We start from the raw sequence: 121,896 nt of genomic DNA, 5'->3' as shown, positions 1-121,896 counted from the left end.
GCTTTTCTCAATTGTACCAACTCATTTACCTAAGACTCTACTGCCAAATAGTGCAAAACACTTTTATTGACTTAAACAAACTAATGGGATATAGATATTAAGTACCAATGTACTTTGGCTGACCATCAACCAATAAAAGGGATCAGAATCCTATTAGAAAAAAGAACAAAGGGCCAGACATAAGCCAGGGGTTTTTAAAACTGTGACTTAGAACAATACACCAGAGAGAAATATCTGAGTTTGGGGATTCGAAAGAAGAGGTAGAATTTAGCTGTCTCGTCATGTGGGTGGTTTGTGTGTAAAAAAATTCACTTGCCTAAGAAAAAAAAGCACTGACACATTTCAATCCCAGCATCACCCTAAGGCAAAAGGTGGTTTGTTCATGGATATGCTAGAAAAGCAGACTCAGCAAAGGTTGTTTATGCAGTGAGGAGTGGAATGACCTCTCCATATCAAGCAAGTTCTAATTTTCTTTGGGTCGAGTCAGCAGTTCATTTTCAACTTAAAGGAAGTATGTAACATTTCTTGGAGGATGATTGATGTGTGAATTTTAGAGATGGTGGAAGATAGCTAGATCGAAAGAAATATGTACTATGTGAAAAGTATGCTTAAATCCATTTTAAATGGAAAGGCCGACAGTGAATGAGATAGGCAAAAAAATACTAACATGCTGTTATATTCACTACAAACATAAACCAAAAGGCTCTATTATCACCATCTATGAGAAAAAAAGGCTTTTACAAATAAAAAAAGAAATGTCTTACACAATGGCTATATTTCTGATGGAGTTATCGGGTTTAAAATATTATTTTTTGACATTAATCCCGAGTTACATTATAGATAGCAAAAAGAAACTAACCTGTAATCTGATCTTTTCCATTGAGAACTATCTTTTATCATGTGACTTGAATAAATAGGACTCGCCAATTTTGGAGCCCAAAGTTCCTTATTACAGTGATTGGTGGGGAAGACTAAAAAAAAGTGTTTTTCAGTGGTTAGGTTAGAGAAATTAGGTGTACTAAGCCCAACTTCTACTTTAACACATACAAAATGCTACTTCTAGAATTGTCAAAAGAAAAAACACGTCAAGTATTAAGAACAAGTTTAATGCAGGAGGTGCACCCCCCATAAAATGAAACTAAAATAAAACAATCCTACCCATAAATCCCAAAGCCACAAACGGATGAGATTCAACGCAATAGAGCTGTGTTGAGAAGCTAACATTGTGGATGTAAAGTTGATAGTGAAAAACAAATCCTGGCACTTGGATACAATTCTCGTCACGAGGCAGGCTGCATTCAAAACTAAAAATTTCACACTTCATCGCTCACATTTAAAAAAGGACCACACGACTGATTTGTCTTCACAATGCAAAACAGCCATAATCACAATTTAAACCTTTAATTAATTCGCTCTCAAATACCTGAAAGTGTAGATATCGCCAAAAGTTTATAAAAAGCGACATAACTTGAAAGTTGAAATGCAAAGAAACCATAATAATAAAAAAAAAAAAGAATAGTAATGATATTGCGACAGCTGAATTTGAGTTGACCACCCGTGGTCCACTTATAAGTAGACAAGAAGCCGTTAAAATAACTTGGCTACTTTTCATTTGGCAGGACAAAAATTCATATGGACTTAAACAAAAAAAAAGGCCTTTAACAAAAACTCAAATATATTTACACATATACATGTTAATGTTTTTTTTTTTTTTTTAATCATTACTGTCGGAATAGGTTAGATCGGGGTTGTGATTATGTTGAAGATCATGTCTGATTGTTTTACCAAGGCACAAAACCATAAGGTTTTTCCCCATTTCTTTCTTTCATTTTTTCTTTTAACACCCCTAAGTCCGTCAATACACAACACCACACATAACTCCCATGTAATAACACTCGGCAAACAAATTGATTACGATGGCACTTAGTTGGTTCAGTAAGCTGCATTAAATATATTGTTACAACACACACTTGCTCGTGTAGGGACCAATTAGCACATTATTGTCTGAATGTATATTAAAACAAATGTCTTCTGACAAATAGTTAAATGTGGCTTAGCTTGTATATAGCCTTTGTCAACACAGAAGGAATACATGGCAGAACTGCTGATCACAGAAAAACGTCAGGAAGGATATATCTAGTTCATTTTTTTAATAGTCAATGAACTAAATATATGGTTGCAATAGTTGCTGAGCTAAACCATTATTTGATTCATGTTTAACACTTGTTTTGTTGTGTTAGAGCACCCCGTGCAGACAGAAGCACTTTGCCTCTGTGGGTAGAATACTTTGTCTCAACACTAAGATAAATGCACTTACTTTCCACACTCTGGGTTTTTCTTCCGCTAGTAGAAGTAAGCAACCACACTGATTACATCACTTAAGTAAGAGTTTGAAATTGTGATATAAAATCCATAATGTACCTTTACAGGCAAGATTCTACACACTGTGGCAAAAGCAAAAAAAATACTTCTGATGCAGTAATTTGTCCTGAAATGTAACAGTTTTTATCATTCATTGACAGTCAAAAAGTTAACGTGGATTGCTGGACACCTTGAATTAGTGGCCAGCCAATCGCAGGGCACAAGGAGACGGACAACTATTCACGCTCACACTGACACACAAGGCAATTTAGAGTATTCAACCAGCCTACCATGTATACTTTTTAGATGTGGGAAGAAACCGGAGCACCCGAAGAAACCCCATTCAAGCCTATGGAGAACATGCAAACTCCAAGCAGGAAGGTCCAGACCTAGGATGGAAACCTTGATCCCAAAACTTTGATGGCAATGTGCTAACCACTCGGGCCTTTATGTAATTGTCTTCTCTTTGGAATTACTGTTGAGATGTTTTGAACGAATGCACTGTGATCAAAAGTCGTCACGGCAAAAGTGGAATAGAAGAAATGTTTTGTCTGTGGCAATCGTTCCCAACGATTTCAAAAAGAGGCGTGAAATGTGCAACAGTCGTGCTATAGTTGAATGTGTGAACAGTATTTCTGTGACTCCGCTGAAGCTTTGACATCAGAGCTGTTGTCACACGCATGATGGCTATGGGGCAAGTTTTGAGGCACATGGGCTTGCTGATGTCATTTGCTATAACCAATGCCTAGGAAGAAAGGAAGAAAGGCAACCCAAAATAGGCTTCAGAGACCACAGAACACACATGCAAGCTTGTGTCCATTCTGGAAGGCAGTATTTGAGAAAAAGAAAACTAGGATTGTGCATCAGTTAGCTAGGTGGGTTCTCGCGGTGTGACTCTGTGCGGATTGTTTGCCCTTCTTCTTGGCGAACTTGGGCCAGGGGAGACTGCGTGTAAGGGGGTGGTGCCTCACTGGAGCTACTGGAGTCCCCTCCCTCAGAGATGAGAGGCATATGATGAGAGGGCCGAGGCGCATCGGTCTCCTCGACGTGGGCACACTCGCTGTAGGGAGGGGGCTTCAGATCGTCCTCTGAAAAGGAATGTGCAGTTGGGATGAAATGTCTTGAGAACATCAAAGCTTTGGTGTAAACAGACATACTCTGAGGGCTTTGGTGTCTTACAGTAATGTGATTGTGGCAAGCACAAAAGAATATTTGTCTATTGGGCAACTGCAGATTCAATTTCTTTCGTCTGTACAGCTTAAACAAAGAAGCTGACTTTAGTGACTGTAATCAGATTGACTGATCTGGACTCGCCTTATCTCGCCTTGGAGTCCTTTGCCAAAAGGGAGCCGGGTGAGCTAATGATCGTGGAATGCTTCAAAGAGCAAGATAGCTCAAACATAATGAGGATACAGGGATGTAGAATAGTTGGTCAACGAGCAAATTAAAAGTAAATTATTATTTTTCAATAGATGTTGAGTGAGTACCTCCCCTAGTTTTCATAATGCACTTATGAAATTAGCTTAACTACTTGTTTGATCTTTTTTTTGTGTTAAAATTCTCCCATTTTCCATTGCATCAACCAACAATTTGGAACAGGAGATCCGGGGCTATGGTTACATTATTTTAGTTTTATGTCTTTAGTGTTTTATTAAATTGGTATACTTTGTAACAGCAAAATATAAGCTTTGCATTGCAAGAAAAAGGTGTGTACAAAAATATTGCATTTAAGTATTTTTGGTTGTCATGATAGGCATCTGGACAGGTACAGTACTTTAGTTGCACAGGGCAAATGTATGGAATTTAACTTCAAATGTGGGTGGACAAGGAGTGTCTTACCTCTAGAGACTGCATCGTATGGCGGTGGCATGTCTAGGTGAGAAATGGAAACGGTAGGTGGCACCGCTGTGGTGGGCTCTTCATGTGCCAGGTCCTCAGGCACACCATACCAGTTGGGCCAGAGTGAGGTTTGCTATGGAGGTAGGGGAGAAATTTAAATGTCAGTTACAAATTGACGTCTACTAGTGAGAACACACAACAGATACAGCATACAGTATGTGTGTTTAACTACACAATGTGACAAGAAATAAAGCAGTGGTCAATAGGTTTTACTACATACATCTTGCTCTTTTTCTACTTGTTAAAATACTTATTCTTTTAACACTTCAAGCCCAACTTTTGGAATTTCTGAAAGCCAAAATCTGATCACATTCTCACTATGAATGTGCTTACCTGTGAAAGTGTCAGCATTAAGTTTAGAATATACAAGATTTTGATTAATTAAAACAATGCAAAATATATGACTGACTGCGGTGTCCTGTTATGGCTATCGCAACAAGAGCGAAGGTGGAGAAAAACAGGAAATGCCTTAAATGAGTCAGACATGACCGTCTGAGTGTTGCAACTCACCAGTGTTTCCTTTAATCAAACTTTAACCTCAACTGTTTTCAGGCATTTATGTCAATGGGAAACATAAATTCATTTTAAAGTACGTAGTCAAATACTGATTTTCGCATGTAAAACACAGCTAAATATTACCCGACACCATTTTGAAATCAACTTCCTCAAAAAAAACAGTATTAGAATTGTGTAAGCAAAGCCAAACCACTTAGGAAAACTGTAACTTCCATTTGCAACTCAAACTAAATTTAGCCCGTACAAGACGGACAACACTATAAATGAAGGTATACAACTGTGAATTTCCAACTTCTAAATCATTTAATTTTATAGTGATGCCCCGTAATTCGGATGTGGTTGAGTGCTTTGCAAATTTTAATGCGAGGTGTGCATACTATAAGTAAAGCAAGACACCAAAATGTGTGGCTACAGTGAAGTCTCAAAGAGTAAAGTAACTCTTGAATGGTTAACCTCAAAAAGGATCGGGATGAGAAGTCATTTCTGACTTTGAAGCAAATAGAATGTGACAATTTCAAATGGTTAAAATGACTATTTCTTGTTATAATTATTGTCAATAGCAAACGTCCACTTCAAATATTGTATTGAAAACACCCTAAAGGTAATTGCCTTCATATTTTTTGGACTCCCTCTTACTCCAACAGATTACAAGCAGTTACATCAGTTTTCCTGACACCTATAATTTATTTTATTTTTTATTTTAAATACCATGAAGTTGAAACTTACACTCTGTCTCTCACACATCTGATGGAGGTAAGCCCTCCCTCCAACAATGACTATCTGGGCATTGCGAGGGTTACTCAGGTATGCAGCAAGCTGCCTCTGCCTTGAGCGGTACCAGCAAACGTAGAAGAATATCTTGATGATGATGAACACGATGACCACTCTGTGTTGATGAGGAGGACAGATAGGTTACCATGATTGCCATTTAATCTCAATAGTCATCTACAGTTAATTATCATACTCACATATACCAGTACAGCTCCATTTCGGTTGGACTCCAATCAGTGGGCAGTGGTTTTGGCTGGCAAACCCATTAATATCGTTATAATTGGGCAATAGCTTAGGCAATTGTTGACCAACTTTGAGTGTTGTCAGATGTCGACAGCTTCCAGCATACATTTCAGAAACAATCATTGAAAGCAAACAAACAAGCAAACATACAAACAACACCAAACTTTAGTCTTGAATCAACAAAAACACTAAAATAGTGAATTATAGCCAACCCTTCTGGAACACGCCGCCTATTTTGTAGAGCAGCCGAGAAAAATGTCACTGCGCATTCATTAGTAAATAATGCTTTAAAAAATATATTCTCAATTATGAAAAAATGGCAAACGCATATAGTAATAGTACTTGATTCCACGCAAAAAAAAAAAACAATTTGAATCAGCAAGCTAGCAACATAACACTTTGACCGATCACCAAACTTTAGTCAGAACAAGTAGGGAAGGCTTACTTTAATCCATTAGACGGCAGAAAATGGTTTAGTTAGCCACAAAATTGGGCCAGTGCCTGGCTTGCATCCTCTTCCTGGTTCGGTGATGTGACGAGCTCCGGGGAGCAGCTGAGGCAAAGCTGCCCGAAAAGCAGGCCACAATCACGGCCGCCTGCGCCTATCCTACCAATGTGCTGAAAAGCACCAGAAAATGAACAAATATTCTAGCAATTTCAATGCAGTCCGCGAGAATACTAGTGACTTAGTAGCCACAATTAGTCAAACTGAGACAAATGCGAATGAAATTTTTTAAAAAAGTACTTTTGGGCTAACGTTAAAACCCGGTGATCGCGACTAAGGCGTTCTATTCGAGAGGGGGCGGGTTTCAGATGATGCCTTCAATAAGAATCGGAAAATGCTCGATTTAACCACAGGAAAGACTGTGGGGAGCTAAAAAACAAACAGCTACTTCATTTATTATTGTTATTTTCACATACTACTACCTTCATTTTCTGTTTATCAATAGGAAAAACTCAATCTAACAACACTGAATCGGCAGGGGAATATTCTAAAACAATATGTATCATTCACGAACTTCTGCGAATGCTGCGGAAGTTCCCTAGGAAAAAATGTCAATATACAGGAAGTCCACACATTAGACGTTTATGGTCCATTTCTATTTTTTTTATTTTTTATATTCTCCACGGTGTTGTGATAATAATTGATCACATGTAAGCTTTGCCAAGCTTTAGTGGAAAAATTACTTATTTCTCATCTCATTCTCTGAACCCCCTTAACCTTATTAGGGCCGCGGGGGGTGCTGGAGCCAATCCCTGGTGTCTCCAGGCCAGGGGCAGGGGACACCCTGAACCGGTGGCCAACCGATTGCAGATCATAAGGAGACAGACAACCATACACACTTACACCCATATCAAACCAATATTTGATAACTACATCTAAATAAAAAAAATGTTGTTCAAAGCAAACCATTTTAATCACTAAACGCATATCAAATTTGTATACACAGCTATTTGCAAATTACAACTAATACAAAATATACAGTCACACCCTCAATTGTATTTAAACAAGGTGTCTTTTCTGAGTAGTCCTCTTATTTTACTGTTTGGTTTAGTTTTTATCGGTTATCTTCCACAATGATAGTACGCCTTGGGTAAGTGTCCATGTCCACAAAGATGTAGAGGAACTCGTATTTTCCAGATTCGGGATTCTAGACAGAAATAAACATAATGACAAATAATATTACAAAACAGTTTATAACATGGAATTGAAAATTACCCATATAAATTATTTAATACAAAAGCAGGACTACAAACCTCTTTTGATTCCGAGTGCACTGTGCCTTTAACACCCGGTTCAGCCCCTTCTATGTAAAATTTCAGTCTCATGTGCTTCAGTCCATCCTTCAGATACTCCCTATGACTACAGCGGAAATACACACACAGAAAAGTATTTCTTGTCTACTAATAACGCCCATAATGATCAAAAACACATCTGAAAAAAAGTTATCTCTGCTCAATCTTCCAAAATGATTATTCATTTATGACATCTGTTGTATTAAGAGATAATTCCTAGTTTTCCGTATTTTTAAAAGGTGATCGATTTCATCAAGTGTGAACCTGGTTCTGATTTTGCAAGTTTTGATTTAATTTTATATTCCAAACCTGACTTGCTGTCTTCTTCCTCGACGAGTCGTCTCACCGTAACACTTTATTGGTTCACCAAAAGCGCCTATTACCTGTAATTAAAATCAGCAAAATACTGTAAATAAACAATAATACAAAAAATGTGCTGTTTTCTTTGTGTGATGATGAAAAAATGTCAGTTACCTCTGGGTCTAATTTGACTTTGTTAAATGCTTTCCCATATACTTTATTTGGACTGGAGGAAGAAAATAGTTCTTGGAAAACCACGTATAGAAGACCACCTGAAATGCAGAGAAACAAGGAAGGAAGAAAATGCTGTGAAATATCGATTATATTGACAAATTATGCTTTCAATCTGTTGTGTTGTTATGTTAACCTGTCACTCCAAGCCCAATGAGTACAATGATCAAATAGGAGAAATCTCGGCCAGCTTCTTTCACTGCAAAACAAAATGAGTTATACTAGCAGATTATTTTTACACATTTTTGCCAGAACAGAAAATATGACAATACAGGCTAAATTAATCATGATTTTTTTCAGAACTGTCAGAAATTCTATACTACAGATGTCCATTGCATTCACTTAAAAAAAATCCCTGAATGTTTTTCAAATTAATATATTTTTGGTGGTTGTTTTTTAAAATATAATATAATATTTTTTAATAAAATATTTTATGTTCCTTTTTTTGTTTAATCAATAAATAAAATAAAACGGACTAAGATCAGGCTTCAAACATGAATGAATGAAGAAAAAAACAATCGTTCTGTCTAACATTGTAAATAAAAATAATTTAAAAATTATTTAAGAGATAATTTGCAATATTCTGTCCAAGCGCTTACCTACCTCTATGTGTCGCTGATGGCGTTGGGGACCCACTCTGGTTGTATTTGGATACTGATTTTTGTCCATCGCTTCGCTCCTGACTTTTACTTCTTAAACTAAAGTCAAGGGAAATCGATCTGTGTGGTTGAAGGAAATCATTCAGAGTACGACATTTACACGCGGGTAGTTCAAGCCTGAAGTGGAAGGTCATTTTCGGCACGGTTAAGTCTGTTCGGTGTGTGTGGAATAAAACATTGCCCGCTTTAAATCTGCTTTTCTGCGTCAATGTTGGCGTTAAATTGCGATGCAGGAATTTCAGAGTATGGACATACGCCATTATTGTTGTATAACTGTACAAGATTTAGATCAATGGCACTGTGTCATGCAAAAAAAAACAAATAAAATAACGACAACTAGCCTACAAATAGAGCGTGCGCCATTGAAATCATTGATAAATTATATATAAGTCTAGATGTCTCAAACGCAGTGAGCCAATCGCGAGTCTAGTCGGCCATCTTGCGTCAGAGATTTAATGAGGAGTGTGCTTTGAAATAGTTATTCCTTGCTTAATTTAAACCTAATTTTAAACCTCACGACCCTCGTGTGAATAGGTGATCCTGAGAATGAATGAATAATTTTAAAAGGCAGTTCTGGGGTCATGGGTTCAAATCCAGGTTAGTCCACCTGCTTGTAGTTTGCATATTCTCTGTGTGGGTTTTCTCCAGGTACTCCAGTTTCCTCCCCCATTCCAAAACATGCATGGTAGGCTGATTGGACACCTTAAATTGCCCCTAAGTGTGGATGTGAGTGTGCATGGTTGTCCGGGTAGCCAACAATTCAGGGTGTCCCCCGCCAATGTCCCGTAGTCATCTGGGATAGGCTACAGCACCCCCCGCGACCCTGAGGATGAAGCGTTTCAGAAAATGAGATGAGAATGTTAAAGTACCATGTATAGAAGTCGGCATGAAACCATTTCATGCCAATTTCACATTAACATTGCAATCTATTTATACATACTGTTCAAAATTATTATTTATTTATCTTATTGTACAGTAAATTATTAGTACTGTACATATAATGCATTGCTTATCTCCAACTATACTAAATTAGTAGATCTTGTTGACATCAGAAGACATCAGTAAACATTTGTTTATTGAAATATTCTGTCCAGCATTTTATTTATATTATCAAATCAATATGCAAATGGATCTCTTCAAATAAAAAGACAATGCAATCAATAATTAAGAATATACTAAAGAATTAAAATGCCCAGACATATGCTAGATATCATATCAAGACATGTTTAAGACAATTCACAACATCCCCTTATGTATAAATTGAAGCATGAAAATGATTTTAAAAAACCTGATTCTTGTATTTTTTCCCCCTTGATGAATAACTTTACATTAAAGGTATTCTCTGGTTTCAGTCTTTTTTTTTCAATGTTCCATGGCTAGTTCAACCTTGCCAGATGTGGTCCACAGGTAGTGTTCTGAAGCAAATAAATCACTTGTTGCACACATCACAGACATCACTCCTCCATCATAACACTGCTACACTACTCAGTCTTATTTCACTGAAGATTCACAAAGGAGAGAGACCTCCAAATGCTGTCAAACTTGGCAAGATGCAGAAGAATGATGCATCTGTCTGATGTATCTGTAGAGAAATGAAAACACCATTACTCAGAATCCATTTATTCCCCCCATAAACCACATATTTTATTCTTTTTAGTTAAATCTGCTACTCAGCCTGTTTTACTGAATTAGTCCACATGTACTCATTTTAACAAATTACTTCCAACTGTTTACTAGTCAATGAAGCAAATGTGTGGAGAGACACATGGAACATTATAGGGCTTTTCTATTATATTAGCCATGGACACTAATGAACTAAACAAGGAAAATAGATGTTATAATGACATTGACATTTCCCAAGAAGCTAATCTGCATCTAATAGTCTTGCCAATGTTGTTGTCTCATCACAACAATAATAAGGATAATTCTATTCAATCACTCAAATAATTGCTCTATTTGAAATACTTCATCATCTAATCAATTTTTTTAACTCTGAATATATTAGCAATTCCAATGCTCTTAAGATCTTGTATATTCTACTTCCATCTTGATATCAGTTATTATTAATATTGCAATAGGAAGAGAACAGGTAAGGGTCTACTTAAATGGAGTCATCTAAAGAAAACTGGGGCATAGTCACGATTCTAGAGGAAGCCATCATCTGTCATTTCATTTTCGATATATTTGCCCTCATTGGGGTCACATCTGTGCTGAAGTTGAATTCAGGTAAGAGGTGAAAACCACAGTAGTGAAGGCCACTTTTTAAAGAGAATATAGATTAAGTGTGGTTACATGGAATCCAATTCAGTAAGTTTTACTTTTAAAAATCCATAGATGAGTTTTATACATATACTGTTGAAATACATGTACCAGAAAGTCTCATATATGAATCATATATTTTACAGTATTATATGTAAATGTTCCTATTGTATGTATGTAAGTCACTATTTATAATGCCGGTTTAGAACAGCAAAACCAATATTATTATTTTTTTGATGATCCCTCCTAATGGATGTTTTACTTTGATAATCCCCCCCAAAAAAAGTCAAAGTCAATTGTCTGGTGGATTAATAAAAAATAAAAAAAACAGCAATTTTCATTTTGGACCGAGCAAATACTCCATAAAACAAAGAAAAAAACTGATATTTAAAAATAATAATGAGGTCTGTAAGTCATGCATGATACTGTATTTACCATAAAGTTCAACAAAACAAGAAAAAAATGTGATTTATTGTTATTTAATATAATTATAGTTACAAATCATCAATAAAACCATCCCTGAAGGATTGTTTGAATAATGTGGAAAACAATGCCACTTTGTCTGAATAGAAAAGTCTGGTTTAATACAAAGACATTAGTTTCCTCGGGTGATTCATGGGAGAATACTCGTAAACGTAGAAATAAAGTCTGTTAAAGAAAATGAATAACATTAAATAAATTACAGCGTGCAGTGAATTTTATTTATTAAAATATTTGTGGGTTGGATTAGTAGGTTCTTTGATAATTTCACATTCTAATTCTATTTCAATTTATATTAAATAAGCATGCTAAAGTGCTGCCTAACCTTGAATGGTTTTCAATATTATAAATTGTATTAATAAATCTATAAATCTACCTATTTGGATAATGCATGCTGAATTTAGATTATAAAAAAGTTTGTTCTTACTGACAATTGGAAGAAACACCCTAAATTTATTTAGTCATAAAACATAGGTGCCCAATTGTTTTCAATGGAGACAAAAACACAATTGAGCTGGACATAAATCTCTCCAAAAATGGAGAAAAAAAAACGTGTAGTCCTTTGTGCTCATCTTTGCACATGATCAAATCATTTCGGGTATATTTGCATCAAAGTGTCTCTTCAGCGTCAGCATCGTGCTGGTGTAAATGTCCGGTCCGCTTTGTCACAAGTCAGTGATGCCTGCTCACACTCATCCGGGACTTCACTACTGACAAGAAGTCTACACTATGGAGACAATGCAACACAATGTAGAACATAAGCACGTACACACACAGACATACACACACATGAACAACCTTTTCATGCTCAAAGACAAAGCAAGCTCACATCAAGGCTGAGAATAAATAACATTGGACTCTTTGAATGTTGACAGTAGGCACACATGCACAATCTAAGAAAAAAGAAACAGGAGTATTTATGGTCCCACCCAATTTTCCTCCAATTTTGATTTCAGAGCATCATTTAAACACTGTATTATAAAATAAAAATGAACCTGTTGAAAAAGATGAAACTAAGTGTATCTGTGTTATTTTGTAAAGGTATAATGTTTGATACATCTTTTGTATTACGTAGTTCTCACTAGATTGTGCTTGTGTACTTGTAAAGTTTTAAGCCAGTATAAAATTCATTGGGCCCAATAACATAATATTTAATATATATAATAGTTCTAATTCCTGACACAACAGAACACATGCAAAATTACATGTGACTTATATGCACATTTATATAAAGTTAAGGCCAACATGTTTTCAGACTACAAATGACACAAAAATATTGCAAAAGACACTTCTTATATACGTTATCGTTAAGTTTTGCCACCGTTATGTTTTTTTTAAATTGTGAAAATCACTCACATTCTTGACATTTTTCATGAAACAATAATTCTCAACATGCCAATGGACAATTACTAGCTTTCAGTATCTGGTGTTAATATTCAAAAATGCTATAGAAGCATTAAATTATCCATAGAAGTACATTTGTTAAATACATATCTGTTGTTTTATAGTACAATGCATTTGTCAGAAATCTTTAGATATTCATTATTTTTATATAATTAATTTTCCATTATGCCATTGGCTGTCCCCTGCCTCGTGCCAAGAGTCAGATGAGATAGGCTCCAGCACCCCTGTGCTACTTGTCAGGATGAAGTGGTTCCGAAAATGAATGAATGAGTCAAACTTTAACTATTAACCAATTTCTAAGTGTGGCCACCTGATGGTCGTCTGTCTCTCTGTAGGGTGCCTACAACTGAATGGCGACCTGTCTAGGGTGTAGGCGGCCTTTCGCCTGTAGTCGGCTGGGATAGGCTCCAGCAACCCCGACAACCAAGTATGGGTGGCACGGAAGATGAATAAATGAATAATTTCTACATCTAATGACAAAAAATAGAAATCTAGTTTGTGAAAATAGTAATAATAATGACCAGGGTATAATTCTCATTAAGCCTGAAAGTATTTTTGCAAATTATTGTGTCATTTCAAGCAAAAAATATAGATTATGTTAAAAAATATATGATTTTGGGTTTAACTTGATATATTGGCAATGCATGCAATAACATTTTGGTCTCACTGGAACATTGTTTAATTAAAATTTTTTTAAAAAACGGCATATGTTCTCACGTTTTACCCAAATTTTAGCTTTTAGATGATGAAAAGGATTATTAAATAAACCGGTAACAAAATGAAATAGAATATAGGTTAAGAAGTCCTTGCAAACGTCCATGCACATTAAAAACATCCACTAAGTTCAGAGTTTGTCCACAAAAGGTTTGAATACTGGCTACGGAATGTAACAGTCAAAAAGAACACCCAAAACAAAACCTATAAAAACATGCTGCAATCGCATGCATCCCTTATTCAAACAACGAAGCCAAATCGGCAAGACAATTACAAGCAAGAAAACATTCTGAAGATAAAATATAAATTAGAACATGCACAATAACATAAGAGGAAAATCATATACATCAAGCAAACTGTGCAAATGACAACAGCACAATTATATTCTGTATAAGAAGTGTGAAATGATGGGGGCTTACCTTGAGATTGTCTCTTAGACCCTAGTTGTGTTGTACTCTGATTCATGTTTGCTCAAAGAGCCAATGAGGCAGAACCTGAAATGTGACGACTTAATATTTTATTCCCCTTTTGCATAGAAACGTCAAACTGCAATATGTTCTGGTGTGTTCAAATTCTTCATGCAGATTTGGGTAGTAATAACATAGAATCAGAAGTGGTGAGGAAAAGTGCATGCGAGGATTTAAAAAATAATAAAGGATTTACTTGATAATTTACGAGAAAAAAATACCCAAATTGTATTTTAACATTAGGCATTGACTCTGTTAACAGTCAATGTAATATTTTAAAATGATTGAGTGATAAATGATTTGTGCCTGATTATGGTAAATCTTAAATTGCTTCAGGGCAACGCCGAGACTATATTGGCACATTTTGCCTGTTTAGCAAAATAAATGCAAGTGGGAATTTGGGTATTGATCTTACAAATAGATAGACTGAAAATCCAGAAAATATGTCTTCACTGAAGGATATGTTGGCAGGAGTAGCTACTCGCTATTTAAGGGTTATTCAATTTAAAGTGAATTTCAGGAAGGATTGAGACATGAATGGATTTTTTTTGTTGGTGTGCAGCCATAGAGGATTTCTGTGATATTTTAGATGGCATGTTTCTTCTTAAGCAGCTACTGTAGGTTATGTCAATTATAATTGATGCTGTGAACAATGGAGAGATCTAAATTTAAATTTGATTATAAACTACAGCAGCAAATGCATTGGTGAATTGATCAATAAAACACTTGTTGGCTGTGTTTCAACACATTTTGCACAACTTAATGTGCACATTGAAAATATTAGATAGGGTCCAAGACAGAACCTGCCCAAAACCAAAAACCTTTGTGTCCAATTTGGGTTAAAGTTTTTGGGGATTTAATAGTAATGCCAGGACAGACTGAATTTTTTCGTGGGTATCAAAATGTGGTCTCGAACCAAGACTGGTTTTTAATGTACAGCACTAATTTACCTTAGATTATTTTGGGTTTAATCTGAAAATGTGTGTCAAAATGTGGTCTCAAACCAAGACTGGTCTACAGTGTACATCACTAGTTTATATTATATTATTATGGGTTTAATCTGAAATGTCAAAATGTGGACTTGAACCAAGACTGGTCTTCAGTGTACAACACTAATTTATATTAAATTATTTTAGGTTTCACCTCAATTGTCAAAATGGGTATCAAAATGTGGTCTTGAACCAAGACTGGTCCTTAATGTACAACACAAAGTTACTATATTACTAAGACAAATATACATTCCTTCAAGTCAAACCAGCTTTTACGAAAAAAAAAAATCTAATTAAATGTTATGAAGGGGTTCAAATAAAGACAACAAAACATTTTAAAGAAAATTTGAGGAGAAAATGAAGAAAAAAAAGAAGATAATACCAAATAAAACAGGAATATCCCACAGTAAAATTAGAGCTGGTGCTCTTCCTTCATCAAAAATCTATAGATACTGACCGCTGTACTGCCTTTTCATGGCGCGAAAGTCGGTGGCTGGTGGTTGGAACTTCATCCATGTCGTCATCCAGATCACATCCGTTGTCTGCTCCCTCTTGTGAGTAGCTGTGCTTCATGACCAAGATGCTCCTCCGGTTCCCCCCGCTTGGCAGCAGGGGTCTCACAGACATGGGAGGCTGCGGGAGGTCCGCGAGCAGGCTTGCCGCAGCCGCATCCCTTGAGCTCAGGTTGCCGCGGCTCCCCCTTCCGCTGAGTGACAGCTGCGATATGTGGGCCGAGCCCGGGTTGGAGGACGAGCCACAGTGGTGGTCGTGGATGCAGCGCGAGGAGGCACGACGGAGAGCGTGGTAGTTCTCAAAGTCCTCTGCAAGGTCTACTAGGTCTGCTGAGGCAGCGGTGGTGGCGGCGCTGCGTAAAGTGCACAGCTCGTAATGAGGCGGCTCGAAGACCTCTTGAAACATAGTAGGGTCGAAGTCCTCACGCCGCAGGATGTATTTTTTGCGAGGTTGCTTAATTTGGACAATGACGGAAATGATGAGGAGGAGGAAAACGATGCAGCAAGTGACGCCAATGATGGTCCCGTTTGTGTTGTTTAGGTTGTCCAGGATGTTGGCGTTCGTCTTCTCTGTGTGTAAAGAGGGAGATGGTTAGAAAAGTGATTTGCATTCCATATTTAGTTCTAACAGCTTCATAGTGAATAACTGAATTTGTGAGTACATTACTTTAGTGTGCATGTTTTACATTTTGTTTCTTATGTGGTGGGCCTTTAACCAGTTTTGATTTCATTACAATTTGAGAAACATTTGTAATAATTCACAAAACAGAGGTAAGTGATCCGTTCAGGGGGGATGCAATGTATCTATAACAGCAGAATACCAAATTACGAGTCCGAAATGATCACTTATTAGGATCTTTTGCCTAGAAAACGCACCTTATGGAGAAGCAATACCAATTTCGTCAGACGCAGACAATTATGATGACAATTAGGCTTTTGTTGTTGATTATGACGACAAAGCCTTTGTCCGATTATTATTATTATTATTATTATTATTATTATTATTATTATTAAATGGAAATTGTAAAATATTTACCATATTTTCCTGACTCTTAACTCCCATTTTTTCATAGTACTTTACTCTACTTCAAGAGTTTGGATAGTTGTTCCGAATTGATATTAAAGAGAAAGACTAACAGATTTAGTAGTGAGATCAAGAGCAAATGTTTTGGGCGGTAAGATAATTCATTGTGACTTTTTGTCCTAAAAATAGTTGTGCGCACCTCTTGAAAAGATTCATACAAATACAACACGGTGACTTACTACCGGGAATTTAAAATCCAAATATGTTGCATTTACACATCTCACCTTTACACTGATTCTCATCCCAAGGGTATACACAATTCTGCTGGCCATTGCATACCAGTGTGTTGTTTATGCACATGTTACTGTGACAGAAGAAGGCATCTGGATCACATGGAGCTGCAAAAAGAGATGGATTACAATTGTAGAACACTTAAACACATTCACTGTATTGAAATTTAAAGAGGTTTAAAAAACCTCAAATGAAGCAAATGTCATCCGCTTGGCCACACAATCATAGAATATTTCACTTCAGACTGAACAGGGCCAAATCTGTAAGCTGCTTAAAAATGTGCAAATCAGTTGAAGGGAAGTCATTTGGAATTAATAAGTCTGTTCTCCCAAAAAATCAATCTGTCGTTTGTTTGGTCTCCTCACACTCATCTTCAAAATCAGTTTGACGTGATTGTGTTTGGTATTCGTCCTTGAGACAACATAACTCAAATTCACCCCTTTGTCATCTTCCAAATGTTAGTTTGGTGGTCATTGCTCATTGCCACAACAACCTTTTTGTCCTCAGCAAACACCTCATCCTTGTCTTTCTCCTTCAGTACGACCTCGTCACAACCATAAGTCAATCCAAGTTAGCAGTAACCCATCAAATGGACGTGTTCATAAAATCAATGTGCTAATATTATAGGAGATGTCGTCATCATCATCATCAAGATGCATATTATAAAGCCAAGGTGACCCTCTTTATTTGTCTCAATGGTCTTTTTTTTAAAAACTCAGGACTTTGAACCAATGCTTGAAATATTATCACTTTAGACACTTTAATGGTTTAACACTTGTGAAAGTTCAGTTTATGTTTTATCTTTTGGAGTTAACAAATGGATAGCATATCTGTCATGTGTCACATGTCATAGCTAACTGTTAATAACCAGCAGAGGGGGCCCAGTCCCTCTTCTTTATACCAGTGAAGCCTCACTTTATAAAACTAGATGCAGGTGAGACCAGGGAGTATTTCAGTAGACTATAGCAGACCAAATTAGTGGCTGAAAATATTTCGAGCATCTGCAAAAGACCTTGTGAGAAGAACAAAGAAGGGTATAATATTGATTTTTTTTTTTAAATATAGTTGACTATGCCATTCCAAACTCTTAATGTGGAGCAGTAGCATTTAAAAATGAGCAATGCTGGTTGGTTTTTCAAACCTTTGGGTTTTAATCCACAAAACTCGGCCAAAATGACAGAAATAGTTTAATTCTTGAAAAGTTCTTCATGCCTTAGTCCAAATAAAAAAGGCTTTACATTTTGGGACACCATATAGGTTATACTTTATTTGCCACCAGGCAATACTTTTTAAGCCTCATTTATATTACACAAGGTATATAAGTAAGGAGAGAAATTGTGTCTTTCCTTGACATTTTCTCGAAATGGTCATTTTCTAACTAACCCTTACGACAATAAGCAGAATGGGAAATAAATGAATGAATTATTCAGTATTCATAAAGATAAATTCACAGCTATAACCTTGTCATATAACACGTGCGAGAAAGCTAGACAAATGACACCACCCATTGCATATTACCAACATAACAACACTATTCTATACAAGCTTCAGTCACTTATTTGAAAATATATACTACATCGGCCCCTCAGTAGTTGCTGATGCTGTTCTGAAGACTGCTTTCTTTAGGCTGAGGCGTTGCCACGGCAACAGTGCATCTTAGTTTAAAAGGTCTCACAACCTAAATGATCCAAATGAACATTTCCTAATGAGGCCATTACAAGAGTGCACATTTAAAATTCATGCAGCAGCATACACTATTTTGGAATTTAAGCAAATTTGCAATTTTAAATATTCCTAATAGACTTTATTGTTAGACATATTTTTAATAAATATAACTATATAATAGACCAAACACATTTTATTTCAAATGCAAAATTGCACTTTTCTATGAGATATTTTTTTAACTGGATTTTTAAACTGGATTTTTAAACTGGATTTTTAAACTGGATTTTTAAACTGGATTTTTAAACTGGATTTTTAAACTGGATTTTTAAACTGGATTTTTAAACTGGATTTTTAAACTGGATTTTTAAACTGGATTTTTAAACTGGATTTTTAAACTGGATTTTTAAACTGGATTTTTAATCTGGATTTTTAATCTGGATTTTTAAACTGGATTTATTTTATTTTTAGATTAAACTATAAAATAATAAGTGGATCATGTCATGTCGTAGAATCTTACGTTCTTGGTAGGTCGTGAAAAGAATGCGGAAGCGGCTTTTCCGACTGGCCTCATCCGCCCACATCCGGATGACCCCTAGGGTTGACACCAACATGAGGTCATTGGCCACAGTGGAGCAGAACTTGCTCTTCAGATCTTCTACTGAACTAAAGAGGGAAATGAAAAGTTGAGAATTTGGTTACAAAAGTTTTCCATAATTTGGCATTGAATATTTAAATTGACAAAACCCAACCCTGAGGGAATAAACGATAATTAAATCATTTTTCCATTGATTAATTTTCTGATATGTTTATCCTCACAAGGCTTTTTTTTTTTAATCAATCATTAGCTGTATTGTTTTTGGGGCTTTACTGATTGAAAAAACAAACAAAGCAGTTTTCATTATTATCCACATAATAATACTGTTCAAAATTCAAGATTTTATGTTTGTCATTGTGTCTATATTAATTTGAGTGAAATAATTTACAACAATTGTGTTTGTATAAATAAATAAAAAGGTACATTCTGTAATAAATCAGCAGATCTGTGACAGGTCAAGATGGGTGCTGCTATTTTTGAAGGTCTTTAAACAATAAAAGTAAGATCTATCACTGGATTAAAGTAAAACATAAGACTATCAAAGGATATTACATTCTCCCTCTTAATGAAGAGCATACACACTGAGCATTTATGTTAATGTTATAGTACAATTAGGCCGGCATTATGCTATAAAGGCCCTATGTAGACATATTAAAAGGTTATTATAAAAAGACCTACCTGCCGCCGTCATACACTGCCACAAAGTTGCGCTTGCATTCATTGGAGTTGGCCATCTCATAGTCAAGAAAACGCAAGTAGATCTAGAAACAGACAGGTAAGGCAGAAGGAAACATATGATGAAAAATCTTACTATTGTAAAAATCAATTAATATTTTGGTAAGACACCGGTTAAGTATTAAGTATTTAAGATGAAACATATGATTTACATGAGTATATAAGTTAGTATAGAAAATGCAAGTGTTCTCTTTTTAATGTGAAGACACTCAGGTTTAAATCGTTTTGCAGAAAGTAGGTTTGGAAATTCAGCACTTTGTGATGTCACACCATGACTATTTTATGCAAGTCCCAGAGGTCTACCTTCATCCAAAATTGCTCGAAAACAAAATGGGTGGGGTTTAGCCTCCAGGTGGGCTTGCGTTCATCTCCTTGCCTAAAGTTAAGTCATTCACATTTTTTTTTTTTTAGCCCTTAAGCACAACAAATGTCCCAACAGGCTTCACAGGCCCACAGTTAAGAAACAATTACGACATCCTCTGGTCTCAAATCGCCACATTTTGGGCTGGAAACCAAAACTCATGTTTTGCTGGAGAATGGGGATTTTACACTGATCTTTTTTCCTGAATGTGGCCAAAAAGAATGTGTATAATGAGTCGCACAGAGTAGCCAGGTGGGTTTGTGGGTTTAAAAAAATTAAAATGTAATTTTGGTTGACTAACAACAGGCTTAAACACCCTGTCGTAAAGTGTGAATCTCTGGCAGGCGTGCAAATGATCCCTTTAGCTCTCTCTTTCGCCCTCCCTCATCACTCAACTTTATCATTGAGGACTTTAGGAAGGCCTGAAAACTTATTTTTGGGGGCATTCCCCCTACCTAAAACTAAACTCTGACGTCACTCTCCAAACCAACACATTTAACTTGCACTTCACTTTTTTTAGGGTATTTGTAACTGATTGGACTTTATCATTTTATGCATTTTGTTCTAATGGTCCAGAATTTATATTATACTTCTCTGTAGGCGTCTATGGCCCTGAAAGATCCCCACTGATGTAACACATAATTGGATTTGATGTAATTGTCCTGACCTTTTTTTCTGAGCCAGTAATGCGAGATGGGTCGTTTAAGGTGATCTATTAATTCATTGAAGTTGATGATGATGGACCCAACAAACAATTTAGGTAGGTGTCTATTAGAGTCAAGGCACTATTAGATGTGAGACAGACAACGCTATTACCTCATTAACCTAAAACTGTCCACAGCAACTCAACAACAACAAACAATGAACACAAATAGCAATAGTGGTGTAGTGGTGTAGTGGTGTGTAAAAAATATCTCATAAACTCTATTACACTAACCAACCGAGGTAAAAATAGTGCTTCTAATAATTCATGGGAATCTGTAAAAATGCTATTCAGAACGTGAACTTCATGACACACACGTCCTCCATCAGACTTTCTTGACTGGTTCATCAAGACAAGATTGCCCAATGACATCTACGGTTTCACTTGGCTGCACGCTGAACTTGCCATTATTACGGTTAATGAGTAGTCCCGCTCACCAAGTGTGACAGGAGTGTGGCAATTTAACTGCCCAAAGACGAAAGCTGCAGATGGAGCTGGATAATGGAGCCTACAATATCATCATGGCTTTGGTAAAATGACAAGCTTAGTGGATTTCAAACAAGTAAAATAAAGAAACAAACAAAAAAAAGTAACAATGTCGTTGCATAAAAATGCCCATTAGCTCTATATTGCACTATCAGCAATGCTACTTGGTTATATGTACAAAGACTATGGAGACTCAATATCATGTACCTTTTGCTACATTTATATGTATACCTCTGATAGTGCCAGTAAAACTAACTATTTTTTACACTGGTACAGATTTTCTTCTAAATATCATTCGTTTTACAGCAAGGTTGCATTTATACATAGATTATATGTGTATGTATTGCAAAAAGAAATCATGATACCTAATATATTAAATTGCTATTAGTCCTGAAAGGTAAGAATGGATGATAGAAGACCTTCAGAAATGTTTTATCCTCTTTGGGAAGGATGCAGCATAGATTTTTAAGGATATCACATTAATGTTGTCAGTTGGCTTGTCTTGAATTTGTAATATTATGGCTCCAAGAGTTAGAGGATGCTGGTTTCTCAGCAGCATAGTAAGACCAAAATAGTTATATTGTATAACTGAATGAAAACAAGATGTTTTTAATTGACAGTGATTGTATTAATGTGCTTAACAGCTTAAAATATTGTGTTAATAGGACTATATTTGTTTGACTTTGTTGTGAGACCAGTGACAAATGTGAATGTCAGTGCAAATGTTTCTCTTTGGATGTGCCCTGAGACTGACTGATGACCTTTTAAGGATTTAGTCAACTTTTGTCTTTTGGAGTCAGTTGTGATATGCTGCAACACATCCAACATTTCCTAATGACTAAAGAGGGAAGAAACCCCCCCAACAGATTTCCTTCTGTTTTTGTATATACTGTTGTTGGTTCAAAAAAGATAAAGCTATTATTTTTCTAATTTGAGCATGCCAATGGACAAAGGGGACGAACCACGGATGAGGAAAAATTAAGTTCTGATTGCATCAAAAATCCAAATGATGGCAATGGATCAAATAGATACAATTTGTAACGCGAGACAATGGTCCCAGCAGGAAAATAGGCTGCCTGCTTATTGATTCCGTTGCAGCTAGTAATGAAGTAGAATCCATCACTTAATGGTGTAAGAATATATTCACTTTTTTTGCTAAAAAGACCTAGAGAAGGTGAGCACAAGATGTTCATTGTGATTTCAATTTCGATCTATATTTCTGATCCAATGACGTGCATGTAAATATTATGAAGCATCAGAAAGTGAAGAGCAAAATGAAGTGACATTGACAGCTCAAACCGATTGGAGGGAAAGAGAAGAACACATATCTAGAGGACAAATTCTGCAATATTTCTTTCTATACTGCTCACAAACACAACAACTAATCTTGAGCTCTTGCCCATGAACTGTCAACTAATGGGAATTACACAGTATGCATTCATAAAAGATGACAAAAGCAACCAAATTCAATCTAGTAGAAACACAATTATGCCTTCAGGGTTAAAATATAACAAGAGTGTTAACTCACCTTCACTTTTTAACGTGTAAGTAAATGCCACAAATACTTGCATTTAACCAGTCCTGTGGGGTACATTTAATTTACTTTAAGACACTACTGGGTAGCAAGCTTTTAATAGTAGTTGATTTCATTTGACAATTACGGATTGCAAGTTTTTGGAGGGAGACTACAATAAATCCCTGTCTTTAATTCCCTTTGTCTTTCTTTGGAAAAAAAAGGCTTCATTAAATTTTATACATTTTACTCATCCCTTCTATTCTCTCGTTTACACTGGGAGTCCCCTTGCTCTTTCTGGAGTTCTTCGATGCAGTTAATTACAGCCTCTGGTATAGGATGTCATTATATCCTGTTGCTGTTCCTTCTGGCTTGCACACTGTGGTAGTTTATCAGTACAATATTAGTAACTGGGGAAAATATAACTAATGCCCAAAGTGACACTTTTGTTGCGATTCACCTAAGCCTTAGGCTGCATAGGTAGAGCATCCCTAGTATGAGTTACAATGGAATCAGCACTTACAATTTTTGATCTCATCGTTTGTTCTTCCCGACCACAAAAATAGAGAAAGTGCTCCTACATGTGCCCCTTCAACTGAATTGTCTGACCATCAATGATGCAAAGCCACACAGCAGCAATGAATATCCACTTTGGGATACTGCTGAGGACTGCAGACAGCCCTCATGTAATATCAAGATTTCCTGATGCAACCCCCTGACCCTCATCTTAGTACCTATGGTGGTAGGGTGAATGGAAATGAATAAAAATGAAAATTTTACACTCATGACAGAAATATTTTTTCCTGACGAATCGCATATATATATTTTATATGTATGTATATATTGTGTATATATATATATATATATATATATATATATATATATATATATATATATATATATATATATATATATATATATATATATATATATATATATATATATATATATATATATATATATATATATATATATATATATATATATATATATATATATATATATATATATATATATATATATATATATATATATATATATTTTATATGTATGTATATATTGTGTGTGTATATATATATATATATATATATATATATATATATATATATATATATATATATATATATATATATATATATATATATATATATATATATATATATATATATATATATATATATATATATATATAAATAAACACACGGTTATTTCTATTTTAGCACTCAGTTACATTGATATGAAGGTGTTGGTTTAAAATAAGTAATTCATGTTCTCATTGTAGATTACAGCCAACGCTTTTAAAATAACAATTGGTACAACTATCTCGTGCCTAACGGAGTGATGGCCAACTTACCTTAGAGCGTGGCGGTGCTCGGATGTACCATTTGCAATCGACAGCTTCGTTGGCTCCAGCCTTTCCGTCTCTGGTGATCTGATGAGACTCAACGATGCCTTCCGGACCAACCATGTCGTATTGGCATGCTGAAGCACACCAGTGACATACAGAAAATACACTTTGGTCAACTTAAATAAATAGTACAATAGTTGGCTGCGGTAAATACTGTACGAACATGAAAATGAGTATTCATCATAAAAGAGTATGGTACTGAATGAATGTGTGAGCAAAGATAAGTTAAAAGGCAGTGAGAGAGAGCAAATACCTACAGGGTAGGGGTGGTGGTACTCCCATGTCTGCAAAGTCTGGATCTGAGGGAAAAAAAATGTGATTCAACTGGAATGCAAGATCACAAAACAAGATCTTAGGAAACACAACACAGTTGATGGAATAGTGGCTAAGTGACTGAAACATATAACACGGGCGTACGTTAAAATACCATCTGGTTAGTTTTTTTTTTACTGTTGTTCCCATAAGAAAAGGAAGATAACAATACAATCAAATTGATAAATGATTCATTTATATTTGAGATGTTGAGTTTTGAATATTATTGAGATAATCACAGAAGGGTTTGAGAGAAGAATGAACCTTTCAAATAAATAAATGGCCCTATAAACTACACAAAGTTGGTCAACTCTGTGCAACACACAGTTAAATAGGTAAATATCGGCTAGCCATCTGTCAGGATTGGTAAACCTATCATCATCTATTCCCCGCCTCTGGCTCGGAGTCTGCTGGGACAGGCTCCAGCACCCCCATGACCCTAATGAGGATAAAGCGGTTCAGAAAATGAATGAATGAATACTATTATTCTGACCCTCTGTATACCTGTTAGCTAAAGAGGCAGTCAATTCTTCCTCTGTTATCAAAAACCTCTTTCAATCTTATAAAAGTAATACATTTTGACCTAAGAAAGGGTTAAGTTTATACAATAATGTGTTACCCTGCATAATTAAATATTGTTCCTCATTACAGTTTTAGAGCTTTTTATACTACATCTGTAGTTAATAGAAGAAATAAAGCTTGGTGAAGTTCTAGAAGTATTAGAAAAAAATGTAAAGGGCATTTTCAGAAGATACATTTAATACACGATGAAGTTTCAAAAAACTGGGTGCGTGCCAAACCCATACATTTTATCAGCCTCAGGAGATAAAAGAAGTATTTGGTAAAGTTGTGAAAGTCACCTTCACAAAAAAGGTTTGAGGCAACATTATTTTTATAACGTGGCGGTAAATTATAACCAGAGCCTTGGGCACCCTGAACCTTCGGACAATAAGTCTTAAAGTCTCACTTATTTTGGATTTTCATACACTAATTAAATGATAGAAGTTTTGTCAAGGGGTGGGGGGTATATTGTCAAGAAAAGAGCATGTACCATTGGGAACATTTTTAGGTTTGGTTTGTACCCTGAACATGTCTTGCTTTTGTTCAAAGCAGTCTTCAGTAGTTTTTGGATCAAAACAAAAGAATATAATAGTTACTGGCTGTTGCACTTCTTTCTAAATGCTCAATTCACTCAGTTCACTGCTCGTTTGGACGGAGAAAAAACATTGAGCCTTGCGTTTGTGTTGTAACAATTTCCAACACAACATGTACTGACCATTTCCCGATAAAACAATCACATTTCTTGGAAAAATAACAACAAAAATACAGGCAGGAACAGCAATTCAACTAAGTGGAAGAGGAAGCAATATGAGAAGAGGCCATCCCCTTTCTTTACAAAGGATATAAAGCTGAGGTTCAACGATGTCCAATCTATCAAATTCAGTAAAGTATTTGGGTTGTATATAAAAGTAGTTCATGAGGCAAAAAAACTGGGTACTCTTGCACCAGTTTACATCTTAGGGTTCTTTTTAATTAAACTGATCCGATATTATCCAATAAAAAATAACATTTTACAGTAGTATTCTGGCAACATTATTAAATTCTCTATTGGAAAAAAACAGAACAAAGTCACAGTATGCCAGTCCAGTGACAGAGCATGCTTGCTATTAGGTCTGAGATCTGATGAATACACACACACACATGCTCACACAAGGCATTACTAAATGTCGTTATTCCAGACATGTGACACTACAACCCCCAACTGTGCTCACTGTGGAAGAAATCATTGATTGCACGGCAGGAGCAACGTTCTTAAATGGCTGTGTCTGTGGATGCTCACCTTTTTCTCCCTGAGAAATGAGTCACAACGTTGGCTTATATGAAGTCTTATATATGTTTTTTTTTTTTGCTGGAGAGTTCAAGTTTGTAAGTATAAAAAGCAAGACATTTTCACACTGTGAAGTTCGTCAGTTGAAATCTGAAATTCTTAGTTTGACTTTATCTGTGCCTAACCATCTTCCTACCTGCCAGGCAGATTAAAAAAAAATGTACACAACCACGGTAATACGAAAGATAACCTTTTAAAACATGTCCTACAAATGTCTTCCTAATTTAACAACATAGCATGTTGGGCTGATGGGTTAGCAGTTCTGCTTCATATGGGTTCTTTAGCCTTGGGATTGACTGCCTGAATGCTGATCCTATTACAAGTATGCGTGTATAAATTGAAACATGCTCAATCAGATCATCTACTTATACTTATTAAAGTGACCAGCAAGGGAATTCAAATACATAATGAGTCTCTTTTGTTTTGTTTTTTTACAGAAACCTATAGCCTCCAACAAGATATGTTGCCATGTGCAGTAGGAATGAAGATGCGCATGAAAAATGATAAAGGCAAAGCGGCAGACAGTTAATGAAACAGTGGCCTTCAGGTCATATGTGCTGCTTGCGCCAGAGATTTATGATTGGTTGCTGGCTTCATTTAACCCTTTTGTCATCACAAGGCCAAGCCAACTCAGAGGAATACATACACGTGAAGCACACTTTATTTCTCACATAGCAACAGAGGGGTCCCTTAAGAGGCTACTGTGCTTATAAATGTCTCTTGGACGACCTATGAACTTTTTAGACTAGACGTGCTGAATTTTAATCAGGAAGCCTCAATTTTATCATCAATCACACCCTCTGTCTGTACTTCCACCTTGATCTATTGATTCGATGAAATGTATAGAATAATGGTTTACATAAAACTTGAGCAGCGTGTGCTTTCTGGTATGTGCATCATGTGTGACTAAAGATGAAGCCATTATTTGTGGGGCAGAATCTGAAAATAATAACAGCATTTTTTGGACTATCAATCTAATCAATCGAAAAACATTCCACTAGCAAAAAGAATACACAATTAAGAGGAAAACATGCCTTATACTGTAGTACAAATACATATTTTTGAGACTAGGAACAAACAAAAATTATAGTCAATAAATTGGAAAACAACAGGCTAAATAGGTGATCGTCAAAGTAGTGTTAAATTATTCAGTTAAATACAGTCTAAACAATACACCATACTTCACCAAACTCTTGACAAGACTCTAAATCACAAGAAAATCAATTACAGTCTCCATCTTTAGAATAACTAACTGTGCTCGTCTGCTACTATCATGAATTTCAAAAGAGAAGTAGTAGTTTCACACAAAAGTGCCTAGTGGTTCGATTTACAGGAGACGAAAAGCGATGGCTTTGAAGCAGTGAATACTGGATCGGATCTGACCTTGTGACCAAATCGGATACTGCAATAAAAAAAAATAATAATTCTGGTGCCGGTTCTGAGTATCAGATCGGGACAACACTACTTTGAACAAATGAGTGCAACTTTTTCAAAACGCTCTCTCTGAAAAAACAATGCTTTTTTTCCAGTGTGAGTGTGTTGGTATTAGTGATATTGGATATGTTTCATTCTACGAGTGTAGCATTTACCCCATACTCAGCCTTAATTTAAGAGTACAAAAAATCATTCAAAATATGCATCTAAAGGAATAATACAACTAATAATAATATAATATAATATAATTTCCTTCCAATCCATTGTATGCACTGGTGCCAGGACTGTGTACACGTTTGTATATACATATAATACTCCCTCTACTTGTGTCCAATTCTGAGCACATCCAAACATTGCCACACCCTCTGGTCTCTTCATAAAGCCCTGCTAAAAGTAATCTTCTAAAGATTACAGCATTTACCTCTAGGAAAAGTGAATATGCTGTTTTACAAGCTAGGAACAGATTGCCATCTAAGCATTGTTCATACATACACATATACGCAGTTGCAAAGGCACATTTGCAGAAAAAAATATGGCAAAAATCAGGACTATTGGAACATGTCATGCAAACCATCAGTTGAATATAATAACTTACCAGAAGCTCAAAATCTTTGTGCATTTGAAGTGCCAGACATTTATATCATCAGGCACCGATCATGCAGCTTTGCAACGTGTTCCTATTTTCAAGTAAGCTGGCAGTATGTTCAGTAGAGACGTAGTAAAACAGGCAACACTGCAGGTTTTATTAATGAAGCACTCCGACTGGCAATTGAACAGTGTCAATGCTCTAAATTTGAATGAATGAAAATAAAATATATGAAAAAAAAACATTGAATGAGTCTCTGGGTTTCTCTCATTCACACCTAACTTAATTTCCCAGTGTCCCTGTTTCCTTTCCGAGGCTCTCCACCCTGACATTTGAATAAGCATTTGATTAAGAATGTGTGTTTAAGTGGTTGATTGAGCTAATAACGCGCTGTCATTAATCATGGAAGGTAGAACTGCGAGTGAAATTTAGCACGGGTAAACGAGACATTGAGGGGGCGGAAAAAAAAAGAGAAGAAAACTTAAATATGGATTCAGAGCTGCCGTGGACTGATTGGATACAACCCCATGCATACTGTGGCCAGTGATTACCATTGACTAACTATTAATCATGTACTGAAGCATGAGAAAACGTAAAAAAATACAGATGGTGATATTAATTAAATTGATTTTAGTATTCAACAGGGGGAGTTTAGGCGATTGTTTTTCACACTTGCATGGACAGAAAGCTTGACCTTGCCCTGTATTGAATGGATCATAACACTAACGCACCCTTGAGCCTTAAATGGACCAGCGGAGGTTGTAAGTCGTCAGAGATACTGTATGAGCTTGGAGGGTGGAGTGTCACAGAATGTGATCGCTGCCCTTGTGTGTGAACTTATGCCTCAGATGATGCATTATTGATCCCTAACACAGGGTGCTATGAAGGTGATACACATTTGTTGAGTTGGGCAGTCAGGGCATCGGGTTTTTCCTCCGCAGAAAAGCATATTAATATAGTTATTCCCTAACTTTCAAGATTAGCAAACACAGTATGCACTCCTCACACAAGCTAGTTTTTACCACTTCATCAAACACAAGCTGCTCTTTTTGATCACTTGCATATCATTCATTCATCTTTCATACTGCACATCCTCATAAGGGTAGTTTCTGGAACCTATCCCAGCTGACTTTGGGCAGAAGGCAGACTAGACCATCAACTAGTTGCCATTCAAAAGTATTTGAGTGGCTGCTTCCTCATCCTCCCTAAAATCTGTCGCAGAAATAAAAATGAATTGCACAACATGCAGCAGTATCCATTTGGTCAAAACAGTGACATTGTGTCACGCTACAGGCGCATTGATGGTCGCCAGGCTGATGTGAATACCGCTTTGAGAGATCTAGGATTGACTATGGCTGCAACATGACATGGGCTCATCCTAAGTCAATTGTATCAAAAAAGATAAACACACATTGATACTCACATTTACACTTATACCAATAAGGGTAAAAATGATAACAGACGAACTATCTGAGTGCACTTCATGAAAAGATGGGCCAAAAGAACACCTTCCAATTGTCCTTCATATTGAGGAAAGGGACACAAAAATGGTTGTGCTTGCATACAAAACTATGGAATGTGTTTGGGGAGGTTTGGTCAGGAATTCAATATGTTTGATTGGTTAATTTACTAGGTATACAAAGCAGCTGAACCTCTTATTGATTTCACGACTCGGTTTTTGTTTTTGCTCTTCTGATTTGAAGCCTTTGGCTACGGTCAAATCAAGCAGGGTTATTTAATTATTGTTTAGATTTTCATATCATTGGTTTTGATCTTGCTGCATATCTAAATATGTGCTGATTACCAAACTGCAATCTTCAAATGGCAAATTTGGCTAATTTTCTTGTAGTGTAGTAATTTTTATGATTTAAAAAGGACACAACGAAGAATAGCCTCTACCCTAATGTCACGCTGAATTTACTGTGACAAATTAGAATATTGTAGTGTTTGTGGATGAATTTGTGGATGTCAACATGTGTGTGTTTGTCTTTTGGTGCATTGACCAAATCCTTAAATGTATCCAAAAAGTTATCCAATCCAATCCAATGCCATAGCTTTTTCAAAGCTTCTGGGGAAAAAAAAAAAAAACGACAAGGACAGGAGGCAGACCCTCGGCCTACACATTGGAAGCATTGGTACATTGCATCAGATCTTACCTTCAAAAAAGACAAATGGGAGGATTTTTAGTAGAGGAGGGAAAATGTGTCTTGCTGACCAAACTCCTGAAGGAGCACTTAGTGAGTCCTCTGCATCACAGGTGCTTCTGTCTAAGTGACAGACATATTCCATCCAGCTTCCATTTGGGCAACCATGCAATTAATCAACACAACATCACCCCTGAGCCAGTGATTACGGCACACAGGTGCGTCGTAGCGTAACCGACAGAGACGAAGTCACATAAAAGAACATTTCCGCAAAGAATGTCTGAGACTCTTGATTGCTTTCTCAAGATTGTGTTTCAACACACTATCATCAAGAAGAGAGGGGGGACTGGCTGTGTTTTTCAATTTTCAAGGACCACGGGGCAGTGCAGAGGCTCAAACATGCCAGTGTCACTATCGATTCAACCAAAGTTTCATTTGAAAGGAGACAACAAGACCATCCACCAGTCACATTAAAAATAGGAACTTTGTATACATTCTTACCAGCATGTTAGCTGCTGACAAGAAACAAGGTGGTGCTGAAGCCAATCTCTCTGCCAACTGAACCCACTCAAGGATGAGGAGAGCATGCAACCTCCAAACAGAAAGACAAAACCTGAGATTGAACCGTTAATTTCAGAACTTCTACTCTATTAAAAATATTTGTTATTTTCAAGTTGAATTTTAAACATTATAAAATGCAATATTTTCAAACTTAAAACTGGCATTTGTGTTGCTATATATTACTGTCTTCCACATTTTCTGGAGTATTTTTTTTATGTAAGAGTCATCAATAAAATGTTTTCTACTTGAATTTGCTTATTTTTTTCATTCATTCATCCTCTGAAACCCTCTCAAGGGTTGCAGGGGGTGCTGGAGCCTATCCCAGCTAAGTATAGGCACCAGGCAGAATACTAGAGGAAATTAATCTGTGCTACAGAAATGATTGTGTGAAACGCATAAATGTGATATTTGTCAGTTAATACTAGAAACAGCATGCAATGGACATTACATTTTTTTTAATCAAAATTGTTTTTTAGCATAAAGTTTGACCATGCAGTCTCTTTTGAATGATAAAACAGCACTATTTGAAGGCTGAATTGATTTTTCAAAGTTGTTATCCTCCTAATCTTGGCCAAATATTCCAGCTAATTATTTTTGATGTTTGTGAAATGAAAGTGTCACTGGAAGATTAGTTTATCGTTTATGTTGTGTCAAGAAGTACAAGATGAGCACATCAACTCTAAATTGAAATTGAGTCAGATTGGCAATTTTGTTTAAATAGTTCATTGTTGAACGTGTTTAACCCATATACTATAGTGATGCACTACCATTAAAAACAAAACAAAGAAAACTTTACCCAACTAAAAATTCATATAAAATACAGCATGTTCCCTTAAAGACCTGTTCTCAGCATCCCATATTTGATTCTAAAGTTTGAGCAGCTCTATTGCTATTAGACACATCATTTCACAGTTTTCATCATACCTGCACTGATTTCTCACCCAACTGAAACACCAGCAGCTAAAAATCAATAGCGTGCTATGAAGATATCAGCTTTCATTTGAAAGCCAGTGTGCAACAACATGCACTCTCACAAAATACACTACAGCTTCATTAAAAAAAAAAAAAACCTACGTAGAAAATGCAGACTAAATTTAGAATCTTTTTCAATAGGTCGTCACACTCACTAAAAAACATTTGACTACATTAAACACACAATTAACCATTGCCATTCAAAAATGTAATAAAAAATATTTACACTTGGATTTGTATACCCATGTTTCTTATATTGAGGAAATTAGTATTCTTATGATGAATTCAGGTCCTTCAACATACTACAGCAGATAGCAATGTTCTTTGAAAAAATTCTAACTGGTAAAGAGTATAAGTGTAAGCAGCTATGTTGGCTTGGGGACAACTACAATCATTCTTTCAATCAATTGATTCAAGTCACAGGCAATTAATTGTAATGACCTAATTGTTGAAGACAAATGAATATAGGCTTATGTTGTCTGCACTGACCTTTCCAGACCATATTGAAATTATTGTGTTGTCGATAACATGTAGAAAATGTGAAATGTGACTTGATGTGCACAGACTAGATTTGCACACATTCATCCATTTGCTGATGTTTCCTTTCTTTATTATAATACTCCCATAAATAGTGTGTTAGTTCATAATACTCCAAGTACTATCAGCCACTAAACTAAATCCATAATCAGTTTCAAGCAATGGCCTCACTATGAGAGAGTGTCCTTGAGTGCTAATCTATGTGTAACCTGTTCTTGGAATGGCAATGAAAAATAAATATGGCACAGCCAGGAGTTGATGCTAGTGGGAGTCAGAGAAAGACTATTTTAGAATGTATTCATATCCTGTTTTTTTATTTAACATTTATTTTATCTAATCTTTATTGGAAAACTGCAATACAAGGCTATGTCTGACCCCTGTAAGGCAAAGAGGGTCACTTTTTTTCATTATTATTATTATTAAAGCAGAGATTTTAATCTTTTTTACGTAGAAATGCAATATTTGTTCCAGAGTGATAAGCAATGACAGAAAATAAGAATGCAAAACAAACAAACAAAACACATGCAGACAGACACACAAAAACAACAACTGACACTTTTGGTTGAATAAAGAAAATCAAGACTTTATCCATCCATCAATTTGTCCATATATTTTTTTAGAGCAGTGTGTCCAATCTATTGCACAAAGGTTATTGTTCCAAGATGGACATCATTTTACGAATATGGTGTCTTAAAAATATAATCAGTAGATTGCCATCAAGTGTGGTTTGATTCTGCAGAAACCTTATTGGTTAAACTGTCTGTGCTTAGAAGAAAATCCTGCACCCTAAAGACATCCCAGTTCTAGAGTACAGATCCGCATGGAAGGTTTAGGCAAAATGTATCATATTCCTTGGATTGAGTCCTAGCCAATGAGAGTGCACGCATAAACATATCATTCAACACCCATTGGGCAATTGAAGTATTTAATTAAGCTAATGTAATTGTTTTTGGATTGTGAAAGAAAGCCAGAATATTTTTGGGGAAAAAAAACACACAAGCAGGGGGGGGGGGAATAAAGATGAAATTCAAACCTAGTACAAGTTGTATGTGAGTGAGACATGCTGACAATGTAGCTCACCATACACAATCAGAATTTCATTTGAAATTAAAAAAAAAAAAAAATCTATGTCAAAATAGCATAGCCCACAATACTTTGAAAACCTTCAATATAGATGATACTGTAATACAAACATACAAAGTAGATGCTTTTGTCCTTAAATACACTAAATACACCATCAACAACATTGATTCTTTATAATCCAGATGATTACAGCAAAGATTTGCTCCCCAAATCCCCTCAAAACAATACAAAAATAGTCTTACCTACCAAATCTACTGTATAATCCTATTTAATATTTGTTGTTGTACCACTAAGTTGAAATAGGAGTTCACTTTAGGGACGGGAAGACATATTTCACATCCTCTAGCAATATTTTCCTTGCCAGGTGCTAAGACAGTGATCTTCTTTTACATATCTACCACTAGCAGTGGTTCAGTTATTTTGTTTGCGTTGACCAGTGTTAAACAGAGTAATTTTTCATCATGTGGGCAAGGATGAGACACTGTCAAAATGTCATATGTGTACTGTGAACTTTTCAATGCTTCATTTTGAAAAAGAAAAGCTTCTATAAGACCACAATTGAACTCACTAAAATGTGCTGACAAAAAATAAATTGACACACAAGTAACATAGTGGGTCAAATTATGGTATTTAGATGTTCTCACCGTCTAATTTCGCATCTTTGAAGCGAAACAAGTCTTTTTTACGTGTGTTGACTTAAAATGAACAGAACACGTGAGAGTAAAAGTGTTGAAATGTTCTCATCTAACATCAATTGAAAGGCTTTTGCCTTTGCAGCTTTAAGCATGGATCAGACCTACTTGGCAAGGAGACATTTGCTTGCCACTAACACAAAACGGATGCTCGCCAAAAGCTCGCCTTTGGAATTTCTCCGCAGGGATGCTACTACATACTTTATTTTACTCAACAAGTATGTCAGAGTTGAGCTCTGATTAATAAAAAAAACTGCAAGATATGAACCCCCACCCCCAACGGACTTCAACGCTTGCTACAATCTTGAGCCTATGGTTCTTCGTGATCTTTTCACAGTGTGCCTTATTTTACAGGTTTAATATAGCCTTTACTGTGAAAAGATTTGAAAGAAATATAATATAATATATTTGACAGCATGCAGAGCCAAATGACAAGATTAATGCTGGTTAAGCTCTCAGCTAGCACGTTATGTAACAGGTCACATCAGTTACTAGAAAACGAGAACAACGTCTCGTCCCAAAAATATCAATAAAACTCCACTACTTCTTGACATCGGCATAAGACGTACTTTGGAATCTGTTCTAGGAATGGCACATAATATAATTATATTCTGTACATTCTTCTTTGTTCTAAGATAAGGGTTTAATTGTGGCATTAGGCCATCACATTATTTGAATTTGACTATATCCACATATTTTGTATTATAATGCTGTATGTCAAACACCTTTACCACCTCTTGAACATCACTTTCTACTTCTAAGTCTAAGGATAATAGTAGGTTTAATATTGTTCCGATAAATAACGTATTTAGATTAAAAAGTCGATTGGAGAGGGGAAACCCGATACAGGGGTGCACAAAAATATTGGCTGCTTAGTTAAAATGATTTATAAAGCCCTAATATGCACCGCAAAAAGTGAGACATGTGGCAGTAAATGGAAGATCACAATTAAAATGAATAAAAAATAACCAAAATGGCCCAGTCCATGGTCAGCATCACTAATTACTATTAACATTAAATATAATTAGCCTTGTAACTATTTAGAACAATTATGATTGATTAACAACGCCATAAATAATAATGCATTGAATTTTCTATTTTGTGCTTTTCATGGCATTCTAAGAGGTTTTACATTGCATTAGTCATTCGCTGAAGAATTGGTGGCAATAAGATACTATTGCAGCCACTGATGCTCCGGGGCTGACTGATAGATGTGAGGCAACCAATTAGCCAAATGGCCCTCCTCGCCACCACTGACCCTCTTGCTCTAGTTTCACACAGGCAAGGTGGGTGAATTGTCTTGGCCAAAGACACGACCACTCAACCAGCTGTGCCACCGGCGCCTCACAGAAACACTTCTGCGGAGAATACATCAGACGTCCCTTGATTTAAAATAATCTGTGAACACTCCTTGTTCCTCAATTCACATTTATGAGACTCGAAACCCTCCTTAATATGGTGACCTGAGAACAACTTCAGAGTTGACTTCAATGTTTTGAGGGATAAATGTTGCAATTAAGAGGCTGGCATATGAATCCTCTAATCGTTAAAGTTTGTTATGTATTGGACATCATTATACGGATTAGTATGAGATGCCGAGTTCATGTCACGATGAATAGTGATAATCATATGATAATACAAATACCCATTTAGACTTAGTGTCCTAACGCTGGAAGGTTGGTACAGCAATCAAACTGAGGTGGGGTGAACCTAATGCTAATGATCCTTTCCTGTGATACTGAGAGAATGTAAAATGTAATCCACGTAATGGACTTTAATGTTTATGTTCATGTTTATGTATATATATGTATGTGTGTATATATATATGTATGTGTGTATATATATGTATGTGTGTATATATATGTATGTGTGTATATATATGTATGTGTGTATATATATATATATATATATATATATATATATATATATATATATATATATATATATATATATATATATATATATATATATATATATATATATATATATATATATATATATATATATATATATATATATATATACACATACACATATATACACACATATATGTATATATTCATTCATCTCTGTTCATCAGACGGGATAACTGACAGCAAAATCCCTTAACATTGCCTTGGGTGAACTAGCAGAGAATTGGTTGGAAAAGAAAACAGCAAAACATTCAGAACTTTGTGCTAAAGCATTTACACACATTACGATTTGAACCAAGCTAAAATGGAGTGATGTCTATCTTGGCGGCAGGTGACTCATTGAAAGGTACCGTCTGAGCACAATGCACATCAGCCTCATCAAAATAGAAATGAAAAATTCCTTGAGATGTGGTTTCTTTAACACTTTGGTCCATTCAGCAATCTCAACTATCTAAATTGAAAAGGGTATTTATACCAACTTAGGGATCGTCCCTTAATTAAAGCAGCCATGCATCAGTTGGGTTACATAACATGTCTTTTCGAAAAAGGAGGGAGATAAGCACATCTTTTAAAGAGAATTTTAATTTTCTCAAATTGGCTTTTGGGGTCTCCACAATGGTGTGAATGTGCCTCGACTACAGTGCTGTAAGAGCTTTAATCAGATGTCAGAAGGGTTATTAGAAGAAAAAAAATAGGTCGATTCAGTTTGAGGTAATAAAACCCTTTAAACTGGTCAGTGTTTGATATTGAAATGGAATAAAGAATAAAATAGAAAAGGGGCGAAAATGTGTGAAGCAGAAATAACTATATGAAGTATAAATTAGAACTCAATCGACTTTTTCATTCTTAATTACTCTTTTATCACCTCTGCTATTAGTTCACACTACTACTTGTGTTGTCTCCTGATCGAAACACAAAACACTGAATGAAGCCAAACCCAAACAGTTTTGCCTATTAAAAACTAAACACAGATTATATACACTACAAGTATATTTAAATAATCACCATAATTTAAATCAATGAAGAGCAGTGACAGGTACACCACTTAAAATCCACTAATGATAACAATAACACCAGACACAGAATACCACAAAATGTTGCAAGTTTTTTTTTCTTTTTTTCTGGAAACAAATAAAAATGTTTTAGGCAATTCCAACATTTTACGGCAGACCAAAAGCACACATGCTTGACAAATAGTGTGTCAAGAGAAACAGCTTGGAGCCTAAAACCTCTGTAAATTAATATTTAAGCTGGACTTAGGCTGCCTTTTCTTCACACGCTCCATTCTATTTCTCTCTGCACAATATTTTACAAAGCCCTGCTGTCTCTTCAAAAGCAAAGCAAGATAGAAATCAAGGAATTTGACGTATTTCCACTTCACGTTCGACGTTGAAACTAAGCTGCAGAAGAACAAGGTTTTTAAGGCTTGTCCTCTGTTCGGTCTTTATTTCAATGAATGATTACTCTCTACAATTCATTTCTGTCACTCAGGGGACTTAACAATGGCATTCACAATGCTTGCTTGACTGAGTTCTTTAGGGAGAATAACCAATCTTTAGAAGGATTATGCACATTTGCCTGATTTAAATGCCATAGAAAACACCTGGGGGCAACCCGGTGGGTGATCGTTTAGCACATTGGCATTACAGTTCTGGGGTTCTGGGTTCAAATCCAGATTAGTTATTCTGTGTGCAGTTTGTATGTTCTCCACAGACCTGCAAGGGTTTTCTCTGGGTACTCTGGTTTCCTAGCACATTCCAAAAAAAACATGGTGGTAGGCTGCTTGGACACTCTAAATTGACTAGAAATGAGTGTGAGTGTGAATGTTAATCCGTCTCCTCGCGACATTTTACTTGCAAAGGCTTTTCCGTTCTAATTGTTCAATAATACCCCGGATAAAAAATGGTAAATGTTTAGCAATTTTGCAGGAAATATGTGCACAACACAAAAATCTGAAACAAGATAATAAAATTATTTTTAAGCAACAATACAAAACGTATAAGTATTGATCCATCTAAAATTGCTTTAGAAAACGTTATGATTTTCATAAAATGCACAATGCATATGTCGTCAACATAGTCAATGAATAGTTAGGAACACCTTAACCACAGCATGTCTCTTTTCACTCCCACCACAACTCTCTTGCATCCCATGAAGATAAGCAAAGAATGAAACTGCATTAAGTACTCTAAGAAAACCTTAAGAAACATGTTAGAACTTTCTAATCAACAAGGGTTGAAGGCAGACAAATCAGGGACTCACTGCCGGAGCGGATCCGCCATGCTCCCATTACAAGATGAAAAAGTGCCTGGATAGGGGGTTTTTGGTAGGCCATTCAGGCTCATACTCCACAGTGGCTGCTCATGAATAGTGCAATTTATTGTTTACCTTAGGCACCAGAATAATGCACTGAAATGTTTGTTTTTATTCAGTACGGTTACCATTGGTTGCTTAGGAACCCGTTCCAATTAGATCATGGGTTTCAGTACCCAATCCTACTCTCTACCAAAATAACGAGACATGTTTCAGTTGTGCCATGAATTCAGTTGATGCATTCTAAGGTCTTGTGTCGAGTGTAGTAGCAGTTTTGTTTCATTTTGTTTAAGTTTTATGCAATATGATGAACACGAGAATGTCAGGGATAGAGTCGAGACAGGACTCAGATGCTGAGTACTTACAAAACAAAAATGTTTTCATTTCCAAGCCCTCGTTCTCTGGGGAGAATCAAGCGTAATCCAATAAAGAAATAAATAATAAATGTTCCAAGGTGGAAAAACATCACCAAACAAAATCTTACTCCTTCTGGGAAGACAAACAAATTGACTAAATTCAAAGTAGCAAACAAGGTAGGTATCGTATCATAAAACAGATCGGTTCCATCAGTATACAAAGTCTGTGGCGTTTTGTAGCGTCAGCGGACAAAGACACTGCGGCACAACACAAGGGACACGTTGACAATTTATACACAGGGTAATCGAACAGAGGTGAAAACAATAGTTAATCAGGGATGACATGAGGTAGGGCTAGTACTCTGAAATGAGAACAGTTATAATTTCCAAATAAAAAAGGAACTGGAGCAGCAATAACCTCAATGCGGTGAGACAGAGTAATCATCCTTGAGTACCATCCTTCTGCAGGATTTCATCATATACTTGAATAAAAACCTCAAAACTAGGGCTGAACAATATTGGGGAAAAAATACTTTTTTTTCAGGGTTTATATACATTGTGATACATAAAGTGATATAGAAAATTGCAGATTTTTTTTACCAGATTACCTGAATAGCTCTACTTGGGAATATGTTGGTTTACTCACCATAACTACATTGTATTCAAATAAATCTGTTTAATTCAAGCTACTGGGTTTTATCTGTAAAAGATGAAGATTGCTGTATACATACAAGGGTTTCAGGGGGATTTTATGGAGCAAAAGAAAAGTTTAGGTGTTCAAGTAAAAAAACATAAGAAGGAAAAAACAATAAAACAATCAGAAGTCCCATGATAGGACTATTCTACATGCACATATTACTATGACAATGTCCAAAAGATATATTGTGAAGGTTTATTCAATATATATATATTAAATGATAACTTTACCATGTATGCATTTGAAAAGCAAGCAGAGGGAGATAAATGGGCTTTTTAGGAATGTGTCTTTCATGCAAGGTGGTTTTAAACGGATCACAATGTTACAGTCTGTTAGTCTGCAGAGAACTGCTACTCTGTGTTGTCATGGTCAGAAAAGCCTATTAGAAAAGCCAGAAGCTAATCAGCCAATTGGTGTTCCAATACAGATGGTGGCAAGAAAAGCTCATGTCAGCTCAATGAATATTCAAATCAAAGCCTTGAGGGGAACCATGGGGCAGCCACATCCTTTTATCACCTATCAACATAGAAATGCTCATATTCCACTAGTCATGTATTTCTTACATTCTACTTTCTTATGCTGAGCAGATAATTCCCCTGTAGCATGTGCACATTGTGGCTTTGTTTTTTTTTTTTGTTTTTTTGTTCTTTTCCTGCAGCTCTGCTCCTAGATGTACATTTTCCAGTGTGAGGGAATAATAAGAGGCAGCAGCAATCTGTGTGTGGCCACGTGCATTGTATAGTGCCACTGTGATTAATCGTGCTTGCCAAATGGAAAATGAAAAGCCAGCAAGGCTGTGTTGCTCGGCCGCGCTGTCGGTGTGGGAAAAAAAAGAAAAAAAAAACAAGTTCACATGATTGACTTTGCTGCCTTTTTTAATGGCTGCGTGCACTCGGCAATCTGCCAGAAAGATTTCAGTCGTCCTATGGAGGAAGCTTTTAATGACAATGTATACACATTGTGGTTCTGGTTCAAATAAAAATGTGGTTTGTTCCGAAACAATTACAGATGGTGTGAGGACCAATTGTCGCCAGGGTTCAGCGTCTCATGGTGACACTTTCGAGCTAAAACATAAACATGGCACAATCTGTCTGACAACTCTGCAAAACCTAACATATTTTGCAATTCTTGTTGACAACAGTGCTTTACTTTGCAAGGAAACTGGGAATTTGATTTTGTATAAGTGCTAAGCTTCCTTTCTAGCATAGAGAAATTCCTGGCACCAGTTCTTCTCATCTATAATTGTGGACCTACTGGAATATAAATAAAATGTACCTATATTAGCATAGGATAAAGGCTTACAAAAAAAATACATAAATTATTAATTCATTAATTGTAAGCAACAAGGATGCTTATCCTTTTTGGGGTCTTAGAGTGCTTGGCCCACCCCAGTTTCTTTGGGAAAAACACTAAACTGGTCATTAGTTAGTCGTAGAGCACACATAGATAGCACAGAAAACCATGCACACTCACACTCATGCCACCACTGAGTGTCAATCGATTCCACAGTGGGTCCACTAAAGTCGAGCGAATGAACCACTACACCATCAGTGACAATATAACATAAAATAACTGTAAAACTTGCCATAAAAAAGGGAAGAAATAGCAAGGGAGTGATAAATTCATCAGTAATTTCTAGCTAGTGTTATTATGTTCTTGTCATTTCATTCAATGACAATCTGAAAAATGGCGAATGATTCAAATTTTATAATAATCTCATCGAGGTATAGCCGTAAACACTCACAATATTCAGCCTGCTATAAGAGAAGAAGAAAAATACGGCCATTACCTATTGCATTAGCTGAATGCCAAATGTGATTAAGGTCTCTTAGGAATCGGACATTTGCTCTTAGATGATAAGCTGGCAAAGTGGAGTTGAAGTCGCTGCCAAAACTCAGATGGAAGAAAATGGGTGAGTATAGTGTGGATAATGAAACCGAAGCATTTGTCAAGTCTGTTGCTATTCCTGGAAGATATTTATCATGGATAAGAACAATGCTACAACAGTACAAAGAAAAAAGTAAATTATCATGCATTAATGTCCGAAATTTGAGAGGTAACACAAATGCATCGACACACAGTCTCACAGCTGACTAATAAGGAACAATGCAGTTAGCAAGACATCCCAGTATGATAGTGTACAATTCCAATCTGCTGATAGGTTAATTCAAACACACAAAAACTGGTTTTAGAGTTGTTATGATTACTGGGGAAAAAGAAAACTACATCCACAAACTAATTTCAGTGTAATTGTAAGAGTAAAGAGCAAACGCATGGTGTTCGCAAAGTCATAAAATGCTGCATGAATACATAGTAGGTGCCTCTATTGTTACCATTTGAAATCATCCAGGATAGCAACCACATTCTGTGGTCGATTGTAGAGGTACACAATATTGAGATGCACGCATACGTACACACACAAACATGCACACATGCATCTGCCAAGTTGATAAATACTGTATAGTATGTGTTTGTGTTAGCTAAAGAGCTTTTTAGAAATGCACAAACAAACCCCAGTGGTCACATTGATTTACATTACCCAAAGCTACAAAGGCAACACCCATTCACCATGCAAGAAAAAAAATCCACACACAACATCTGTGGCTGAACAGCAGGCCTGGCTAACAGACCACCAAAGAGTCTTTGATTGATCTGCAGGGTAATTGGCGGGGAGCAACTGAAAGACCCAAAAGGAAATAAATATCAGGCATGCTGCTGGACTGGGGGTTAAGTTGCACGGAGGTGATAAACTCTGACTGGTTGTCCCAAGAGTGATGGCTCATCATCTGATAAGGTGGTAAACATTCAAGGCTGCGTTTTAACTGCCGGGAGCAAAGAAGTGAGGTGTGATATGAGAGTATGATGTGAAAGGATGAAGTAAAAGTGGGGCAGGTAAAGGTGACTCACAGTTGTGAACTGCTGTCTCATAATTTCTAACACCCATACATCATCAGGCCAGACAACTCTGTGTGAATGTGTGACACAGTGATGACAAACTGATACCACAACATATAACAACTTGCATTTCTGCGTTCTTGTCACACTTATTCTACCTATAATTAATCAGTGAATATCGACTGATTCACTTACTTTCCCTTATAGGCGATTCTACGCTTTCAACATGGTGACCCCTGAGGGGATAAGCTGAAAACCATGTTGTATTTAAATATATGAACAGACATCTTACACATTGTAGGTCCAACCCATAACATTTTACTTAACCGATTAAAATGTACAATACCTGTCAAACAAATTAGAGAGCAATTGGCTCTTAAGAGACGCAGTTGCGGAAGGCCACACACAGCTGCAGACCACAACTGCGTGAAGCAACTTTGCTGTGATACTGTTGGATTCCCCTAACGTTGGCAGCTCAGCAGGCAATTCCATGTATGCTGACATTCATTCATTTTCTTTGCCATTCATCTCCCTAAGGGTGCTGGAGCCTATCCCAGGCAACTCCGGGCAGTAGTTGGAGGACTGAATTGTTTGCGAGCCAATTGCAGGGCACACTGAGACGGCCAACCATTCATGCTCACACATACTTAGGGGAATTTAGGTTGTTGAACCAGCCTACCATGCATGTTTCTGAGATGTGTGAGGAAACCGGATTAACCAGAGAAAACCCACGCAGAAGATGCAACTCCACAGACGGAATCCACTGGGTATTCAATCCTCAATCTCAAAACTGTGAGGTAGATTTGCTAGCGACTCAATCACCATGTATGATAACAGTCACATGGAATTGGTAGTGCATGCTGGAATAAATAGTATATATGTTTTTTTTTTTATTTTGAAAGCCAAAAAATATTTTTTTAGGAAAGCACAAACTCAGCTCGTACTCGAGAAGACAATTGTCAACAGTAAGAGTTAATTGACCGGACGTCATCGACGTTCACAGTGAACAAATGTGTTCTGTGGTGATGGAGATGCCTGGTTGTGGAAAAATGAAGAACAAATAGAGTCGTATTTCTGCATATTTCTAATTAATCATGAGATCAACCTACCATTTGAAAATTATACCCTGTTCTTCCCCGGGCCAACACATGTTTGACATAATGCCTTACAAACTCATTGCAAATTCTGCAGTAATTGGAAATTGATTTGGAAATAAAAACGAATTGAATGAAGTTCTATGTAATTACAACAGAAACATAATGTAAAATCTTCAAGGACGTGGTTTGCAATCAATGAAGCAGGAAGCAGTAGAGGAGAATAGACGTAGTGTTCACTAACTATACTGGTTGAGGGGGCACTGCAGCCCTCTTCCACAGCTGCAGGTGGTGTGCCTGCAATGTTAACTCCCCTCCATCAATTTCCATTTGCTAAAAACAGCACCAATGCTGAGTGAAGGATGTCATCAGCTGAGCTACTTCAGTATTCGTCAGCTACTATTCATCTTTTTTCATGTAGCATAAGGTTGATGTAGCAAGCCAGGATAATTCTACCATACTGCTTTTTACTTTCAAAATTTGAGTGGAAAAAAATGGGTTATTTATCCTTTGACAACCTATTCAAGCTGTTAGCGTTACGTCAGGGAAACAGTATTCCACATGTGAAGCATACATAAACTGCTAGTAATCAAGATTTATCCATTTCCCCCATGAACAAAGAGAATGACACCAAATAGTGGATAGCTTAGAACTTTCAGGCGGAACTTTGACAAAATTACAAGAATTACAATGAGGAGTATCCATATTAAAGAAGAAATAAGGGACACGGAATGGCATTATGACAGTATCCCAGTACTTTAATACCACGTGATTAGATTTTAACAAGTGAAGGTTTGGATTCCATTTCAGGTTCTGATTCCTGTCAACTTATATGGTGACTTGGCGCTATCAATTTACAAGCAAATGATGTTGGTCTTAGATGGCAAAAGCGAAAAGCAACTAGTTCAATGAATGTGAAAACAATCACTTAAAAAAATGTGTTAATTTAACTACAATGAAATACAAATGTTAGAATGACCAAGTTTTTTTTTTTTAGTATTTGACTTACCTATCTGTTTTTATAGTACCCTCAAAAAGATTGCACTGGTTATGAGGGGGGATCTCTATGTGTTACTCATGGATATAATTCAAATCTTTTCAATGAAACTGTACTTCAAACCAGCCTTAGGGCAGGTTAAATTGAATTGGTAGAGAGACCAGTATACATGTGTTATATCAATGTAGAATAATGTTAAGGGAAGAGGTAAGAAAAAAATTGGTTGAAAAAAAAGATGTTTTGATTAGAAAATCACAAAACCTTTTTTTTCTACTGCAAAGGAAGAGGAACTCCTACTATTGTATGATTTATACTGACCTTTATTAATAGAATGAGAGAAGTGGTCATGAAAGGAACACTTTATATAGTTATTCGGCTCAACACAAATAGTGAGTGCACACTTCTTTCATTATCGTGAATGTGGTGGATACATATACACTCCATACATATACACTCCATCTAAATGTACTCATAATGTGAATTAAAGCAATAGTGAGCAGTGACTTAACTTTCTTTGGAATCGCACAGTGCTCAGCACCTTCAACGAGTAGAGTCAATTTCTCAGATTCAATTTTCAATTTTCCACCTTTAGCCTATCAACATCCAATCTTATGGTCCTAGCCTCTATATGATAGTCTCATCCATCTGCAATCCTAACAATAATTGCATTCGCTTTATCCTGTAATGATTCCGACACCTGATGGAGTATGCTTGGACTTTCACTAGTATACTGAATAACATCATTTCATATAAGTCATCCATCCATACATTTGATCTTTTATTACCCCGTTAGAGTCATTGACGAGTCGGAGTGGATCTTTGCTACATTTAAATTTGTTATTGCTCTTTTGATAGGACCCCGTGGGCTGGTGACCACTCAGTCACAAAGGATGAGTATATGTACAAAAATAACTAATGGCACCATCACGTAAGGACAATTTAGCGATATAAATTAACCCTAGAATCGGTTTTGATGCAATATGACAAGACCAAGGGGGAAGCCCTCGGTTGAGAATAACAACAAAACTTTTATACCAGTGGTGTTGTCTGTCGATTCTGACTGGAGGCTGGCTTTAAAACAACAATTTATAATAGCCTATGCAAATATGGCTTGCTGTTCATTTGACGGTGTGAACAGATCTTAAATAATACTTTTAAGTTGGAATGCGATCAAACCCAAAAGTTCCGCCGCACCACACTACTTGAAGTTATGCTTGATAATAATTGGTGTCACCATGACATACTCAAACTTGAAAAAAAAGTAGTCTATGAAAGCCAACAAAAGCACAAAGAAAACATGCAAACTCCACACAGGAGACCAAAGATACTTGTCAAATGGCCTTACTTCCAAATTATAGATTATATAACTAAAGGACCAATATTCCAACCCACCTACCAACAATCATTCATTCAGATGGAGCCTACAGAGTATATATTTTTTGTTGATTCAAGAAACCAGACTATTTATTTTTGTAAATAGTAAAATAGTGTTTGCTTTTCCTCTTTAAAGCAGGTTTGTTGAGTGTTTCCAGAACAAATTAAAATGAAGTCAAGCAACATTCTGTTTGTATGGTCCTCAACTGTGAAACAGATGTGAAACACCCATAAGTGTAGTGTTTGAGAGGTAATTCTGTATTGCTATATGTTCCTGACAGAGCCACACAGACATTCTCTAGTAGGCTCATACAAAAACTAAGCACGTTAAGCAGGATGAGGGAAGAGCCGACATCACCTCTAGGCCGGTACATCACTGTGGTACTATATCTTTTGATTGACAAGTCAGCACTGAGGGACTTGTAACTCAATGTCAGTGTTCAGTTATCCAAGACCTTATGCCAGAACAGCAGTACAGACAATTGATGGATATATGTGAATGATAATCAACCCAACTTGCCATTTTAGCCATAGTTGTTATGGAACTCAACCAGAGCTGAGTTGAAACTATTCCTCTTGTGCTTAAACCACAATGTGTTGATTAAAACATGTTGAATTTATAAATGGTACAACTACTATGATGGCAAAGGGCCTAACCAAAAGAGGAGATGTTGCTGTGAGATTTCACACAGCATGAGCTCTTGATAGATTTCTATAGAACACAACATGGAGAAAAGCTATTTGGTATCTTAGCAACCAGTTCCAAATATGAAGTCTTTTGAACCAGCAGGGCATGTGCCCTATTGCAGTTTTTCCCAACCACTGGGCCGCAGCACACTGGTGTACCGGGGGAAAATACAAAAATCCATAAATTGCAATATTCTGAAGGAAACATCTTCAGATAATGAGATTAAAATTGAAATATAGAAAAAAAAACATTAAATAATAGATTGTAATATTATGAGAGTAAAGTCATTTTGTTGTTTAATGTGAATGAGAAGTTGTTTGGGTTCAGGAGAACAACATTTGCTCTTTGCTTAATGTTAAGAGATTGAAGAAATTATGGGCGTAAAAAAACAAACAAACTCTTAATGTTATGAGATTTAAGCCGGCAAAAGACCGGGCGACCAAACGTCCGGGTGACCAAAAGACAGGCGACCAAATGACCAGTCACGAGAGATATGCATTGAAACTAGTATTGAATTAAATTTTAGAAAAAGTAAATTATGATGCACATTTACATTTTTTTCAATACCTTTCAATAACAAGAGCGCAATATATTTTAACTATACTGTCAGAATGCAGAGCAGTGAAACCCAAGGTGTTTTTTTGTTCCTCTTTTTTGTTTTGCTTCTTTTAAAACTGAGGTAGGAACGTAAAGTCATTTGATTTATGGCTACCTTACTGCCTTTTCTCTTCTCATTCATTCACGAGAGACAGGCTGTGTAAATTAAAATGGTGAAAGGAGCACCTCTTGACGCCAGATTGTATACACTAGGGGTCGGAATCCCATGGTTTGCGAGCTTCATGTATTTGTCTTTTTCATTCCTGCACTGCTGTTCAAACACATCACTAAGATTTTATTACCCTATCAGACGGATGTATAAATATGAACTTTCTACTTTCTTTTATCGGGATATATATTTTTTGATTGTTAAAAGTTATTAGAAGGCCAGTCACATTGGCTGGCTATGAGGGGGGTGCCCTCCACACCACTCATTTCAAACAACAGAGCTGAGAACGAAAAGCACCTGGGTTTTAGAGGGGGAAGATGATCAAAACAGATAAATCCAATCTTATCACACATTTCAGGCAGACTTTTTAAATGTTCTAAGTTGTAAAAAAAAACTTGGAGATGCACAATGGTACTACATAGTACTCTGTGGCACAACAGCTAAGCAATTGCAGTGAGACAAGGGCAGTAAACCTTTTTCCTGTTAAAATCTGGGACACGTCTCTACTTTATTCAGCCATCCAGAAGGCTGAAGTTCTCACTTGCTGAGTTGTTCTTCCGGTGTATAGACTAAAATAGGTACTACTCTTACATTATTTGCTGATGAATGCATCTTGGGATGCTTACACATCAATCCTCAAAGCCCAATTTTTTAAATGTTTGTTTCAATATTGAAGATTAGATTCGATGATTATTTTTGCCGGTAGGTTCTGAGTTATCCAGAGGAGGAAATGTGTGCTCTCCAGGTGTACTTATGTTTTTGGGCTGATTAAATGTATATTTGTAAAGAATAGTCAGCATTTTTCGCAGCTGATTGGAAATAGCAAACCTGCCTCAGACTTGATGATTAATGGAATGATTATATAGTACATTAGCCCAGTTTATTGGTTTAGTTTGATTGGGATATCAAGGAAAATATTCGATCAGAATTCAAGCAAATTTCCAAGGGATTCCAAAACATATCCCAAAATATATGTTTGGAAGATACATTTTTTTTATTTTGTTATTGGTTCATGCCAAATTCCTCAAAACAGGTCGCAAACGTATGCCGATGAATCAGCTGTAACTGTTTTGTTGTATGATGCTGCGTTAAGTTTAATTTCATTACAATCTTACTGAATTATGTTATATTGCTTTGATGAAATTAAAGACATGCCATAAATAGATTGTGTTATAATCAATGTCATTATAATTGAGGATTCGACAAAACCTCAACAAAATGTAACGTGCATAATGTGCCCCTTTGCAATCTGTGACCGGTTTTCCACGGTTTATTATCTCTCGGGTTGCAACAAAATTTGCAGCAGTAGTGGAGTTTGGAGATGCAATCCACTCCATGAATCTATTCTTGCGCTCCTAATTTCTCCAGGAGTAATGCAATCACACTTTTTCTCTCTTTCCCAACTAGGTACCCGGCTGCAAATGTATAATGTCTTACCTGGAAATGTCTTTCCATTTGACTTTTGGTTTTTTTTTGACAACTTCTCGCCACAAAGCAAATATTCAGGCAATCCTTCCGCATTGGCAATGAATGCAAATAAGTCGGACAAAGAAATGTTGAAGCCTCTGTTTTCCTCCGTTATTGTTCTCTTTTCCCCTTGGGCACCATGGCCCAACACACTGTTGCCAGTTTGTTTACAACAGGTACCTGCCTAGCATTCCACCCTGCTTATAGAAACGTGTGGCACAGGCTATAACACAAATCTTTGTTAATAGAAATGTTGAAATTTAATATTTATTCTACACATTGCATTGGAAAATGTTAAGAATGTTTGGGTCATGTTTGTCATCCTACTGAAACCATATTAAAAAAAAATACATATTTCTCTCATCCATTTGAAAATGCACCAGGGAGCCACAAATGCAGTGCTAAAGAGCTGCATGCGGCTCCAGAAACTATAGTTACTGACCCCAGATCTATTGTATATTTAATGTCAATGAGCTTTGACCCACATAGAAGCATAACCTCTCAAACTAGGACCATCTCCACCCAGTACTTTGCATATTCAGCAACAAAAGTTTTGTCCCTGTACTCTGCCCTAGTGCAAAACTACTATAGGACAAGTCTCCTTCACACACACACACACATCACTTAGCAAGCCATTATCAAAACACCATTTATGGACCCGCTGATATGACTTTGGTGGCCTGTCTGCACAACATAAACATCCCTTGGCCAAACTGTGCTTATCACAGTTTGAATGCAATGAAAACCAATAACAGCATCAGCTGTATTTTATTGCATATGGGTTAATGTTTTCAAATGTGCAATGTGAAATTCCTCATCCGTATCTACAGCTAATGTAACCATAGGAGAAACATCCCTATCAACTCTCACAGAACCAAAAGAAATAAAATGATGAAGTAAGAGAATTGAACTGGAATAGAACAAGAAAACACTATTTTTTCCAGACTCATCAGGATTGTGATAGTGTTGCCTGAGCTTGCTACTTTACTCTAAATGCAAAAATATGGAAGGGAAACAGCCTGACCATGTCCCAAAACCACTCAGCAAATTATAGTAGTAATATCTAATAGAAAAAAAACAGGCAATCGATAGTTATTTACCAAGCTGAATCCCTGTGCGATATTTGTTATTTTCTCCTTTGAGATGTTTAGTAACAGGAACAAGTGGACTTACAGTACCTGCAGTGAAGTTGTAACTGGCCGCAAATCCCACCGCCTCCAGTTCACCATCCGTGACAAATTTTATCCACAGGTATCGGCCACTACTCCTGATATCTGGGGGGCTGTGCTGCCCACAATAGCGTCCACGCATGGGAGAGAAGCCAAAAGGACCATCGCGAACCTCAATGTTGTCAAATTTACATTCCCAAGAAGCCTCGATGGAATACTGCTCCTCAAAGTGGAGCTCAATGCACTGCCTTGGGGGGGCTGGAAGACAAGTTGGGAAATAATGTTGTTTCAGCGTTTCACATTGATAGCTAGACATCTGATCATTAAATCAAAGAAAACTTTTACCTTCAAGGATGTACACACACTCTGTGTCTGGGGGGTATTTGTTTGGGTAGTTGGGAGAAGTGAAGAGACCTCCTTCTGATTCTTTAACCCATGTGCCACACTGACCAGCTGGTTTCACACCAGAATTGTTCTTATCTATAAAAATATTCCATAGCAATTATTTCGTGTGGAGCCTTTCATGAAATGGTTTGTAATGCATTGCCTACAACTTTGAACAGCAGCACCCACTCGAAAACTATAACAAGATGACAGGTGTTCTGGCTTGCCCGCCACTTATTTTATAGACTCACTATAATGATAATGGGGCAATGGTTTCTCTGGTAAAAGCCAGTGTAAAAAATATTTTGGTCATAATTACATATTGTTGTTGTAATGTTCAGATTAAATGACTGTGACAATTACCTGATGTATCTTTCTTTGTTGCTTCCGACAAGCCAAGTAGGAGAAGACTTGCAACAACTGAAATGAAAATATAACGTGCATGGAACAATTTAACTTTCATGCATTGTTAGTCTTAAGATGAGTTTTTTTCATTCAATAATATGCTGATGTAACTCTAAGCATATGCCAGTTTTTAGGATTGCATTTAAATTTAAAAAATACCAACAGTGAAACAAAAAAAAATCTCCAAAATTGACATGGAACTGTATTTTATAGTGTGTAAGAAAATGTATTTTGGTACATACCATATTAATAAAAAAAAACTAATAACTGTTTGTTGATTCATGTCTAATTTAGGTATATTTGACATTTGCTGAAGCCAAGAAAGAAAAGATTACCGTGATGGAAGCTATGTCCATGTACCATGTCTATTCCTTTCACAAACGGCTGCAGACTCAACTAATTCCATTTAGATAGAGGAGTACTTGAGGTGAGAAAGCACTAGACTTGATTTAGGCAACATTTGCGCTGAGAAACCACTCATCCTTCCAAATATCTCCACATTCCAGTCCACTTCAGGGAATAAAAAGCAGCAACTAATCGCCGGTTTCATACAAGACTAAAAACAGTCCGAGACACTTGCCCGATTTCCATCCAAACGTTTCCAAACCTCTTTGGTGCACTGATAGGATTAATAGTCCCGTCATGAGCCCAGCTCTAATCGCTCCACCTTTGCGATCTCCTTTTTGAGAAAGAACACATCAGTCAGTCTTGTTTTTGTCCTGTTTTCTCCCATCATCAAGAGAAAGGGGGGAGAAGGAGAAGAGGCTTCAGCAGCATGGAGAACCGCGCAAGCCTCATCCCTGCATCCTCAGCATGTCGGCACCGCTGTGCGTAAAGATACTGCTAAGGGAGGGAGGGGGGATAAGTTGTTTGCTCGCTGTATCTTGTGCTGCTGCAGAAAATGTAATGATGTTGAGTGTGTGCATCTGTCCGCTGCTGTGCACTGTGTCCAATGAGAGTCTCTGCACCCAAGAAATTTCCCTTAGTCCTCTTTCTCCTCCTCTTCCCGTGCGCACGTTCATTCATAGAAGACCAATGCGCCACAATTCCGGCACACGTGCAGACAATACTTGTCAGGCTTGCAACTCTAACTGTGTACGTTAAAGAAGAAAGAGTAAGCGAATAGTTTTTATAAATTGCATATTCAAATATATATATAGGGTACACTTTTTTGCTTAAAGCATCACCTAAAACAAAATGATGGCCATTATTTCAGCTCTATGGACATATAAATGTAACTAACTGATTTTTGTTAGTGCTGAAACTCATTAGGAATCTATTTTTTAATATTATTACTATTTTACTAGTTGATTGTCAGAGGTTTAGGGCAAGTCATAAGTGGAAAATAAATAAATACATATACGTTCCAAATGAACTACGACCGACCGGCTTCGCTCTTTAAACATCTCATCTGCCCAGAGACATGAAAAGCACAACTGAAGAGTGCATATGCCCTCTACTGGATAAATCAATACCAGCAGGCAACAATAAGACATGATTAGTTAATGTAAGATAATCAGACCTGGCGGGGGAAAAAAACGGGCTCCAATGATCGATGCTTATAATCACCTAGAATTTACCTAACACATTTCCTTCTGGTCTATTCAGCCCTGAGACAAGAAAAAGAAGTACTAATAAAAAAGAAGGCACTAATATGTAATGCTCATTCATTTCACGTATATAATAGATATAAATAGTAAAAATAATGCTATTGTTACACGCTTTGTTTGTTAGAACAAAAAAAGCATATAAATTCCATCTCTCACATAAAATCATCTTTGTTGTTTTCCAGTAAGTTTAACAGGTGACCATTAGCAATCACATTGGAACTGTGAAGTCTAAATGTCGATGTATAAAACCGTTGGCTTATTCATAGTCTTGTAGTTCATTATTGTTTTAACAGAGGGTCACTGTGACCACTGGCTAGATTAAAATGTTACCTTTTCAGTATGCTACATTACCTGTCTGAGTATTTTGGCAGCAAGTAGAATTTATCCTGGCTCTGCACATAGATTTAGTGGACCATGAGCAATATATGTTTTGTGCCCAGGTGTCCTTGTTAAAAATCAGACCTGGAAAAAGTCTGGGGGAAAAAATATGGAATAACATACATCTGCCACCTTCTAAAGAATAATTGAATCTTAGTAAACTATGCAGTTAAATTACTACTACATTAACAACAGGAAACTTTTAAAAAAATGGAATGAATGAAATTGATTTTACCAATTCCTTCCAAGAAAAAGAACTGAGGGAAAAAAATCATGAAGACCTCCTTTGATGTACATGCAGGCAGCCTGAAACACCAAAAACATAGAGATGATTACACAAACTAACAGAAACCTTGTCAAAACAATCATGGATTCAGTTTGCATATGAAAGCCAAGATCGGCTTATTTAAGCATCAAAACAGGAGGAACAGACTCTGAGAGCAATTTTGTAGTGGCTACTTTGTTAACATCAATGAACTCTTCCCAAGCAGCAGTATGTCCTTGCTGAAGTACAAAGTATTTGAAACATGTAGTTGAATGTTAAAATGAGAGGTTATAAAGTGGCATATTTGAGTGAAAAATGACCAATCCACTTACTTACTCCATCTTTTGGTTGTTGTTGTATTTTTTTAATTGAATACTATTGCAAGTGGCAATGTCAGTATCAAACAATAGTACTCTGAGATGTCAAGTACTCATATGTATTCAAATATTCTACAAGTGAATTCCTTATTTGATGTAAAAAATGTTGTTTTTGCTCCTTATTCAGCATTTTTATGTTGTCAATGCTGCATCTTGATTGTTATACATATCTTGATCCATCAAGAAAATCATTTTAATATTTATTAAAACATTTCATAAACATTGAAAGCAGTAATGCACATATCAAACAATAGTACTCCGAGGTGACAGATACTCATATATATTCAAATGTTTTGATAGTGCATTCCTTATTTGACTTGATAATTTTAGTTTTTGCTCCTTATTCAGCATACTTATGTTGTCAGTGTTGCATCATGATTGTTAGTCACGTCTTGATCTATAATGACATTTTCTCAGTACAGGAGGTACAGCTGGCCTAGATGTGAACATACTTGTCCTGCCCTGCTCCATTATCGCTAATTTTTCATGTTTCTACACTGGTTTGGAATGGACAGAACCATGATATGTCGTGGTTCTGGATTTAAGATGGTGTGCCCTCTGTGATCTTATCCATGACTCATACTGTCGGGTTAAACTGACTGTTTAATTGGTAATTTGACCTCATTAGCTACTTGGCAGGGGTTAAAGCAACCACTGTGGACTGACAAAACACGCCTGATGGGGAAGTTGGAGTGGACACCTCGACCTAGTTTTGTTTGGACAAGACTTGAAAAAGCAGTGCCAGAATACTAAGCCTTCCAATGCCAAACATAAAGAATGAAAATGTAGTTTTAAACATTATGAAACAGAAGTGAATGGAATTGCCGTGGGTTCAAGCAAAGACTGGGCGATGCATGCAATATATCAAAGTAAGATTCATAACCTTTATATTGTTTAGTGGGATTTGTAGTCCCATTGATCTTTTACGGTAGATTGACTACACTTTGACCAACATTTTAACTGATTTTAGAAAACAATAGTAACAAAAACATGAAAAGGAGGAGGATTTTCTTGGGGAGCTTGGTGATGCTCAAGTGCACAGGTTTCGGGCTCAAGGTCTCATAGGCATATCGGGCACATCACATTTTTTTTGTGGCCCGCAAAATCAAGTCATGCACATAGACTTGTTAAAATACAAACATTGCAGATGGCCGTCTATGTTGTTACTGTTTTTTTTTTTGTTAACAATGCAACTTTTAAAATAAATAGAATAATTCTATTTCATGTAGGTATTGTACCAAAGTAAGAATTTTGCCGTCATTAACAACAATAAAAGTAATGGAGTTACTCAATATTGAAACAATGATAATAAATATAAATGGGCAAAGAAAAAAAATCTAGACATGAATAAAGTCAACTATGAGATTTACAATATAACAATTGTAATGTTATGCTGAGAAATGCAGTTTGAGAATTAAATTTAACTGTCAAAATGTATCATTCAAATGCCTCTTATAAACATTAGGAAAAAAACAGTCCAAGTATAGTCTAAAATTAAGATTATATACTTTGAGAAAGGATGTATTATAAATGTGCCCCACCTGGTGCATAGATGCCTGGCAAATGAAGAAAATGAATGAATGAAATATTAAAAATGTGTCATATTTTCCAATTATGCTTGGTCAGTGAATGTAATTTATCATTTGTTATATTTTTCTTTTAATTTTAAAATGATTGTCATGCTATTCCACGAAACCAAACATTAATTTAAAATGATAGTAGTTCTGTCACACTTGAAGTTATCATAATAACTAAGACAGATTCCATATGGATGGCTTTACACAATACATGTATAAACATTTTAAATAAAACAACACAGAACGAGAACAAGGTGCCATATGGATTCATGGGGAAAAATATGGGCCTGCCCAAGTGTTGCAATATGGCACATAATTAAATAATTAATCACACAGATGGATGTCAACATATTCCCTTCTGCTTAAACTATCAATACCTCAGCCAAGTACACATTATATTTATTGTCTTTTATCGCAATGAATCAATTTCCTCTCCCACAGATGCACTTCATATTGTTTCACTGCTAATAATAGATTTGATTGGGAACAGTTGACGGGCATGGTGGCAGACAAATAAGCACATCATTCTCACAGTTTAGGTAATGGGTAAATATCCAGGCTCTACAGTGAATTAATGTCAACCATTTTAGAGTACGCCATGCCTCATGCCTAAGTCGGCTAGAAAGGGTGACAGCACATTTGTAGCGATAATGAGGAGAGCAGTCAGAAATAAATGGATGGATTGATGGTTGAGTGAATAGAATGGTACGTGAAAGAAGTTTCATAATGTCTGAAAAATATGTTTTATATTGAAGTATGTCACGATATAGTTGGAGAGATTTGGTAAATTCAATGAATTCATTGGGAAATATTACTGAATTGAACGTTCAAAATGTTCAATAAAAGTAAATCTGTGCGTTTAAAGGTGAGCCCATTTAGTAAACAGATTAGTAAATTTAATGTGATGTATATATGCCTGGCAGTGCTTTGTAGCTTAAAGCATGAACAAGAATATAGCCAGTGGCGTTTCAGTATAATTCTTCTGTGGTGGCTTCTTTGTCAACTGAACAGCCATCAGGCATGTTGGTGTTATCTCCTCACTGCAGGATCTGCCAGGAATGCTAGAACAGAGTGGCTGCAGAGGAGAGCAAATGTACTGACGAGGAAGAAAATGAAGTAGAGGACGGGGGAAGGGCGGAGGCGAGCAGAGAGATGATTAATGATGACTGGAGAAAAGATGGCCAAGGTGGTTAGTGGAATTAACAGAGGCTTAGCCAGCAGTAGGCCGCAGGGAGTAGAAGGCTTTTCACTGCCCCGTACTTACTCAAATCTAGCGTGTGTGCATGCGCTCAAATGTTCATGCTCATAAAACAATTAGGGCCTTGTCTAGTTATTTATTTACGCTACTTTATTACCCAAAAAAATGTATTTTGTTGTGGTTTTCTTACAAGAAATTCTGTGGGATCATGAGGGGATAAGTTAAGAGTCATAAGAAAAAAAAAATAACTGTGGGGTATCGCAGGATTCCGTGCTAGGTCCACTGATCTTCAGTCTTTGCATAAATGATCTGCTAAACTCTTGTCCTTCGATTGTCACTTGCCAAATGTTCGCTGATGGTGCTGTTCTAAATATCCATGCGAAAGATAGAAATCATGCGGCACGAAAACTGACAGAAGCAATGACAAGCGTGTATAAGTAACTGGCTTGAAAAGCCCCAACACTTTTTAAACATATCTAAGACTGTCTGTATGTACGTCTCAAAAAGAGTGACAACTGACAGTGATCCCAACGTTTTTGTCAATCAATAGAATCCAGGAATTGAAATGCCTAAGAATCACTTTTGACTCACACATTCTATTCTATTCTATACACTAAAAATAAACACTGAATAGAATTATATTTAATTTGTCAATTTTAGGTTCATTAGAAACAATCTAACTCCTGAGTCAGCAAAACTGCATTTTGACACAATGATAATATAACACATTTTACAACAAGTTGGTCATCAGCCTGCAAAACAACACTAAAATCACTTGAAACTGTTTATAAGAAAGCTCTGAAAGTATTGGACGGAAAACCAAAAACATACTATCACTGTCAGTTTTGAATTAAACACAAACACCTGAACTGGGACAATACTGGTAAATATGCATATGCCATCACAAGGCTCCTCCACTGCAAGAATTAGTAACAAAAAAAAAACATAAAAACCATATTTATTTACCTATTTATTTCTAATATTTTGTTTATCTTTTAAATAATTTCATTAAGTGTCAGAAATTATAATCTGAACATGCCTGTGTTGTCATATATTAATTATTTAATATATGCCTACTCAACAGAGTGATTGATGTCCTCCTAGCTCTTTTCACCACTTCTTCAGATCAATTGGAATAATCAACAAATTGGAAGGGACACACAATCAATGAGGACAGAAATCCTTTTCGCCCTCCCATTAGGAAATCGATGATTTTAAATTTGCTACAAGACATACTTCTGGTAATTGAATCAATCCCCGCGCCACTCAAGTGGTGCTGATCTTAACAAAGGGAGACAACTGACTTGGCTAAAGATAGTTCTGTATTATGGATATTTGCCGAACGATAGACAAAGCCAAATGAAGAGATGCTTCACATTTGTCTTTCCAATATGTTCACAGTGGGACAAGATAGAGAAAAAAAATCATAAAAATCATATTTCTAAACCAAAAGAAACCCTTACTTGGTGAGATCAGTGATTCATGTGAGATTATAGTTCGGTAAGATGGAAGGAAACCTTAAAAGTAAACAGTGTACTGTAATTTCCAGACTATAAATCAATCTTTTGTCAGTTTGGCTGGGACTGCAACTATTTTACCCCTTTGTTGTCCCAAGAGGAATTACTTCTAAAATGTGCTTTAAGTTTCAACATAATTTTTGCTCTCTATTACCTAAAAAAAAACTTTATATTTGTCTGGTAGCCCTCACACAAGTCACTTTGGATAGATAGCAGAGGCATCTATATCCCTTCACAAGATGTCTTCAGATGCATTGGAAAATACAATTGACACATAGGAAAATACAAATGCAACAAGAAGAAATAGCACCATGGACAGCGGCAGGCCGAATTTGTGCATTGTGCCATTGTAGATGTCTTCTTAAGCTCTATCATCCCCATGCTCGGCGGGTGTTAGCCAACAGAATGGATCGATTATCACACTGGTCCACACCACTCATACACTCCTGACTCAGTGGGACACATGAAGAAAGTACTGTGCTTTCTATGCTTGTCAGTGTTATCTCATTCAGAAAATTGATCTAAATGCATGTCTACATTTTGTTTTGTTTTGCAAGAGCATTATTTTAACCCTGATACAGTATTTTAAACTGCAAAACCAATGACACTGTTCACGTTTAATTACAGATAATAAAGCTACAACACCCTAGCCAAAGTTGCCTTCTTGAGCACTCACTCATTTGTGGTGATTATTTGATAGGTAAGTCCACCACACACGTGAACTTCATCTACACAAGAAGAACAACAAAAATTCTTGCTCTTTGAAGACAAAAAACAAAGTTTGTTACTCATTGACCAGTGATGTAAAAACATTTTTCTGACTAATTAACTACACAAATTGTAATTAGGTTTTATGATCAGTTTAAGTTTAGGTTACCATAATTCGTCCGCAAATTAAATGACAGCTTTTCTGATAGTAGATTGATCATTTAAATACCTTTATTGTCCAAATACTCTTTTTGAGTGCTTGAAAGAACAGTTTGTCATATATATATTTTTTCATTTATTAACATTTTCTTTAATTAAAAAAGGGAAACCATGTTGAATATTTCTTTTGATTTATAACAGTAAATATTCAATTGACCTAAAATAGAGTAAACATTTTCAGTTTGATCCATTTGTTCTACAACATTATTTTTTAAAGGAATTTTTGCATATAAAAGTGGAGAAAAGGAACTGTTGTATATATTTGACTATTTTGACATTTTCCTTAGAAAGGGAAAACATATTTATTTTTTCATCACTTAATCATTGTTATTGATTTAAAAAAGGAATTACAATAAATACATTTTAATTAATATTTTATGTAACACTTCTATGGTGTTACAACTTGAAGGGACCACTTAACATCCATAAAAGTATCAGTATAACGGCATGCAAATGTTCAATGTAGAAGAAAAGTGACAGTAGTCTGGTAGAGTTCATGTAGGCTGTGTGAAGACATTTTTTTTTTGGCGTTGGAGCATATGATAAAGCGTTCCCTTGACAACCCCTGGGTTCAATGTCCTCCAGCCACTAACTAAGAAAGATATGTACAGCATAGGAGAGGAGATTGATGTGTTATTTTTCGACAGTCGTTATCTACAATAATAATGAGACTTTTTCCACAAGCTTAGACAAGTTTTACCTCAAATTGACCATATGCGAACAACAAAGGTAATCTTTATGGAATGCTGACAAGATGTTCTATATCCACTACTGTAATAGAGAACAGGAAAATAAACATTTTGCACAAATTAACTTTAAATGCCTCATCTAGGTGACCTGATTAGACTGTGAGGCGGAATCATACAACATTAGTGAGAGCAATAACAAAAGCAGCATGGCTCTATTCAATACAATGCTCGGAATTCATAAATAGTAGAGTCATAAGAGTCATACCATTTCAAATATTTTAGGGCAAACTTTTTCGAACAACTTGTCGGGCCATAAACATATGTTGGCCCAGACATTTTATTGCCTTGCTGAATGTATTTTCATTGGCCCAGCAGATGTTCAAGTGGCTATCATCAAAGAGATTTATGCAAGCTGATTACAGCCCAAGAGTTGGCAGAATGTAATATACATATTCGTACTCCAAAAGTACCTGGGATCACATTAAAGCAAGTAATTTCTGCAGCCTCTGGGTTAATAGTTTATCCTAAAGAGACAAAAGACACTTTGGTTTGGATTAACATTTAGATTGTAAATGGTAAAATAGGTGCAAAGTGGTTTGCTTATACAAACCAATGTGGAACCAAAATGGGCAAAATCAAAAGTTACATTTAACAACATTCTGATTGTATAGTAATCCTTTATTTGAATAGGAATGTTAAATCATTGTCCTCTTTTAAATTAATGGCCAGTGTTTGGATTTTTTAATCTCTTTAATCTATCACTTTTATTATATTTGGATGTGATAATTTTAGCACTATTTAGTGGATTTTTTAAAAGATGAAATGCATTTTCCGCATAACATTTGAAAGTGTAAACAGTTGCAAAAACGTATAATTTCACAATCCTGAAAAATGTTGGGAAATAATGCTGGGATTGGCTCCAGCACCCCTTGCAACTCTAATGAGGATAAAGCGGTTCCGAAAATGAATGAATGAAAGATCATAACCACTAGATATGTATTTGTTTCTTTGTGAGTAGGTGGTGAATTAGAACAAATAAGATGTTTTTCCATTGTAGAATCCTGTTTTTTTTTGGTGTTTTTCAGAGGGTGAGAATGAATTAATTTGCATTTAGTTATTTTCTATGGGATAATTATTTGAGTACAAGTAAATTGACATACAAGCTCAGTCCGTGAACACATTACGCTCATATCTGCAGGTATTATGATACTGTAAATGAATGGTGCTTTAAGGCAAAAGTGTTGTTTTACCAGTGAGTATTCCAATTTTCTACCTTAGCATGATTCAGTAAACAAGAAGTAGTAGTTTTCATTTGACCCATCTCATCAGAGCCCAGACTGGATTGTGTGTAGTATGTGTCGCCAATATATGAGTGTGAATGTTTGCACTTTTACTCGCCTTGTATTAGTTTGAAGGCCAAATCATCAGAGTAAGAAGTCTTTAATTAGTGAGTCCTTGCATAGTAAACAACAACAACCCTACAGCAGCTTGGGAAAGCAGCTGCAATGCTGCTGTCACTTCAGCCAATAATCTGCTACTAATGTCCAGAAGGTTGTACAGGGATGATTAGCCACCAAAATCACAAGTGGGGGGATTCCTACTGCCCTTTATCTTTTCATTAGTCATGTTGAATATTTATCTTAGGACTGGAACAAATGCAGGATTGTGTGTTTGTTAGTTATGCCTGTATGGAACATGCCTTGAAATCCTAAAAATAGTTATTTTGCTTTTTGGAACAGGTAATGTTCTGATCTATCTCTTGAGTTTGGAAAATTGTGGGCAGCAGTTTCGAAAATTAGGAAACCTAACCATCCGGATGGAGGAAATGGGACGGCTTGTCAATGCTCAAACTCTAGTAATACATCATATTTTGTAATTTGTAGGTTGTAGCCTTTTAATGAATCTGTAAAGAGTCTACATGTGTACTGAAATATTATATTAGATTATTTATATATATATATATATATATATATATATATATATATATATCAGTGCACAAACACATTCAGTACACATTGATTCTCTGAAAGCCTACGCGTGGAGAAAAGAAATGTAGAGATGAACATAAGCAGTCTTCAATATAAACAGACCTTGACTTCATTTTTCAACACAGCTTAAGGCCTAAATCACCTAAATACAGAGACAACAATGCATTGATGCCACATAAATGAAAAGAGTAAAATCAATAATGCAGTGTGTGCCAGCCCTGATAAGATTTATTTACACTTTGCAATTAGACCATTTAATAATGCTTATTTGGAAAATGTAAAAAAAAATGTTTTAAAAAAAGGGTTACAACCTTATTTGCATGATGTTTGGCATTCATTAATTGATCATTAATGCTTGAATAACCTATTTGAAAGCTGTCACATGCAATAGTTCTGTTAATAAACAACACTGGTTCTGGATACTGAATTATATTTAACATATGCAAGCTTGTTGTGAACATTGCTTGCTTTTTTAGGTTTGAGAATCTTTTATAAGTTCAATTGCTTTCTCATCTTCCTCACTATTAGGGGATGAAAAATGTTTGGACTTCTTGGGCAAATGTATTGATGTCGGGGCTGGTGAGTTCATTTTATCTTGCAAATGGGAGAAGACGGGAAAGAGAGATGAAAAAAGAAGTTACTTTAGGGACTGGGGGGAGTAGGTATTCCATGGGTAAGAAATAAATCTTTGGACATAAATGACATGTAGAGAGATGTTGGTCCAGACCTCTGTTAAGGTGCCTTTGAGCAAAGCAAAGGAAAAACACCACTATTCCTTGTGATTGTAAGATACAGTGCAGTGCATGAAGGGCAAACTACCCTCTCTTCAGCAATTACTTTCCATCTTATTTATTTATTTTTGTTTCCTGCAGTGGGATTTAAACTGATTCGAAAACCTAAAATGTTTCCTTACAGTCAGGCTATTGCTTCTGAAATGTGATAAATAAAAATGACTCTATGAACTAAGATGTGCTATTTTTTGACACTTTACTCATCAGTAAAAATATGACATTTAAATAAATTGGTTTGAAAATAAACTGTTCCTAGTAACTTTAAAAAAACTTAATTTAATCGCAGTTTCAGATTTTCTTTTCTAATTTAAAACATAAAGAAAAAAATCTAATAAATACATTTCTGGAAAACTGAAAAGTTAGTTAATACTAACATTACTATAACAATAATTACAAAGAGATACATGTAATTAATTGATAGATTCATCAATTCAATTTTAATATTTAAAAAGTTTTACAGTGCCACTTTAAGTAGAGAGTGGTTGAGGTTGAATAAAATATATATTTTTTTTGGTTACAACAAATTGCAAATACTTGACAGTGTGTTGCATGAACTGATTTTGCTCACTTCTTATTGTCTTGCAACAAGGGAATGCTTACAAAATGGAACAGGACTTAAGTCTCATAATGGGTTGATCGAAGCAGTTTTGAATTAGTTAGTAAAGCCGCAACATTCAAAGCGAGATAAAAATGGAACAGCCTAAACAATGAAAATAATGTCCTCTGTTTATTTAAATGTTATAATATCAATGTTATCATTGTAATAATATTACATATTTAAAAATATTTCTCTAAGAAGCCATGCTAGCTATTCATAAGACTATATTTGATATGTGAAAAGAAGTTAAGCCATCCATAGTGATTAAGGGAATGTCTTTGCTTTCTTTTCAAAATGGCTTTGTAGAAGATCACCTAAGGCAGCGCTTATGGGCTAAAGATTGATAAACTTAAATCCAAGTACTACTGCATGAGCCAGGAGCAACCACTAATCTGAAAAAAATCCACTGTTTGTCTAATTTATACCCTCTCGTTTGCTGGATCCTGTCATTCTTGGTCTGTACTTGTTATCAATGGTATAAGCGCCTGACACGGTGGCTTTAAAATTCGGGATTTTAGCCTTCATGTCTGAGCTTAATGTTTCAGTCTACCAACTTGGCTAAAAAACACATTAAATATATAAATATTAATTTTCCTAGTATAAGAAGAAATATTCAATCCACTTCTGCTGGTACTGCTAAGCCTTACAGGTTCTAGCTTTTTGTTTTATTTTATTTTAAGTTTTTAAAGGGTCCAATGCTTGTGATGTTTTAATAAAACGTAAAAATAAAAAAGATCAGCAGCTTTTCATAAAGTATAGCTAAAAAAAATAATATTGGGATATAATGCCTATCCAAATTTAGGGCCAATTTTCTTCTAACTTTTCTCTCTCTTCCCGCCCTGTATGAACAGCTTGTATAGAGATTCTTCACAGACCCTGAGCATGAAACAGGTGCAAAGCAGGTTGTCATGGATGGTCTCCCCATAAGCTCATTTCTCATTGAACAGTTTCGTCATTAACCTTCAATCATAGCTATCTGATGGCCAAAGCTATGGAGCAGCAACTCATTTGCTTAATAACAAACGCTATCTCCCAATAAAGGATGAAAGTAGGGAGTCGGATAGTTAAAATTACTTGTGGGAGTGAGCGTATCCTTCCCATATTTATTCAACCAATGAGGTGTGGAGAGAGAAAGTGTTATGTTGCAGGGAAAAGGAGTACCTCAAAGTAATACGGTTTTAGATGTCCATTATGTCCCTAAACAAGAATGCCATTTTTGTTGTTGTTGTTTCCCCTTTGCATCATGATTATATGCAAGATTGAAGAGTGACAGTCAGATCACTATTGGGTAGTATGCTGGCTGAAGGCACTCGGCAAGAAAGGGTTTTGGGGATATTTGCCTGCAGTGGGCTTAGACATGAGTCATTGGTTGATCTGCCAGTAATATCTGATGAATTGGCAAGCCACAGTGGAGGCGGCAGGCAGGCATCCACAATACAGCAATTACCAATCACAGACACACTGTTGGACTGCTGTCATCTTTCATGCTACTACTGTGAAATGTATCACCCCTGATTGGCTTATTCACAAGCTCCATTGTTTGAAGTTTTTTACTTTTAACATACTATATGAGTACAATACACTTTTTATACTTCTACTGAGTGACCTGAAGCTAACATCCCAAAACGATGTCATTTAGTTAAGACTACTTATTTGTCATTCTACTAGGGTGAATGTTTGAAAAGATATACAAATGTTGCAGCAGTTAAAATGGATGATATCTAGATAATGAACCTTGAGCATTTTATTGGGTATCTGGTAAAACAAGTGTTGTAAAGCCAGTTTGCAATTGGAAAAAAAGTAGTCAAGTTGTTGCCGCAGGACTTAAAGTTCTCTAAAATTTTAATTAATTATGAATTGATGTTGAATGTGAGAATAAAACTACTTATTATTATAATGCAATGGGAGAATCTGAGACAGGATTGTTTTATGCTAAAAAATTCACATCAGCTATTACCATTTGTTTTTCATCACTGAAGAAAATCAATCATTGGTATCACCGATTATTAGTGATTGCACTCACGTTGTGTTACATTTTTTATGCATTTATGGCAATTGTTTTGTGTGATGTTCATTTAGAGGACCAGATATTTCATGGACTTTCTATTTTCATTAGTTGTTTACGATTAAATTTGATTTGTAGAAACAAAATGTCAATTTTTTTGCATTCATTTTGGTTGAAAGTAGCCTAAAAATACCAGTAGTAGTCACTATGTATTAATATCTGTATTTTTGAGGAACTTGCATGTTTCCTATAAAGCCCTATATGACAACTACCGAGGGAATATCACCACTTTTATTTAATGCTGACACAATGTATATGTAAAAATGCCCCCATGACATTGAACCAACTAAACATAGGACATGTTCTAGCTACCTGATCAGTACTGCAGAGGTGCATAGGGGGTGTATATGATCGATGTCAACGCCAGAGTGGGTGTCGGATATACAAAAAGTTATTGGGTGGCTGTGAACTGGAAATAACTGACAAGGCAACTCGTCAGCTCTGCACTAGAACAGGAATAGCTGGCCAGATTATTTTCAGATGTAATATACCTTATGGATGAACCAAAATATGGTCAATATGGGCAGGTTGTAGCCAAAATTATATACTGTAATTTAAAAATTCGAAGCAACCACCATTTTGGACCAGTTTAAACTATTTTGGTCCAGTGCAACTTGTATGTAGTTTGTTTTCCATATGTCTTATACAGGATAGGATTTAAAAAAAAATATATATATATAAAAATTAAGCCCATAATACTGCAGTTTTTTTTAAAGAAAATAATTAGAAATCCTTGGTGTACTGGTTTCCATTTATGCTGGCATCGATCATAATGTGCCCCATTTCCTATGATGCAGATTGTACATGTCAAAGTCACCATTTTTGCTTTTAAAGAATACCATAAAAAGGGTCACTTTCCAAGTATAGTGCTAAATAACATTCATCATTAAACACCTCTCCTTCTACAAGGTGAATATCAATGTCATTGCTCCTTTTTCTGTCTAATGTGATCAGAATGAACAATTTCTCCTTTTCCTGATTAAATGTTTTATTAGTGAAACTGTATCGGGGGACTTGAGATATCTGAAAATGAGGCCTGCTACACTATCACAGGTGGATATTAAATACTCTAAGACACACAAAAACAGGATCTACACATATTTACTATACGCCAAATCTTTTATGTTGCGGAAAATCTTTACTTTGAATATTTCAATAATCTATTCCAGCTACTAGGCTGAACTCCATCACACCTGAATACCCTTGGTACTAGTAGTCATATGATTCATGAGAAAGTAATGAAAGAGTTGCCTTCTAGTGGTCTTTTTATAAAAACAACAAGATCAACACGTTGCATGTCTTTAAGCATTTACAAGACTGATCTGAAATGAGCAACAGGGGCAAAATAAACTTTTAACCCATTTCGTTAAACTTTAATTACGCCAAGATCTCCCTCAGATCAATTTAAGATTAGGTAAAATGATTTAAGTTTTCAATATGGAATTTTCATTTAATAAAAGATTATTGACACTGCATTTGTGTATCTAATAAGTAATGAGTACATTTTGTGCTTCATTTGTTTTTATTTATTTTCTAACTAGTAACGTAGATCTTTCCATGCCTCAACACTACTAGTCGAGCTTTCACATTAGGGAGTAATCATCCATTAAATTATAATTGAAATGACTGGAAATGATTCCATTAATGTCCCTCCAAGCAAGCAGAAAAGCAAAGTGGAGACAAAGTGAGTAGAAGGGGGCAAGGGTATGTATGGCGTTTGGGTTGGAGGGGGTTGGAGGGGGGGTGTTCCACTGGGCCAGCCAAGCAGCAATTGCTCTGCACAGTTGAGCAGTGGCGATAAGCCACAAAGCAGATGCCTGCATATCAAGTGTTTTGCCTTCATTGCCCATTTCCAATAGCTCAGTCCTGATTTGCCTAGAGGCGGCATGTGTTTTTTTGTCAGTGGACTTGTGTGTATGGCACACAGTGTCTGAAGTCTGCTTGGATTAGTGGGTGTTTGAGAGAGAAAAAAAAAGCACAGTGTTTTTGAAAGGGGTCATGCTGGTTATTACCTCGAAGCAGTGTCTGTGACAGAAGAAGTGCAGGAGGCATCGATCATGTGTGGCTCAGCAAATACAGGCCATTGGAGATGCTGCAAGAAGACATGCCAGTGTTTTGACTGCTAAGTGTTTGATCGAGTGCTGATGGAAAACAAAAATATAATAGAAGCTACTCTGTTGAGTTCCTATGGGTAGATAAGGAGCATTTTCACAGATTAGGCTCAGGTTTCTGCTCATGTGTTGATAAAAAATATCTAAAAGTTTTTTTTGGGGGGGCGGTCACTGGCAATGTTTAAAAACAAAATAACAACAGAAGTCATGACTAGAGCGAAGGAACTCAATATATTTATGTTGTTATCCAGTAAAATTAATTGTTTTGCTTTTTGTATGGGGCATTCAACCATAAGCCATATTTAACATAAGGTTTTGCCTCATTTGAACACTTTTTCAGGCATATTCAATATAATATAATGCCATCCATCTTTGGTGGCGGTGACTCGAAGTGTGACTGTGTGCACAATGTTTAGATGATTGAACATCGCTCTGATGTAAAAGAGGAAGACACACGACCAAAGTGTTGCAAAAGCTAAATTCAAAGTTGCACTTGTCTATCCATTTTAATTGCTGTTTAAAAACACAAATAAAAAAAAGCATTTTACTGAAGGCTGAAGGTTATTTTCCCTCAAACATTATCACAAAAACTTTGGCTTCCGGCCTCGTGCAATTAATTTTCATGTTCCATTGAGTGCAATCAAAATGTGCACGGACATTTAATGTGTTACAACCAACAGCTCAACCCATTGAAAAGAAAAAGTGAAAATAATTCACTTTGCTTTGATAAAAGGGAATTTACCAATTTAATTAAATTACTTTTAAATAGGCGCTGTCTGACAGAACTGTTGTTATAGAAAAAACACTAAACAACAACAAAAAAAAGAACTTTCTGACTGCCAAAAGCATGTGTATCTGTAGATTTTGTTGTGCAGGACTCCAAGCACAAAAACGCAGGTTGTTGTCATGCAACCACTATCACCAATATTGCTTCTGCTAGGTAAGCACAGGTAATTCCAGATGAATGGTATGGAGTTATTGATTTAAACAGCAACACATCAAACTAATCTATGGTTTCAGGATTGAATGCAGAATTTTGGTCTCAACTGACCACAATGCTTTTTGACATGACTCCTCTGAATTATCCAAATGATCATTTCAAACCAAGGTGTCCTAGTTTATTACCAACAGCCACCTTGTGGAAGCAGTGATCCCAGCTTTTTTCAGGTCATTGGCCAAATTCTATCGTGGAGTTAGGGGCTGATTCTTCGCTTTTCTTATGATTACTGGGATCCCGTGAGTTGATATCTTACATGGAAATCCAATACAAGTGGGGTGGACCACCATGTTTGTCCTCTACCATTTTCTAATGATTGATCGATCTAACAGTGGACATTTTTTCACCAAGCTTCTTGGCAATTTCTCCCCAGCCTTGTCAAGTTTACAATTTCTTCTCTGGTGTATGGAGTGGACATGTGTCTTTATGCAGCAAATGACCAGAAACATGCTTTTTGTTCAGGATATTAGTGGTGGACATTTGAAGGTGCACTAACAGGTCTTTGTAGCTCAGAATTCTAGCTGATAGAGAGGTGTTCAAATATTTTTTGGCGGCTATATCAAATGAAATGTTAAAAAAAAATCATATATTGTTATTTCTGGATGTTTTAGAGCATCCTTCTCAGATTAGACCTAGTACATATACATGCATTTATATATAAAGCTCAGGATTAAAATTGGACACCATGTCATATATTTTCCACTGCATGTTCTCCTTCTATGTCTGAAACTGGTTAGGGGTCTGCTGTTCTTAATACGCCCACTTCTGCGACAGTGCATTAACGGCTGCCACCAATTGTCTAAATCATTCTCACAGTTCTTACCTTCATCTTTCTAACCTTGAGTTGCTGACAAACACAGTGATCACCTCGGTCAAAGCATTTAGAAGGCAGTTGACCTCTTCCTCGTTTTCCTTGAGCTTTCATTGCATCTTATGTTCCAGAGGTTTAAGATGACTTTATCACTCCCGCTACTACATCAGGGCAGAATGACCATTATGTTTGGTTCTATAGCAAGCCTCCACTGTAGCATCGCCATATTATAATGTTCCTGAAAGATAAAATTATACATTGACTAATGAATTTTCAAAAACATTTTAACGTGCTCCTTAAATTTGATGTCATAAGTCTCAGCTACAAATGGAAGTACAGTCTGACGCTAATCCTAATCAATATTATATAGGTCTAAAACTATGAAATTCATTTCTTCATTTGACTCACAATTTTGATAATGTTAAACATGTCCATTCACTTTTTATTAATAGAATTGGCAAAAAAAATAAATGGCCATAATTTCAAGTTGTAGCCATTACAATGCAACATTATTTCATCTCAATACAATACAATAATGCATTCTACAGTTTGTGAAGCCCGCAAGGAATCGCAATGTCAAATAACAAAGTGTGCATGGAATGATTCACAAAAAATAACTAGATGTGCATGGTTGCAGAATACCAACTTGCATCTCAGCATTTTTTTAAATGAAACAATGAATGTGTTGTCAAAAAGGCTGAGACCTGTTCCCAAAACGTTTGTGTTCAGTTATTTACTATATATTGCACCACATGCTCTTTAAAAATAACTCTAAAGTATTTTTTTATTAACACTGAAGAGGGTAAAAATGTCATGGCTGATGGAAAATGGAAACATGATTTATATTTTGACTTCAATAGTGTTTTATTAAATAATTTTTCAAACACAAAATTTGAATGTCAGCTAAATAAACTTTCATTGCCAGTGTTCTTTATAGAAGAGTTTTCAACAGCATGTTAGCCACTATAAATCCAAAGCATCCAATGTTGTCCTGAGACAATTAATCTTTTATCGCGACTATACAAATGCATGACAAACACAATGAGTGGATTGTACACTTGCGCAAAATATTCTATGTTCTTCTATTGAGGGCTCATTTCATCCTTCTCATTTATTCCATGATTAAACTTCTTAGTTTGAATAAAGTCTAAGATAGCTTGACACATGGTTGTTGAAAGCATCCAATCCATTTTAGAGTCAAGCCAGTAAAAGAAATGATCAAAACAGTATTTCTCAGCTAATGAAGTCGTAAGGGCTTGAAATCAGTATTGAAATTCCATACTCTTAATCTCAATAAAAAACACACAATGTGATTTTTGGGTCGTTATCATCTTTTGATGGTCATTATAAGAAAAAATGGATTGGTAGCATGAAGACCATGTGACTTCTAAACCCCTTTTTTAGCGTTCTCCCCACAAAATAAGTTTAAATATTTGCATAAGGTATTTCCTTGGTATATTTCACTCACTTCTTATTTCTATTCTATCTTGGAATTGCAGGCCTTTCAATTGCCATCAAAAAGTTTTTCTTCATGATGCTATTTTTCATATCTCCACTTGACGCTTCATTGGGGTAGAGCTTTGCCTGTCATTTCATGGTGTGGCGGCTCTTGTCAGTTGCATGAGTGACAGTGGAATCAAAGAGGATTAACCCTTCCTCGCCTTGCATGAAGAGGAGATGAGCATCTTGTCAGTGTTTGCATCCATTAAAACACACACACACATTCCCTCATCCACACAGAATGACAAGATACTTGTGCAGCATTTTAAAAAGCACTGCAGTGCAATGGAATTATGTAAATTTTATAACAGCATCCTAAACTTTATAGCCACTTTTTTAACAGTTAAATAATTTTAGTCTATTTTTTTACTTTAAAGATTTAATAATGTTTTTAAATAATTACATCTATATCTTGATTAATCCTGTGTAATCGTGTAGAAACGTTTTTTTCTCTTAGTGCATGTCAATCATAGCATTATTACTGGTCTCGTTAGTTGATCATAGTGGGGTGCTTCATGGGTGCTCATTGTTTTTTTTTTGTGAATGTGTCAATCTCATGGCAGAAACCAATTCCTTGCTCTGTATGTATGTATGTATGTACAAATCGCTTCAGTCAGGTTTGCCATACTGCAAAACATTCTTTTGTACATGTGCACACCTTAATGCCGTAGAGGATTTTAGATATTTTACCAACACCCTGCTCTCAGAAAAACATGTACAAGTTTTATCCATAAATTGCAATGTTGTCTACTAGCCGCAGTGTAATAGAGCAGCTTTTATATTGAACCTGACATTGTGTATTCACATCCCAAATTTGAATGGTAAATGCAATCATTTGATAAATAACTCCTAGTGTAAAACAATCATAATCCTCTGCACTACAGGAGACAAGTATACTGAAAATTTACTGTGAGCAAGATGATTCACGGTGACCATTTTTAAATGAGAAAATCCTGTCTCCATCTTCAGCTTTCCCTTTCCAGAAGAAAGTATAGCCGCTAGTTCTGCAACCAACCCTTCCTCACTCAAGTCTAGCCCCGTTGAGCACAGTGATGTCAATGCTGTAGAATGCCAGTTCTGTTGTAATAAAGGAAGTCCGTCTCTCTGGTCTTGTGGAGATTTCTCAGGTCCTTAAGGGTCCGAATGTGCCACGATCCAAGGGTAAGCTTCTTAGCCATTCTCTATGTTGTTTCACTTCTTTTTGTTTGTGTTCAAGCGCTGAATGGGTAAAGCTGTTAGACGCGGTAAGCTGACAAACAATGTTTGGCTCAGTCTCCTGGGGGAATGCCGAACTACTCTGTCCTTAGAGAGAGAGAGCATCTCTTGCCGCCAAGTCACCTGCGTGCAAGGTTGGATCTACAACTGCCAGTGGTTAGCTTCATCTATTGCTTCGCCTCTTCTCCATCAACACGAAACTTTGGCAGAGAAGGGACAGATGCACAAAGAAAACCTCTGCAGAACTAGATTGTAGTGGGAGAGCCGAACAGGGCCAATCCCACTCTCTCGATTTAGGAAGCAGGGTTGCACTGGTACGAAGAGAACGTCACAACTGGAGACTTTTTCGGCTGCATTGGATGATCACAACACTTGTAGTTTCTTGCCATACTCTAGGCTTTCTACAACGCCTGCTGAGACTGCCTTCTACACCATTAGTTTTGTAACTTTTCGTCCCATTATAAAAAATACTTCCTACACAAGATACTATTAAAACGATCAGAACCTCTAAAACTATTAGCACACCTCTGTTTTCATCCATCCAGACATTGTCACCAGTGTCACGGCTAAGATGTAGCCACCCCACACCCCAAAGTGACTCGGAGATAAACCTTAAGAGCACAATTTTGGAATGTATGAGTAAACAGGAAAAACACATTAAGGCAAACAAAAAGAATCTATCCTCGAATTACAAATGAAGACCTTTACTAATAAATACCACAACATTTTATCTATGGATAACAGCTAAAGACTGCAAATATATTCTAAAACTCCCAAGCAGCAAAGTGGCTGCAGTGGCAAATGTGCCAAAACTATGAATTTTAATTAATGTTAGAAAACCACTTTGTTAATTTGAGTGTGTGAAAGAAAACTGAAGGTTGATCAAATACAAAACAAATAACATTAACCCAAAAGGCCCTTATACAAAAACAACTTCTTAAACCAGATGATCTTCTTGTCCTTAGTTTCTTGATGGAACAGCAGTTAACATTAAGTGTTGCATATACATATTTTTTCCATTTTACTTCCTGGGGGAGATTAACTACAGGTTCAACTGTAGGACGCTCACTAAAGCTGGAGGAAGACTTGAACAGCTGCTTGACATGTTGCCAGAAACAAACAGCCGCTCGTTCACTTTGTCTAGCATGTGCCTTTGTCCTTGCATTTCCTCTTCATAATAATGCATATAACAAAGTTTTATGGTCTTGTGTTTTTAAAAGGTGGCTACTGTTTTGGGGCAATAGTGTACATCGTTGATTAGATCCCATGATCCACACTGGCTCTTTTCCCTTGTTAAGACTTATAAGATCAAACTTACAAATAAATCCCATGAGACATGTTCTAGCTGCTGTTAATCATTTCATGTAAAACATCTGCTTCCTGCACATTTGCTTCTTATTTATTTTCAAACACCCAATCGTTGTTTAGCAGTGCGCTATATGTACTAAAAATTCCAAATGTTACCACAAGTTAATTCATGTTGGTCAACTTGTGACATGGAAAAACATGGCCAATTGAAAATAGCTGTGAGGTGAGACAAATGGAGTCGTACCTAAACAAAAGAACTGTTTTCGTACCTTTGATTTTTCGTAAGTAAAGCAGTACTTTATTTGTAAATTGTGTAAATCATTCCACAGTCCTAAAAAAATTTTTTTCACCTTTTTAAAATTATCATAGTGTCCCACTTTGTATGAAAATGTGAGAAACGGACAAAATTGTAGCAACATTATTCATTGTATTAAAATTAATAACATGACCACATCCTCACAAGGGTCACAGGGGATGCTGGAGTGTATCCCAGCTGACTTTGGGCCAGAGGACACCCTGAATCTGTGGCCAGATGAACGCAGGGAAGAGCCCAACAGCTAAAGACAGCTGGGAAAAAACTCATACATTTATCTAACAACCTGCAACCTTTGAGCACTATTTGGGAAACGGCAACTGTGAAGCCTCGGCCTCGCTTCGTCAAGAGTGTCTCGATTCTGCTGGAGTTCACCAGCTCAGCCAACCTGCACTTAGCTGAGAAAGTACTCTACTTGCATGTGACCGATAGCAGCTCCAGTGGCGGTTCAGATTGAGAGGAGGACTAGCTGCAGCACAATCACAGGGCACGGCCAGTTTTATTTCTTGTATGAAAAGTGCATGAGTGAGTGTGTGCGTCCTTAAGTGCAGCAGTGTTGCTATATTGGAAAGTAACGGTTGATGCGAACGTGCTTCTGCTTGTTTGATTTTCTGATAGCCACGTGACTTCGGACATAAGCATACTGACAGTCCATTCTTAAAGGGGAATGAAAATAGCCCATAACTATTGATACAGCATGTGCAATTAGTGTGAGGTGTTCCCTGACTCTTTAGTTGAAGGAGGGACCTATAGTTGACAATATAAAGCTTTGCTTTGTGCCCTCAGGGGCGATGGCAAACTGTTGATTTTTTAATTTTTTTTCATAAAGTAATGATGCAGGAATTCACTGAATGCCATTGCCTATGGGGGAGTACATGGTGACAGTATAGTAGGATAAAAATCATCTCCATGATATTTGTTCGGGGGTAAAACTGCAAGTGAAATCTTTTGCTCGACACATTATAATGGAAACCGAAGAATGGATTTTAATGCAATAGAAGAGGGCCTGCATACATTATCGGGGCTTTTATATTTTGTGCATTTATACTGGTCTTTGAAACAGATTCTTTCATGTTTGTAGAATATTTTTGGTGCAAATAATGTATCCACTACTTTTGGAAGGTATCTCAGGCTCTTATTGCACTTCCAAAATAGATATGATTGAAAAGCAGAAATACATTAGATGAGGTTAGTTTGCAGGAGAAAAGAACATGAGCGGTGGAACTCAACAAGGTAATGGATTCCATGCACTGGATTTGGAAGTGTGCTAACTACAATTAAATGCTTGATGAGCATCAAATTAATTAAATTTATCAGTATAGTATAGAATTACCATTACACTAGTTAACAGCAGTTATACAAGTACCGTATGTTCCCGACTATAAGGCACACTTAAGTCTTAATTTTTCTCCAAAATAGACAAGGCACCTTATGACACAGTGTGCTTTATATATGGAAATAGTCACTTTATAGTCGTGAAAATATGGTATGTAAAAATATTTTATTGGCTTAAGGATGCATTTGCAGTTTTACCACTTATTCAAAGATATGGCAACATTTTGTATATGTATTTATTTGAATGGGTACCAAGGCTACATTCACACTGAAGGTCAATTGCAATTTATTTGGTTATTTGCAACATATATCTGGTATTGTTCATGCCATGTGGACTCTTTTTTTCTTCCAATTCCAAACTGGGCTCATTCGTGTGTGGATAAAGAAAAGCTTTCTATCTAACACCTCTGCATTGTGAGTACAAGAATGCAACCTATACGTAATCAACGGGTGAAATACAATGAAGCTATATGTTTCTTTCAATGTATCGCACATGAATCTATGAGGTTAAACAAACTGTTGGCATATCTTTTAGAATGAAATCCTAAATTGACGCAAATATGACCACGTTTACAGAAACAGTGACGTCAATTCCAATGGTTAGGATTCCAGTTAAAAGACATGTTGTTATGATGTCATGTTGTTTCTTGGAAAGGACAAGTGGTCTACACTACAAGACCAAAGCCTGCACAATCACCACATAGGTGCTTCCAACCATAAAGAGCAGGACCCAAACATCTGATCTCAACGGGAAGCGGGATATGCACTTGTAAACAGTCATCATGACAGAGGCACAATATATCATAATCGTCTGCTCTGAAAGGGCAAAATAAAATAAAAATAACTTGTTCCTGGGTGGCAGCAAGAGGACAATATATTTTCCAAAAATCATTTAAAGTGACATATGTGTCACCCCATTCTGGGCATGATGGGCTTGACTCTTGCATGGGATAATCTGTGTGATCCCTAAACACATTTTTTTTAATGGATCACTTGGAAAAACAACCACAACTGTAATAATGTGCTTTATAATTGAGCCACCAACCTTCCTACCAATGGTGGCGGGGTCTCTTTATGTTCTAATCTTTTTGGGCAACTGTCCGCAAAGGGTCTACTAAATCCGTACTGAAGAAAACAATTATTGTGTTTGCTCGGAAGGTTAGATAATATGAAATTTCAAACATAAGCAAAATTGTTCTGAGTAAGCAAAGGTGATTTAGAGATGAGTCTGCCTTACTCAAACTGTCACAGGAGGCATGCATCATCACTTCCTTTGACACATCTGAAATTGGTTTCAAATGCCCTGTGTGTACTTTTAGATCCAGGGTGACATTTTGTTGTTTCATTCGGAAGACTTACATTGTAAAAGGACGGAGTTCAGTTGATGAGTGGCAGTGGAAAAACAAAAAAAAACTTTGTTGAACTGATTCTATTGGGAATATTTTGATTAGTAAGGTTCAAAGGCAGTTCTCATGAGATTTAGAGCAAGTGATCATAATGTCAAGGAGGAGGCACCCATTTACAAATGTTATAAAAGACCCAATTTAAATGTCAGTTTGTATTTGAATTTTGTTTTTTTTTTTGGTGGTGATGAGGGGTTGAGAATTTTGGTCAAATGTCATTTCAAAATATTACAGCTTTTATGTGCACATTCTGATCCATCTAAAGAAATTCCTGTTCATGATTGTTCCACCATGTTTAGGGCACTAGTTCCGTTTGAAGAAACACGCCAGACTTCACCCTCAGGATGGTGTTTTTTTTTTATTGGAGAGTAGAGTTGTATTTGTGCCAAACACACCATTTGGAATTATGAACACAATTAATCTTAGTTTATCAAACCGTAACGCGTTGCTCCAAAGTGTTTAGAAGTGTGTGTTGGCACATCTGTTCAAAATACTCGACTCTCCCCGCCCAAAAAGAAACCGAATAATCAAGAAAGAGAATACTTAACGTATTTGGCAAAGACGTGTTGTATACATGAATAAAGATTATATTTTCACTGGATTAAAACTGCATGGTTCAACTACCTTAAAACACAATTCAGATGTATTTTTAGCACAGTTTGGATATATATCAAGGTAGTATTTGGTTCCGTATTAATTTACATTTAGTAAATGTAAATGCATCAAGATCAGACCAAATTAATTGAAAATATCACATTTTCTCACATGCAGTTTATTTTCTGCTTACGACTAAACCACAGTACTACAAGAGTGAATCAGATAAGTAAAAATAAGTTACGCAAATTCAGCTGAAGCAACAAACGTTCCACCAAAATTCTCATTCTGTTCAATGGGAGATTACTAATGAGCAAACAAAATCCTTTTTTTTTAGGAAATTGATTAGTTTGGATAAACAATAACGTCCAATTTCCATCCTTAGTAAATTTGACTACTACTGAAGAAATTGAACCACTTCAGACTTTTTATATCTAAAGTCAAGCCTACACCTGAATTTAACAATTAAGAAAATAAAACATTTTTGCTGTTATGAAAAAGCAAAAATGTATCCTATAATACAGCGAAACATGTTGTCCTGTATGTTATAAATGCGCACTTGACCGATGGCTGCTTCCTTGCAACAAAGTAACATGGCAAAGGCCATATAGGGTATATTGCTTGATACACAGAAATTGGTCTATATATGCTTGTAGGGCATGCATCGAAAGAAATGCACAACTGGCAAAAAGCCTGTGACGTTGATGAATGCTGTCCTCTAAGTGTTAGCTAAAATTATCTGATGAGAAACAGCACATGCACCACTTCACAAGGTTGACACCAAAGGAGAACATGCATGAGAGTAAGTAAACACATAGTAGTTCTTTCTGAATGACTAGTAACTTTAAATTCCATAGTATACAAACAACACAGTGGTTACAATATACTGTATCATTATGCAGTGAAGCAAAATAAAACAATTTCACAATTAGAGAACGGCAGGACGTGTGTATGACTGGGAAATCAAGCAAAATATAGATTTGTAATTTATTTGGTATAGGTTTGTTTGCCTGGGTTCGGTGCGGGCATGCGCGGGCTTGATTCCCACTGGTGGCGATATTATTGTGAGCCTATCTTTTGTGACCTATGGCTGACTGGTGTATGTAGGGTGTAGTCTCCCTTTTCGCCCAAAGTGTGCTGGGATAGGCTCCAGCAACCCCTGCAACCCTTGTGAGGATGTGTGAGATGGAAGATGAATAAATGATTTGATACTTTATATTAAATTTGTTTTTGCTATGAAGATGCGCCTGACTGAAATTGATTTAAAGTCCTACTATTGTCATTTTTTCACACTAATTGAATTATTGAATCTGGATCAAACGGTATGCAAAAACAATTTTAATGACTCTCAAAGATCCATATTGTTTAAACTGTACTAAAATTGCTTCTGATCATATTGGAATAAGACAATATGCTTTTTAATTATTCGTTTAGCCAGTGTGGGGTGATTCAGAAACATTTGCATTTGATATATTTTTCTTTTTAAATTGTTAAACAAGATTCTTTCGGCTGTAAGCACTTGATGAAAACCTTTGTCATGTGCTAATGTGGATTATCGGAATTTAATGATATTTTTTAATTACAATTATAATTAAAATAGTACAGATTTGGGGAGTGGATAAGTGAGTGCTTGAGAGAGTTTTGGACACCAAGTTTATTTCTTCATTCATTCCTTTGTTTAACAGTGGATTAAAAGTGGAATAGGGATTTGTTTTCTTTATGATATTTTAAATTTGAAGTTACCCTTTGTATATTTAGTATTGTTATACTTTGTTTAGGATATAGCACTATGTTTTTTTGTAATATTTAGAATAATACACATATTTGCAGGGGTTTAGATGTTCAGTCATTTCTATCTCTCTAAAATTTCCATCCAAAATTTGCAGTTTGAGAACTACAAGGTACTTGACTGACCTCGTGTGGTCACTTTCCTTTTCTACTACCAAGATTATGCCATAGTGCAATATGATTCTAATTAAAGTTAAATGCCTTTTCGAAACCATTTATTGTGACTATTATTATTGTTAATCATATAATAACTCATATGACTAGTAGTAGTATTCTTTCATAATCATTTTGATACTATTCATGTTCAATGACATGTGGCCCGGTGGGCTTGAGTGGTTAGCGTTTCGGTCTCACAATTTTGGGGTATTGGGTTCAAATCCAAATCAGTCGACCTGTGTGGAGTTTACATGTTCTCCCAGGGCTTGTGTGGGTTTTCTCCAGGCACTCCGGTTTCCTCCCACATCCCAAAAACATGCATGGAAGGCTGATTGGACACTCTAAATTGCCCTTAGATTTGAATGTGGGGGTGAATGGTTGTCCATCTTGTGTCCTGCAATCGGCTGGCCATCGATTCAGAGTGTTCCCCGCCGCTGGCCTGAAGAAAGCTGGGATAGGCTCCAGCACCCCCAGGTGACCCCTTTGAGGCTTAGTGAGTCAGAAAATGAATGAATGAAGGAAGTTTCAATTACTGTATTTCACTGCATGGGCAATTAATCAAGTTAATGTTGTTATGTTCTTTTATTTTACATTATTTAACAAATTAGAATCATAATTATACTCTCATCTCATCTTATCTCCCGCTTTTTCTGAAAAATACAGGCAAAGGTATCACAATACACATTATAAACTGTTTCATGTTTTTTATGTTTGTGGCCTGAAGCAGCCATCTTGTTTTAGTGCCTTGAGATGAATGCACATTGGCATGGAAATATGGAGTAGATAAATATAAACAGAAGATCGGCGAAAACGTGTAACACATTGTGATGACATGCTAAAAATGGATGTCCATTAAGCCCATTTGAAGTAAATGAACAGATAATAGCAATATGAGAAATTACCATTACCATCTATGACTCATCAGCTTTTAAATCTTTTGGCAGGTTTCCAGAAAAATGTCCAATATTAAAATGGCAGGCTGCCAGAAAGACAGTACATTTTCATTTGCTTTGTGCAAGTAAGGTAGATATTAAATATAGCCCAGACAAAGTAATAGCTCACATCACTAATGGCTGTCGCATTAAAGTGGGCTTCATGATGGAGAGATGATTGCCTAAAGTAAGGGGGATGTGTTAAAAGCACCATAGTTTATTTAGTGATCATGGGTGACTGAGGCCATACAACTGTAGTTTTGTGTGTATCAATCTGTATCACTCAAATAATTGGACCCAATGAGGCTATTTTTAATGAGATTATTTAAATTAATTATACATTTCTATTTTATGAAGAACGTTCTACCAAGAGGTGACTTATCTATGACCAGGATCTAGTCTTAAAACAAAGTATGTGATATATTTACTTGTAACTGCAGGGCTTTGTGCAAAGTGACACTGTCTTTGCTTCCTAAAGTCTTTGCTTTTTAATGACAATAAATCTAAAAAAGTTATAATAGATTTATTATGAAAGTCCTCCTAATGGAAGCCATGGTATTCAAGACCCATAAGAACTTAAAGAGATGAAATAAACAAAATACTTAACATGGTGATCACACAAAAAAATAATTTCACTGTAATCATGAATCAAATTAGGCCTACTAAAATTATATTCTGCACCCTATAAAAATACACTATATATTCTGCATAATAAAATGAGTGAACTATCTTCCAGAGATTATTTTATTTTGAAGAATGACGTGTAGCCTACGTATTCCACAATCAGCATCAGCACCACTTAAGTCAAAAAGTGCTCTTTCTTAAAAGTATCCACTAGAGGGCGCTAAATACACATTTAATACTATTGACGTGAGCTATGCAGTATGAGCGTGCAAATATTCTTACCTTCTTTATGGAAATGCCCTTATTTCTTTGAAATTATGATGAATTAAATGTCTTTCCAATTAAATATATGATTCATCTGCAGTGTTTCAAAGGTATTTTCAATTTAACAGATTTCAATAAAACACTCTAAATTGCCCCTAGGGATGAACATGTGTGTGAATGGTGTCCCTCGCGGGGCCTCCATAATTGGCTGGGATAAGATCCATCACCCCCTACAAGTCTTGTGAGGATAAGTGGTATAGGAAATGAGATGAGAGGGAGATTTCAATAAATTACATTTTCAAATTACTCATTCAACTCTATCATTCTCCAGATTATAATGCTTAATCCTAACTAATCTGGGCATAATGTAAAAAGGGAAACCCAGTTTTACTATTTGGTGGAGCCTGATGCGGACACATGATAAAAACAAAGAAAATGCCACAAAATGTTGACAAGATAACAAGCACTGTAGTAGTGGAAGTGCAAGTGACGCATCACCAAGCAGAGCATCAAAAGACAGATCACCTCGGGAATGAATGCTGTCAGTTGCATTTGCCAGTGACACACTTTTTTTCTGTTTGAACACGTGAATAAGAGGTGCATCCTACCAAATAGAGGTTCTCTTGGTACTTCTCTTCAGCAGTTTGTAGAAGTGGAGTGTGAGCATGACAATCCCAACACAAAATTGGTCCTATGAGCAGAAAACTCAAATCAGTATGGTTAGAATACTACTGTCATCGTCCTCACTGGTGTTTCTTATTCACTTGCATTAACATTTTTAATTCATCCACTAGACTCCATTCATATTTAAAAAATATATAACCAATTTAGCCCAGGTCAATATCTTCATCAAACCTTATAACTTTCATGGCATATTTAATTCCATGGATGAGACTCTCTATTCATTCTTGGGGCAGGACCTACATTTAAATAATTCTTAAGAATATTTTCCAGTAGGGCATTCAATGTCAACAAAACACGTTTGAATGAAAATGTTAAGATGCTTTCATGAGTTTGATCAGATTTAGGCCCATGTCATAATAGTGAACTGAGAAGCAATTTCTTGATATCTACTATATTCTATACTATTATCAAATCTTTATTTCTATCTTTAGATAGGATAACAACTAAAACACTTACAAGCAAACTTTAAAACAAGATGAAAGCACAATTTTGACCGGGTTTAATAAGAATCTTGATTATTTGAATGAGGTGTGTTGGTAGGAAGAAAACTAACTGGATAGTTAACTTTAGCTATTAGCAAATGTGAAGTTTTAACGAGACAACGGAAAGACAAAATTTGACATAGTATATTTTTTGGTTATTTACCGCTTACCGATCGTCTTGCATTTGTCCTTGCATCGTTTTGCATCGGAATGGAAGTAGTGAACAGCAAAATTCATTGTGGGTGTTTGACAGCCTCCCCGAGACCGAGGTACTTCCGGGGTGTAGATATTGTACCCATTTATAACACTAGATGGCGACAGATACATTTAAAGCCAATGCTTAATACTGATGGTTAATTGAATGCCTTTTTTTCATCATTATAAAAGTATAATTCGATTTAAAGCTTCACCATGAGGTGGACACCAATAGTCAATACAAATGTAATAAATAATTAGAGAAAATAATTAGTAGTCAACATAATGAATTGTCAACATAATAGGTGGTCAACATAAATAGATAGTCATTACAAAAATGTCAATTCATTTTCAGAATGGACTTACTTCACTCGTGGCACAAGTAGCCTTTTTCTCAAACGTTTCTCTGTCTGGTTCTGTTTCTTCAGCCATATATGCAAAAAAAATACAAATACTAATGAGTCAAACCAAATGTTATTCTTACAATTCTGCCAAAAGTAAGAATTAATCACTTTATATATTAGATTTTGCCAAGAACTGTTTTTTATACTTTGGTATTACCAGACATTAACATATTGCTTTTGTAAACTTGACTTCACTTACAAAATGACCAAATTGTCTTTCTTTTCCTTGCCGTTATTTTAACAGAATGAAAAAGTAGGCATAAAGTCATTGCATGCTTAAGAAATTGACAACTCATCACACACTCACAATTGCCTTATTAAGTCATTGAAATCAGACTTGAACTTAAAAAAAAACATGGCACATTTAATTCATTTTTGATGAAGGCGAGTCCAGAAGCTATCTTCATGTTAAAAGGGACTAAGTACCAATTCCCATGTCCTATTGTGTTGAAAGCAATTTCTGCTGTCTGACTGACATTTGACGTGTTGCATGACAAGAGCCACAGCTAGTTTGAAACCATAATTTCATTTCATCTATAAAGTTTCTGGAATATTCCACTTTACTGAATTCTTTGTGGCTGATAATGAGTCTTTTTTTAATATAAATGAAACTGTGTGAAAGTCTGTCTTACCTATTTAAAAAAATTCCTTTAGAAACATGGTCATGTAAAGTGCAAAAAAATATCATGTTAATTTAAGCACTATATTCTCATTTGTCTAGTTTTTACATTTAAAACTCACCAGACAAAAAGATTAATAACAAGTCTATTTGCTTTATCAGCTTTTTAGTGAGGTAACTATTGGAATACAATGACTTTCACAAAACTGCACTTACTCTGATACATTTCTTCATCCATTTTATTTAAACAGAGAGTCAGGACTATATCTCTGTTGTGATTAGGCATGTACCTTGTCGAGGGAGGAACAAAAGAAAACTCATGCAGCCTGTGAGGACTGTGACAGCCCTGGAGATTTGGCCTGCCATAGTCTGTGTGTGTGATGTCTTCTGAAATGCTTATTAGCAAGGTAAATTGCAAGATTCTGAGTGTCTCCAAAAGAAACCCCAAAGGGGTAGTGTCTGACTTGCTGGGGAAAATACAAAGAGGGGTAATATGTGTTCTACAGTTGGGAGATAGCATAGTTAAGTTCTTTTTTTTTTCCCCAACAAGTCAGGCAGCCTCCGCAAGTATTTATCCTTTGTACCTTAGTGTCCACCATAGAAATCAGAAGAGACCACCTCACAACTTCTAATCATAGGGTATTAAACCTAGTAGAGTTTAGGAGGATGGCATAATGTTTATAATCATTTGTTTTGGATGTATTGCTATTATTTTGGATTGAATAACTTTATTCATGCCGTATTCGGGAAATTTCTTTGTCGCAGTAGCAAGAGGTTGAGGATGCAGAAATAGAAAAGGCATTTTACACAAATAGGTAGTTAATAGTAAGTGAATAAATACATACATGAATACATATATAAATAAGTAACCGTGTTGCTGAAATATATAAATACATACACATACATATTTATATAGAAGCACATGTATACGCAGTAGGTCCAAACCCACAGCCTTTTTTTTTTGGTTTTTGTGTATAAAAAAGGGGATTTGGTGTTTAAAAAGTCTTTTTTTTTTACTTCAGTCTTGAAAAAGATGGGGTCATCTTATAATTGGGGTCGTCTTTTGGTTGATTGTGAATATAGGTCTGCTATTTGGAGGTATTTATAGCTGACAGATGGGTATGAGGACAGATGGACTTAGAGGGGCGTGCCAAAATTAAAGTAAATGCACCGTTCAGATGTAATGCTTGTATGTGCGTGATGTTTTGATTGCATCTGATTGCACTTTACGCACACCAGACAATATGCCCTAAACAACCAGAAGCAATAATGTGTCATCAAACCACAACTGACCTCTACGTGGACTCACTGCAGTAAAAAATAAATAAAAATCAAGTGTAGGGAAAAACACAAAAGCAATCATGAGTACCCTGAGTCATTTTTTTTCTCACACATATACACAAAAAGGCAGATAGCTCGCTTTAAGAGCCGGCACATCATCGACCTCCCTTTTCCTGGAAGCCAGTAGGCACTGCTAGCTGTCAGGGAAAATAATCGTAATGTGGTCGTAGGTTTAGCCAATCAGCTTTCCTGAAGGACGTTCAGCCTCTTTTAGGGCAACGGCTGCCCCTGGTATGTTAATGCCATATAGGCCACATCCCTTTTGCTTGCATGTCCCCCCCATACTTGACATTTGATGTTTTCCCATCGTTATGTGTCCTTCTCTAAAGGCCTGGGGTCAGTTGTGGCTCTCGGATACCTGATGTCATTCTTCCGCTTGGTTTGGCAGTCGACTCTGACAGTGCAATGTTTGTCAAATCGGGTTAAGAAAGGGGGAAGGAGCACTGTGATTAAGACGAAAATTCCCTTTTACTTTGCAGTGAAAGCCATGTGAAGCTTTGCAATGTTACTCTTGTACCAGAGATTATCCATGTGTCTCCAAACCTATATGCAACATGGAGTCTTGTCCTTTTCCATAATCCATAAGCATTAAAGAAACATCTCTGCATTAACATAAGACGTATACACCATATGTTTTCATTAAGATATTTGCCCCATTACTTGAATTAAAAAGAAATGAAGCATTCACACTAGAAAATGTCTTAGATATATCCATTACATGTTAATTTTTTCATCTAGTATGTCCTACTCTATAAATATTCAAGCGGTCCTTGCCTTAAAAAGAACTTACTTGGCTATAAGCTTGCCTTTAGCTTCACGCTTATCTGATTTCTCTTTGATTCCTCTCATTACACACATACCACAAAATGTGTACATGGGGACAAATGATCATGCACACATTCCCAGATGGTTCAAATAGCCTGCAAGCTAAAATATGTGTTAAAAAGATAGAAAAAGGAGAGTATCCCCATAGTGTCCTTCACTGGTCTAATGCTGAATCTATCAAGTCTTTACACTGCACTGCAGTCCCATGTAAACTTGAGGGAAGGCAAGCAGGGAAGTGGTGGCTTTTTAGAAGGTTTTGACTACAATGTCGCATGCATTAAGATTATACATACAGGTACAGTTCTTAATAAATTGCTTGAACCATTTATCTTTAAAAAAAAATGACAAAAGAGCACCCATAAACATGATCTACTTTCAATGATTTTTTTTTTCCATTTCGCCTGGCACATATAGGTTTACCATACAATACCAAAGCTCACTGAGAAGTCACAAATGAAAGAAAATGGTATTCAAGACCAAAATATGTTCATGCAAATAGAATAACAATGATAGTAAGTAAATGTGCAATTTATCTCACTTTATTTTGTAGTCTTACACTGCTGCTGTCTTGACAATATTTGTACATATGAGGGATATCATTTGTAGCATTTTCATGTTTTTATTTGAAATATTTTGGATTTTTATGCTCACTTCATGGAAATTTAACTTCATTAGGAATAACATATCCGGTGCTCCATTGCAGTTTAAATTCTACCACATAATTAAGCATTACATTTAATTAACCAAGTAACTATTAAAAAAAGAAAAATGGTGGATAGACTATAATATACCCCAAGATGAGAAGGGAGTAGGCATGTTCTCCCCACTATTGCGTGGGTTTTCTCCAGGTACTCTGGTTTCCTCCCACATGCCAAAAACATGCAGAGTAGGCTGCTTGAACAATAAATTGCCCCGAGGTATGATTATGAGTGTGAATGGTTGTCTGTCTTCTTGTGTCCTGTGATTGGCTGGCCACCAATTCAGGATATCCCCAGCCCATAGTTATCTGGAATAGGCTCCAGCACCCCTCGTGACTCTAGTGATGATAAAACGGTTCAGAAAATGAAATGAAATGGTTATACATCTTTTAGTGTCAATCAAAGTAGCATTGTTTTAATTATTATTTTCTAAAGCTCCATTTTACAATGTGCATATATGTATATTGGGTGTCCAGTGAAGAAGTACGAAAACTAACCACTGGGTGGCGTAGAAGCTTCTCTATCTGAACTATTTGACTCAAATTGATAACATACAGTGTGCAGACTTGAACGTTGCACGCGTCAGGCAAGGTTATCCCGCTGATTATGGACGGTGGACCCCACCCTTTATTTGGCATTTACCAAGGACAGTCACAGCCGAGGACAATATCATCATATGACTAACTCATCGGAAGTCAAGCCATCGGTCGCATCACTTAAACTTGGGTGAAAAGACCACCAAGACAGCAAAAGTCCACGCGCAACACTTGAAAGGGGGGTTACACAAAGAATGGGCGTCAGTGATCCCTTGAAAGAGAGCCCAGAGACCTTTTTTTTTTTTGTTCATCTTGGAGCATCATCTGAGCGCGCAGCTCAGTCAGAGAGTGGCAGTGAAGGAACAAGCAGCATGGAGTGCGCAGGTACGTTTTCATTTACATTTAGAGCTTCTATAAAGTGTTTTTGAAGCTTACCATATGATAAAAAGGCTGGAGATATGATTAAACATAAGTTTCTATATTGCAGAATAGAGATTTTTAGTAATGCTGTTGAATGATTGACGTTTTACGCACATTTTACGCGCTAGAATTAGTCATGAGGAAGTAATGATTTAACAATCACTACCTAATATGTTTTTTTTCTCTTCTAACATTATGTTTTATTTCCTAGGATTCATATTAATCTGCGTGTGACTCTGAGCACAGCGTCCCCCGAAAAAAGCCAAATAAGGCGCACTAAGGAGGAGAGGCACGGAGTCAGAGGGTGTTTAAGGGTGAGCTAGAGGAGGAGAGGGAGGAGAGAAGGGGAGGAAAGTCTTGGACCAGGTGATCGAGTGTGAACAGACCTCCACGGGGGATGCCGGGTTCCAACGCAGGATCAGTGACCATGGTGCCCACAAGCTGCCCGGGACTGGCCCTTCTTCTTCTCCTGGGGTGCACCTTGGCTATGTGCCTCGGCCAGAATGATACGGAGCCCATCGTCCTGGAGGGGAAGTGTCTTGTCGTGTGTGATTCGAACCCTTCCTCGGATGGAGGAGTCACGTCTTCCCTTGGTATTTCGGTGCGGTCTGCCGGGGCAAAGGTGGCTTTTTCGGCAGTGCGCGGAACCAACCACGAGCCGTCGGAGATGAGCAACACCTCCATGACCATCTACTTCGACCAGGTGAGAAAAAAATATATATATATATTAATAAAACTATTATATATAGTTTAGATATGATTTTAATCATTTAGCTAATTTTATCTATATGTCAAAAAAGCTAAGGACCTTGTGCATAAAATGGATCTTTTGATGCGTTCAAGTTACCATTTGTTCCATTTATTAAGTGTTAATTTAAAGGTGCGACAATTCTATTTTCCATCTTTTACGCGTTAATTTATTGGTTGAATCTTGTTTAACGTGCTGCCATGGAGTGTATTGCAATAAAGTCATGTTTAGTATACTGTAACATAAACATTTAACATTGGTTATGTATACAAGGAGAATCTGTTTTTTACGCTATATAGAGCTGTTTGTTAAAGTTATTTCATTTGTTGGCTATTTGTTATAAATTGCTTGACACCCAATTTTCTATCGTTATCACACTTTTTATCTCACTTAACATTTAAAGAGGAGTCACCTAAAGCTTATTCAATGTGTGCATAATAACTGCTCTTTAAAAATCAAGGTAAAATGAATTAGGTTTTATTTCTGTAGAGGATTTTGGAAAGCATTCATTTCCTATTATTATTTCTGAACTCAATTTAAGCAGTTACCTTAAAAAATAGTTATTTTTAATTCATTTTTAAACCAATTTAATTCAAAACCCAGTGACAATATTTGCCAATTGCTTGTCTTCCATTTTGGATGTACTGTTTGCACCACCGTCACGTTTTTTGGAACCCAACCAAATTCTCGTCTGACATAGCATGGTTCCTAAAGCAACTAGCACAGCTTTATTGACTATATTTTATCATTAATATTTTAAACATATAAATACCATTTCCACCTTTCCAGGTTTTAGTCAACATCGGCAACCATTTCGACCTGAAGGCGAGTGTTTTCCAGGCTCCGAGAAGGGGAATTTACAGTTTCAGTTTCCATGTAGTAAAGGTCTACAATAGACAAACCATACAGGTAAGCAAGTGATACTTTGGTATGCAAGAACAAACACGAAATGAGATTGGGAAAAAAAAAAAAAACTCACCCCACCCTCTTTGATTATTTCACCCCTGCAGGTAAACCTGATGCAAAATGATTACCCAGTCATATCAGCTTTTGCCGGGGACCAGGACGTGACAAGGGAGGCGGCTAGTAATGGAGTACTGCTGATGGTGGAGCGAGAGGACCGTGTCTATCTAAAGCTGGAGCGAGGCACCCTTATGGGCGGTTGGAAATATTCCACCTTCTCAGGTTTTCTGGTCTTTCCTCTATAATTTGACCTTGGATGTGACTCTGCTTGGAATGACAAGAAAACAACAACATGCAACTTATTTTGAACTCTTAGAATTTGTCAGCCAAGGAAGTCGATGAAACACCCGAATATTCTTAGCCCCTTTCATCCTGCCTCCTCTTCTGCCTCCCCCTGCCCTTTCACACATCAGTCTTATAGTCCAATATGAACTTTGGAGATCAAATATATACATCTGTCAACTTGTACACAACCAGGACGTCATTTTTGGTGTGTTTGGAATTTTTCCTACCTTGGGAAGAAAGTGTGCCAAAAAGAACTAAATTAAAGAAAGAGAACATGACCTGGAAGAGGCGATGAGTGTGTTATGCTCTATTTTAAGTTTTGTATAGCCTTAAAAGAATATATGGTTTTCGTCCAAGTGAAATATATGGAATTATGGACAAGCTGAGAGAAGTGCTTTCACGCCCAAAGCAGTCTTTTGCACGAATGGAAGTTTTTCTTTTTATGTTTTGTGCTGTCAATGGTGTTACGTTTGGATGCTCAAAATACTAAGCCAAATTTGGGCCACAAGAAGAAAACGTATTATTATTGAAAAGAAGAAGCCACTGGAAACCCTATGACTTGGAGAGAGAGAGAGAGAGAGAGAGCCCTTTTATTGAAAACCAAGAAGAAGAAGAAAAAAAAAGTAAATGATTCTGTAATTTTTAAAGTACATTATTCACATTAATGTGTTTTACATTGCGGAATCTGCATATAGCTTTGGATTGATTCAATGTTCAGTGACGTCGCTCACAAAATGTAAAACGTGGAAACAATAGAAAAATCCCTATATGTCCCGCTTAATAAACTATATTGTATTGTATAGACTAAGTGGATATCTTTTATTCAAATGAAATCGGGATGAGGGGCCTGTTTTTGGTCTCTGTCCATGGTCCTGAAATGTCGGTTGCTAAAGCGAGGGACCGTCTCTGGTCTCTGTCCATGGTCCTGAAATGTCAGTTGCTAAAGCTTAAATGCTGAAATAAGACGAGTATTGCAGCATGATGTTTAATGGCATGGATTTCTACATAACTTAAATATATATATTAGTATACAATTCATTGCTTACCACTCTTAACTTAATTATCAAGATGGGACTGCTTCAGTGTGCCTCTATATGGCAAACAGCATCAAACTGGTGTTAAGAAAAAGAGAAAAAAAACTGTTGAATATTACTTTGGGGAATACAAAACTCATCTCAGTTTTTTTTTTTTATAGCGGGATGTTTTTTTTAAATTATAGACCCCTTTATTTCCCTGAAAAAAAAGAAAAAAACCTTATTAACATATGCACTTATATTTAAAAAGGGGAAAGAAAAAGTGGTGCACAATTAATTGTGAAAGAAACAGGCATGACTGGATTGTTTAATTAACATTACCTATGGCTGATATTTTGCAAAAAAAAAATAGAAGGTAGGTAAACTGTTAAGAAAAAACATTTAAGTGGTTGAAAAAAACTGGCATGTTTAATACAAATAATCTGTTTTAACGGATAGTTTTTTGCCCAAAATTGTTGCCCAGTATTAGTAGTATTTTTTCTCTCTAGTTACAACACAAAGTCAAATAAATTGTAAGGTAGCCTGTGCTGTCTGATGTGACTTCAGCTGAAGTCTCCTGCTATTTCAACATGTTCTGGACTCTGTGACAAGAAGTTCCAATTGGGCCTGTTGTGTTGTTGGTCGATCATACTGATCTTTTAATCTCTCCCTAATGTGAGCCCTTTGGGTCAAAAGAACAAAATCATTCATCTTCATTAGTGGTGATCTTATTAGTAGGTGACCTTTTTAGTGCTGTAATTAGACTTAAACCTATTTTATTCCCACGATTTAGTGAGGAAATCAACATTGGTGAATTGAAAACGTCAACATCTAATCCAGAATGGATATCCTTTTGATCATTTCATGAGGTGATGCATAAATTTCACATAAAACAAAAAAAAAACATGCTATGGTTTTATGAAGTTAAAAAAAAATGACAGATGAAAGAAGCATACTCATTGGAGTTTTATGTTTTTTGACAGTTTCTTATACAGGAACTGCATAGTCCAGAACAAGAGATAATATTGGAATTGGACTAAAGCTTATACCTAAATCCCTAAATCCATTGCAAATATGAACCTGAAGGAGTAGATGGTCTCATACCCTTACTTTGTAAAACATTTCCAAGCTACATCAACAGAAATAGAGCACAAATCCCCAACTAGTATTATTATAGTTTTTAAAAAATGTGGCACTTGGGATACTAACTTGGTACAAAAATGTCTTTCCAAGCAAATTAAGTACCATTAAATGTGTATTTCTTTTTTCAAAATGTATTTTTTATCTTTAAACAGCTTTTACATGTTTTAAATGTGATGTTTTACTAACTTGTTAAAACAAAAACATTAACTGTCCGTCTAGTACACAAATTGGAGATGACAGTACAAATACATATTGTTGATATTTAGCTTATATGTAAACACACTTTCCTGTCTAAGGTTAAAATTAAAATCATGTGATCATTTGGGTGAAGAAAGGAACATTTAGAAAATTATGTTTGACCATATGTTACCATTTTTTACCTGAAATTTGATCATCTTTGAGCATCCTTGGTCATATCATATATTTATTTTTTAAATAAGAACCAATGGGGGAAAAACATGCCAACTGTAGCAATGAGAGGACCAAAATCAATCTACAAACTAGATTTTATTTTAACTTTTAGAAAAGTTCATTGGAATAAAAGTTGTAATTTTTTTCAAACCATTTATGGTTGCTTATAACTATTCAATATCTTGTTCTATATCAATATCTTAATTCCCTCTTGTCATATTATCATGAATCTGGAAAGTAAATAGTCTTTTGTCAGCTTTGACATACCCAAACTTTTTCTATCTGTTCATCCCAGTAAAAAAAAAACGCAAAAAACTCTAAAGTCTTGCTGCCAAAATCAATTCACTCAATCTAGAGTCACGTTCATGACAGAAAAATCAAGCTAGAATCCAAGTAGTGAAATGTACAGTTCATTTGCCATGTTTTTGAGGACATTTAGGCCATCTCCAGGGATATAACTGCTTCTAGTTAGTTTTACATATAATATAAAGAGCTACATTAAATGTAATTTATAAACTACAGGTTTCCTTCCACACATTTGGAGTGTCATGATGGAAAAAACACACAAACTTATAAACAAATACTCTTTTAGTATATTGGTAATGATCATTTGAATTCCTTCTCACATTCCATATATGGTGTCCATTAAAACTACAGGAAGGTTTAATACCCTCTCAGAGTACAAATAATACAGTATCATTATTGAGATTTATGATATGCAGCCTGATTTTTCTCCATTTGCAGCAAATGCAGATTGGTCCAAATGATCAGAGAGTATAAAGGTTATAGATATACTCATACTTTAAAGATAGGGTGCATTTTCAGTGAACCACAGATGGCATTTTTATTCTGCTTTGCAGAATGTATAAAGATAATGACTCGATTGTAGATACTATAATAAATCACTGAACTTGCATGGCCTTTTAGTTATGTTTTAAGTGTACAACTTGTCCAAGGTTTCTTTAATGTAGTTTTTTTTGGGCTATAGATACAAAACATGAAGTAAAAATTGTCTATTTCTACCACAAAATGTAAATAATGTAATTTACTTGTCTTGATTGTCTTCCTTTATTCAGAATCTCACGCATGCATTTTTTTTGTGATCTTGCACATGGGCTGCAAGTATAAGTATTTTTATTTAATGCATACAAGTTTGCATTACTGCATGCTCATTGGGTCATTTGACCTGTGTCTATTAACACACCTGAAACAAAGAAGATTGGAACTTTTTGAGTTACTCGAGCAGAATTTGCGTCATTTTAACTATGAGATGCTCTGGATTGAAATTCACTGCTAAACCTTTCAGACATTTTGAAAAACAAAAGTGATTACTACTTCGTGAGAGGATGACAGTAGGCAGGTAAAATATTTCATGTTTACAAGATTATTCAAATGGGTAACGTTTTTCCTCCTGACAAAACATTCTTTGTTTAAAACGAAAAAATCTAACATTGAATTGTGTTACAAACTTTGTAACGTGGATTCCAGCTCTGCTTTCAAAAACAATTACCATGAAACTTGTTGGAAAGTAGTACTATGATTGCGTTGTGGTAGAACCAATTGAATGTCCATGGGGGTGCCAAACTGATTGTTTTCTTTTTTTTTTTTCATTGACTTCACTATCTGAGTTGGTGTGTTATGAAATACCAGTTTGGATTCAAAATGGCAGTCGGCCTGCCAACTGACAAATTGATGGATGAAAAAGTGTGAGGTCTGCACTTATTGAGACTTTTGGTCAACAGTCGTCATATCTTGTTTGATGTATTTGTCGCTTTAAAAAAAAAAAAACGAAGCTTTGGACCAGCTGCAGCTGTGTATTTAAGAATTGTTATGAAATTGAGCTGAGGGTGGAATATTTAGTTCCTGTTATCATATCTCACATTTAAAAATGAAACTTTGAGGATAGTATAATGTAACAGCATGGACCTTTTTAACAAAGAGAGCCATAAACAATTCATATTTTCTAATGTTATTCCTTGAGAGCCATTCTCCGAATTTAAAAGTCAAAATATATTATAAATGGTTGCCTATGTTTTTAGTAATTTCACCACTTTTAAAGTGGAAAAAATACTTTTGACATTCTTATGCAGTTGCTAATAAATGAAAGTATGCATTCCAGAACAGTGTATTCCAAAAAAAATGAAGATTAAAGCTTCTCTAGATGTAGTACTTGGTTTCCATATTTTAGCTCACAAGTTAGCGGGGAGCCAGATCCACCCATCAAATAAGCCACATGTGGCTCCTGAGCCATACGTTCCCTACCCCTGGCATAGACGTTTATAACATTGATGACGAGTAATTGTGTAATTTTGTGTGTGTTTATGTTGAGTGACATTTTCATTTAGAAAAGAGTCAAATTCAGAAAGTGATGTTTAATGTTAAAACCCCTTCTGTAATTCACATTACTTTTTGATTTGGTAGCATGTTTACTGGTGTTATTGATTGTCTCCTTGACCTTGACTTGACCATTCAAGTGTGTTTTATGAATGTTAAATAGACATTTATTTGATTCGACAATGACAAGCTGCACTTTAAACACGCGGCATTTAAGGAGCAAAGGTCAATCTAATGTGTTGTTGACACATATTGAATCCTAACTGTTGGTTTAACAGCACTTTTGCCTTTAACGCTTGGATAAAATAACATAACGGCTATCCCTGCAAAAAGGTCAAATCAACAAAATATACAGGCTAGTTTCAACTCTTACCACATCATTATTTTCTCTTGCTAATATACTTGGCTGGTCTATTTTACAAATGCTGTAAAAAGTATTGTACTATATCTTTCAATGAGTTCCTGCTGATTGCAGTTGAGCTATCCAATATATATATATATATATATATATATATATATATATATATATATTGTTATGAATGGGGGAAGGAGAAAATTAAAAAAAGGTGACTAGCCATAGACTCATTTTCTCCCATTGCTGGTCTCTGTAATGGCTGTGTTGCCTTAAGTGCAATTGTGAGTCGTGAAAAAGCCTTTCACACCATTATTTTTATTCAAGCTACTCCCCGGCAAACCTGCAGGCACTTCCTTTTGGAGATGCAATGATGCTTTTGGGGCCTACTCACCCTATTATCTAATGTGGTGGCAAGTTAAAAGGAAAGGCGCCATGAATGTCAGGATTTATCGCAACTTTTAAAAGGCCCGGCCTATTTCTATCATGTTTGAAAGCCATTTTCAGCATCTTTCCTTCCAAATGAGCTCTGCTAATTTCATGGGCTGCGTAATGGAGGCATTTTATCTGAAGAGTAAGGAGGCATAACCTGCACAAGACATCAAATTTGCAAGGCTGCACCTTCACAGGAGAGTAAAAAGAACATTTTTACATTCACTTCGATGCTGCCCTTGCTGTTACAAAGTAAGATACATTTTTTTACGTTTATTAAATGTTAATCTTGATGTACGATGTTTTTAACAGTGTGCAAAACCCTCTATACATTTCAATTTATTGAGTGATTACTTTTACATACGATCAAAGTGTATATAACTACAGGTTGCATTAAATTTGTGTATAATTAAATATAGCCTGAACCTTGAAGTAAATATCTGTATATGGAGGTTTCCATCTTGGATATACTTGCAACTTTGTGAAAATTAAGTGATTTATTAGTAGACTGTATAAAACATCTCAATTTCTGTCATTATTACCATATAATCTAACTCAACATTTTTATTATGATTGATTCAGAACTGTAAAATGCAGAACTCACCTAGCAAAGTAGCCATCTTTTAATTCCGTTTCCAAACCGATTTTGGGAGAAGCCACAGCTGAAATTAAAATAAGTAAAGTTACAATATTTGCCAATTACTTCTCTTCCCTTTTGGCTGTACTGTACGCACCAACGTCACGTTTTCTGGAACCAAACCAAAGCGCCATCTGATGTGTAAAATGGCACCTGAAGGATACCATTTTTGGCTTTTTTTCCTGTCTGAAGACAGAAAGGCAGAAATGAAGATTATTTCATAGTTATTCATGCACACACAATACTTTATTGACCCCTGTCTAAGGAAATTAAATATAGAAGGTAGGGAGAGAATGAGTCTAATTTCACATTAAACCACATATAAAAAGTATTTCATACCTAGTTAATTTTATTTATGTAGTATTAAGTATCAACTATGGGTAGGCCTTGAATTTGCATTTTGTTGTTGTTTCTAAGGCTGGTCAAGTATTTAAAATCTCAATTATGATTAGTAGATGATGAATATTAGATCCTCGCAATTAATCACAGTTCATTGCATGGCGATGCACATAATCCATTAATGAATTAATCAGTGTACATAAAAGAAACTTTCATTTCAAATTGATTTCCTTATAAATAAAAATGTGTATTTTCTTTAAAAAAAATAGAATGTCTGCAAATTTCAACATTTCAGTCATAATAGCCATAGCACATAACTAGATTGGGCTCATCATACAATTTAGCAATTCTATTCGTTTTTACTGAGCCAGTTCCTAAAACGAAGAATTTTCATATGATAAAATAGAACTCTTTTATTGTACAGTATGAGAAGCAAGAGAAAAGGACGCATAGGGACATTATAAGTTGCGACTGTGGTAGAGTGCTAAACAGGCAAGGCTGCTGTGAAAGCCTGCAGGTATAGAATAGCACTCTAACAGACAGGACTTTGAACTGATCTTTGGTTATGCTCTGTAATGAGACACACTCCTGAATCTGTTCACAATCACACTCAGATGAAGAAGACAAAAGGCTGAACTTTTTCTTTGATGGTTCCTTGGTTAATTTTAAATTTAATTCATCATTAGGTTACCAAGGGGTAAAAATAAAATGCATTTTTTTATTATTTTAAATCTTACATTGTTGTCTGGCAAATAGATTGACTCCCTCATGCTTTGTAGTGTTACTAGCCTGACTTACAACCCTACAAGCAGCATGACTGTTTTTCCCCAAACACTTACTGTGCTAATGTTTTTCTATCTCCATAGAGCCTCGGCCTGGTGATTGACTGGAGACTAAACCAGGATGTAATTTACCTTTCGAATTCAGCTTAGATTGGCTCAAGCTCCCTTGTGACCCATAAGAGGATAAGGGTCAGTCGTGAAAACCATAGTAGCTTTACTGCAGGACTATTCGCAATATACCTTAAATGATCGCACTGGAGTATCAACAGCCAAAAAATACACAATGGCAACATATATAAGTCAGATTTTTAGGGGGGATTTTATCTAGTCAGCAACCAAGAACAAAAATTGTTCATTTAATAATTGCCAATAACATGGAGAATTATAGGACATATAATCTTAACCCCAAATCAACATTGAGAACTACAGCCTAAACATTAAGTTATACAGTAATGTGTTCAACAAAAATCTATATATCATTCCAAATCTCTATTAAATCCATTAAAGGCTTGCTCTTCAGTATTACTTTTGAACAAAACTCACCAACTCTGGAAGTATAGTGTATGCATACAGTGCACCACCCTCGGCTGTCAGTTTGAAGAAAGAAACAAAGCCAACAATGTATGAGTCCCACTAGGGAAAACTTTGTAGGCCTAGCCAAACTATGAAAAAATGTGCCACTTATATTCTAAAAAATACATTAAGCTGCCACCAGGAAAGTCTGTATGAAAGCCATGTCAGTTCTGCAAACAGTAACATGCCTCCAAATAAAAGTTAGCTGTGCCACCTGTCAATTTTTAGCCTTTTCACACAAGTGCACACTATTTCAACATTATGTGCTGTTAATGCGGATGCAAGTTGTGAGAGAAGCCCAGAAATGCATGGTTGAGAATTACCTTATTTTGACTATATGGGTGGTGATTTGGAATGGTATTTATAATGTCTCGAGAATAAATGGATAAATACCACGATTCATTAAATAGTCAAATTTCTTTTGACTGAAATACGGCCCGGTGGCGTAAGTGGTTAGTGTGTCGGGCCTCACAACTCTGGGATCCTGGATCCAACTGTGTGGAGTTTGCATGCTATCCACGGGCCTGCGTGGGTTTCCTCCGGTTACTCTGGTTTCCTCCCACATTCCAAAAACCTGCAGTGTAGGCTAATTGGACACTCTAAATTGCCCCTAGGTATGATTGTGAGCGCCCATGGTTGTCCCTCTCCTTGTGCCCTGCGATTGGCTGGCCTCCAATTCAGGGTGTCCCCCGCCTCAGGCCCGAACTCAGCTGGGACAGACTCCAGCACCCCCCCACAACCCTAATGAGGATAAACCAGTTCAGAAAATGAAATGAGATAAAATGAAATAACCCGAAAGTGGTCCGGCGTCCGAGTAGTTAACACATGTTTGGCAATGGAGAGTTGGCATAGTGACCCGACTCCTTCCCACTGGGATGGAAAAAGACAATGAAATAAACGAAGAAACCAGCAGGGCTTTGTTAATAATGCATTTGTTTGGCAAACAAATACATCGACGCAGACAAACATCAGTCACCGAACCGCCTCTGTGAACAGGCCCATCCCCTGTGTTAGACAAAGTCTGTTTATTCTCTGCCACAGCTTGCAATATCCATACTGAAACATACAATTCCCTGAAGGAAATGTGACTCCTTCCAAGCCCCATTCTCCTAGCCCTCCACTGCCACCAACACATAGACTATGCAAGGCAACAGAAGCTCATATGCACAACTCCTTGATGTGTTGGTTCCAGAACATCATCTGTGTGCACATCAGATTTAGCAATGGAAAGCCTCGAGAGATCTCATTCCGGACCCGACTTACACCCAACCAACTTTCACGACATCCATTAGGATTGTGAAGGAAAAGACACAAATAGCTTGTCTGGGTGACACTATTCATACTAGGTATTGTTGATACCACAAATGCTGGACACATGCATAAATCCACACACTCTAATACAAGTCTGAAAATAGTAATTATTTGGAAAGAATACACACCAATGGGATGAATGAAATCCCCTTTGTATGACTAGGCCAAGGGTGGGCTAACTTTTGGGCCCGGAGGCCACATTGATTTTAGAAATTTAACAGATGGGCCGGGTTAGCACAAGATACGATACATATAAAAAACTGCATTGGTTAACAGTACATATGAAACATAAACAGAAAAAAAGGACTAAAGTATTCACATACTCATCGCTCATCATTAAAGTAAAAAGTATAAAGGCCGTCGGCGTGCCGGATTAAAAGGCCTAGCGGGCCGGATTTGGCCCGCGGGCCGTAGTTTGCCCATGTCTGGAACAGACACAGCTAGGGTGGGACAAAAAGCAGAGTGGAATATATTTTGCAACTTTATTATCAACCATAAAATGTCTGTTGTATTTGGTAAATATTTGTTTTGATGAATTTAGAAGTCAATTTACAAATGCATTGGCAACACAATTGTCACATAGTTTTCCGTCATTCTTAGATGCATAATACACTTGCATATTGTAGTTACTTAGCCTATATTTTCACCATGTTTCGCCATATCACTAGTGTGACATGCTTATTTATTCTTAGATGTGGATTTTTTTGATAATTGGTCCAACTATTGGTAACAAAGCAACACAAACTAAACTAAACTAACCAAACTAAGGAAGGAAGATGACTAAACTCATAGTATTTTTTATTTATTTAAGGTGATGCTGTATACTCTAACTCAAGCTGAATTTAAAAACAAACAGACAAAACAAACAAACAAAACAAAACAAAATATGTCACATTTCTTTTCCTCGTACTATAAAACAATTCAAAGTGGTTATAGTAATATTCTCGTGTCAGAGATGAAATCTTTTCCTTAAGTTTAAACATAGTAGAAAATGATATGATCATTGCTTAATATATGGCATCAAGAAAGCCTGATTTGTTTTTCATTATTTAGCATTATCTAAGAGTTCACAAGCAGCGTCCCAATGAATATTCCAACATCTGTCTCGAAAATCCACTTTATTTTTCAAAGATACTTAATAAAACGGCTCATATGAGGTCATGCACGTTTGAGGTTTTCATTTGCAAAACTCATTGTTTTTATTTCTGAAAAACGTTTCATTTGCAAAATACTTTTTTTAGTTCCAGCAAGATTAAAGGTTTGACAGCCACTTGTCTATATATGATGAGAGTAAACATTTTGAGTGTCATAGTAATAAACAGTAAATGTATTTTCGCACATATTGTTGAAGACACTGCACTCTTAGTAATGTCATCTTCTCATTCATATTTAGATGCACCTTGACATCAACTGTCACTCACCTTATAATATTATATTCAATCAGTTTGGCAGTGTAAATGATACTGCAACATGGTCAAATGTAAAGGTGCTTTGAGGAGTGATGTCACCAAATAGAATAAATATATTAACTAGAATTTATGGGAAATGAAAAATGTAAACTACAAGCGACTCAGTGCTGCATTACTATTATAGTAATTTGATGATATGTCATTCCTCATCAAAGTGAAGACAATTAAAATATTCAGTATTGATTGAATTTTTTTTCATTGCAGATACATTCTGTATATCTATTGAAAAGGTGATAAAAACTTAAGTATATGTCAAGCTGATCTCATCGTAACCATAAGGGCAAGGAGACTGGATGATAAGACAGCATCTTGATGCCTCAGGCAACACACAGAACCTTGAGGAACGCCACAGGCATGTTTTACGGCAAGAAATTGTAGCCTATCAATTGGTGAATCGAGGCAGCTCTGGCTATGGATCAGCACATGAGCTGGGATATTTATTTCACTGTCAATAATCACCTTCAAGTCAAGGAGGGAAAATAGAGAGAGGGAAGGTTATTTCTGCAGCTGAAAAATATCAGTAAAGGGGGGGGAAACAGAACTTAGCCTAAATTGAAGATCTCCACCAAGGTTGGACAAATATTTAGTTATAGATTCTGAAGAAAGATAGTATACATGCTTTACCAATAGTCAATAGCTACATTTTTTTACATTTAATACGTATAATCCCATCACTAAATTTTACACCTTTTCACGTAAGTAGTAGATTATTTGGTTTCTTTTGGCCTGTTGTGAGATGTGTTATGGCCATCACAGTCTTTCAACATAGTAACCATGCAAATGCCCATGGACGATTCCCTTATCTAATTATTATTGTTAGTATTAAATTAGTACCTCTAATTACGAAACTGATTTTTCCCAAAAGAGGTTTCATCAAAAAATGTAATAGTGTATTGACGTTTTGGGGGATTTTTTATTTGGTTCGAAACTTGGATTGTTTTCATATGTTGGATCAAAAGCTTTCCTATCGATGTTTTCCATGACCTGAATATTTCGTATGAAGAAGCATTCCTACGTAAAGGTACCAAGTCTTATCTTTTCCTTTAAAGTTTTTTTTTTACACTTGGACAACACCTAAAATAAATAAATGCAAGGCAACTGTTGAGAACTTTTAAAGGAGAATGTAGAGTTAGTTAATTTGAAGTGTCAGTAGATGCTTTTAGTATTTCGGTGTGTCGATGCTGAAAGAGTAAACTGACAGAGTGAAAAAAAACTCACGAGGTACGCTCTTGCATATCTCTCTGGAATAACTGCAACGAGATTTACAAACTCTGTTTGTGTCAACACTTGTCAATTTATCTTTAGATCGCAAACTGTCATTAATGTGGTAACATTCAACACAGGTAGACCAGGAAGAATGAAGGAAGTAGGATATCCTTTTTCACTGAATATTCTTTTGTTTCCCAACTCCCTACTACCTGCCTGTTATACAGAAAAGTTTTTTCAGACTTCTTCTTTTCATGCCTTTTATTTTATATTTCTTTTTTTTCAGGTTGGCTTGTTCTACTCCCAAAGTGCATTATCTCCCAAATCACGTTATTCCTTTCCTACTCTACCTATTCTTCTGATTTGAATCTCAGTACATATAATGTCAATGTTTTTTGTTTTTTTTTTGACTATACACATACAAATCTTAGAATTCTCACAGGGTTTTACAATTTATTTTTGAGTGTACAGACAAGAACTTTGTCAACTGCTGCACTATAGTTGTCAAACACGAGAAAAAATACAGGACCGGGCAATGAAAGCCGTCCTTCAGTCACTTGGAGGCTCCTTTAAAGCAGCATATGCAGGAGAACAGAGGAATGATAGACCTTAAAAAAACATGCCCTACATCAAAAAAACTGCCTGGTTTGCGGCGAATCCTTTAGATTCTTCGAGTTCAGAAAAATCTGCTCAGTTAGCAGTGGGAAAGAAAAATAAAGCATGCTTGATCCGTCCTTGACAGCGTGGGCTGCAGTTAATCTTTGCGGCAGACTATACAAACATCTTCTCTCGTCTGACAAGCACCATTTTGCACCTATCCTGTGTCTGAGCTGCCCTAATTTGGTTTAATCATTTCAAGTAATTACCACGAAAAACTCTTCGTACCCTTGAGGCACTTCCTCTTTGACATCCATGTAATTCTATTTTCTGCCTCTCACATGTACTGGATGTAAAACAATCCCTCTTTTCAATGAAATCTGAAAATTAGAGGAACATTCGCACAGCCAAAATTGGTTTCCAGGAGTTCTTGAATCAATCAAAATGTGGGGTATACATTATAAACTGTGGGAAATCTAGAAGTGTGAGACTAAACTGAGGCTTCTTTTGGGGTAATACAAGCATGAAAGGCCAACTTATTGATTACCAGATGATTTAGGGCAATGGGGCTGTGTGCACTGTCATTTATAAGGAGACCAAAGGACATAGGACAAAGGGGACGTTGATACAACATCTAATCATGCATTATTGAACAATGCACTGTTCATTCACCCTGACACAGGATGATGGCCATCAAATGGGGTTCTTAGACTGAAAGGCAGTCTTCTTGACCTATAAGCATCAACGGTCATGGTTCATTATAGTATGTGTCAAGTCAGTCAAGACTTTAAACCCGCCTTGTTTCTTGCTGGGAAATTCTGAAAGGGACAGCTTTCATCTGACAGGAGCCAAGCCAACCAAGTCCCACCTCTGTCTGTTTCCGTTGCTGTCCTGGTCTTTTTCTGTCGAGTCCCCCCACCCTCGTCCCTGTTCGCTTAATCTCTCTAAGTGATAGGCCATGGCACGAGCTCGTCTCTTCCAAAGACAGACTCATCATTAGGGAGCTGAGGAGTGCAGTTACTGCCCCCAGGGGAGGGTTGACAGTCCGTCAAAGCCCTGCGGCACCACTTGCTTTGGACTTTTGATATCAAAGGTGGTGCTATAAAATTTGAACAGAATTGGGTGAAATTTATATATATATATATATATATATATATATATATATATATATATATATATATATATATATATATATATATATATATATATATATATATATATATATATATATATATATATATATATATATATATATATATATATATATATATATATATATATATATATATATATATATATATATATATATATATATATATATATATATATATATATATATATATATATATATTAACAATACTGTTGGACGAGATTTAAAAAAAAACCTCAAAGACTTTTGAGGTCAACAAAAAAATATTAGAATGGAAGGTTAAAGGCATTTTGATGTTTTTGACAATGACTGCTTCAAGTCATATTTTAATTTCATGTTTGTTTGGCCTTATGTTTAGTTTAAAAAGCTGTTTGATATATGATGGCTTCATGCATTCATTCTTGCATTGATAACATTCTGTACATTATATTTTTAGGTTTAACAATAAAAAGTTCAAGATGTAACTCCAAGAGAGATGTGTATTATCATCATTTATTTATCAATGTTTTTGCTTCATATTTTTTGACTTCCCAATGATAAATAGTTTTTAATCTTACAAAAAAAGAGGAAGATGTTTTGTTTCTTTTGTTGCAAGGCTATATAGAACAAGGGTGGCGAACAAGTGGCTTTTGAGCTGCATACGCCTACCAGCTAAAATGAATGCGGCTCATTGCTTCTTATCATATGTTGAATTTACTGTGGCTCTTTGCCTCATTTCATGTTTCTATTATTTCAATTCTCCCAAAAACACACTCAAATTCACCAGAGCCCATTGAAAACAAATAACAAATTGTATTTTTAAAATCATTTGAGTGTTATGTTGAAGAATATGGTTTTAATTGGATTGTTGTGTGCGTGTGTTTGTCTGTTATGACAAGTCAAAAACTTGTTTGCCACCCCTGCTATAGAGTTATAGTTGTTTTACCTAACATAAGATAACAAACTGAGTCAAACAAAGAGCGGTGTTCAGCCCTGGTCACTTCACATACTACTCAAAGTAACAAACCATTTGCATTAATACTTTCTATTTAAACAATACATAAAATACAGGAAGGTCTGATCCGGTACATTTGCTTGGGTCTATGTTTTGTGAGTGTGTATTTCTACATAAATGATCCCAAATGCTATAACAATACCCGACACAAACGAGTGATGGAATTTTATTTGAAATTTACGACGTAGGGAGGTCAACTTTACTCTAATAAAAAAAATCCGACATACAACTACTATATGGTATCTGGTGGTGCTGTTGCGTGATTTCAAACATGATTCAGTGGAGCAGTTAGGATTAAAGGACCTCCCACAGTGCAATCCATTTTGGCTCCAGAATAGAAATGCTCTATCAGGGCGGTGTTGTGCCTGCCTCTACCCACGGGAGTCTTTGTCAATGTTAATTAGCCAGCGTACCAAGCGGTGATGTGGAACGCAGTTTCCGATGCATCATGCCTGTTTTCTTTTTGAAGCAGTCCTAATTGTAGAACCCACTTTTCGCACTTTTCAAGTGTGGTCGTGAACGGAATTCAAGGGGCTGTGTGTGAATAAAATTTGAATACTCGCACATTCAGTTTCATCTTAATCAAATGTCTGCTGTTTGCATGCACAACCTATCAGGGGCGTGCTCATAAGGCTGCCAAAATTACCCAAGATAAAGATTTATTTCATGATAGAATTGGTGGGCATGACTTAATGTGTTTCTATTCTTTCTGTGGCATTTTGCCTCCTCCTATTGTCTCGCCTCTCTTATTAACATGCACTTAAATTCCCTTTGTTCTCTCAAGTGCTCATTAAAGAATTCAGTGCCTTCTGATGTCTATAGTTTTACATAATTAGAACCCAAGAGGGCTCCACGTGTGCACTAAAGTTCTCCATTTGTTTTATTCGGCATTAGAGGAGCAATTTGTTTAATTTCTCTGGAGTTTAACCTTGCTGACTGTGATGGAAAAGCACCTGCAAATCTTGCAAGCAGCCAGGTCACTCGTGGTGTAAAAACACAGCCTGTGAGTGTTCTGTGGTTTATTAAGTATAAATCATAGCAGCTTCATATTGCAATTAATAATTTTTAAGAGTCTTGCCATGGTGTTAAAAGAAAATGAGAGAAGAAATGAGAAAACATGCATTCATTTGATTTTACTCCTGGTGAATAAGAAATATGGCACCATGTCAGAGTATACCAAATAGTTCAGCTCCAGATGCACTAAAATATTGGCTCTTCCCCAGCCATGTTAAAAATCTATATATCTATTGAAGCAATGATTTTTAAAAAAATAAAAACAGATGATATGGGATTTAAGAAAACAAACATTTAATGCACTGTATATTGGCAATGATGTTTTCCAAGAAATTGTTTCTAGTGAAATTACACTGCTCATTTTAATGGAGAATAGTAGATTATAATAGTAGTGAAAAGGGGCTATACTAGTTGCAATGATGACGTGGAGACTCATATTTGTGAGCTACAATTCCTCTTTTCTGGAGGTAATTAAGCCCAAGCATGGAGCAAGTACGTTAAAGCTTGAGAAACAATAGGCAAACACATTCATATAGGATTCATCTATTATATTTATGCCCATTAATTGTGAATACACACCAAAATGACATTGAGTTCTTCCACCAGCCCCACTCCTATTGGATAAGTACTTTAATTTTATGGCAGTGCCATTAAAATCATGTTTCTTTTTAAATTTTGCAAACTTCCCTCACTGCAGGTCTTTCTAGAATGCCTCGAAAAAATGAAATCTAATTTAATAAATCTCAAACTGTAAAGTTTAGTGTGAAAAGTAATTTATTTCTATTTGTGCACTTTAAAAACTAATGTTGCTAAAACTTCCACCTTTTAGGAGTAATAAAAAATGATCTAATTTTAAAATAAATTATAATCTGACCTCAATTAATCAAATCTAGTACTACTTTAGTTCATATCCAATCAGATGTGATTATACTATACATTATTGAACAGTACAGCTTTCTGGACATTGTTTCTTGTAACTTGCGTGTATACAATTTGTTTAATGTGCCTAACATGAGGTCTGAAGGGCAGTGTGTGTGTACGGGATGTGTTGTTGGGAGGGATAATGTGCTGTTTCAAAGCAAGTGGCCCCGCCAAGGAATACAATAAAGGAGGAATGACAGGAACAGATGGCCCTCTTTATTGTCTGCTGAAATGCAAACTCTAGATATCTTTGCTCGGTGTTTTATATATTTATTTTCCCCCTCCTGTGCCTTTCCTTGCTAATAGTGCCCGTGCTTGGCACACGCCCACGTTTAAAGGGACCAGTGTACATGACTTAGTGGCATCCTGTGGGGAGGTTACGACCACCTGGATACCCCTCTTTCCTCAGCACAGAGACATTGCAAGCTACAGTGGTCTTGTCAAATGCAGCACTAGACTAAAAGCCTAACAATTTTATAGTCTGTATCATTGAAAAACATTTTGACGTTGTAATACTCCTCTTGTTTTAATTGGAACAGTCATGCACTTTGAGACATTATTTTTTGGAAATACAGGGTAATGATTTCAATTAATAATTACTACAATAACAACATATATACAAAAATTGTTAAGCAATATTTTATACCAGGTAAGATTTTTTCTCCCTGATTTTAGCTATACACAGTATTTTTTAATTTGATGGTGTTATGAGGATCTTAACTGCTGCCATGATTTAATGAAAAATGCTGACAGTGGATCTCATATCAATTTGATGACAAAGGCATTGAGTCTATTCTGTTGTTCAAACGGCCACACAAACCTTTATATCTTTGAAATTAGTGGTGGTCAAGAGACAATGGGGGATCACTATTCATAACAAAGAGGATGCTGTTTTAAAATATGATGTAATCTTCTCTATGTCACTTTCATTGTTTAAAACCGCATTGACAAAAAGCCTGTCCGTGAATGTAATTCTGTTGAGTGACAGTAGAAGGGAAAAAAAGAATTTTCTTAGTGTCGGTTGTATGAACCATCAGCGATTCTTGCGTTACAAATATTAAGTTATGTTTGGTTGAGGCCATAAAACCTGCTGAAGTTTACATTGTCGGTCTTGCCTGGCCTGAGTGACACAATCAGAACAAAATATGTGTAAAAATGTCATATTTGTTGTGTCTTATACTGCAAAAACAGCATGAGGTCAAACTGACACCAGAAAACACGGATACAAACCTGTATGTTGTCTTATTTCTCTCTCTCTCTCTCTCTCTCTCTCTCTCTCTCTCTCTCTCTTTCTGTGCATTGTTTTATTTTATTTCTATTATTTTAAAAGGCCTTTGGAGAAAAAAAATATCGAAACACCAGATTAAATCTATACAGAATCTAACTGTTTTATCTGCTTTGGGAGGAGAAAGATACACTTTTGTGATACGCAAAAGACTTAGTGCGTCACCATTTTGGACATACGCAACTTGTTTAGGCTTCCATTGTATGGCTGTTGGCAGCCAGATAACAGGAAATAAGCATTGTAACCGAATGGCAATTGCAAAGCCGAATGATTGGTCAATGGTCGTTTTTAAGGTAGAGTTTGTGAAAGTAAAATATAACTAGCAAAGCACCAAAAATGCAATTATTTATTACTTGACTAACATTAACTCCAAACTATAGGCAGTAAGCTTCAAAACAATTGGAATTCAGCTAGATATACAATGGCTGACACAACTTTAAATCTATTAATTGTACTTGCATGTTTCCCCCTGAAAAAGGTGGACTACCATTAAAAACGTATTGGCAATAAAATACACCCTATATTTACTGGAAACCATGTCCCTGGCTAATATCAATTTGAGCTCAAACAAAAAAATAGAACAACAACATTGTTTCTTTAAGGTCAATACACAATTATTTAATGAAAACTCCAATAAGCTTTCTTTTGGATTACGGAGATTATGACTTAATGGGTTTTCAGTGAATCCACTAAATATGATCATTTCATCATTTGCACCTTATGTCTGGAATTCTCCATCCTCTACTGCAGCAACAAGACATGACAAGCTAAACTCTTTTTTCCCCCCACCTACAGAATGTCTCAGCCCACCTTTTCTTATCTCCCAAAAACTGTCACGCTTATCTTACACGTTCATTGCCCCTCAATATTTCATAATGTGCAACTCCACCTACCTCCATGTTTCGTGTTCACGCCATGCTGATAATATACTAGGGGCCATGTGATTTTTATTTATCTTTTTGCCAAGTTCATTGCTTCCCTGCCTGATAATTCTCTGTATTAACTGGCTGGAGTTATTACCCGTTATATGAGATGTCTATGTTGAGAGCACTTTATGAGATCCTGGTCCCTGTGGATAAGATGATGGAGGTGGCGAATGCTGTCATCCCCCAGTCGAATAATGGCATCATGTGGGAAATACAACATGCCAGGGATTATTGATAGAGCCATATCTACAGTTTTGCTGACAAATTCTTGGCACGGATTGAAGGGGCCACATAATCCTGAACAATACCTCTGCTAATATGGCCACCTCCTTACAGTAACACCCCTGCTCTCTTTGGAACACTTTTTCACCTCCCTAGTGACACATGAGCCAGAATTCCCTGCGATCCATCTGAACGTGGCTAAGATTTATTTTAACAATAGTCTCTGCTCTCATCATCTCATATGAAACTATTACTCGATTGAGATGATTGTCTTGTTTCGGTGAATCCCAACACTCTGCAAAATAATGACAACATTTCATGTCATATAGCAAGGGGGTGAATGAGGACACAGAATTTGAAGATATATCATAAAAATGACTATAATGTGTATTCCAATAAATGAAAATGGAAAGATTGATTGTACTGGATTGCAATTGAAAAATGCAATGGGAGCTAAATGCTATAAACATTAAACCAAAAATAAACTAAATAGAAGAAGCAGTGACCACACAAAAGTACACAACTATATGGGGAATACAAAGCTATAAGAGCAATAAAAGAAACCTTGTTCAAACAATTGGGAAGCAAATACAAAAAAAGGAACACATTCTAAACTATTTAGGTTACCTAAGAAAGGACTAGATACTAAAACAGGAAATCTAAATCTCGTAAATTTGTGCCCCACTAATCTTTGTTTTGGAGGAAAGTTTCGGAGCTTTTACCTAACGACAGCTGTCATGTGACTGATGATGTTTGAAACTTAATTGTCCCAAAAATACTTTGGTAGTCAACGGTCAAGCAACAAATTATTCACCTGTTGTCAAGATCAATCCCAGAGGGGGCTTTATTGTGTGGAGTTTGCATGTTCTCACTGGGGTTGCATGGTTTTTCTCAAGGTACTACGTTTTTTTCCTATATCCGAAAGACATGGATATCAGGCTGGTTGGACACTCTAAATTACCCCTAAGTATGAGTGTGAGCCCAGATTGTTCCCTGTCTCCTTGAGCCAGCAATTTAGGGTGGCCTCCCCCAGCAGGATTTCACTCTTACCAAACAAAACAACACCTTTTTTTACCAATCCAGTGTTTTATATGTATAATAATTTCATTGCAGTAATGTGCTGCTTTGTTTTAGCAGAACCCAGACTGGTTGAACTTTGTTGGTTGGGGAAAAAAATAGCACCCACAGCAAGCCTTGAGAACCTTTTGAGTCCCCTGCCTTAGAATGGAGGATCATGGCAAAAGTGTTTCACTAAACCAGGGGTCACCAACTACAGTTCGCGAGGACACATATCCAGACTATTTGATTCAGGTGTGTTGGAGGAGGGAAACATGGAAAACAAAATGGATCGGTGCCCTCAAGGATTGGAGTTGGTGACCCTTGCGCTGAACAAATCCACACTGTCTGCATGTAGCAGCATTTACCACAACACCAGTGCTTCAAAATGTGTGTCCAGAGACTGTCATGTATAAAGTGTAGATTGTCTTTTTTACACTTCATTACACATTAGTGCAAGAGAAGCTAAACAATGTTACACCCTCTATAAATAGTGTTGTAATTCTCCAGACTCTCATTACACACACCATCTCCCACTTGTTGATCTGTTTAATCTCTAAGGGAGAGTTTATATGGCTGAAATTTGTGAGCACACCTCCTTGATTTTTTTTTTCATGCAGAATTGAGATACAGTAAATAATCAAGCCTCTAAATACATAGGGACACGTAATGAGAATGTTTTTTCTTGATTATGAGGTTGTTTATCACAAATGACATGAGAATCTCTGCATTTGCACCCAATCGTATACAATATGACATCAATTTACATGTTTATTTAAAGAAATTTGTTTAGAAATAACCAAACAACCAGCCTCACTGGTCTTCTTGAGACCTTAGCCACAGCCACCATGCTGCATTTCAGAGGAATATGACATTACGATCACATTGTGGGAAATCAAAGTCTTGTTCTGCTGAAGTCCTCTGGGCAACATTGAGCAGTATTGCTTTGGAAACGCGCCTAATTGGTATATGAGGGCCAAACTCTGCTTTCTGCCTGAAACTATCTGGCTACATGTTCACAACAATTGGATTTGGGGTAGCTGGCCTAGATTATTTGCATGGGGCATCTTGGGTCTCTGTTTGTGACATCAATTGGCAAAACTAATCCTAGCTTGCCCTGCGTCTATTCTATCAGAATACATACTTGTAATTGCTTGAAGTCTATAGTAAATAATAGTGTGATCTGTGTGCTTTTTCCACTTTCTTTCTTTTTTCAATGGAGAGTGGCTGTGATCTAATCAATTAAATGTGAGCAATTCAATTAGTGAGTGTTTCCAAATGGCATACCATATTTGGCAGGGCACCAAAACTTAGGGGGAAAAAAAGAAGAAAAAGAACTCAGTCACCTATAATTTGCCTTCCTACAGACAAAATGTAAAATAGACACATGGCAGCTGAGTGATGTTGTCCAAGCAGTAAGTCAGCCTCCTGAGTGATGATTAGTTCTGGCATGGGCCTCTACTCCACTGAACAAGGAGAACGTGCATCTTACACAGTCACGACCTGAAAAGTGATTCTTTCTCCTTCAAGTTCTGAAGACTTCCATCCGCATATTTGCACTATCAGCTAAACCAAAGTTGGTCTAAATCTAAGATCAATAAAATTAATAAAATATATATTTTTTTAATTAATTTGTATGCAAAAGCTAAAGATAAAGTTTACCACATGAATACATTTAAATCCATGCATAACTATTGTAAATGTTTAAAAGGCTTTTATTGAGGATTTATTTTTTTAGAGTAGTCAATCAGACTACATGTATGTTTTTAGGATATGGGAGGAAACTGGAGTACCCTGAGAAAAACCATGCAGCCCGGGGAGAAAATGCAAACTCCACACAGTGAGGACTGACCTGTGATCGAACCGTCGACCCCAGAACTGTGAGGCTGAGGCACTAACACCCGGCGGCTCTTGAGAAAAAGTTAATTTTGAGTATTATTTTGAGTATCAAGGAGATTAGTGCCACAAATAATTCTGTTAGGTAATGCCCATTAACAACTGTTCATCAAATAACTGATGTTTAGCTTATATTCCTGTGTAGCTACATAGTACTTATCTAATCGTCAAACATGCTTCATCTTCAGCCCAACCTCACTCTGAAAGGGGGCCAAGTTGAGTGAATGCTCCCTGCCTGCCTCTCACTTCTCATCAGAGGATATAAAACAATTTGTCCAGCTTATTAACTCACATTTTGTTGTTCAGCAAAACCCTAAGCATTGCAGATAATGTGCACTGCGCTCACCACCATCGTGGAGGTTTGCAGATTTAGCTTGCGCTGGTAAGTTTTTACCTCCCAAATGCACTGTGGTGCAATATAGGAGATAGGTAGAATGTGATTACAAACAGTAAGTTATTGCCTCGGGCACAATTAAAACTTTGCAGACGAGCATCCATGATTGCAAACTGAATCAAGAATGGCGTTGGTGGGTTATGTTGCTTGTTAATTGGTTAATTACATCGCAGCAAGTCTAGCACCATAAGAATAGGCATGCAAATTTACTCTACATTTTTGTCGGTCCCACACAGACTTAATCTAAAAATAAGATCATCAGCAATTTGAAGCTTCGGTTGGGGTCTTTTATTGTGATGAAGGCATATTTACAAATGTTTCCTTGTGCCTTGTCAAAACATCTTTCAATCGCATGTTCTTTCTTACCAGATGTAGACCACTTAGCACAATTAGGGAAGATATTAAAATGAGCAGTTTTGTAGTATTTTTAGAAGGCACAACTCATTTTTTTTTTATATTCTTCTTGGCATGATGTCCCAATGACTGTGAAGTGCACACTACTAGTGGTTTAACGCCATGACTTACAGGTGCTTTGCCTCATCTCACATGTTGATGACATCTTAAAAATGGAGACTAGCCTAAGGCTCAGATAGGCCACAAGGACAATCTACACTTACTCACTCTCTACAACTCTCTCATACTTCATATAAACACAGTCACACACACAAAAACACTCGCACATCTTACCTCTGGAGAAATGCTGTTTGTTAGTCAATGCCCTCAATGCTCCAATCCTACAGGTCTTACTCAGAGCCAATGTTCACTGTTGAATGAGTAAATCAGAAGTGTTTTCTGACTGCAACTACATTGGGCTCTGATTAAAGCAAAGCCACAGGCTAAAAGCTGTCTACATTTTTTTTATAAGGATGATTTTCTGACCTTTATGTTCAGCGAGTCTTCTTAAGACTAAGGACTTGACACAATATGACATGTTGCCAGGCCAGTAAACATGGTGTTGCTGAAGATGACACAGCCGTAAGAACATAAGTTGAGTTATACTTTTGTTCTTCTTTATTCATCACATTTGGTAAATTGTTGAAGATTGTAATCGAGAAACTGGCATTTTAAACATGTGCAACGAATGGTTGCAATGTGTTTTGGTTTCTGTTTAAATACATGATCTAATTATATAAACGACATTCAATAAATATCCAGGATATTTTCAGAACATATGTGGATATGAGGGACAATATGTGTTTGAGTGGATATTTGCTCACTTGTGTGTCCACTTGTGACAGTTTGAATATAAATCAACAATTTGGCAAATGCTGATGATTATCGAAATATTTATGTGTTTGCATTATTTTTCTCAATTAACTAAACAAATGTACTAGAGGTGATGGTAAATCAGAGGTTAATGGGACATAAGTGTCTGATTGGTACACTAGTGTAGGAATGATACAATCATTAACAATGACCATTTTACTGTCACCATGCTACTGTTCACGTGTTTCATTTCTTTAGTTTACTGTTCGGCAAATAAAAATGTATTTTCTGTAATTTGATCTATCACATATGATCTATTTTTATGTAAGCAAGCAAGTAAGTTACATTATCCATATGCATATCCATTTAATATCAAATGTTCTAAACAGAACACTATCCAATATCTTTTTAGGCTGATTGACATAGTGCACAATACCCTGCTGATTAAGACAAGAATTAGTCATCAGTAACACCTCCAGTCTGGCAGTGCCTAAATCCAATTGATCATGCTTGGTTGAAAACAACACATTCCATTGATCAAGTGGTTCAAAATAGATGGGTGGATGGATGGATGAATGGATAAAGGGAAGGAAAGAAGGAAGGAAGAAAGGAGGGAAGGAAGGATGGGTGGAAGAATGTTTGAAAAGGTTAAAAATGAGAAGACAGATGGAAGGTCAAGGCATGAAGGCAACCAGCGGCATTATTTAGTGGCAGAATGAGAACCAACATAGCCCTACGCTATGTATTTATATTTGAGATGTTTTGCTGAGTATAGAATACTTGATTAATTGGTTGGATTTACAAATGCATTGGTTTAACAATTTGCTGATTACGTATATGCGGCTTTATATGGGTTTGTATATCTTCAGATCAGAATAAAAGTATCTTTTAAGATGGAAATAATGACTGTATATAAGAGACTAACATAAATGTACACTATATAATCACTATTTTCCTCACATCTGTTTTTGCTTCTACAGGACTTACTAGTTACTAGTAGACGTCATTTTTTTCTTTTGTTTTTTAACTAAAGCTTTGCAATGTTTTCCACACCTGTTTGAGAGATTTGGGGAAATTAAACAAAGACAAACAAAAAAACATTTCTAATTTCCACCAAATGTACTTTTTTAAAGGGATGTTCATGGCAGTTTTACTCTAGATGAAAATGAAAGGAAAATCCCACCAAAACAACTGTACTTTCGGTAGAATAAAATTGTGTACACATTTAATAACTATTTTCCTGTATAAATGATTCTCATCTCCTCTCATTTTCTGAACTGCTTTACCCTCATATAAATGATTAAATGTGTAAAATAGAAGTGCTGTAAAAATAAAAATAATTAAATAGATACATTTCTCTAGTTGCTTATTTGCTGAGTTTGCTTTATTCTTTCATACAGAAAACACAAGGACATTTAATGTTTTGTCCATCTACTGTTCAAATAATATACCTTTTATTATTTTTATGAGATGGAACAGGATTTAGGAGTTAGTTAACTCTTAAAACGGTTTCCAAAATGTAATGTTATCTTAAGCATAAGCGCTAAGTTCTGTTTTCAGACCCTCACCACCCACAAAACACTTAGCGAATCCAACAACAACAGCAGCAACACTTCATCTTGAAATCACACAACCCACACAGAGCGCAGTGATCAGATAAAAGCAGTCATTTATTGTGGCACTTGCTCATGCTGGCACCAATAGGCTTGCATCATTGGCAGTATAAACTGAGTCTTTAAAGCCAATAACATGTATCGATTGATGGGATATTTTCTCCAAGTCTGCAGTCTTCCCCTAACAATGCCAAGAACGTACAGACTGTGGCTGTCGGTTGCCACTCTGTTGATTGCCATCAAATAACTCTGAAGGTGCACATTGACATGAGGACCATTTTAAAGGTCTGAATTCCAAGGCTTAGGCAAAGACTGAAAAATACCATGCTAGCAATAGCAAACTGGTTCCCAAAACCATAACGGATGATGGAGTACAACAAATGTTAAATCATCATTAAAAAAGAAAGGGTTATCAGTGATTTTATTTGCAATGTACCATTGTTCTTTTTTTTGATTGTCCATCTGTAACAAGCACGAATAACAATAGTAAAACTCATTAATTCATTTGTTTTCCATACCCTTTCACCTCACAAGGGTAATAGGGGTGCTGGAACCTATCCCAGCCAACTATGAGGACCAGACGGGAAATACACCTGGAATGGAGGGGCAGCCAATCACAGGGCACAAGGAGACGAACAACCATTCACGCTAACAGTCATAGTTAGGGGCAATTTAGAATGCTTAAACAGTCTACCAATCATGTTTTAGGGATGTGGAAGGTAACCATACTACCCATGCAAGCCCGGGTAGAACATGCAAACTCCAAATAGGAAGATCAGATTCCACCTGGGCTTGAACCCTCAATCTCAGAACTGAGAGGTCCCATGCACTAATCATTAGGACACCGGGCCGTAGTATAAAAAAAAATATAATACTGAAAATAAAAGGTCCCTTGTCATATTATTGAATCTTTTAAATTAGTGCAGAAAATGCACTCAGACTAAGAGCAATTTAGCTTCAAAATATAATAATTGTATTTGTATTCAGCTGTGACTCACCTCACACAATTTAGCCCAGCGCAAGTATGTGTGGTTTTAGTGTGTGATCTGGACTAATTCACATCCGTGCACACTGATATGTGTGTACTTATGTTTGTGAATATTTGTGTGCATGTCTTGTTTCTTAAGCAAACAATTAAGATTGGAAACAGCGCAGGCACGACACTTCTTGAGGATTACTCTGTCACTTCCCACATTATTTTGTGTATGCTATTGGTGTGCAAGATGATACAATTATTTGCTTAGGCAAAATGCCTCTCAAATTAGGAAGAATTGATATATGTGCATGGGAAGAAGAACTATATGTGACTATTTTTACATATTGAGATTATATGGGTCTCACTTCAATATCAGGTTGTGAGAAATCTACGTATAAAATGCTTACACGTCCAAGTCGTCAATGGGAATAAATAGAGGAGCATCCACGGATCAAATCCACCAATATAATATAAACCATAACCCTTTCCCAGGTTGTTATGATTTGGAAACAGCTGTTGTTATGGTGGATTCGCACCACTCTTCCAGATCATGTTTCCCTTTTCCCGCCTCCCTAGGGAAGCCCTGGTAATATTTTTTCGCTGGCTGGGTGAGGTGCCGACTAGAAGAAGAAACCTTGTCAAGTTCTCTGTCAGAGCTTTAAAGCCCTAGGAGACACTTTGAATAATGGAGCACCTGTATACTGACTATCAGTCCTCATATGGCATCTGCATCCACTCTTTCTCTCATATGTGTGCAGCTGTTGTGTTCTGTGCTCTTTGGTGTCAACAATGTGAGCTTGAAACAGGCCAAAAATATATACCCGAGTAGCATTCTTATCTGAGGTATGAATGAGTTGGTGTTAAAGTACCATTATTCACTACCCTACCATTAAACCTTTGTATATATTCGTCTGTACATAAGGTTCATCCTCTCATAGGATTCGGTACATTTATGAATTATCTATCTCAGAAGGGATTTTCTCTTCTCACCACCATTACAGCTGCCTCCTGGCAAAAAAAAAAAAAAACAACATCTGCTTTGGTACAAATCACCTGCCCAACCTCCAAAGATATTTCTTTTGATCACTATTTTAATTATAGCCTTTTCAGACTCCCATATTACCTGACTGTCTGTGAAAGCTGCCAAATCATTTTACTCAATGTGGGGATTTGAATGCACTAATTTGTACCTTGCAGATGTGTTGTTTGTCATATTTGTATAATAAACTAAAATGTCTGAATCCCACTGATTCTAACAGTTCTACATGATTTACACGTATCCGGTTGCCAATCATCAGTTACAACAAATGATTTAGTATTTTTACCAAATTAATTACATAATCAAAGTATGAACACTCAAATTAAAAATTATTATGCTTTTGGGTCATTTCCTATACTCAAAATATGAAGATTACCTTTGAAAAAAAAGTACTACGCAAAAAAATGCCATATTATTTATTCTGAATTACAGGAAAAATTACAAACTAATTGAATAATGTGCAATTGGAGGAAAATGTCTTTTTAGCTTAAAAAGTACAAATTTAAATATGAATATATTTTAATGCTAAATTGAATCCCTTTCAAGATTACTATATTGAGCAAAGTATATGCAAATTCCTTGAAAAAATAGAGTTGAAACCATGTCAATATTCAATATTGACATATTGGAATATATAGTATTAAGAACAGAATTAAATATTGTGTACATGCACAAAACTCTTTGTTTATTCATTTGTGTATGATAAGTTTGTACACTTAAATATCTGTGGAAGGTAATAATAAAGGTAACAAAAAAATATTTCCCTAAATAAGTTGTTATGATTCCAGAACCTGAGTAACTGTGTTTATTGCTTTTGTGTGTGGACTACACTGCAGCTGTTGTGTTTATATGTTTTAATAGCCTACTTGCTGTACAACCATCAATCACCAGGCAATAGCAACACTCTAAATATTGCCACAATGGAATGCACTAACCAAGTTCCAGCTCTCTTTAACTTCTGTAAACTTTTCAAATGTGACAGTTACTTTTGTCGACAGCTTGGTTCTCTATATTCTTCATTTTGAAATGGACACATTCACATTAATGTTCATTATGCTTCCTCATTAGTTAGATGTTCACAGACACATTTTAAAAAAAATTATTCTGTTTTTAATTTGTTTTGTTGCACTATACATTTGTGATGTAAAAATCCTGAAAGATTTTTAATAAGATTGTAGCCTCACAGTGCACAGGCACTTGACATCTTATATGTATGTATGAGAGTGGAAGTTAAGTTCCCATGCATTGATGGATAAAAAGGCCCGACGTGACAGCACCTCTAACTAAGATAGAACACTTCCCTTCCCCGACAACGCATTAGCTCGACCACTGAGGCGCAACTAACACCTCATAATTGTTTGGTTTTCCTTTATAATTCACTATAAGACATTGTGTGAAATATGAAATATGGAGTGGCTCACTTCATTTAAGCACTATGACTTGGGACATGCTCATAATGTTCTTCTGGGAGTAGAGAGCCATTGTTTCATTCCCATTTGTCCTTGTTAAAATTGCAATAAAACAAGCCTCTTCCATGTAGAGCTCTTCAATTAGCTATCCAATACAAAGGGGATTTTCATGCATTTATGCATGTTTGAGTAGGGATTTTATTTATTCTATTATTCATTTCAAGACCCTTGCTTAAAATAAACTAATGCAAAATAAAAATTAATATCCAGGTATAGGTCTTAAAATAAATAACCTCTTAAATTATTAATAATTGTTGTAATTGTCTACAAAATGTGTTATTCATTTATTTCTTTTCTGAACTTAACAGTCTCACAAGGGTCGTGGGTGGTGCTGGATCTCAGCTAACTATAGGCATCATGTGGGGGCACCCTGAATCAGTCACCAGCCAATCACAGGGCATAAGGAGATAGTTAACCATTCACGCTCACATTCATATATTGGTGCAATTTAAAGTGTTCAACCAGCCTACCCTGCATGTTTCTGCGATGTGGGACGAAACCGGAGTACTTGGGTTAAAAAAAAACCCTTCTAAGCTCAGGGAGAACATGCAAACTCCACACAGAGAGGACCAACCTAGGATCAAACCAACGACCCCAGGACTGTGAGGTCAACGTAATAATCAATTAATCAATTGGTCACCGGGCCGCCTTCACAATGTGTGTTTTCAGTAAAATTACACATTTAAGTTGTCAATAAAATTATCATTAAATTAGTTCATTACTAAATATATAGGACTCATGTAAAAAAAAAACAAAGGTAAAAAAGCTTTGTTTTATTCTATTTTATAATTTTTTTTATTTGTCACATCCACTCATCTGCCTTCCCGACTCCTGATTTAACATACAATTCCTCTTTCTGATAAAATTGTCAATAACTGCTGTCCCAAAAATGTAACATATACTCCTGTGTGGTTTATAGTTCTAAAAATAGGTTAATTGGAATGTATTGAACTTGTAAAAGTTTATTTCTATTTCAATTGAAAATCTGTGATTGTCCTATTTACATCGTGTTCAACTTTAGAGGTTCCACTGTGTATTTGGCAGTAAATGCACAAAACAAGTCTGTCATTTCCAAAAGCTGTCTGGCAAGGGGGACAAGTGGATGGCTTGAGAGGTTGAGAGCCAGTGAAAAAGAGATGCCGGCAATGATGGCTACGAGTGAGAGTGGCAGCTGCATACTGGACGAGTGTCAGGCCTGGCACTTGCCACATCTGGCGGTATTAATAAAAGCGGCCTAAGATGAGCTGTGGGATGCGGGTGACTCAACATGTGCTGCTTGCACTGATGGGCAAGTGCAAATGAAATTAATGGGTAAGGGAAATCAAGTGAGCGAGCCAGAAATCAAATTACCAAGCCAAGACTCAAACAAATTAGTTGGGTGCCAAAGTTGTAATTGATAGCAGCGCTGGTTCACGTGATTGGATCAGACAATATGATTTAGCACGCATCTCTTTTGATGTGATTTGCAGCTGTGTTATTCTAATTAAATATTAATGATGTGTGGATAGTGTCCCCATTGGTACGGACACCCTCACAAGACAACAGTAAAACACAAACTCAATTCAAACTGAATTATATGAAACAAAAACATGTAAAATCTAATAGCTTTTTCAACCACTTTTATCCGTTGAAATATTCTCCTCACACCTCTGCACTCCTCTTTGTTGATCATTTGCAGTCTTTCATTTAATGACTGTGACGCTTTTAATAAAACATAATCATCAGCTTTAAACATTTTTAAAAAAAGTGTTTGCAAATGAAACACTCCACTGAGGCTCAGCAATTCATGTTTCTCGAGGCGCATACACAATGACTGCTACATAACACATGAAGACCCTCACCGCTTTAAGACATCAAGGCTTTCCTCCTAATTTCCCGGTCTACAGTGTGTAAGAAGATTCTTCCTAGTCTCAGCTTCAGGATTCATAAAATATGGCATACAATTGGAATACCAATTGTCCCACATTGCAAGCAAAGTCTGCACATGATCAGAAGTCATTGGATGACATTAATAATTCAAGCACTGTTGCAATGGCATGAAATAGTGTTTTATTTCTGTTTTACCAATTCATATTAGCAGCCATTTATATCTATATCTATATCTATATCTATATCGATATAGATATAGATATAGATATAGATATATATATATATATATATATATATATATATATATATATATATATATATATATATATATATATATATATATATATATATATATATATATATATATATATATATATATATATATATATATATATATATATATATATATATATATATATATATATATATATATATATATATATATATATATATATATATATATATATATATGGGGGTGGGGGTTTTGCTACCAGTCATACTCTCGTAAATAGTAATTATCGTTTCAAAAAACATTTAAAGGAAGAGAAAATATATGCTTGAGTACATTTCCCAATGTTATAATAAACGCATTGGAAAATGTCCAAAATTTAAAAAAAAAATGAAAATGCTTGCAGTATTTCAATAATTATGCAGAAATTAGGAATCATGAGACGAACGTGATTGGACAATATTTGTTTTCATGGTAGCCACCGCAAAATATACACTCAAGCCACTCGATGGTGCAGTAGTTCTTTCACCTGACTTCATGGCTGTCAAGGGGGAACACACATTTGGACATAAACGTGCAAGGAAATGACAAGGGGCAGGTCGTGAACAAAAGTTTATCAGCTTGGCACGTGTTCAAAAACACAACAAAAGGTACAACAAAAATACATTGTACCAAAAGTACATCTACAGCCAGGGCTCTAGCACCCATTGTCCTTGATAAGTGGAGTTGAAAATGAATGAATGAATATACATTCAAAGACAAGCCCAATTTTATGCCATATTTTATGAATCATGAGGCAAAAAAAAGTTCATCTTTGTTTTCCTTTTATAAGCCACTCTTGCTAATGATCGAATATTCGAGAAGTTCATCCTAATTAAATTGTGCATTCATCATTGCACCAAACTCTATTATTCTATTTTAGTAATGTCTGCACATTCAATTGTGCAGATTATCCATCTCTGCAAAAAACAAACAGAGAAACAAACAAAAACTGTTATTTTTAGGAGTGCCACTACTCCTCTTGAGGCAAACCGGCACAATCCATTAGGATCCAATCAGTGGCAGTTTTGAATGAAGAAATTACAGTCTTTGGCTTATAATGTCCTCGACCTTTGACATTTCAGCTTCATGACGCTTTTGCATTACTCGCCAAATAGACCCCAGTTTCTGCTTAGCAAGTGCATAATGCTTGTCTTTGTTTTTGTGTACTTTTGCCTATTTCTCCCTCCATCCTTTCTTATCCTAATGAGAACAAAGAAGAAACCTGTGTCTTCTATTCGTGTCCAAACGAAAAGCAATAACCAAGGAAACAAACCCTTGCAGCATAAAAGTCCAGTAAAGGCTTCAGACCATTTTCCAGATCAAAGTTAAACTGTCACGCAAAAATGTCTTGCTTGTCACTGCTAAAGTTTTACATTGAGGTGTTATAGGGAATGGTTACAGGGAAGACTCAAAGTCTTAGAAACTTTCAGTTCACGTAAGATTAAGATAAGGAGGCTAATGTAATGAATTGGCTTGGATGTATGATTCAGGTTTTGGTTTTGTTTTGATGACAGCACAGTAGTCATGTTCTTTATTTGCAAATAAGCAGTTGAAAACTCTGCCCTGAGCAAGAATTCTAAGTAAAATTAATTAATCCATTAATTTTTCACTTTTGTTTGTAATGCAAGAACTTCCTGGAAATATAAGTATTTATTAGTTGTTTTTTTTGTTGAGAGAATTCTCTGGTTAGCTGACAGAGTTTTCCGTAGCAAGATTTGCAAGAACATGTTTTGGTCCATATCGTAACAAATATGTGGATAGATGTGCATGGAATGTATTATTTCTGGCTGCTGTTGTCAATGAATGCAAATTGGAGAGTCTTATTCAATATGCAGCACCCTATCCAGCTTGCAATATCACACAAGGCTTCACATAATTTTGTGGATCTGGTCACAAGGAAAAAAAAATCAGCATTATTGAATTTTGGTTGGGGAATACTCATTTTGTGGAGCAGTGCCTTTGAGGTTAGTACGTTAATACCTCAGCTCTCAATTTCCATGCTTGAATTTTAGCTCCAGCCTGTTCTTTCCCCTGAGCTCACAAAAGAGTTTTTCCCACGGTCCAAAAACATATTCTGAGCGTTTAGATAATTGAAGACCACTAAATTCCCATTTGTGTAAATTGTTGTTTATCACATTAAATTAATAAAAACAAGTACAAAATGTACTCAACTGGGTCACCTGCGACTCCAAGGAAGAAATGTCACTAACTAGATTGTTGTTCTATTCACTAATATTTATTCATTAGCTTAGTTTTCATTTTATGGACAGTGACCATAAATCTGGTGCATCCTTTTTAAACTCCTCATGTCAATTTTCATTACACAATTCGCTATTTGTGAAACTTTGCCTCTTT

At 36.1% G+C, this 121,896-nt stretch overlaps 4 protein-coding genes and 1 long non-coding RNA gene across 6 annotated transcripts; 1 reads left to right on the top strand and 4 right to left on the bottom strand.

The window, feature by feature from the left end:
- Positions 1–741: 741 nt before the first annotated feature.
- Positions 742–6,597, bottom strand: LOC144209469 (uncharacterized). Of its 2 annotated transcripts, none has more exons than XM_077735794.1 (5): positions 6,236–6,597; positions 5,745–5,810; positions 5,503–5,662; positions 4,201–4,333; positions 742–971 (listed from the first exon to the last, which is right to left on the bottom strand). In XM_077735794.1, the coding sequence occupies exons 2-5, from the start codon at positions 5,762–5,764 to the stop codon at positions 835–837; spliced, it is 450 nt and encodes a 149-aa protein (XP_077591920.1). In that variant the 5' UTR covers positions 5,765–5,810; positions 6,236–6,597; the 3' UTR covers positions 742–834. The 2 variants fall into 2 exon arrangements, with proteins under 2 accessions (XP_077591920.1, XP_077591919.1); XM_077735793.1 differs by lacking the exon at positions 742–971 and adding an exon at positions 1,088–3,449.
- A 587-nt stretch (positions 6,598–7,184) lies between these two features.
- On the bottom strand, positions 7,185–9,159 carry timm21 (translocase of inner mitochondrial membrane 21). Its single transcript, XM_077736070.1, has 6 exons — positions 8,722–9,159; positions 8,255–8,317; positions 8,062–8,159; positions 7,897–7,970; positions 7,549–7,654; positions 7,185–7,442 (listed from the first exon to the last, which is right to left on the bottom strand). Exons 1-6 carry the CDS (start codon positions 9,035–9,037, stop codon positions 7,350–7,352), a joined length of 750 nt encoding a protein of 249 aa, XP_077592196.1. The 5' UTR covers positions 9,038–9,159; the 3' UTR covers positions 7,185–7,349.
- A 1,220-nt stretch (positions 9,160–10,379) lies between these two features.
- neto1l (neuropilin (NRP) and tolloid (TLL)-like 1, like) lies at positions 10,380–52,191 on the bottom strand. Its single transcript, XM_077736370.1, has 11 exons — positions 51,446–52,191; positions 51,069–51,125; positions 50,667–50,801; positions 50,331–50,579; positions 24,641–24,682; positions 24,330–24,457; positions 19,856–19,938; positions 19,100–19,245; positions 16,911–17,024; positions 15,548–16,172; positions 10,380–12,238 (listed from the first exon to the last, which is right to left on the bottom strand). Exons 1-11 carry the CDS (start codon positions 51,471–51,473, stop codon positions 12,145–12,147), a joined length of 1,701 nt encoding a protein of 566 aa, XP_077592496.1. The 5' UTR covers positions 51,474–52,191; the 3' UTR covers positions 10,380–12,144.
- Positions 52,192–66,808: 14,617 nt separating this feature from the next.
- On the bottom strand, positions 66,809–81,126 carry LOC144209836 (uncharacterized). The gene is made up of 3 exons (XR_013329254.1): positions 81,050–81,126; positions 69,022–69,247; positions 66,809–67,182 (listed from the first exon to the last, which is right to left on the bottom strand). It is a non-coding gene; the product is annotated as an uncharacterized LOC144209836 (long non-coding RNA).
- Positions 81,127–86,244: 5,118 nt separating this feature from the next.
- Positions 86,245–89,443, top strand: LOC144209848 (cerebellin-2-like). The gene is made up of 4 exons (XM_077736389.1): positions 86,245–86,609; positions 86,857–87,348; positions 88,183–88,302; positions 88,404–89,443. Exons 2-4 carry the CDS (start codon positions 87,043–87,045, stop codon positions 88,599–88,601), a joined length of 624 nt encoding a protein of 207 aa, XP_077592515.1. The 5' UTR covers positions 86,245–86,609; positions 86,857–87,042; the 3' UTR covers positions 88,602–89,443.
- Positions 89,444–121,896: the final 32,453 nt, after the last annotated feature.

Source organism: Stigmatopora nigra, chromosome 16 (genome assembly GCF_051989575.1).
Source record: "Stigmatopora nigra isolate UIUO_SnigA chromosome 16, RoL_Snig_1.1, whole genome shotgun sequence".
Classification (NCBI taxonomy): Eukaryota; Metazoa; Chordata; class Actinopteri; order Syngnathiformes; family Syngnathidae; genus Stigmatopora; species Stigmatopora nigra.
The sequence above is the reverse complement of the archived record's forward strand: the minus strand, read 5'-3'. Positions and strand labels throughout refer to the sequence as shown.

What these genes read in the sequence shown, in the direction of transcription:
- LOC144209848 (XM_077736389.1), top strand. Translation starts at nt 87,043, where the DNA reads ATGCCGGGTTCCAACGCAGGATCAGTGACCATGGTGCCCACAAGCTGC. An exon ending in TGACCATCTACTTCGACCAG is followed by an intron (nt 87,349 to 88,182) that starts GTGAGAAAAAAA and finishes CCACCTTTCCAG; the next exon opens with GTTTTAGTCAACATCGGCAA. An exon ending in ACAATAGACAAACCATACAG is followed by an intron (nt 88,303 to 88,403) that starts GTAAGCAAGTGA and finishes TCACCCCTGCAG; the next exon opens with GTAAACCTGATGCAAAATGA.
- LOC144209469 (XM_077735793.1), bottom strand. Translation starts at nt 5,764, where the DNA reads ATGGAGCTGTACTGGTATAT. An exon ending in ATGGAGCTGTACTGGTATAT is followed by an intron (nt 5,663 to 5,744) that starts GTGAGTATGATA and finishes TCATCAACACAG; the next exon opens with AGTGGTCATCGTGTTCATCA. An exon ending in AGATGTGTGAGAGACAGAGT is followed by an intron (nt 4,334 to 5,502) that starts GTAAGTTTCAAC and finishes CTACCTCCATAG; the next exon opens with CAAACCTCACTCTGGCCCAA.
- neto1l (XM_077736370.1), bottom strand. Translation starts at nt 51,473, where the DNA reads ATGGTACATGGACATAGCTTCCATCACG. An exon ending in CAGTTACAACTTCACTGCAG is followed by an intron (nt 24,683 to 50,330) that starts GTACTGTAAGTC and finishes TTTTTCCCTCAG; the next exon opens with ATCCAGACTTTGCAGACATG. An exon ending in TTTCACGACCTACCAAGAAC is followed by an intron (nt 17,025 to 19,099) that starts GTAAGATTCTAC and finishes CTCTTTTTGCAG; the next exon opens with CTCCATGTGATCCAGATGCC.
- timm21 (XM_077736070.1), bottom strand. Translation starts at nt 9,037, where the DNA reads ATGGCGTATGTCCATACTCTGAAATTCCTGCATCGCAATTTAACGCCA. An exon ending in CATTGGGCTTGGAGTGACAG is followed by an intron (nt 8,160 to 8,254) that starts GTTAACATAACA and finishes TCTGCATTTCAG; the next exon opens with GTGGTCTTCTATACGTGGTT. An exon ending in GGAAGAAGACAGCAAGTCAG is followed by an intron (nt 7,655 to 7,896) that starts GTTTGGAATATA and finishes TTTCCGCTGTAG; the next exon opens with TCATAGGGAGTATCTGAAGG.